The following is a 123,240-nucleotide window of genomic DNA, read 5'->3' on the forward strand; positions in this document are numbered from 1 at the left end:
TCCTTGTCATTTAAATTATTATCTTCAATTTATCTTTTCATTAGAATCACATTTCATTATATAAGATTATTTATATAATATATAGTTATGTTATGCTAGAATAAATAATCAGTGTAATGACTTGCCTCCAAAAGTTGTGAATTCTCCCACACTTGAAGTTTTTAAGAAGGGATTGGACAACCATTTGTCTGAAATGGTATAGGAGTTCCTGCCTGAGCAGGGGGTTGGACTAGAAGACCTCCAAGGTCCCTTCCAACTCTGTTGTTCTGCTATATTTCCCTACCATTGAATCAGAAAATTTTATATAATCCAAAAGCCACATTAAACAATTTTCAATTTTCAATTTCATACCTTGAGATAAATATACGAACTTCTCTCATAGCATCTAAAGATTATTCTTCCCTAATAAAAATTATTAATTTTACTTAATCTCTAAAATATGCATGCTTTCATATCACTTCGCTTCTAGAAGTCACACCTTCCACATTTGAAGACAAGGAACATTTGGTTAAATGTTGCAGTGTCAGAATTTTGGTTCTTGGTAAATGTAATTCACTTGACTCTCTCTGGAGATCTCTGTAAATATAAGGACTGCAGCATCCAAATATGGTGGGGTAAAGAGAACATCAAAACCTTAAGTCTGAAGAAAGCAACATTACCATGGAGCAGAATGGTGAAAAATGCTGTCATTATTTTGATAAAAGCAGTCAGAGTTACAGACTTATTTTATTCCAACTTTATTATTTTTATAAATAACTCAAGGTGTGAACATACATGATCCTTTCTCCTATTTTTCCCACAACATCTACCTTGTAAGGTGGGTTTGGTTGAGAGAGTGACTAGTCCAAGGTCACTTAGCCGGTTTTCATGCTTAAGGTGGGACGAGAATCAGAGTTTCCTAGTTTCTAGCCTAGTATCCTAACCACGGATGTCAAGCTCGCCATGTCACATTGCTGTCATGTGATATTTCACAATGTTTTCCCCATTCATGGAGCTAGGGTGGGTGTGGCCTGCACATGACACATCCAGCCCGCAGGCCACCAGTTTGACATCCCTACACTAGACATACCCATGGGACTTTCTCTTCTCTTCATTATTCCTCTCTAGGTCTTGGCAATATAGGATTGTGGTGCCTGTTCTTGCTTAATTGCTGGTCCAGACTATTCTTCCTGGTCACCTAATTTGCACTTGTGATCCAAGGTGCAGTTGTGGCAAAGCATTCACTCCACCCTAAATATCAAAGAGAAATGTATAGTTCATTTTGCTTTTAAAACTTGAAATCAAGTCAGAACACAAGTGTGTTTACAAAACTGTAGCTGTGGCTTATGTTATGATCTTCTTAGCAGCATGCTTAGGAGTTACACTATAAATTAATAACTCTAATAAAGGATCTTTTTGTGCTAGAATATGTTTTGAAGTCTGAACTATACTTTCTAATTCTCCATGGGTTTGTGGATAGGGAGGTCATTGTATTATGAATAAAGTTGACCTTCTCTGCAAATTATTTTACTTGTCTGGTAATAACTGTTATGACATCATGAGAGCACCTTTAGCTAGGTATTTTATTTTAAAACAATTGGTGGCAGCAGATCTTGCAAAATTACTCATGGCTGCAAACTTTGTAGAAAAAAATTGATATAACAGGCTAGAATTGTGGGTACAGTACTCATTAAATCTGAATGTCTATTAAATCTAGGTTCCAATTTATCTTGTTTGCATTATTATGTATTTTAATCTGAACTGCTTCAAGAAAAGTCCTCTAAATGGATGTCCATATAATTAAAATTTTACTGTTTTGGGAAGAAAAATCTTTATATTAGCTAACTAGCTATTTCTTCCAAGATCATAAACATGATTTCTTTACTTATTTAAAACATGTATATACCCATCCATTTTATAACCACTTTTGGCAATTCCAGTTATTTTGTTGTGCCATTTGATGAATATAACTCTCAATGCTGCTTTCCTATTCACTGAGTCAAAGCACCCTTCACCTTTTTGCCATTTTCTTTTTATTGCTGTGCTGGAGTCATCACTTTTAAATACCTGACCTATTATCAAAAGTATATAAATGAGAAGAATTAATCAGCAGAAATCATAATGAACTAGTATTCCCAATATTATTGAATCAAAATCCTCTGCCTGATAATAAAATAATAATAATCAGATTATGATTTCATCTGAGGATGAAAATTACTGGATTGTTTCAGTAATAAGTCCATCAGATTTAGACTGCAAACATCCTGATGTCCACTAAATGGCAACAATAAATTAGATTTTGCTATATGTCTTTGCAGCCATCTAATAATTGTGCTGATAATTTTCCTCTTCAAAACCTTCAAATTATATTTGAAAGGTATATAACATTTCTATTTTTTATTTATTTATATTTAACATTTGACATTTTTGAATTGCCCATCTCCCTCAAAGAACAAAAATACAACACTCCCAGTAAGAGATACATTACCTTTGGGTAAAAAGAAAATATGACATGCAACAACTAAGACATGAAAGTGCATTTCTCCTAGACAAACCCATTATCTCAAACTATACAGAAAGTCTACAGACAAATTACCAAAGCAGTAAACTACAGTACTTTTTCAAACATTCTGGTTTTTCTTTTTGCTTAAAAAATTATTCAGAACTTAACCATGTGGAGAGCTGAATGGATTTGTTAAGCACTTGAGGATTTGCTGGAGTACGTGCTATTATAGGTATTTTTGTGAAATGACTCATATGTTTTGGCTGATGGTGCCTCTTTGTGTTCACAGAATGTGTAACTCTGCTGGCCGTTTCTTTTATACACAGTAGGTGTAGAGAGGTGAACAAAACACCCTTGCTTTACTATTTTCCCATGCAGTCTTTTCAGTCACAATTTCTTATTTTATGGTTTCCAGTTCTGGGTTTGTTTCGCACTACTTCCTGGTGCCTCCTTCCACTTCTTATCTTGCCATCTTTTGGCTGGTCAAAATATTCTTAGTACTTCCTCTTCCCCATGCTCTGTACCAGAACAGACCAGGCAGGCTGTTATATCTGAAAAGTTCACAGTGTACTCAGTCTACTTGTTAAGTTCTGAGCGAAGAATGGAGAGGCCAGAGTGATCTTTAACAGCTCTTTATTCAATACTGCCTGTGAGGCAATTGAACTCCCTGGCTGACACAGCTCCTTTTATAGGAAACCGATCATCCAAGTGACCAATCAGGAGAGAGTATTTTCCCGCTCCAACAGACAACCAGAATGAGAACTTCAACTGACAACTATACACTATATACAATACATAACACCCCCTCCCCACCAAAACAGAGTATTATATTGATCAAAATAAAAATTTAACATATGTAGTATTTTAGGTGGGCAGGGTAGCGATGTGTTCATCCTGACCTATGAGGTTCCATCTCAAGGCCAGTAGCTCCGGAGCCTTGACTAGGCAGAGTGGCTGATGCTGCCTTAGGTACAGCTTACGGCAGCAACAAAGGGTCAGTCACTGATGCTTCTAACACAAGAGGAACTGAGTCAGCAGGCATCTGCGACTAACTACAGTCTCTTGTCGGTACCATTGTTTGTGGTGGCATAGCTAGCATGTCCTTAGCTGGGGTCATCTTTGGTGGAGTCCATTCTAGTGGTGGTAGATGGAGGTTCTGAGGTGGTCAGGCAGTTGGTTGATGTAGCGGCGCTGAACCTGGCATCTTCAAGCAGCACCCTGTAGGAACATGGCTCAGTAACGTCCACTACCAGGGCAGGAATCCAGGAAGGACCCCTGGCATAGTTGCTTGGTGAGAATGACTGGAGCTGGCTGGTTGAGTCTACAGGGACCTCCGAGGAGTAGTCCGGGTGCAGCCGGTCCAAGTCAGTCCACAAGTGGCGATCCATTAGGAGTTCGGCCAGACTCCTGTTGGTAGTGGAGCTTGGTGTGATGTACTCAACTAGGAGGTATTCAGCTATCCATGTTTGCCAGTCTTCCAGGCCTATCCTTGTCAGTGCTTACTTTTCTGATTGGGCCATCCACTCACCCTGCCCATTGTTAGCAGGATGAAATGGTGCAATCAGGACATGACAAATGCCTTGACCCACCAAGAACAGTTTGAACTGGCTTAATGTGAGCTGTGGCCCGTTGTCTGAAATGAGGACATCTGGCAGTCGCAAACAGCCTTTTAAGGGCCTTGATCACAGCGTCTGAGGTGATTGATGTCACGAATACCACCTCAAGCCATTTTGAGTAGGCATCCAAAACCACCATAAAAGTCTGTCCATGGAAAGGCCCTGCAAAGTCAATATGCACCCTCGACCAAGTTGTCTTGGGTGCTTTCCACTCACGTGCTGGAAAGGATGGGGGGACTCGCCTTGATTCTTAGCAAGAGTCTGACAAGATGCAATCCAATCACTGATGGCCTTGTCTAAGTTGGGTCACCAGAAATAACTGTGGATGAGTGCCATCATCCACATGATGCCTGGGTAGCTTACACGAAGAGCTTCCAAAATTGGTCACTACAGCCTCTGGGGTACCACCACATAACACCCCCAGAGTAGGCAGCCCTATTGAGTGGGTAGCTCATGTTGCCAGGTGTGGAAGGAAAGGAACTCTGTGTTAACTGGCCTCTTTGGACACTCCCTCCACACCCAGCTGAGCACTTGGGCGATGACATGGTCCTTGGCGGAGTGTGCAACAATCTTCAACACTGTAATGGGACCGGATGGCAGGTCTTCAGTTGATGCTGGAACTGGATCCTCCATAACAGTTCAAGAGCAGGCATCATCTGAGGGTATTGATGTGGCTATGTGTCTTACTCAGCCAATGCAGAAAGCGGTAGCTATATGCATCTAGGAACACAGTCCAGCACAGCATGCAAGGGGACAAAACCTGTGGCATTTGGCAGTCTCAGGCGAGCAGGCCCAATAGCGGCTTGTGATCAGTCACAAGGTCAAATGGTTTGCCATAGAGGTATTCATGGAAGCGTTTGACTCCTGTGACTTCAGCCAAACTTCCCTATTCAGCTGGCTGTAGTTTCATTCAGCCGATGACAAGATCCATGAGAAGAAAGCGATTGGGGCTTCTCTTCCATCCAGGAATCAGTGGCTTAAAATGGCGCCGACACCGAATGGAGAGGCATCGCAAGTGAGAACCAAAGGAAGATTTTCATTGTAGTGCACCAGGACACTGTTTGAAGATAGTAGCTCCTTGACAGCAGAGAAGGCAGCAGCTTCTTTTTGGCCCAGGACCAAGACATTGTCCTGTTGAGCAAGCAATGGAGAGGCTCAGCTATAGAAGCTTTGTGTGGCAAGGAGATGCTGTAGAAATTTAGCAGTCCCAAAAATGCCTGGAGTTCTGTCTTGATCTTGGGTGTAGGAGCTTCCTGGATGGCTTGGACCTTTGCCTGTATAGGGTGTAAACCAGAGGCATCAATAAGATATCCAAGGAACCCTACCGTATCTTGCACTTTTCTTTTTTTAAGTTTGAGGCCAACTTTCTGGAAACGGGTGAGTACCACTCGCAGACAGTCGAGGAGTTCAGCATTGGTCAATTACACTAAGACATCATTGAAGTAGGGATGACATCTGAGATGCCTTGCAAGAGACACTCCATCAGGCTCTGGAAAAGTCCTGGTGCCACGCTCACCCCAAATTGCTGCCAGCAACATCTAAAAACTCCTCAATGTGTTACAATCGTCTGAACCTCAGCTGTGGCATCGTCAACTGGTAGCTGTTGGTAGGCTTGGGCATGGTCCAGTTTAGCAAAGGCCTTACCCTCACCCAGAGTGCAGCAGATTTTGGACCATGGGCACCAGGTATGCATTTTGCTGTAGCACTCTATTTAATGTACATTTATAGTCTGTACAGATGTGGACAGAACCGTCCGGCTTTACAGGGGTCACAATTGGAGTCTCCTGTTTTGCGTGGTCAACAGGTTCCAGGATTTCTTAGTTGATGAGCTTGTTGAGTTGCTCATCATCCTTTGAGCACAAGGTGAATGGTACTCTTTGTGGCTTCATTTGGATCAGAGCAAGGTAGGAGTCCCATGTCTCAGAAGCTGGGTTGCATAGAGCAAAAGGCAGTAATGCAGCCATTTTCCAACAGACCAGTGTGAGCCCCAAGCAATCTGGGTTGAGGGGTCTATGGTCAATGAAGTGGCAGTAACTGTGGATCACCTCTGGTGATTCAGTTCTGAGTGGGTCAGTTCGCAGTGATCAGTTCTTTGCAGCCTGTTTCCATTCGATCCCATTCTCGTCACCAGTGTCAAGTTCTGAGTGAAAAATGGAGTGAACTGTAACAGCTCTTTATTCAATACTGCCTGTGAGGCAACTGAATTCCCTCGCTGATACAGCTCTGTATATAGAAAACTGATCAACCAAATGTCCAATCAGGAGACAGTACTTTCCTATTCCAATAGAGGACCAGAATGAGAACTTCAACTGACAACTATACACTATATACAATACATAACACTACTCTTCTAAATTCACACATAACACATGGAACTAACCATATAATTGGACTTACACAATATGCTGGGCTTAAATGTAGTTGTACTGTAGAGTATTCAGTGTGCTCTAAGCTTGGTTGTTTTCTTACACACAAATATATGGATAGACTAACCATAGTTTGAAGGCCTAACATCTTCTTGCCAGTAAGCAACTTCAGTTAAGCAGAGATTAACATCAGTATTAATATTAAACCTTATATACTAAGGAGTTCTATTTTTAATGTTCCACTTGTTACTTGTCCAGTTCCTTAGTGAATAAGTAGCAGAATGGTAGTGTAAGAGGCATTTTTATCTGCAACAGCCTGAAACATCCATAAGGATGTTTCTCTCTGACCATTCTCACTATTGTTCCCTAACTTTTTCTTTAAGATCAGTGATACAATTGTTCACAGAATTTACATATGGTACAGTTACTATTGGAATCAAATATAAAATAACAGTTTAACTTCAGTTCAGCTAGAAATTATCTAAATTTGTTTCACTTATAGACTGGGAAAAAGATTACTATTGTTGAGAAATTACTATGACCAATGGGGACTGGTTTGAACCCCACAATCTGCCTGTTCTTCAGTGCCAGGGAAAGCCCCATTGGATGGAATGACACTGAAGCATGGAACCCAAAACCATTGCGACCCACAGGAAAAAAAGATTGTATAAAGAAAGAAAAGATACTTTCACAAACCTTGGACCATTTCAAAATTTAAATAAATGCAAGACACCTACAATCAGCTTATGAGAATTCTGTTGAAATATTCTTTTCCTTTTGGGAAAAAAAATAAAAGCAATATCGTTTTCAATGAATTGAGGAAGAATGGTAAAATAGTGAATAGTTTTCCACTCCTAGGGCTTAAAGTTACAGTATAACTGACAGCCAGTTTAGTGCAGTGGTTAAAGCATCAGGACAGAAACTGCGAAACTATAAATTCTGCCTTAGGCATGAAGACAGCTAAGTGATCTTGGGCCAGTCCCTCTCTCTCAGTCTTAGGAGAAAGACAATAGCAAGCTACTTTTGGAAATCTTGCCAAGAAAACAGCAGGTAGACACCAAGAGACAACACTAACTTGAAGGTAAAAAATAAATAAATAAAATTATGTCCAGGGTATTAAATCTCCCAGTAAATCAATCTTTTCCTATTAAATAAATGGCACACATAATCATCAGGAAGAGCCTGCACTTGGAAATTGGAAATGAACCTTCAAAATAATAAAAGTAACTTTAGCTATTTCAATATTTTTTATATATAACAAATGTAGATATAATATACCGTGTTTCTCACAAAATAAGGCCGGGCCTTATTTTTTTTTGACCCCTGAAAAATGGCTAGGCCGTCTTTTCGGGGGTGACGTAATTCCCCCCCTTGCATCCTCGGGTGGGTAGGCAGCGACGGCTTGGATGTTGACCTCGGCATTGGTGGGGCACTTCATATTGGGAGACCTTCCACCACCGTTGCTTTCCCTTCTCCCATGCTACCGTGGCATTTAGACCAACGCTGCAGCATTTGGCGCAGCCATGCACAGCCAGCCAGGGCTCCTCCCTGCAACCGGAGCCCAGCAGAGACACTCAGCTTCAGGCGCTCCTGTCGCCGCCTTCCCTTCACCTTCGAAGGCAAAGCCAATTCTTTTAAAAATGACACCCTACTACCGGTACGACAGAGCCTCCCCTGCCCAAGAGGGCAGCCCAGCCCCACGTGGGGAGGCGATTCTCCCGGGGCTGCAGCGCAGGATCAGCCCACCCCGGGAGAAGTGCCCAGCCGCCATCCCTGCCTGGCGCTGGGCAGAGCGCAAAGAGCTTCACCTGGGGCGCCCAGCGCAGCTGACAGGCGGGCCCTCCTGCCCAGCGGTGGAGCTCTCACCAAGGCAGCGAGCGCCTCCCCGCCGGGCCCTCGGCTCATCCCTTGTCGTACTGGTAGTAGTGCGCAACCGTGGCTCGCTTTCCCAGCTCTGCCCAGCCTGCACGGCTCTGGCGCAGCCCTGGCAGGATAAGCGGAGGGCCTGGAGGGGAGGCGCTCGCTGCCTTGGCGAGAGCTCCACTGCCGGGCAGGAGGGCCCACCTGTCAGCTGCAATGGGTGCCCCAGACGAAGTTCTTCACGCTCTGCCCGGCGCCAGGCAAGGATGGCAGCTGGGCGCTTCTCCTGGGGTGGGCCGATCCTGCTCTGCAGCCCCAGGAGATTTGCCTCCCCACATGGGGTTGGGCTGCCCTCTCGGGCAGGGGAGGCTTTGTCATACTGGTAGTAGGGCGTCATTTTTAAAAGAATTGGCTTTGCCTTCGAAGGCAAAGGGAAGGCGGCAACAAGAGTGTCTGAAGCCGAGTGTCTCCGCCGGGCTCTGGTTGCAGGGAGGAGCCCTAGTTGGCCACGCGTGGCTGCGCCAAACGCCGCAGCATTGCTTTAAACGCCGCAGCAGCATGGGGAGAAGGGAAAGCAACGGTGGTGGAAGGTTTCCCGATATGAAGTTCCCCACCAATGCCGAGGTCAATGCAGGCAGCACCATATCCAGGTATGCAACAAAAGTACTTCCTAATGGCAAGCCCCCCCGCCATTTCCCCCCGTTTTGCATGTTTAATATAGGCTTAATTTGGGGGGAGGGGCTCAATTTGATTTTATGCCGATAAAACATGCTGGGACTTCTTATTGGGGGAGGCCATATTGTTGGAGAAACACGGTAGAAATTTTAATTATCCCAGCCAGGGATGCTCTGGTCTTGAAGGAACAGGCCACATAACAAATTTTCAGCATTTTAAGGGATCAAAAAAAAATAATGGAGATTAAAAGTAAGTTCACACAATGCTGGTAGTCTTTAACTTATGACTGCAACTGAGACCAAAATTTATGTTACTATGACAGTTGTTAACTGTGTTTTGCCTCACTTGTTACCATTCTTTTCATAGATGTTAAGTGAATCACTGCAGTTGTTAAGTTAATACCGGAACATGGTTGTTACATGCCACTTGCCAAGCATCCAAATTTTGATCACATGACCATTGGAATGCTGCAATTGTCATAAATGTGAAAAATGGTCATAAGTCACTTTATTCAGTGCTGTTGTAACTTCAAATGGTCATTAAAACAAATGGTGGTAAATTGAGGACTACCCCTATTCTAAGCCATAATTTGTAGTATAAGCACATTTAGGTTTACATATTACACAGAAATGTTGTTCTGAGATTGGATCCAAATGTTGTATTAGGTGATAATATAGTTTATTTTTATTTGGCTTACTTTACCTTGTAAGCATAGTAATTCTGATTTATATACCATATCATTGAGTAGCATTTTTATTTTTTACTCATATTATCCACTTCAGCAGGATGATTCAAAAGCCAAAACCAAATTTATCTGTTCTTGGCTTTGTTGTATGAACTCAACTATTTACAGTTTGTAAATAATTAATTATGGTGTTACATTTTAGGTGAGCCTAACCAATTGCAGCTTATTCATAAACCCTAAATAGGAAGCTATTATGGGATAGTAATATCTGAAACCCATTGAAACAAAACATCCAAACTTTTTTGGATAGAAGGCTATTATATGCACAAAGATGGAAAGAGGAACATATACCCACAATGAAAGAACAGATTTTGAAACTAATGGAGCTAGCTGAGATGGCAAAATTGACTGCTTTGGTTAGATATAAGTTTCGGTACATCCCTTGTAGCTTGGAGTTCCTATAGGAAAAGGAGGAAAATGAAGTTTTGACTTTAGCCTTTGAGGATTACATTTGATTTGATTAGAGAAATATTGTGAATTGTTGAATGTTATGATTTGTTTATAGTTAATAGGTTATTATGTGTTAGATTAAAGTTAAGCGAATATATTAATATTATTTTTAATGTTGATTACTAATATTTTAAAGGTGTTGATATTATTCATTTATCCAAAAAAGTTGACAAGGAACAAGAGGTTAGCCATACTGGACTTAATTCTCACTAACAGAGATGAGAGATGGTGTTAAAATTACAGGAACCTTGGGGAGGTGGTCATGCAATATTGGAATTCAACATTATGCAAGCCACACGCAATAGAATACAATCAAACTAGAATCTTGGACTTTATGATAACTGATTTCAATAAAATTAAAGCTTGGGAAGCATGCCATGGACAAGAATGCTCAAGGAGGAAACAGCCCAAGAAGCTTGGAATATTTTGAAAAGTGAGATTATAAAAGTCTAGTCTAGCACAATTCCAATGAATAATAATAATAAGATATCTCAAAATAAACCAGCATGGCTGCATAAACAACTCTCTGATAATCTGAAAGATAAAAGGGACAAGTATAAAAAATGGAAAGAAGAGCACATAGCTAAGGCAGAATATCAACAAATAGTCTGGACCTACAAAGATGAAGTCAGGAAAGCTAAGGCTCAAAATGAACTAAGGCTTACAACAAAAGTCAAAAATTACAAAAGAAGCTTCCTTCAACATGTAAAAAAACAAGAAAAAAGTCCAGAAAAAGATAGGTCCATTAATGGGAGAAAATGGCAAGAAGATGATGAGCAACAGTGGGAAAGCAGAACTGCTTAACTTTGCTTTTGCATCTGTCTTTACACAAAAAGAAAAAAACAGGCCAACCTATCAAAAACAGTACTGTAAAAAACAGATTAAGAATACAAGTTAAAATAGGCAAGAAAAAGATAAGAGAGCACCTGTCCACCCTAGAGATGAGTTTCAATCACCAGGACTAGATGGATTACACCCCAAAATTTTGAAGGAACTGACATGATCACATCATATCTTTCAAATATCCTGGAACACTGGGGAATAACAGATGCCTGGAAAAGGGCTGATGTAGTTCCCACCTTCAAAAAAGGGGAAAAAGGAAACCCAGAAACTACAGACCTATCAGTCTGACAGCAATACCAGGGAAAATTCAAGCAATGAATCTGGAAACACCCAGAGGCAAACGAAATCATAATATGTGTTTGTCAAAAACAGACAAATCAGACAAATGCCAGACAAATCTCATTACATTATCTGATAAAGTGACAAAACTATTGGACCAGAGAAATGCTGTGGATATAATTTACTTGGACTTCAGTAAGGCATTTGATAACGTAGACCATAACATATTGCTTGATAAGTTAGAAAAATGTGTGTTAGACAGCATCACCACCAGCTGGATTTCTAACTGGCTAACCAACCAACAGTCAATGTAGTCCTTAATGGAATTGCACTTACATGCAGGAAAATGTGCAGTAAGATACAGCAAGGCTTTGTCTTAGGCCCAGTACTCTTCAGTATCTTCATCAACAATTTAGATGAGGGAATAGAGGGGGAACTCATCAAATCTGCAGATGATACCAAGCTAGCAAGAATAACAAGTACTCCAGTCCAGAAGATAGGCTTAAGATACAGAAGGATCTTGATAAAAAATGTTTAAAAAAAAAACAAGCAAACTTTTTTGGATGGAATTTATATGTTTATTGAAACTTGTTTCCATAACAAGATACTAGATCTTGGTTAGATCTTAGCTAGCCTGGTTAGTTGAGTTGAGTTGAAAATATACATTATTCTTAGTAAATATACATATTTTCTTCAGTGTACATCTCACTGAATTCAGTTGGACTTAACAGTGGAAAGGCACACGTGGACTTCGTTATTTATTACCCTTCTGTCAAAGGCAGCAGGTAACTGTACAGAACAAATAACATCAAAGAGCTGCTAATTACATTGACTCACAGTTTCTTCCACAGCAAAACTGTATAGTACTTCCTCTGCAGTTTGCAAATGTTGATAGCTGACCTGTTACTGGCTTGCAGAGGAAGTTGGCAGCAACTTCATCTGCAAATTTAGGAAGGCATGGAATGGAGGAAACCACACAAAAAATATGCAGAAGCAAATAGCAAAAGCAGCAGCAGCAGCAGCATTTAGCATACACACACACGCGCACGCACACACACACATACACACACACAGAGAGATAGATAGATATATAGATATATAGATATAGATATAGATACATTTGGTCCTTAATTTCAGAAAGCATTACAAGGTTATAAGAGCTAATAATATATTGAATTTAACTTTCGGGATTATTTCAATTCAATGTTAATTGTACAGAGTAGGCTGTCCTTCTAAGGTAGTCTGCAAAGGGCAAACTTTATAACTGACAGAAGATTAAAGAAATGCATACCGTATCTTATTTTTTTCTTAGATTTACTAGTTTGTTTACTTATTTGTATCCCGCCCTTAAACTTAAAGTGGCAAATAATATGTTGTCTAAACCAGCATGGTGGACCATGGTTTGCATTAGCTTATTACCCCATTAGCTCTATATTCTACATAACCTAAAATAACTATGATTTAGTTCCATATGTGAATACAAATAATCCCAAGCCATTTCCATAATGGTACAATATATTCTGCACTTTACAGGCATCAGAGTGGCTCTAGGGATATAGTGGACATTTATACAGAAATGGTGCCTTATTTGTCAAAGAAGATTCATAATAGTGTCCAACCAACTTTTTGGGAGTGAGGAAATAAAATGAAACTGTAAGTTTAGCTTCTGAGGAACTCATTAAGAAGGAACATTAGTAACAAAAGCCTGGATTTTGCAAGTGTAGAAAGTACTGTATTAAAAGAACTTCTTAAGATCACAATTCTTTCCTGTTAGCTAAAATCAATGGTACAATAATAATATTAATAATGGCTATTTATTTTGTAATTTTGACAAGATATAAGTCCAAGCTAGATAAACACACCCTTGTTATAAAATCAGTTCACAATGTAATAAATTCACTGGATCACAAGATCAGTATTTGTGACCTTCCAAGCTGTCTCCAATAGGTAAAGTCAGTGGGGGAACCCAAATTCGCTTAACAACCACATGATTCACTTAATAGCTGTGGTGATTTGCTTAACCGTGGCAAAAAAGATTATAAAATCAGACATGACTTGTTTAACAACTGCTTTGCTTATTAATGGAAATTCCAGTCCAATTGTGATTGTAAGTTGAGAACTATCTATACATCCATAATTAAAACAGGTATCAATTCAGAAATTGTCAAGATTGATGAGATCACAGCATAATAACACTAAAACACTCTGGTGAGAAATGGAAGAAGATCCTCCACAGAATTACCTAAATAGAATAGAATAGAATAGAATAGAATAGAATAGAATAGAATAGAATAGAATAGAATAGAATAGAAAATATGGAATGGAATGGAATAGAATAGAATAGAAAATATGGAATGGAATGGAATAGAATAGAATAGAATAGAATAGAATAGAATAGAATAGAATAGAATAGAATAGAATAGAAAATATGGAATGGAATGGAATAGAATAGAATAGAATACTTTATTGGCCAAGTGTGATTGGACATAAGGAATTTGTCTTGGTGTAAATACCCTCAGTATACATAAAAAAAAGATACATTCATTAAGAATCAAGAATCATAACGTACAACACTTAATGATAGTCATAGGGTACAATCAACAATCAAATCATACTAGGAAACAGTCAATATAAATCATACGGATACAAGCAACAAAGTTACAGTCCTACAATCACAAGTGAGAGTGGATGGGTAATAAGGAGTGATGAGAAGATTAACAGTAATAGTAGTGTACACTTTGTAAATAGTTGAACAGTGTTGAGGGAATTATTTGTTTAGCAGAGTGATGGCTTTCGGGGAAAAACTGTTCTTGTTTGAGGGAAGGAGTTGAAACAGTTTATGTCTGGGATGTGAGGGGTCTGTAAAAATTTTCACAGCCCTCTTTTTGACTCGTGCAGTATACAGGTCCTCAATTGAAGGCAGGTGGGTAGTAATTGTTTTTTTCTGCAGTCCTAATTATCCTCTGAAGTCTGTGTCTGTCCTGTTGGGTTGCAGAACCAAACCAGACAGTTATAGAGGTGCAGATGACAGACTCAATAATTCCTCTGTAGAACTGTATCAGCAGCTCCTTGGGCAGTTTGAGCTTTCTGAGTTGGCGCAGAAAGAACATTCTTTGTTGTGCTGTTTTGTGTTTTTGATGTTAGGTGTCCATTTTAGGTCATGTGATATAGTAGAACCTCGAAATTTGAAGATCTCTACTGTTGATACTGTGTTGTCTAGTATTGTAAGAGGTGGTAGTATGGGAGGGCTCCTTCTAAAGTCTATCACCATTTCTACAGTTTTGAGTGTGTTCAGTTCCAGTTTGTTCCGGTTACACCCCAAGGCAAGTTGTATAACGTCCTGTCTGTATGTGGATTCATTGTTGTCTCGAATGAGACCAATCACTGTTATGTCATCAACAAACTTCAGTATTTTAACAGATGGATCATTTGAGATGTAGCCATTGGTATATAGGGAGAAGAGAACTGAAGATAGCACACAGCTTTGGGGGGGCCCTATGCTAATTGTACAGGTATTGGTTGTGATTCCACCTAGCTTCACCTGCTGCTTCCTGTCTGTTAGACAATGTCATATAGTATATTCGTGTATGTGTGATTGACAGGTTCTTAAAACTAGGACCACTAGTTTAACTTGGATCAGATCTGAATAGGGTGCTAGTAAAAAGCACCTATGCTGTAATACATGGGTGTCAAACTCGCCGTGTCACATTGCTGTCAGGTGAAGTTTCACAACAATTTCCCCATTCATGGAGCTCAGGTGGGCGTGGCCTGCACATGACGCATCAGGCCCATGGGCCATTAGTTTGGCATGCCTGCTGTAACAAATCATAATAATATCAGGGAACATTCAGAACAGCAAAATAGCACTGCTATGGATTAAGCAGAGGAATTCAATAAAAATGCTTTAGTAATGCAGTACTGTGCTAAAATGGGAGACACCAATAGCCTGCAGTGACAATTGTTAATGCAGTTAAGTAAAAGCCACATTTATTATTTGAGCAGGACAGTGCTTTGTAGAAGCAATACATAGTTCCTGTATTTATGTACATGCTTTCAACTGTTAAGTGGGCAGGAACTGGGCAAGTAAAGGGGGCTCACCCATTGTGCATTGGGGGATAGCCTACTGGATGGAAACTTCTGGGAGTTGGAAGCCTCCACAAGTTGTCAAAGTTGAGAAACCCTATTATAAAGTATAGATTACTGTATGAACCATAATTGTTGGCTTCACAGTGCACCTTAATTTCAAATTATTATGCTTTAGCAGTATTATCTGCAGCCTATAGTATTTCTTATAATATTTCTCCCTAAGAATTGGATTTAGGATTGCAGCCTTAATCCATTGTTTACTTAACTATCTGTCTAGAAAAAAAAAGATAAATGTCTTCTTCACTGTTGGCTGGGATGATGGAAGCCGTCACTCATCCACTGCCCTGCCTCCCCAAAGAGGAAAGGGAAAGCAAGAGTCAACGTCGGGCATAGAACGCCGCGAAGACTTCACTTTTCCTGCCGCGCACGCCCTGAACCGCTGCGCATGCTCCCATGGAGGAGACGCGCGTGTCGGCAGGCTCCAGCCTTACAACTCCGCGCTGAGAGCGATGCGTCTTCTTGGGGGAGGGAGGCGGGGCGCTCAGATACAGAGAAGGCCGGGAGAGGCAGAGGGAAGGTACGACGGCGCGCCCCCTCCCCCCTCCCCGCCAAAGGCTGGAAGGCGGGGCCTGCGAGGGGAGGAGAGAACGCAGGCCCTTCCAGCGAACGGCGCGAGCGTCCGGGCTAGGATGCTCTTGGTATCGCCCTGCGGGGGCAGCAGCTGCAGCAGTAGCAGAAGCCGTGCCAGGGACTAACCCGCCGCTTCGCTCCTGCCGCAGCCGCGCTAGCGCCCGACGTGCTACCGAGAACCAGCCAGCCAGCCAGCAGGGCTGCCTGGTTTTACTGGCCCCTCCTTTCCCGCCGTCTCTTCCTTTCCCTCCCCTGCCCGTTGGCGGCTCCGGGGCACTGACCCTCGCCGTCCTTTTTCTCCTCTTCCTCCTGGGTTGCTCCTCGGCGGCTCCCATGGCGGCCCCGGGTAATATCGTGTCCGTTATGGCGAGTAAGACCAAGACCAAGAAGAAGCATTTCGTGGCCCAGAAAGTCAAGCTCTTCCGGGCCAGCGATCCGCTGCTTAGCGTCCTCATGTGGGGAGTGAACCATTCGGTAAGACGCCGCTGCCGCGCAGACGACTCCGGGGGGCGGGAAAGACTTGCCTGGTTGTAGTTTCCCCTCCAGCCCAACGCTCTCCTGGCGCAACGGGCTGCAGACAGTCCATCAGCCCCGGCTAGCTGGCGGCTGAGCAGGATGGGAACTATAGTACCGCGCCTGTGGAGAGCGTCATATAGGGAGAAGGATTCCCTTCGATTTTACAGGTGTGTTGTCGCCTGCCTCAGTTTCTCTTCTGGCATAAGAAAGGTGTGATGGGGATTGATGTAGCTCTCAGCTTCTAATCAATTGCTGCTGCCCTGTGACTGCAACTCCCTCCCCCCAATCTTGCAGGGCCATCTTGCTCTTTCACACCTCGGATTTAGACTAAGCTGCAGGAATTCAGAAGTAGCGGTGCTCCATAACTGGATTGGTATAGTTGGTTGAAAGAGGATACAGAATTTCATTCCGGGAAAGAGATGCTCATCTGCAGGCAGGATAGATAACCTTTGGATCCACTAATGCAGTGCTATGTTTCCTTTGGGATGTCAACAGCTGTGGGTGTGCAGTTTCCCATTGTTTTTCTGTTCCTATGTGTGGCTGCATCTTTGCAAAGCCTTCAATGCGTAAGATAAGTAATTCTGCTTCAAGCAAGGGCTAAATATCAGCTGCTAGAATATTTCCTTTAATGTTTGCATGTAAGCACCCAAAGATGACTGTTCATAATGCTAGACAGACATTAGCTTGGTTGGACAAATAACTATTTTTATTTCCTGTGTCATCTTCACCCAGAAAACACGGGGGTGCAAACCCAGAGCACATGTCACTGTATGTATATTTGTTGTGATTTGTGATAGACAACATCATAATTGAATGTCTACTTGGCTAATGGTTTTATTACCTCCACATTTTGATGTATTTTCCATAGTATTGTTAAAAATCAGTCAATAAAACAGTGCAAATGAATTGGAAAACTTTTTTCATTTAATCCCCAGTACATTCAGTGGACCATGTAGTAGAAAGCAGAGCAGTAAGCAATATCTGTGGTAAAGGTAGGGTAGCTATAGTAGAGAAGGTGATGGCAATGTGCTGGTTTGGAATACTGCAGTGTCCTGTTTCTCAGTTGGGAATAACAGTTCATTTAAGTATGCAGTATTATGCTAGTCAGATCAGGGAGAAAAGAAATGTATAATATAGCTTGAGAGAAGAAAAATACTATTGAAGATAACATGATTTTGATAAAGATAAAACTTGTGATCTAAGCTGTTAGAAATGAGAGAATGCCAATGGTATAGGAAGTGAAGAAAGTGTCTCATTGTAATTGTATGAGAATTATATTCACCTGGTATGGGGAAGTAATACTGCAACTGTTTGTGTGTGTGTGTGTGTGTGCGCGCACGTGCGCACGCGTATGCACATAGACCAAATATGCAGGGTTTTGTTCAGAGTGGTAGCAAAGATTGGTTCTAAAGATTATGGCGGCCTGTTTCTTATGAACTTTTGAAATTTGCTTCTTTTTTTATTCAGCACAAGGATTAACATCTCATTAAAGGAGAAAAAACCTGCTTAAAGCAATAGTTAATAAAGCACAAGTCATATGCTTCCCCCCCAAATAGATAGTATTGTGTGACTTTAATATAATGAGAATTTGCTTCATTGCATAATGTTGTATGTCCATATATATCAGCTGCCATATCTTTCAGCAGAAGCTATATTTGGATTTGCATAATGATTCTAAATTCATAGTTAATTTGTAGTCTTCTTTTTCCTGGAAAGCTGGTCCCATGCCCTGCTGTAAATATGAGTACAGCTAAATTCACTGAATGCTTATATCGAGAATGCTCAGGCATGATTAACTTTCATACAAAAGTGCTGTTCGAAACATAAAACTTCCTTAACTTGAATAAAATGATAACTTTCACATCACATATAGTTTGACTTCACAAACTCTATCTAGGCCACAGTTTCTCAACCTTGGCCCTTTCAAAAGATGTGGACCCCAACTCCCAGAATTGCCCATCCAATATGTCTGACTTGTCCAAACCTCATAAAAAGGCCAATGTTAAGAAACACTGTTGTAGGCTAAACTGGTAGCCAGCTAGTGGTTTTGCGACTAATCTGACAATGCTATACATAAAATACAATGGATATTCTGCCTTGAGCAAAGATGAGTATATGTGCACATATTTGCTCATACCACACATTAATATGAAGGTTTGAGGAAGTTAGCTAATTCAGCTTCTGATTCTAAAGTAGACATTTTCTTACTTTCTTCTTGAAATACAGATGGAGGATTTAGAGAAATAACAAATAGGATAACAATTAACCTTTCATTGCATAAATGTTATTTTTATGAGTTTTATTTTCCCTCAAAGTTACATGAATATTAGTTTGTACTGTGCTTTGCTGAAAGTTCTAACAACTTTTTTTTAATGAAAAAGGAAGAATTCTGCATGAAAACTTTCCATTAAGTCTATATTTGTTATATTTTCAAGAGAAGAGAGCAGATCTGGAGGGTGGCTTCTGATAATTGATTATATAAAAAGAAGTCTATAACAGTAAAGTCATAAGTTGCTTATAATGTGGTAACAAATAATACTCTACAAGAACATTACAAGAAGTTGTTACAGTAGATTATTATGCTATAGGATATGAATTAATTAAAATTTTATTGAGAGGTTTCCAGAAAGTTAATACAGTACTGAGAATCATGGTACATCTGGGAAAATATATATTTATACATCATCTTCAGTTTTGAAATTAAATAAGTGAAAGGAAACTCAACTCATAACTCAGAAAACAATTTTAGAACATATTTAGTATATGTTGAATTGTAACAATAAAACTAAAAGGTAAACCTTTGAAAGATATATTTTTCTGGTTTCACTATCAATAATTACCTTTAATGAGAAAAAGAGTTGTGAAGAGTTAAATTTTCATTTTACCTTCAGTTAAACTTATCTGTTCAAAGTAGTATATTCATTTGGCAAATAATTTTCTCAACAATTCTACATTTTCAGACAACAGCTGCTGTAAACCTTGCCACCAACTAGAATTGATAGGAGCCAAAGCCTAAACTTCTTGCATATTTGATTAGAGTTATGCAAAGGTTATAACAGTGTTATTCTCTTTTTTGTTCAGTCTATTACCCTTTTTTAATATTGCTTTGTACAATCCTGAATTCTATTCTTTGCTCTGCCACCAATAGCTCAGGCAGTACAAATATATTGTAAAATTTTCAATCCTATTCATCACTTCATATTTTCTTATGCTGGAATGCCCATCCTAATCATCAGTTATTTTGTGTTGTCCTAAGTGTTTCATCTCTGTCAAATTATTTGCATCTCATTTCAAATAAACTAGTGAAAAAGCGAGTGTGAAATATTTGGGATTTCCCCCTCCATAACAGTATGAAAACTGACCACCTATTCTTACTTTCTGGTTATCTTTTAGAGGACTACATTAATTAGTACAGGATTACATTAATTGGAACTACATTAATTTAGAGGAATTACTAAATATATTCATATGATTTTGATAAGAGATTTTTGACAGAGCTCTTAGATGGTTGTTGGCAAGAAGTGAATTTGCTGACAACACTCAACATGACTTCTATAAAATAAAGTATTGGTATTGCATACATTAGCTTCTGGATAATTAGGTAGATACACCTCCCTTCCCATGTTTTTTGTGTCAGGGTTCACATCAAGCTAGGACAGATATTTAAATGCCAGTTATAGGCATATCATTCTATGCAATTTGGATTTGGTGTCTGAATTTCCCTAAAGTATTGAAAATGGAAAATACTTTATTATATCAGCGATTGAAAACTGAATATTGATCGTGGGTGTTGGCTAAAAAAAGCAAGTTAATTATTTACTTAAAAAATAACTTTACATTTTCTGCTGATTTCCTGCATCTTCAATATCTACTCACCACGACTTGAGATAAAGTAACATAGCACAGTCCAGTATACAGTTACAATTACAAAATCTACAATAGCCGCTGGGCTAACATAAGTAAACACACAGTATCCTAAAGTAATTAATACTGACTCATTCAATGACTATTTAAATGTCTTTGAGTTTTTAAAATGCAGATTACCTTTTTTATGTACATACTTTATTAGATTACTCTACTTGTCTAGAAAATTATCACATCATATGACAGTTCCTAACTGCCATTCCTCCCCACAAGTGGTCTGCAGAGTATATCAAATAGTTTATACAGGTAAATTCTTTAGTCGGGGAAGATTTCTACCTGTAGGTGGATATGAATAAAGAAACTACTCTAAAGTAACTACTCATATTCTTCTTGGTTTCTTTGGGCTGATATTAATAAACAAAATAAAAATTAGTTTATAAATAATAATAAATTAGTTTATAAAAAGAAAAGTTCAGAAGGTACAGAAAAATGAAAAAAGTAGAATAACAAAGACAATAAATAAATTGTTTCCAGCTTCATTATAATTATAATAAGTTAATATACTGTTGGGAAATAAAAAGTGAGCTGGAAGGAGTGAGACCTAGCTTAGAGTCCTTGTACTGCCGCAAAAGGCATAAAGCTTGACTTCCCCGAAGCTCCATGAAGCCGTTATTTCATCATTCCCAGGGGAAGGCAAGCAGTCTAGGAAAATTCTTGTAACATAGAAGTCAATAAATTTTTTACTTCAACTATTTACAAGCAGCTCTGGTTGCTTGTTCCTGACATACACTTTCACTCTTATTTAATATAACAATAAAACATCTTTTCTATATTTGTTTATTGTATTCCTATTTTAGTAATTTTAATTTTTGTCCTTCATACCTAAAAACTTTGTAATATCTATATCAAATAAATATTTTCTTAAATTTGTTTTTATCTTCTAAACATTTATTCATTGAAATTTGTATCCCTTTTGAGATATTAATTATCAATATTTAAGGCTATCTTTCAAAAAGTTCAAGATAACAAACAGTTATAGCTATTAGTCATTTACAGCCAAAAGTTTTAGCTTAGCCATTTCTACTTAGTCCTTTAGTTCCCTCTAGTGTCCTTTTCCATTTTCATCAAGCCGCAGTTTCTAATGTGAGTTTACTTCCATTTCAGATTTCCCATAAATATATTATTTAATTATTATTTTTTATCAAAGCTTACAGCTCCATTTAAAACTTTCTTATACCAAAATTCTTGTGTGTGTGTGAATGTGAGCACGTGTGTGCATTCTGTCAGTTATATATTATTTATTTTAAATTCTTAAGTCTGTTTAAAATTTGTGAAATCCAAAGATTTAAGGTAAAACTCACCAGATGTAAAATTAAACTCACTGTTTTGAAGGTCTCTAATAGCAATAAAATTGTTAAATTGAATATTTCTGAATGTTGTTAGAAAATGAATTCTGCTGGCTTAGTGGCTTATAAAGACTCAACTGCTACTGAGAACAAAGTTGTCCCTTGGTGCTCAAACCCACGGGAGACTGCTGCTATTCACAGCACTTGTGGGCAATCTTCTGTTCTTTTTTTTTTCTTTGCTTTTCCAGAAACCTTTGAAGGACCAGTCAACTCACCAGGTTTTCATTATTCATACTGGTGGTTGTATATGCTTGTTCATTGCGATGTCTTCCATCAGCCATGACTTATATTTGAATGAAATATTTCTAAATCCTGATTCTTTTGTACAAACCAGACTCATTCTTCTTTGTAAGATACTTCAAAAACTGTCAACCATTCTGTAATGTTATAACAATAAATCTTATTCCTGAAGCATAAATGCATTGATTTTTGAATTGACCTACAAAAGAAAAGGATGTCTAGAATGGATGGCAGCAAAATCATCCAACACCTTCGTCTGTGTTGTATAGGATAAATTAAAAGCCTCTTCAAGTACTTAAGTGGGGTAATTTTTCTCCCTTTGTTTTTAATGCCAAGCTTATTTGTGAAGAGCATCCATTTCATCCTAATAATTTATAGGAACAATCATAATTCAGAAAGCAAATATAACTTAAATACACCCGTAAGCATATCAAAATAGAGTATTAGATTGGTCATTCTTACAGATTAAATTTGGAATGTACTGAATTCTAATTACTTAGTCATTGTTGCAAATGTTGCTTAACACATTGATGCATTTCCTTTGGAAACCCAAAGGTACTTTTTCAAGAGGCAACTGGACTTTCTGGTTTTTCTTTGAAGATATTTCACTTTGTATTCAAGAAGCTTCTTCAGCTCTGACTGAAACTTCTTGGATGAGAAACGTAACATCTTCAAAGAAAATCAGAAAGTCCAGTGCCACTTGAAAAAAGCACCTTTGGACAGGTATGACCTAGATGACTGAGAATCTCCATAGACACTTTCCTTTGGAAACCAATATAAATAAATCACGTACAGATATCCCTTGACTTAGCAGTTGTTTAATGACTGTTTGAAGTTACAACAGCATTGAAAAAAGTGACCTATGACCATTTTTCACACTTACGACCATTGTGGCATCCCCATAGTCACATGATCAAAATTCAACTGCTTGGCAACTGACTTTATTTATGACATTTGCAGTATTTCAGGGCCATGTGACAACTTTTTGCAGCCTTCTGACAATCAAAGTATCAATGGGGAAGCCAGTTTCATTTAACAACCATGTTACTAACTTAACAACTGCAGTGGTTCACTTAATAACTGTGACAAGAAAGATCATAAAATGGAGCAAAACTCACTTAACAAATATCTCTCAGCAAGGAAATTTGACATTCAATTGTGGTTGTAAGTTGAGAACTATCTGTTCTGCATCTTAAAATAGGGCAGAACTGAGCTACAAAAATGCCATTTTCAAATTTTAAATCATAAAATATTAAAGAGAATTGTGAAGGAAATATAAAAGCTTTCTTTGTAGAATTTTGTATCCCCTGTATGTATAAAAACTTGCAGGAAAAATTAAGGTCTGGAAACTTAATAGACATGTATCACAATGATGTATCTTAAATTGTTTAAGACAATCATAATCAGATTTATTTGTTTTTTTATTTATTAAATTTTTAATTGATAAACAATAGTAGACTGGCCAAATAGAATTGAAAAATGCAGATAGGAAGACCAGAAAAATAATGACAATTATGCCCTTAATTTGTACAGCAATGTTGACCCACTCTACTTACCAAAGAAAATATCTGGGTATTATGTTGCAAGTTAGACTATTGAAGAAGAAGAAAGGACATTTGAAGAATATCTGGATAGTGAAGAAGATGTGATAAAGCTAGTATACCAGGAAAGTTTATTGAGTATTGGAGAGGCCAAACTGCAAGAAAGACCAAATGAACAACAAATTATAGGCATGGAAGACAAAACACTATGTGGCCAATACATTTTAAAAATAGTGGGGAAAATAGATAATAACAAGACCTGGCAATGCCTAAGAGCAGGAAAGTTGAAAAAGAGACGAGCTAATTCTGGCTGCATAAGACCAATTCTTAAGAACACATACAAAGCCAGAGTTGAGAAAACAGCAACAGACAGCATCTGTTGCCTCTGCAAAGAAGCTGAAGAAATAGTGAACCACATGGTTAGCTGCTGCAAGAAAATTTCATAGACTGACTGTAAACAACAGCATGACAAAGTAGCAATAATGGTGCATTGGAAGATTTGGAAGAAATATCATCTGCCTGCAATCAAGAACTGGTCGGACCATAAAATAGAAAAAGTAATAGAAAATTAAGAAGCTAAAATGCTCTGGGACAGATAGGCACCTGCCACATAACACCACATAACATACAACATAAGAAGGAGCCGTGGGGGGCGCTGTGGTTAGAATGCAGTATTGCAGCTAACTCACTGCTCGCTGCCAGAAGTTTGATTCTGACCAGCTCAAGGTTGATTCGGCCTTCCATCCTTCTGAACTTGGTAAAATGAGGAACCAGATTGTTGGGGGTGATGTGCTGACTGCTTAGAGAGGGCTGCAAAGCACTATAAAGCAATATATAAGTCTAAGTGCTATTGCTATGTCTAAGTTCTATTGCTAACACCCCAGAGTTAACAATTGTTGCTAAGAAAAGCAAAAAAACAAAAACCAGTCTGGGTAGTGTCATAGCAGTACCTGGAGACAACCGAAGAGAAAGAACTAGAAAAGATAACAAAATACAAAAACTGGCAAATAGAAATAGGACGACTGTGGCAAAAAAAAAGCAAAGGTAGTACCAATAGTCATAGATACCTTGGATGCATCCCACAAACATTTGAACATCAGCATTGACAAATTGACTATCAGTCAATTGCAAAAAGCAGCTTTACTTGGAACAGCTTATACTTGGTGACGATACCTCTAACACTATCAAATCCTCATCTTCCTATCCCAGTTGACTGGACCCTAAATGATTGTACAACTGAAATCATACACACAACCTTCTACAATGCTATTACAAATCTGGGACTGGAACAACTAGTAATCAACAACACTAGACTAAACAACTGCCTCGATCTCATCTTCTGCAACAGTTTGAATTTAATTTACGGAATACAAACTAAAGAACCCTTTTCCAGTAGTGACCACAATATGATTGACTTTTGTCTCAACATACGTCCACACAAAAATCACCACAATGATGTAATCCCCTATTGTAACTTCAAAAAGGCAACTATGATCTTATAGACAATGATCTCTCATCCCTTGATTGGCAATCTCTATTCACTGGATGCAATACCGTTGAAGACCATTACAACATATTTTTACTTGAAGTCAAAAGAGTCATCAAACTATATGTTCCAACAACAACTCCCAAAACAAAACAAAAAGCAGATTACCCATATCAATAAGGAAACTTCAATCCAAAAGAGATCACTCTGGCGGAAAAACAAATCTGGTCACGTTGCCAATTTCAAAAACCGATACAAAAATTTATGCCACCAGATAAAGACCGAATGCACCAATTATCACATTAAACAAGAGGAAAACCTTCTAAGCACCAATTCCACCCGTGCTTTTTACAATTTTGTAAACAACAAACTAAAAGACTCAAGGTCCATCCCTCCCTTGATAGGACCTGATGGTAAAGACTGCAACGACGACACCATTAAAGCCAACATCTTTAACACATTCTTCGGCTCAGTATTTGTAAACAGCAATGGATCATGCCCAGTATTTCCTAGCCGTACCACAGATAACAACAATGATCTAATACATATCGATTTCACAGAAGACAATGTTGAAAAATCACTACGCAATCTAAAACCATCTCTATCTATTGGACCGGATGGAATATGTGCCTACTTCTTAAGAAAGCTATCCACTGCCATAGCCAAACCTCTAAGCATAATCTTTGAAAAATCTTTCAGGACCAGCTCCTTGCCTAACCTATGGTCACAAGCCACAGTCATCCCCATCTTCAAAAAGGGAGACCCAAGCCTAGTTGAAAATTACAGGCCAATCTCCTTATGCTGCGTCACCTGTAAAGTCATGGAATCAATTATTAACCAATCCACCATCCTCCACTTAGAGACAAACAACCTACTCTCCAATAAACAATTTGGTTTCAGAAAAACTATCCTGTAATCTGCAACTCTTACACTGCAAAAACATATGGACGACACAACTCGACCAGGGCAAAGCAATAGACGCAATCTACATAAACTTCTGTAAAGCCTTTGATTCAGTGGTACACGACAAACTACTCCTAAAAATAAAATCCTATGGTATCTCTGGACAACTGAATAACTGGATTGAAGCATTCCTGTCAAACAGACAACAAATGGTCAAAATCGGGAGCGTCCTATCAAATCCAGTACCTGTCAATAGTGGTGTCCCCCAGGGCAGTGTTCTAGGACCAACTCTCTTCATACTCTACATAAACGACCTCTGTGATCATATTAAGAGCAATTGCGTTCTCTTCGCTGATGATGTAAAGCTGTTCAATACCACAGACAATACTGCTACCCTACAAAAGATCTTGACTATGTATCTGAATGGTCAAACAAATGGCAACTTCAAATCTCAACAAATAAATGCTCTGTCTTACATATTGGCAAAAAAATCAGAAAATAAAATACAAGCTGAATAGTCAAGATCTTGTTGATGACCCAAGCTCTGTAAAGGACCTTGGAATACTCACCTCTAATGATCTAAGTGCTAGAGCCCACTGCAACTACATAGCCAAAAAGGCATTAAGAGTTGTTAACCTAATCCTACGTAGCTTTTTCTCTGGTAATATCACACTACTAACCAGAGCATACAAAACATTTGCTAGACCAATACTCGAATACAGTTCATCAGTCTGGAACCCTCATTACGTATCTGATATTAGCACAATTGAGAAAGTCCAGAAATATTTCACAAGAAGAGCTCTCCACTCTTCTACTCGTTGTAGAATACCTTATGCCACCAGACTTGAAATTCTAGAACTAGAAAACCTTGAATTACGCCGTCTTCGGTCTGACTTAAGCATGGTATATAAAATCATACATTGCAATGTCCTACCTGTCAATGAATACTTCAGCTTCAACCATAACAACACAAGAGCACACAATAGATACAAACTCAAAGTAAACCGCACCAAACTTGATTGCAGGAAATACGACTTCAGCAATAGAGTGGTCAATGTCTGGAATACTCTACCCGACTCTGTAGTCTCTGCCCCAAACCCCAAAAACTTTAACCTTAGACTGTCTACTATTGACCTCACCCCTTTCCTAAGAGGTCTGTAGGGGCGTGCATAAAGCGCACCAACGTGCCTACCGTCCCTGTCCTATTGTTTCTCTTATTCTTTTATTTTTCTTATATGTACCCATTTCATGTATTCACAACTATGTATACACTTATACTTATTATCTTGTAAACAATTGGCAAATCAAATAAATAAATAAAAATAAATAAATAAAAGTGGATAAAAATGCTAAATCCAGTCTGAACATCTGACTGGCTGTGCAATAAACCATTTATCATTAAAAGATGGAAGGGAAGAAGGGAACACAAAGAACACAGGCCTCCTCCATTAGTCTGATAATAATCTCCAGAGTTATCTCCCCCCTCCCTGTTGGGGCTCCAGGTCAACTGGCAAAACCGGATCTTTAGACCTTTACAGAAGGTCAGGAGAGTTGAGGGGGATCTCACCTTAGAGAGTATGATGTCCAAAGGACAGGAGCGGTGGCTGAAAAGGCTCCTCTTCTGGATCCTGCCAGCTGGAATTCCTTGACGGATGGGATTAGCACGATGCCAGCACAGTATAGGATTTGCTTTCTGCTTATATACAGCATTGGTGGTGGTTTGATACTCCTTTTGATAGTTCCTTGATTAGGATATTATTTCTGTTCGCTTAATTGTTTCCTGGTGTTAATTCCTGTGTATCTGAGTGCAGGGTGTTCTGGACTTTTTGTTTCCTTTTTAGGTTGTTCGTGTTTTGTTTTTTTGTCTCTTTTGAATGGTGTATAAATTTATTTTATCTCTATGTGTCTTGTTGATGACTGATTAGTCTGAATGCCAAGCCTCCAATAATTCTTTGGCTTTTTTTTTTAATCTAGCTTTGGTATAGGATATTCAGTTTCCCAGTTGAAGCAATGGCTGAATCTTTTCTTGTGGGATTAATTGTTACTTTGATGTTCATGGATGCATTGTACAATCTTTTCCTTGTTTGTCCTTTGTTGTTGTTAGTTGCAAAGTCGTGTCCGACTCATCACGACCCCATGGACAACGTTCCTCCAGGCCTTCCTGTCCTCTACTATCCTCCGGAATCCATTTAAGCTCACGCCTACTGCTTCAGTGACTCCATCAAGCAACCTCATTGTCTGCCATCCCTTTCTTCTTTTGCCCTCAATTTTTCCCAGCATTGGGCTGTTAATGTTTATTATAGTTCTTAGACTGCATGTTGTAGGTGCCTCCTGTTTTTTCTTCTTAGGCTATCTGAGTCTTGATTTACTTAAGATATTTTGAGGGCTTTGGTTGGTTTGTGTGTTGTGGTGCTGTGTAATAGTCTATTGGCTATTTCTGAAATGTTTTTGATGTATGCTGGTGTTATCTTTTTCATACATTGATTGTACTAAAGTGGATTAAGTGGTCAGGCCCTTTTTGATAAAGTTCGATGGATATCCATTTTGTTCAAATATGTTATGCAAGTGGTACTACTCAGGAAGATTAATTCATTACTGCATCTATTTTTTACTAGATGTGGGGACTTGACCTAGTGCAAGAATAAATAATTCTTACCAGCAAATATTTCCACATAAACCACTGTGGACATTTTTATGTTCTGCTCTATTATAATTGCCATCAGAAGTCAATGGGTTTAAACTTGTTCCAGCTGGATTAGCAGGCCACATTTTGAGTGACTAAAATGGTCATTTTCTAATATCAGCCTCCTTGTTTATCACTTTTTTATTAGTTACTGTCTGGATTTATCATACAGTACACCTTATTTGATTCCATATGTTTTAAATTTATTCTGCATTAACTCAAAGTAGTTAGCTATAACAGCTGTATGGTAAAAGTTTGTCTTGTCAGGGAGCAGAGTGACTTGATAAACACATCATGTTAAAGTTGAGCAAACATTGTTTCTTTTGCATAAATACATTGTACTTTCTCCATTATGATTGTCCGTTATGATTTGGCATGGAAATCAAGTAACTGTTAATTCAGGAAATTCCTCTAGCTTCCTTATCTTTTAAAGTTCTGTGTGTATCCTCAACTTCATATACTTTGTATTTCTGTGTTTCTGGAAGTATACTGAAGCTGGTTTTTAATTGAAATCAATTTTGATGTAGTTTTTTTTAATGAGTGGATTGAGAGCTGCTCTCTCAATTCCATTTCCAATAAGATTGATACTGAACATTAAATTTGCATTTTGGGATAGCTTGAGGAAATATAAAAATAGTAAATGGAGCCTTTATTTATCCATTGCCTATTCTTGAGCTTTTAGTAGTAGTGAAACTGTTTAGGCACAAGCTGTTATTCAGGGGCAAGAGAATTCAAGTCCACCTCAAAACTTGATGGAAAGAATAGGCACTGAAGTGAAATACAGGAATTTGCCATTTTTAGTTAGGCACCCTAAAGAGTTTCCAACAATTAAATAAACAGCATTTGTGTCTTCATGCTTTCATGCTACTATGACAGCACTCAATGGAACACTTAATCTGTTCTCTAGGGTAATAATAAACATCAAAGCAAGAAATGTTTACTAGTTGTTCCTGAAATGTTAAATATTTCAGTTTAAACACTTTTAGTGACAAGGCCTTCATATTTTAATTTGGGTTATGTTTAATGAAATGGGGAGTATGAAATATTAGGTATAGAGAAGATTCTGAATAATAACTTCTCATGGGAAATTTTCATGGGTAGGGTAATTAGCATAGTCTTGTTATGACTGAATTTATTTTTAAGGATAAGAAACGTCATTTGGTGATCTTTTATAATAACCATCTGTTCTGAAACTGATTTATCACCAAGAGATATGGAAAAATTCTCCCATTGTACAACTTCCAACATAGTTCTATACACGCAGTGGCATTTCAGGTCAAGGCAAACTGATTTGTGTCTGAAAGCAGCTTCTAATTAAGGCTGTTCATTTTTTAAAAGCATGGACTTATGGGCTTTCCTTATTATCATCACTTCCATTTTGCCTTTTTCTCCCTCAACAATGTTCCAGCACATAGAGACTACCTTAATGCAATATAACAAGGAGAGATTTAACCTGGAAATAAGGAGAAACTTTCTGACAGTGAGAACAATCAACTAATGGAACAGCTTGCCCTTGGAAGTTGTGGGAGTGCCATCACTTGAGACTTTCAAGAAGAGATTGGACTGCTATTTGTCAGAAATGGTGTAGGGTCTCCCTCTTGGGTGGGGGGTTGGACTAGATGACCTACAAGGTCCCTTCCATCTCTGATTATCTGTTTGATCTGTTTGATAACCACATAGCTTTGTTTCCTACTCTGTGACTATCTGGCAACGATGCAAGTGATGTTCACCTCACTTGAAGATGAAATTTGGAGCTTGTTTGTTTACCTGCTACCAATTTCTACAGGTGGTCCTCAACTTACAACCACAATTGAGGTCAAAATTTTTGTTGCTAAGTTTTATTGTGAGTTTTGCACCATTTAATAACCTTTCTTGCCACAATTGTTAAATCACTGTAATTTTTAAGTTAGTTGTTAAGTGAATATGGCTTCCCCATATTGCAAAATTTGCAAAAGATGATTACATGACTCTGGGACACTGCAACTGTCATAAATATAAGTCAGTTGCCAAGCATCTGAATGTTGATTACATGGCCATAGGGATGCTGCGGTGATTGTACATGTGAAAAATGGTCATAAGTAACTTTTTTCAGTGGCGTAACTAAATGATCAGTAAAAGAACTGTTGTAACTCGGGGATTATCTGTATTGATAGTATCATTGGGGGGAAATGCAATAGGCTATAAAATGGTTGCTTTTCAAGATTAGACATTGCAGTCTCGGCAGATGGGAAACTATCTTAGAACATTTAAATTCTCTTTTTCTACAGAAATTGATTCATTTGGAAAATAAGAATATTTAGTTGGAATAAAAAAGGAATTTTCAGGCATCTGGATTTTTTAATGGAATGAGTTGAAAATGTTATGATTGATTATGGCAAAAGTACTGTACAAACCTTATAGTTCATAAAAGAAAGAAATGAGATATAAATTGTCTGTTTATTTAATTTTACATTCTAGTTTCATGATAATTAAACTTGCTTTCTAAAAGGGGATGCAACTACTTCATAAAAGCTGAGGTGAAGTAGAAAAACAACTTCTTTTCCCACTTAGAAAAATAGGTTTTTTTAATATATACTAGAATATCTTAGAAGCTGAGCATTAAGAAGCATGTAAAATACACTACTTGATCAGACTAATAGTAGTTTTAATATTTATTCTAGGACCCAACGTTTAAAATATAGCAGATTATGTGTTATAAAATCCAAAAAAATGGCTGTTTCAACTGCACAGATTAAGTGCTGTAGATGAAGAAACTCAGTGGTGTAGTTTATCAATTATGCAGACATAACATTTTGTAGTTATCATCTTTCTTAAGGATCATTCTTTTTTCCCTTTTTCCCATTCGTAATGTTTAGACTAAGATTTGGATTAGAAGACTTCCAAGGTCCTTCCGCCCTGTTATTCTATTAAGATTGGAATAATCTTACTTTTTTTTAAAATGATGTGTCGGGTCCTATATTAGTTGTTTCATTTGCTAATTGAAACCACATAAACATTAATTTTTGTATAATAGTATGGAAAGATCTATTAGAAGTCTGAGTTTTTTCCATTTTTTTTTTGTCATATATAAAAATAAGAAGAAGCCACAGTGCAACCAATAAAACTTTATGTCAACATATTCAGTGGAAATTCCTTCAGCATAAGGATTAATTACACTTTTATAACATATAGCTTATAACAATGACAGGTAGTTTAAATATTGTCATCAAATAATTATAATCATTCAAATGTTACTACATTTATTTTTTATTTTTTTAATTAATTTTGGATTAAAAAAATATAGAACTATTTTAATACCAAAGTTTTCTACTAATACATCTGTCATTTGTGCTTTCATTCTTGAGATACTAAAATTTAAAGTCATTTTGTATCTGCTTTCTATGAGGGAAAAAGGCACTGTATCACAGAAGGTATTTAATTCTAAGAGGTACTCATTTATTTAGCATTAGTTGCCAAATGTTTAAGATGCCTCAGTTGAACTTGTGTAACTTTTAATTTTATAGATTGCATAATAAAAATAATCCAAAAAAGAAAAACTTTAAATGTCCAAAATATTGGTACCTAAGCAAAATAGATATTCTTTTAAGATTGTTTAATGACTGATATTGAAAGAGTTCCTTTATTTTTCTGAATATTGTGTAAAGGGCTTACTTTGCCCTGTAAACTGATGATCAGTTCTCAGTTGCTTTTTCAGACTGAAGTAACTTTCTCAATTGCTAACTAAGAAATGGGATTTCCAAGCACAAAGTCTCGAAGCTTTGGGATCACAAGCAGAAGGAAATATAGGATGAGTACTCATATGCAACAAATTTGGGGCTATTATAAAGTAGTGTTTTTCAAACTTGGCAATTCTTAAGATGTGCGGACAGAAGAAATCTGAGTTAAAGTACTGGCATCTTAAAGTTGTTTGAAAAATACTTCTCTAGAGCTGTGGCAATTATTACGAAATACTTCCTAAAACAGATTTTGAAATGCACAGGAAGTACAGTACTATTCGGTTTTATATCATTTGGCAGCATTATGGATTTTTCCTCATATCAGATTAAATTGTAGTCTTCTCCTTTCTCCTTTTTTAACTATTCTAATGTTAGCCTCTTTTTTTTAAAGTCTAGCTGCAAAAGCGAGAACCAGTTTGGTGTAGTGGTTAATGTACCAGACTAGAAATTGGCAGTGTGTGTGAGTCCTAGTCCTGCCATAGCCACAAAGCCAATAAGCCACAAAGCCAATAAACTCTCAGTCCTAGGAAGAAAAAAATAGAAAACTGCATCTCAAAAACCTTGCCAGAGTGAATCTTTTTGATAAGAAGCAATGAAATCGAATTGAAAATAGAACCTGATCTTGCATGATTTTCAAATGCTGCAGAGGCTGTATGAGAATGGGATGTGCTCTTGCACGGCCTCTAGAAGTTGCATGAGAGACCTCAGAAAAAGTATTCTCCAAAGCCGTTTCAAGAACAAAGGCCTCCTGTGACCCAGAGAAGCCTCTAGGTAGGCTTTAGGTGCCTGTCAACACAAAACAGAACACTGTCTGAAAGTAAGCAGCATGTGATAGATCTTGGGAACTGCTGGGCTGTAGGGGTGATCTTGTGTTATTTCCCAAGCCCATGTAGTGGCAATGGTGATAATAGGGTTGAAATTGAGATCCAGGCCAGGCCTATACTTCTGGCCCAGCCTTGGAGCTGCCACCAAGTATCGCTGTTCTGAGTGGCCTAGATAAGGGGAGATAGAAAATTGTTTCTCTTGATGGGAGGTTACAGGCCAGTAGAGTCATGTATTTTCTGAAATTTTGACTTGCTGAGCCCAAAAGGTTTGCCATCACTGCTATAGCAGTTCTGGCACTCAAAGCTACCCCAGTTAAAGAAGGGATATGGAAGAGAATCTTTTACGTGACTAGGAGAAAGATAAGAGAACCTGGAAAATATATAATTGTAGATTCAATATAGGGATGTCCTATATTTTTGGAAACGTTTTTGGAGTCCAAGCTTATACTTTGGCCAGACTTGCAAATGACATGTCACAAAACTGGAATAAAATGGATTCAAACACGGATTTATTTCCTAGGTTATACTCTGGATTTCTCAGGCATGGTAAACAAATGCTTCTCTATTGTTTTTCTATTAAAACTACATTGCTTGATATATTGGATAGGATACTGCTTCATACTTTATCCCATATATGTGAATTTAATGCAACTTAAAATTAGTTTGTAGGTAGAAACAACCTGAAGGAGCAGCCCAAAGAATGCATCATCAAAACATGACTATGATTTTCTTGATTTATCAAACTAAAATACTGAATTGTTTTAAAAGAACATAATTTCGATGCAGACTTTGTAATGATCTGTTTGTATTAGAGATTATTCCCTTTGTTGTCTTTCTGTTGAAAATGTACATACAGCTAGTCTTCAATTTATGATTGCAGTTCAGCCCAAAATTTCCATTGCTAAGCAAGATAGTTAAGTGGGTTTTGCCCCATTTTACGACCTATCTTGTCATAGTTGCTAAGTAAACCACTGCAGTTGTTAAGTTAAATAGTTTTATGAATCTGGCTTTCCATTTATTTTGCTTATCAGAAGGTTGTAAGTGACCCCAAAACACTGCAACCTTCATAAATACACGCCAGTTGCCATGTGTCCGAATTTTGAACATGTGGCCACATGAATGTTGCAACAATCATAAGTGAAAAACAGTCACATCACTTTTTTTCAATGCCTTTGTAACTTCAGTCACTAAACAAATGATTGTAAACTGAGGACTACATATGAAAATAATAATTAAAATATAGTATGACTCATTGCACAACATCATAGTTAAATATTATTTATATTTATACCTTTATTGGTGTATGGTGTTAGTATTTGAAATAAAGGGCATTACTTGCTGTAATTAGAAAAAAAAATAAGAATTTAAAATTCAAATACTGAACAAGTGTAAGCATACTCTTGTATCTCCTGAAAAACACACAATGAACATTGCAAGATATGTGCAAGATAAAAAAGCTGTAGTACCCCAGCTTTTAAATTTGCATTGCTTACAAATTTAAAATGCTAATAATAGTTTCCTTTGTGGCAAGATTTCCTTTTGAATTTGTTTTGGGCAGATGTCTGCAAATAGCTCAGGATTTCTTTTTAAAGAAGCACTCTGCAACTTCCGTTCTTGGATTGAAATGATTTTTGCCTAGATAGCTATGATGGCGCACACAACCCATATGCTGAAGTTAGCTATGTGGCACTTGTTTGATGTAGTAGGTGAGGTGCTAGACTAGAAACCAGAAAACTGAGTTCTAGTTTTAGTCCCACCATAGCACAAAAAGCCAGCTGGATGACTTTGGACCTATAATTCTCTCTCAGCCCAATTCACTTCATAGGGTTGTTGTTATGAGGAAAATAGGAAGTTGGTGTATTAGGTATTTTCACTAACTTATTTGTAAAAAATAATAAAGGTAGGGTGAAAGAAATCTAATAAATATATCTCATTCAATTTATCACCTTCTTGCCACTGCTCCTCTTCATATTTAAAATAACTGTCCCATTACAGACAAACTTTAAAACGATTTTCAAATAGAACACATAATATTCTTCAAAACCAAATAGTCCCCACAGTACTATTATAATTCATGATGGGAATGAGGAGAACAGTTAATCAGTGATGATGTAGACAGGAAAAAAATCTGTATGTATGTAAGCAGGAGCGGTAGCATCTCTTCTCTCAGGCAGGAAAAAAATCTCAATTATATGTTGCAAGATTGATGTCCTACATCTTGGCTTTTGCCTGATGAACAAACTTTCCACTCAAAGAAGTAAGTAGTACAATTAAGTGTGCCAGTATGAATAATGCTGGGTTATTTTGCCATAGTAGCAATATGTCCATTTTATAATAGTTGGGGAAGTCACACAGTGAGATTGGAGTATTTCCACAAATACATTTTACTGAGGAAGGCATAGCAAAATGATAATGACTGCTTGAAACTCCCCCAGTGTGGTAGGTTGCTAAGGCAGAAAACAATAGGAAATAGGTGTGTCTAGATGCATTTTAATACAGTTAATTGGCTTGGTGTGGGATTCTAGTTAATGGTTAATGTTAATTACCTTTAAACAGAGTTGGTCCTGTTTAGTACTTAGATAGTGAAAACCAGGAAAAATCAGAACTGGCAAGTTGAAAAGGTAAAAATTCTGTACTACTGGCATGAAAATTATCATAGCCATAATCATGGAGTCAAGTTGAAGAAGACTTTAATTTGCAGGTTCATTTTGATATGAATGCAACTATCCAGAAATATCAACTCTCATTTTATGCTTTGTTGATTTTCAAAATTTTATCAACTGAAGTTATTATTACCTCTAATAAGATGCAAGAAAAAAGAAAAGGATACAGCCTTGTGAGTACCCTGGAAGTTACCTGAATGACAGGTAAAGCCCTCATTGACAAGATTTTAATGGACAATTTTCAGGCTGGATGTTTTCATGTTAACTAGAACAATATCACCACTTTTAAACAATCTAAAATCTTTCAAAATAAGGAATTCATGTAAGGATTGATTGTATCTGATGCTTCAAATTGTTGAGATTCAAATAAGAATATAATCTGGAATTTTAAACGAAAACCTTAAATAGCATGGAGTGGAATCCCAATAGCATTCAACTTTGTGCAGAAAGATTATCTCCTGGTTAAAGATTATTTATATGCTTATAGAGGGTGGTCATAGGAGTCAACAAAATTACATGATATTTGTGGTAGAATTGCCTTGCATCATTCATTTTCTCTCAGATATGTGGAGATTCCAAATCTCATAATTCACAGTAAGCAAGACTGCTGTGATGAGTTCATGTCAATTTTTTTTAAATCAAAATATGTTAATTAACTTTTAATTTAGTGTTCTAAAATGATATAAGCCTAGATGAAGATGCATCATAAAACAAGCTTACTCCTGCTTGTATATGCATTACAATGGCACATACATGTAAAAAAAGGAATGGAGTTTGAATCATGATGTCACAATGTGTATTTCATCATTTTATGGCCCTTGACCATGAATGAATTTATTTTTAAATATGAAGCAATTTATGTTTAGAATGTAAAAAAGAGACATTATATCTTTCTAATGCAGAAGTTAATATGACTAATATGGAAATAGGTTATGACATCTGAATATACTGTATATTAGAGAAGATAAGCCCACATGTCATAGCAGATTGTCTCCTTCCCCAAAAACTGTTACAATTCTAAAAAAAAAAATCATTTAAAGAGTTTTTAAAGTATCACAAGGCTTATAATTATACTATCATTCAGATACATCAAAGATACTAAAGACCAGACTTTAGACAGCTTTAAATTGCTTTATATAGTGTGAGTCATTGGCAACTATCTAAGGTTATACCAAAAGCCTTTCAGATGCTACCTGATGGTTTAATTTCAAGATCACGGGGACTAACTGCATGTTGTGAACTCTAGATGTTGTGTTTTTTAACTTGAACAATGGTTCTTCTATATGCTTTTATAAAATCACTAGGAAATAAAATCACTATAAAACCACTAGGAAAAGCATGGATTTTGTTTTATTATATAAACCTTTTCCTTGCAAAAATGTGAGTGTCTTCTCTCTGATGAAACCATTCATTTTAATTTGTGTCACTGTTATTACACAAGTTAACTATTGTTTTCATGCTATTTGATTCTGTGAGTAGCAGATGATGCTAAACCATTTTTTCCTTTTGGCACAGAAAGGCTCAATAGTGATGGATTCCTTGAAGCCAGTCACCAAAATCTGGAAACAATTGATTCTTTTTCTATTTCTATTTGATATTCTTAAATTAAAGAGGCATTGCTTTTGAACATTGCCTGAGAACAAAAACAAGTCAAGGGATTGCCTTGCTGTGCCTATCTCCATTGTTTTAAATTCCATGTTGTCTCCCTGTAGTAAGTAATGCTATCTGTAATTTAATAATTGCTGAAAAAAGCATTGTGTATGGGGAGGGAATTTTATTAGCAAAAAATATTAAACAAAAATGAACACAACAGATTCAAATTTAATACAGACATGAAAAATTATACTAATAAATATAATACTTTACTTGTGTTTAAACTTCTTTTGCAGTAATTTTTGGAAAATCTGACTTGTAAACTGAGATAAATCTGTTTTACAGTTTATAGTTCTAGTACATCAACTACTGAATAATTTTTACATATTCTCTGTAATTGGCTTGTTTTAAGAAGAAAGATTTCATGAATTGTGTGTTCTGTAAAGTATAGCTAGTATTCATGATGGTTAACCAGAAAGTCAACATCTGGAGGCCTTCACGTTTTCCAACTGAGGCAGGAAGAAATTAATTCCTTCTCATATTTCATTTTTTTTATTTCTTTTTTGTCTTCTTTGTAGATCAATGAACTGAGCCATGTTCAAATCCCTATTATGCTGATGCCAGATGACTTCAAAGCATATTCAAAGATAAAAGTGGACAACCACCTTTTCAATAAGTAAGTTGGGCCAACTTCTGTTTTGTTTTATATTTTTGAATTGAAATAAATACATTTTTACTTAATTTTGATTCTCTGAAGTTTTTTAAAATATGCTAAGAATATCAGCAGTTCTATTGTGGAGTTGGTTTTTCAATATATTTTTTGTACTTGGATCCCAAAAGAAATTGAAAGGTGGAATTCCACAGGAGTGAAGGAAGTAATGTGCCTGCCCTTCTTGTAGTCCTGGTGTCCTAGAAAGTAATCCCTTCTCCAAAAGGTTGCTTCCAAGCTAACTTTCCACAGAATTTCAGCTCTGGTCTAAGAGAATCTCCATTAGTATGCATCGACTAGTAGTACTTCTCAGTATAATTCTACAGTTTGGACTTAATGTTTACATGACTTTAAAAGAGTCCTATTAATTCATTTTAAATTATTCTAAGAGATAGAGGTAAACTACTTTTAATGTTTGGGAATTCTGTAGTTTGGAAAGTTAGGGCTAATGTAAAAATTGATCGTTATACCTATTGAAGATTTGCTAAGTCAAATTACTTACCTAATACTTAAAACAAAAAAGCTATTGAGGATTTGCTAAGTCAAATACAGGTTACTTCTAGAAGTATTTAGGAAATACAAACTCAGGGATTATGTATTCCATGTGCACACAACCATTAGAATTGGAACTGCATAAGTGGAATATTCTATTGAGAGCAATTCAGTGCCATGTACATTAACGTTGGACTAGTGTTGCAGTAATAAAGGCATAAAGATTGATTAGAGCTGAATCCTGCAAGTTATATCAGAGACTTATATCCACGGAATGGAAGAAAATATTTTTCTGAAGTTAGATGCAGATTCTTCCATTTATGGAGAATTGCTTGCCTAGCAGAGCAGAGATGCATAACAGGACTATGCACACTGTTAATGCACGAAGATAATTCCAAAGAAATGTTTTGGAACATACTACAGTATGAACACTGGACCTTTTTGAAGCAGATACTCATGTAAGCTTAAAAAAAGAGATGGTTGCTTTCATAATTTGATTGTGAATCATTCTGAGTATTCTGTAATCTTGTTCTTGGTGCCCTTAAAGTTTTGAAATTTTGTGCTAATTTATGCCACTGAATATCTAGAATTCATTTTGTCTAAGTATATTGACTCTTCTAAAGAAGAACTCTCCACCTGCATGGCAATTTATTCCAATTAGTCCAGTAATGTCTCCAAATCACCTGAGACTCCCTTGTACTGATCTCTGAGAATAGTTTTAAGTCTATCTTTGCCTACCTGAAAATAGGCATCATATTGGGCAAAATGTGACATTTGGAATTATAGTGCAAAGGTCTTTAGGATACAGCAATTTTGCAAGCTTCTAAATGATAATAATTACAACTGTGTTCCTTGATCTGAAAGATATGAAAGAATTGGCTATATGTTAATCACTATAGTCTTCAACTTACAACCATAATTGGGACTGGGGGGAGGAAGAGTTATCCACCCAGTAACATTTTCTTATAGCCCTTCCCGTTTAACCATATTATTACAGTAGTTTTAAGCAATTTTTAGCGGGGCGTTCTCTTTAATTCAAATTGCACTTTTTGGATGAGATGAATTTGAAGGCCAAGGCACAGATAAAGGACTTATTGTGGACTTGAATGTTATGAGAAAAAGAAATGATATGAGAGCCGAGCTCTCTCCCTTTACAGAAATCAGCCAAACAACCACAGATAGAAGAACATTTTGCAAGAAAAGGATCTTTTAAGTAAACAAATGTTCCTTTTATTTCAAACAAATCTGATGCCTTAGAATGGGATCTTCAAACAGAAATAGAAAAACAACAGCTGTCAGAGCATTCCTTATCTGTTAGGGAAGAACTAAATGGGAATCAGGACTCCTTCATGGACTCTCAGTGTGACAAGTCTTGGGAGAAATAAAACAAGCTTAAAAATAAAAACCAAAATAAGGCTTCCTGAGAAAACTCAGTAGACTTCATGACGAACCAATACCTGTTCACAACTCAAACTGTGATCTTAATATTCAAGCATCTCTCAGCTATTAAATATGGACAGAAGATGCTGAAATATAATGTCGATGCTTATATTCAAAAGCATGAAACTGGACTTTTCATGCCTATCAAGGTTGATACAATTGCTTCATCTAACCTTGTTATCCAAGGCATGTGTGCTGTTAAAGAACAAGCAATTAAATGTAAAATAATCTGACAAAATGTCACAGTACCTAAATGTTTACTCTAATATCATTGTAAAACTTGACAAAATAAAGAGAATGGGCTTCACACACATTGAAGATCCCCAGCTGTAACAGAAGAATATTTCTAGTTCAGACTGTTTATAGCAGACATGACAAATTATTAATTTTGAATAGCTAAAATAGCAGACCTGGAATTCTAGGAGAGCAATAGTAATTTCTCTAGGCCAACTTCTTCATAGCCAAAACAGCAAGATAGATATGTGTGCTGTTGAATAACTCCCAAGTGTCTTAAATTGTAAGTGGATTCTTCTATCTTTCAAACAATCTACCATCTCACTGATGTTATTAAAGATGAAAGCACATTCATATCTTATCCGCAGAGTCTTTTGTGACAAAAAGATTAATCTCTATTCAATTCTATGTCACCTATATCAAACTATCATCTCAAGTCAGTTCCCAGATGCCTCCGAGGCAGGCACACTATCCTCAGATTTGAGAAAGCAAGACCATGGAAGTCAGATTTACTAAATGAACACTCTCCAGATATAAGTGAAGCTGGCCTTTATTAATATTTCAGCTCCTTAGAAAGGGACAAACCAGATAATATACTAAAGAAGTTAGAAAATCTGAGGAAAGCTGTCTATTGGATACCATGGTCACAGCTGAGTCTTTGATAGGCCTTGTTTCTCTAATTGTCTCCCCTCAGTGGAGAATGAAATGTCTGGATATTGTCCACCAATCCATAGCTCCCCAAATCCTTATGAACCAGTAGGGTCTCTTTGGCTGACTCAAGGCTCCATTTTAACTGAGTAAGAGTTCTCAAAGACATGCAATTGGATCTATAAGTAACAAGCAGGGGCTTAGAGGCAGAACTCTTGCCAATTCAATTGTACAGAGCAGAATTCAGCAAGAATTACCAATCCTCCACCCAGTATTGCTGAAGAAGACTCTACAACATAAAATCTATTGCACTTAATAATTTCATTTTTTCAGAGCAAGGTTTCCTGGAATAGTTACAGAATTTACATGAGAAAAGCCAATGTTTAGAGGAAGCTGGTTATTTCCCACTGGTTCTTCAGTTCAACACAACAATCTCAGGTCATTGGCCTGCCAAAATGAAAATCAAGCCATTGGACTGTTCTTGAATGATGATGCAACTTCCTTATTAACTTGGAATATTGCTGGCTGGTTTGCACCATCAAAAGACCAACCCTTTTTTGATTATCTATCACACTTTTGTATCCTTTTTCTTCAAGAAACTTGGGCTATATTAGAAGTGGAACTGGATGGCTACTGTCAACTCTATTTTGGCTACCCCAAGTAATGCAGGAGAGAAACCCAGCTGTATATTCTTAATGCTCTGTGGAAGGGGGTTTCTTAGCAGAATACAATTTTGGGGAGGTAGGGAGGATTGATTGATTATTGAATTGTGTCATGTGATCTTCTAAAAGAATGGTATGAAATATTGTTAACCTTAAATTAGTTTTCAACAAACGAACCAAGCCATGCTTTGGAGATTGGTGTATGAAAAATAAACATTGATTTGATTAGGGGTGCACACAGATGAATAGAGCTTTCATCATTAAATAATGCAATCATCAACTGAGTCCTGCCTAATTTTGCCAACTTTTTTTTACTAATATCATTAAGCAAATGAGTTTCTCCCATTGAGTTTGTTGGAAGCCAGCCGGAAAAGTTGGAATTGGTAACCATGTGTCCCTGAGACACTGCAACCACCCTAAATACATGCCACTTTCCAGGATCTGAATTTTGATTATGTGAGCCCAGGAATGTTGCGACAGTCACAAGTGCAAGGGCTGATTGCAAATTATAACTTTAAATGGCCGATAAATAGTTGCAAGTCAAGGACTACCTCTATATACAATTCCTTACAATGAGTATCAAATCTCTTTTTCAGAGAAAACATGCCAAGCCATTTCAAATTCAAAGAATATTGTCCAATGGTTTTTCGTAATTTGCGAGAGAGGTTTGGAATTGATGATCAGGACTTTCAGGTAAGCTGGTTAGCATGTTAAATAAGTCTTGATATTTGGGAGATGTCTGATTAGGAATTCTTTGCTGGGAAAAAAGGTAGGTGGAATAAAAGGTAAATATCTGCAAATTTCCAGATGTAAACTCATCTGGTAATTGTGAGTTATATAAGTTTATTTAATGGGTGTGTTTTCTAAATTTCCTTTCTGTATTTCATACTCCCTTATGGTTCTAAACAAGTATAATAAGTATGTATAATAAGTCATAGGCAAGTAGTGAATATAACAAGTCATAGATAAGAAGTCAGCTCTACTGTTCAGTGTGTTGTGGTTAAGCATCTGTAATTGCAGGCATTGTGTGCCTCTCAATTGTGGAAGTGGTATGATTAAAATGTAGAATTTCAAGGTAAATTTCAGAGTATTCTCAAATACATTACAAATGAACTTTTGGTATGAAACTAAAATGTGACTATTTAAACTTTTCCTTCCTTCCTTCCTTCCTTCCTTCCTTCCTTCCTTCCTTCCTTCCTTCCTTCCTTCCTTCCTTCCTTCCTTCCTTCCTTCCTTTCTTTCTTTCTTTCTTTCTTTCTTTCTTTCTTTCTGCATTTTATCTGCAGAGAAGACACTTTCTCTTTTTGCTTTGCAATTCTTAAATTACAAGTGGGATTGTCACTTCCTCTAGTTTCATTATTAGCTAATACCATCTGATAATTACTATGATTTTGTCATTGTGTTTATAATGATCTTTTACAAATAAATTGGGAGTTGTGACTGTATAAAAAAATAAGTATGGAACATGGTATCTTTTCAGAGATATTCTCTAAAGATAAATGCAAATAAGCCACCTAGTTTTGCATTTCCTTTGGCAGTCCAAGTTTGGCTTAAACTTGTTTCTTAAGTATCTTTGAAGTCTGATGGAGTGTCTGTTTGCACATACTTCAGACTGGATCATTAAAAAAAAGGTTGCACTCCTGTGTACGTTTAATCTATGCAACAAACATTGGTTCCTTATCTCTGGACTTGTTTTTCTTTTTCTTTTTTAAATTTAAAATAAAGTTTATTTAAGTTTCATATATTTAAAACATTTAAAAAGAAACAAACAAACATATAAACAAATATTTAAAAGCACAACTACAATGACGTGGGAAAATACCCAAACAAAGCTGAATACCATACATGTAAGTACCTGCGAAAACTTAAGAAAACAAATATATATATACATATATACATTTTGCAGCAGGTATTGAACATCAGTTACATTTTATTTTTATTTTTTTCTTTTACCCCATAACATTGACGTGATCTACCTTGTTGCAATACCTTCCTCGTTCTTTTAATATTTTAATTTCACAGAATACTTTATGATTAAATGCACATCCTTCATAGTTTCATAACTTATTCAGTTGTCAAATGTTGCTTTTTCTTTAACCATTCATACCAACAGTTCCAAACTTTGTAGCATTCATTATCTTTGTTGTTTTTTAGTAATTTGGTTAGGCTGTCCATCTCTGCACGCTCGTGAATTTTTTTAATGACCATCTCCTCTGAAGGGACAATAGACAGTTTCCAATTTTCAATATAACTTATTCTGGCTGCCATTATAATGTGCAAGATTAAATATTGATATTTTTTTTCTATATTTGAGTCTTTCATACCCAACAAAAAGGTTTTGGGTTCAAGTTTTACTTCTTGTTTAGTTATATTTAGAATCCAATATTTTTCCAAAATCTCTGAGCATATGGACATGTTCACCACATATGGAAGTATGTTCCCTGGATGCAGTTACACTTCCAACAGTTTGGGGGGAGGTTCGGGAACATCTTAGCCAGTCTTGCGGGTGGCAAGTGCCAACGATACACTATTTCATAGAGATTCTCTTTGTACAAGGCTGACATAGTTTGTAATTTATTTCCCAAATATGTTCCCACTTGTCTAATTCAATACTGCCCACATTTTTTGCCCAAATTATCATACACTCCTTGACTGTTTCTTCTTTTAATTTATAATCCAATAGATATTTATATATTTTACTAATCAACTTCCTTTCCTCTCCATGACAAATTTTATCTAATTCTTGGTAGGTTATGTTAAAACCAAATTGTTCTTTGTCTTTTTTGTAATGTGTTTGTATCTGCTCATAGGGCCACCATGCTATCTCTTTTCCTTGAATTTGTATTTGATTTCTATCCTTTAACTCTTCGATTTGATGTTATAGAAGTTTATATCTTACAATATTATCAAAATCTAAAATGTTTGGATGTGTAACTGCCTCCATTGTAAATAACCACAGTGGGACCTTACAGTAATGTACTTTTTTTATCTTTTCCCAAATAGTTAATAACACACTCCTTATATAATGCCTTTGAAAGTACAAGTGGTGTTTACTCTTTCCATCCCATGTAACTGCATGTTGGACTTGTTTTTCATTCTCAAATCTCATAATTGGAAAAACTTTCTGGAGGATGTAGAATAGTGAGATTTCATTTGATATATACAGTGTCTTTTGTTGCAGACAAAGGAGATTTCATTTGTAATCTGAGAGAGAAGGTAACTCATGTAAACTGAATTTACAATATTGCTTTTAAATTAGATCTTTTTTTAAAAAAAATATTTGTATTGCTTTTAAAATAATAACAGGAAAAAACATGAACTATTTATGAAGGCATACATCATCAAAGAAAAATGTACAACAAATACTTTTACAACAGAAAAAAGGAAACAAAATATGAAATATTAAAACAGTAAACAATTTCAATTCTATATATCAAATGCAAATATTATGCAAAAATGTATATATTTCTAATACATACATAACTATCATGCTTTTTCAACCTTATTTTGTATAAATGAGTGACATAATTCATTATGCTTATCCATACAAAGTCTGTGTCTATAGGCAATCTGTACATAGGTGGCCAATGAGATCTTTGATCCACTGAATGAATGGGGGCATGCATTTATCTTTCCAGTGTTCCAGTGTTGTTGTATCAGTCTTTCAGCCATAGTAAGGGCATTAGGAATCTATTTACATTGTCCAATCGTTAAATTCCATGTACCTCTGAAAATTGTATCTTTTGTCACATAGTCACATTTACATACAGGTGATCCTCCACTTATCACCATTAATATAACAATGGTTCAATTACGATGGCACTGAAAAAAGTGACTTAAAAACTGTCCTTGAAATTTTGACCATCGCGCCCACCTGTCTGATCACATGATTGTGATTTGGGGGGCTTGACAATTGACTTACGTTTACAACCAGTTGCAGTGCTGTCCAATAACATAATTGCAGTTTGCAACCTCCCATCCAGCTTCCAATAAGCAAAGTTAATGGGGGCAGCCAGATTCATTTAACAGTCATATGATAACGACTATGATAAAAATGGTTGTTGATGAGTTGTTTAACGATCACATTGCTCAGCCACTAGAATTCCTCTCTCAACTGTGATCATAAATTGTGGACTATCTATAGTCTATTTTCTCCCAAAACTTAGTACAGTAAGCATAGGAGTAAGTAAAAGCATGTGTTTTAAAGAAGCATTGTTTGTTTGTTTATATGTTGCCCATCTCATTGTTCTGAGTGACTCTAGGCAGCTTATAATAGTATAAAAGCATAAATACAAAAACATTAAAAATTAACAACAATTAAAGATTAAAAACAAGAGCATGGACAGAACAGGGGTGAACAGTGAGTGGTAATCAATAATTATATCTATGAAATCTCCAACAAAATACTATCTTAGATATCTCTTTTCTATACAAATGTAGTGGAGTCATATGAATTGAATTTATGATGTTTTCTTTATATCTTTATTGTTGTTCAATTTGAACCCAGTATTAGTCTTTCTGATTAGCAGCTGCTCCTGCTCTTTTCAACCAGAGACACCAGAACTTTTTGTCACTCAGGTTTACTCTGTACCCATTTTTATGATAACTCTAATTTTAAATACTTAAGAAACTGTGGCTTGGGAATACCAAACCTAATTTAATTGTCAGCTATGCTTTCAGCATAGAACAGTATAGGGAAAACATGAGCAAAATGGCAGATTTCCCAAATTGCTTAATAATCCATGTCAATGTAATTAAAACAACTGCTTTCCCCAGATGTCTTTGGAATATCAACATATAATTCTTGATAAGTTGTTCCAGACATTATGGTTTCCTAAATTGCAGTTCAAGAATATATGTGGGTGATAATCTGTGGCCATTTCCCTCAACCGGAAATTCATTTTGTTGAAGTAACTGAGAAACTTTATAGTGACAAAATGCAGAATAATGCTGGTACTGATATTTTTAACTTACACTTCCTTTTTAATAGTTTAAATTCTGCAAATCGTTACATTTAATTTCTATATAAGGACATCTATTCTAAGTAGGTCATGCCTAGTTTTATTCTGTTCATTTGTAAATCACAAATGCTTGAAGTAGCATTCTTGAGTTTTCTACCCATATATTTTTGAAGGTGTTGCAAACTGTTAATTATTCAAATGTTTACATGAACTGAAAAGGCTACGTGATTTTGATTTGAGCTGATTAATGTATTTTCAATCTACTGAGGGACCTAATCAATAGCTGTCAGAGCGCTGTCATAAAACTAGGACAGTCATTAATAGAAGACTTCGACCTTTCTCAAGCAAAAGACTTCCTGGATATAATCAGTATGCTTACAAATAATGTATCATTTGGAAACAAGTTGCTTTGCCCAGCAATCTGCATTTGTAGTCTCAGTATTTAGAGACATTCTTCAACCTTTTTTCATAGTATTTACAATTCTACCTTCCGGATTTTGTACTGGATTTTTGTAATCTCTCAAAGTCAAGAGTGCAATTCCCTTTTAAGTCCTGAGCAACATTCTCGGCATATTTTGCAAGTCAAGTGTGCTTCTTTGCATCTTATTATATCTTTGTGAAAGCAGATGATTGACTGATGTCTTTTAGCATTTTTAAATCTCAAAAAAACCAGGACCAATTCCAGTTTTATTATATTATCCCTTTCCTGGCCATGCATCCTGCAATTTTGCAGCATTGCAGTATGACTTCGTTTTTTCAACTGCCATTCCAGTGATGGGAAGTATCAACAAAGAAGCAAATTGAAAAGATTTGTATTATATAGGTAGTCCTCAAAGTAGAACCATTTATTTAGTGACCATTCAAAGTTACACTGGCACTGAAAAAATGATTTACGACTGGTTTTCATGGTTATGACAATTGCAGCATTCCCATGATCATATAATCAAAATTTGGGCACTTGGTAACTGGTAGGTGTTTATGACTGTTGCACTTCCCCAGGGTCATATGATTATCATTTGTAACCTTTCCAGCTGCCTTCCAACAAGTCAATAGGGGCAGCCAGATTTACTGAACAACCACATGGTTCACTCAACAACTGCAGTTATTCACTTAACAACTGTGGCAAAAAGGTTGTAAAATGGAGAAAAACTCACTTAGCAGTGGTCTTGCGTAGCAACGGAAATTTTGGTCTCAATTGTGGTCATAAATCAAAGACTACCTATAGAGGGTTACTTAGTGTCTGTCTCCCCATTGCATGGCTTTTTTTTCATATCCTAATTTATAAAGAATACTGAGGGTTTTTAAATCGAGGTTGGCTTTTATTATTGCACTTAGTGCTTTTATCCATCTCCAAAAATATTTTACTCTGCCCTACCCTGCCCTACTCTACTCTATTATTGCACAGTTGTAGTGATACATCTCAGAATTCCTAACTTGGTTGGTCAATAGCAGTGCTACCTGGAATCTCTAGAGTTGTAGTGATACCTCAGGTTGGAATCAGAGAAAACTAGATTTTTATGAAAAGGATTTCACATTCTTCCAGGCTTAGGATCTTCATTTTATCTTTCTAGGGGATTAATAGATTTACGACTCCAGGAGATCCTATTTGCTTTTTGTGTTACACCTATCAAAGACCATAGACAATCATTTACATGACAAATATTATGCACATGTGTCTTAAAATATCAGATTCATATTTTGGGTTTGGGGATGTGTAGTGAAGCTGCAGTAAGGCAGTAGTACAGAGCATTGCACAACTAGACAGCTAGCAGAAGCATTCATATTTTTTTTCTCCACTACCTTATACCATGGCAGTTCCATTTCAAATTACCCTCTCCCCATTCAGATATTATTTGACTTAATAATTTCAGCTTAAAATTTTATTCATTCTGACTTTTATACATTTGACCTCTGTTTTTTTTAAACTTTAGTTTTGTTGAAAGCCCTTTTAATATCAACTGTCAGCATACAAGCCAACATATAGATTAAATAAGTTACATGCTTGCATAAAAATATCTTCATTTTCTGAAAATTAAGAATTATAATTTAATGATATTAATATACCAGTGAGAAGTAGAAAAGATTGGAGATTAGAAGAAGCTAATTAAATTGACCTTTAAATCCTTCCTGCTCTCTTGGAGTTTAATGCTAATCCCCAAACACCTATGGTGCAGATAGATTTCAAAGGAGAAAAGTTGCCATTCCTTTCATTTATCCAATTTTTTTTTATTGAGAATGTATTAACATAGCACATCTTCTCTATTACGTAGGAGGACATTTATCCTATCTGTCTGAAAAACCAGAATAAACAGGAATTATGTAAATTAATGAGGAATATCTGGTGTTATTTTAAAAAATGATCTTGAATTTTAATTAACTTGCTGTATTGCTATTTGGAGTTATTGTCTCACATTCAAATTTGGTAGAGTGGAACCATGAGGATTATTTTTCTCATAATTTTATCTGCTCTTCAGTGTCTTTATTCTGACACTTGGCCTATCTGTTTCTCAGTATTCTTTTTCTCCTAGACTGCAGTGGTTTCTATTTATTCAGTATTTGCTTAGTCCATGTGTAAATCACATGTCTGCCATGGACGGTTTATTTGCAGTCTCTAGAATTCCCTTTTGTCAAAAAGGAGTAGTGGGGTTTTTCAGTTTTTGAGCTGAGATTGTCCCCCTCCCTAAAAAAAAAATACAGATTCTTCCTCAACAAATGAAAAGTGTCAGCCTTGCCCACTTTGTATAATTTTGCCACTTATTACTGGCACTCCAAACTGTCAAATGCAGTCTTGTTTAAAAGTTACTTAACCTTTCATTCTAGAACTCTTTCACTTTCTTCCTCTCTAATTACCAAAATCCTTTCCTTTTCTTCTTGTTTGAGCCAATTGCTCCTGCTATTGTTTCTGTTTTCATTTGTCCTTGTTTTCCTATGTAGTAGGACTTGGAATACATTGGTCTTTGGTCTTCCTTCCATGCATCTATCAGCAAATATTGTTATTGAATGATTATTTGTAAAGGTATTATCATTTTGTTTGATCTTAATAAAGCGTGCACTATTTTAGATTATAAATTGAAAGTAAGTAGTAACAGCTAAATTGGCTGTTTGATCTTGATAATTGTAGCAATGTAACTATATAAAGTGATTGATGAAATTAAACTTAAATATGTCTTATCTAAGAATTGACAGGTAATCTCAAGCTGTGCTATATACTTTTCCTGTTTTTTTAAAAAGAACTTTAGTAAACTGCAGAAATTCTGATCTGAAGTTGTTCTGGATAAGGCATGAGCATGCTCATTGTGTTTGTTGCTTCTTCAAGAAGCTGCATCTTTTGTCAATTTCAAGCATTGGTTACACAAGTCCAAGAAAATAAATAGTTGAATTCAGGAGTGTTGATGCCTTGGAAGTTTAGATAATAATTCACATAACAAGCCACTGTATTGGTTATGTCCTATAAATAGCTGAAAACAAACTCATATTTGTGCTTATAACATGATGATTAGAATGGCAAATATTACTTCTTTGCCCTTGTTGCATCATCCCAGGAACCTTCTTAAAGTTGACCCACTCTTCTTCCATGTTAGTGTAAGTGGCAGCAAAGTGCTATGAGAGTTCTGGACAGTATTTCACCAGTAATAATGTTTAAATTCAGTCAAATTTTGATTCATTTAGGGAGAATCTGGAGGAAACGGTGACAGAACCTTGCCATGTTAAGTGGCATATTTTTCAGGAAATGAGGAAATGGATAAGATGCTTTGTAGTATGTATATCACTGCTTTGAATTGTACCCCCAGCCTAAACTGAATTCTTCAGCAGGAGAAGTTTGATTTGTAGCTGGATTAGAGGAAGATTATCAGCCTTTTGTTAGAAGAAGGTATGCTGTAGTACCAGCTGCCTTGAAAGAGGAAGTATACATCCCCTATCATATGCCTCTCTTAGAATCCAGATCGGCTAGAGTCGCTAGACAACTACCATTCAGTGTCCAGCCTTCTCTTAGAGAGAATGTGATAGAAAGTAGTTGTAAGCTGCAAAAGGACTATAGAAGAAGCAAGTTATTTGGACACTTTTAAGTCAGGGTTCAACAGATTTAACAGATAATCAGAGTTGCAAGGGACCTTGTAGGTCATCTAGTCCAACCCCCCACCCAAGTAGGAGACCCTACACCATTTCTGACAAATGGCAGTCCAATCTCTTCTTGAAAGTCTCAAGTGATGGCGCTCCCACAACTTCCAAGGGCAAGCTGTTCCATTGGTTGATTGTTCTCACTGTCAGAAAGTTTCTCCTTATTTCCAGGTTAAATCTCTCCTTGTTCAGTTTCCATCCATTATTCCTTGTCTGGCCTACAGGCGCTTTAGAAAATAGCTTGACCCCTTCCTCCCTGTGGCAGCCCCTCAAATATTGGAAGATGTGGGCATGGGATAGAATTTGTATTGGTCACATTAGTGGATGAACTGAGGAGGTACATACAGTAGATGTGGGGAGTGTACTACTCTTAGTCTTCTTAGGATATCTCAGCAGCTTTCAGTGTCTAGGGATTATAAGAATTTGAATAGATAGGACACAGATTGAAGATAGATATCACAAAACCCAGTTATTATTTTCCCAGAAACTAGTTGGTAATTGGAGCTTACTCCTCCTAAAGAAGCAAATCCACAATTTAGGAACTCCTAAATTCAGTGCTGCTGATCAGGTAGGTGAAAGAAGTAACAAGAACAGCTATTTCTCCACTTTATTGGTATGTATGTTGTTCTCCTTTTTGAAAAAGGAAGTTCTAGCAATAGTGCTTCACACTTTTTATTACTTTCTAGTTGGATTAAGTCCTATCTATTAAGTCAACACAGATCCTGAAACACTGAGGTCATATACTATAAGTATAACAATAGCTTTACTTTACTAATATGTAGATTGCAGCATTTTAGATCAACTGCAGTTCAATCATATTTTATATTTTTAAGTCTGGAAAAATAGACTTTCAGCTTTACTACACTATGTACTATAGTAAATCTATCAAGAAGTGCCTGTATCCATTTGTTATGGGATTTCTGCTTGGTTTTATTGAAAATTTAAGGTCAGTTAATATTTTATGATTTTCTCCTTAGAGCCGCTCGGATCATCCAGAGAGTGGGAGGTGCTTCAGTCTTTGTCGTTGTAGGCTGAGCTTAATTACTGAGGAACGCTCCGCCCTTCATCACGTGACTCCCTCGTGGCGTTCCCCAGTTTATGCTCAGCCTTCGTGAGAATAGGCTGTGTTATTTCCTACTCCTTCGCCGATTCAAGACTTTCCTTATTTTTCAGGTTTGACTTATTATTGTATTTCCTTCCTTAGCCTCTGTGCATTTGGGGTATCTCTGTAGCAAGGGGAGCGCGTTCCATCGCCCCCAGGGGGGGATAAAGAGCGGGCGGTTTTTAACAGCGCTCCTGCGCTAACCCCCCCCTCAATTCGGCTTTTATTCCTGCCGCTTCTCTACGCCGCCCTCATTGCGGCTTGAACTGATCGCGCTGTTAAAGCGCAGCTGGTTTTCCCCCCACCGCGAACGGCAATCGCCCCAGGAAGGGGCGAATTTCTCCTGGCTGCCTCTCTCGGCCTCTAAACTTGCCAGAGAGGCCTAGTTCCGCTCTGAGCGGCCCGATAAGAAGATCGTTGGTGGCCGCCATTTTGGGCGCCGCCGCATGCTCGGGCGCCATTTTCCCGGCCTCATTGCGGCTGCGAAGGGGCTAGTTCTATTCACAGGCCTCCCAGCCTGTAGAGCTGTTACTGTGCTGTACTGTGATTTTAATTAAAATTATCAAACTTGTTGGCTTTCCGCAGCAGCGCTCAGGGCAAGGATTATCAGCCTATCCCTCTCGGTTGTTGTCTGGGAGCTCTAGCTGTTAGAGGCCTTATTCCAGCCTCAGGTGTTCATTTGGCCAATTGGATTCTAATAATAACAATCTCTGGGGTCACTCCCTCCTGGGAACTCTGAACCCAGTTCACTAATTAGATATTTGTTATATAAAATAAATAAATAAATAAATAAATATTTTATATATATATATATATAACAATAATAACATTACCAATATTAATAGGATTATACATTTATTTATACGCAGATACATATATATATATATTAATAATAATAACAACAATAATAATATTATAGATTATATACATCTAAATTCCAAAAGGGGGCGCGGGCCAGCTGAAAGAACACCCAGCCTTTGTTGTAGATCGAACCCTTGGCGAGCCAACCGCCTTTAGAATCTTATATACAGTCCTTACTTCTAAAATGGCAGATGACAATTCCACTAAAGGCCCTTCCTTGAAGGCCAGATCTAAGTCCTACCACTTGCGCAGACAGGCTAAGGAAACTTCCAAGGCCTCTCAAAGAGACGCCCTAAGACGCCATAAAGCATTGGAGAAAGAATTCGACAGGCGATCCAGGTGCCTCCAGCCCTCCCACCCTCCATTCCCTCTACCTCTAGACACCCCCCATCTCCAGATTGCTCTTCCTTCTCCAGGCACAGCTCATCCCAGGGGCATCAGGTCCCCGGACCAACTACCAGACGGACGCCCGAAGTTACATTCACGCCCACGGCCGCTGGTCTGCGCCAGGAGGAGCCCGCCACAGTCGAGATCCCTGAACAAATGAGGGCATGGATGGAACGGGCTATCCGCCAGGGGATTACAGAAGGTCTCCAAAAGATGTCCAGGCCTGGTCCCCTCCCGATGGCACCCGAACACGAGTCGCTATCACTCAGGTCCTCGCCTAGATCGGACCTCCCCCCCATGGTCAGGTACCTTTACAGCCCTCTCCCAGAAGGGGAACTGGAGGAGGCGATAGAGGGCCTGGATCAGTTCAGGGAGGAGGAGGAATTTGAATGGGGGTCTACACACCACGGAGAGCCCCTATCGGAGATAGACCCTATGGAAGGGGAGATGTCCGAGGATGAGGGTCTCTTCCCCGATCAACCCACCTTTGTGGGTTTGTTCAAGCCACACATGTTTAAATCGCTCCTCTTTAAGGCCAAGAACATCTCTGGCCTGTCCATACAGTCTCCCTCTGCTCTCCCTTCACCCGCGGAGGGACAAGAAGACGCCATTTTCAGGCAGCCCGTTGTGGAAGCGGAGGTTATTCCGGCTCCACCCATCTTTCACGACCTAGTCTCAAACCAGTTGGACACTACAGGGGCCCCTCCTGCCCCATCCAGCCAGGACAAGAGGTTCTTTAACCTCGATTCAAGCTTCTGCAACCTGCTTAACACCCTCGAGGTAGATGAGCCCATTGTTGGCTTAGCATCCTCCTCCTCCCCTAGTGATCCTCTGGAGGCTCTGAAACCCGAGGACAAGAGGTCCGAACTAGCCTTACGTCGGGCTCATCAAGCCGGCGCTTGGGCCATTAGATCGGCCACGGCCGCCTCCTTCTTCACCAGATCTTCGATCCGGTAGCTCCGCCAACAGCATGTCCCCCCCCCAACACAAGGGCACATCAAGACATCGCCAAACTGACGGCCGCGGCAGAATTCTCGGCCGACGCCACCTACCACGCGGTTAAGTTCTCCACCCAAGCAATAACCTCTCATGTTACAGCCCGCCGCCTGCTCTGGCTCAAACACTGGCAGGCGGATGTAATAAACAAAGTTAAGTTGGCCACTGCCCCCATCAAGGGGGACAAACTATTCGGCACGGCCCTGGAGCCCTTGCTAGCCGAAACCTGAAGCAAGAAAAAATTTCTTCCTTTTCTTTTCGGAGGTCAGAGCCAAGAGCCCCTCAGCCATTTCGGAGAGGTTCCTCCCGACCTTTCTACCAGTCACCCTTCCCGCCCAGGTACCCGAGACCTCCCTCCTTCCGGCCATTCCAACCCCAGGATCGAGCCGATCTGGGCGACAGGAACAGGAGGGGCGGCAGCTACAAGCGTCCCTTCAGGGGGGAAGCCCTTCCGGCGCCCCAGATAGATCCCATCCCTCCCTTCCCATTGGCGGATGTCTAAAGCATTTCGCCGACCGATGGGACTCCTACTTCCGATGCCTGGGTCCGGGACACCATCAGATTTGGTCTCGCTCTTGAATTTCAGCGCGCCCCCCCTGACTTTTTTATGGCATCCCCTCCTCGAGGGATCCCACCAAACGTGGCTTGATGGATTCCGCTATTCATCATCTGCTCAACATACAGGCTATTCAACCCGTCCCACCCTCCCAACGAGGGCAAGGTTTTTACTCCCACCTTTTCGTGGTTCCCAAATCCTCAGATGGATGGAGGGCTATTCTAGACCTGAAACGCCTTAACCGTTACCTGATCCACCGCAGGTTTAAGATGCACACCTTACAGTCCATTCTACTGGGCATCAGGCAGGGGGAATGGCTCTCTTCTATAGACCTTTCAGAGTTGTATCTTCACATACCAATCCGGCCCTCCCATTCCAAATTCCTCAGGTTCTGTTACAACCACTGCCACTTCCAATATGTGGCCCTTCCCTTTGGGTTGGCTTCTGCCCCGAGAACCTTCACTAAGGTCCTCGCAGCTCTAGCGGCTCACCTCAGGAACCTCCCGGTTCGTCTCCACTGCTACCTGGATGACATCCTCATCCTGTCTCACTCCAGACACCAAGCAGAGAAGGACACCAGAGCTACTCTCTCTGCCCTCCAAGACCATGGGTTCCTAGTAAACTGGCAAAAGAGCCAATTGTTACCATCTACCCGGATAACCCACCTGGGGTCCGTCATTGACTCAGTTCAAGGAAAGGTCTTCCTTTCCTCGGAAAGATTCCTTAGAATCCAGGAAACCGTCAAACATATCAGATGATCAAAAAGGTAACACTCTTAGAATTTTCTAAATTACTAGGTAAAATGGTCTCATGCATTTCCATTGTTCCCTGGGCCCGTTTACACACCAGATCCCTACAGTGGTTCCTGCTTCCGTTCCAAAGGACCGGCAGAAGCAATTCAAAGGCCATGGTCAAGGTGCCTCCAAGGGTCCTCACGTCTCTCCTCTGGTGGACCAGTCCCGCCATCAACAAGGGCCATTGCTTCAAGGAGCCCCAACGCCTCACCCTCACCACAGATGCCAGCCTGTCCGGATGGAGTGCTCACATCCACTCGTTCACGACACAGGGCAGATGGTCGCAGGCAGAACAGGCATGCAATATAAACTGGTTGGAACTCCACGCCATCCACCTGGCCCTGCGCAACTTCCTCCCTCAGGTACGCGGGCGGCATGTCCTTATACTCATGGACAACGTCATCGCCAAGGCTCACGTCAACCGGCAAGGGGGTACCCAGTCCATACGGTTGATGCCGAGCGCCTCTACCGTTGGGCGGAGCGCAACCTCCTCTCCCTCAAAGCCGAGCACATCTCAGGGGCTTCAAACACCCAAGCAGACTGGCTGAGCAGGGCCACGGTGGACCAGTCCGAGTGGCGCATCCACCCGTCTCTGTTCAAGGAGGCGACCATGATGTTCGGTCTCATGACAGTGGACCTCTTCGCATCCCCCCTCAACACACAACTCCCAAGGTTTTTCTTGAGGTACCCCTCCCACGGGGCCTAGAATTACAACGCCCTCCGTTGCCCCTGGCCCACAGGGCTTCTATATGCATTCCCTCCATTAGCCCTAGTCCCCAGAGTCATCCAGAAGCTCATTTACAAGAAGGCAGAACTGCTTCTGGTGGCCCCCTACTGGCCCAGACGCCCATGGTTTGCGGACCTCCGCAACCTATCGGTGGCCCCTCCCTGGAAAATCCCCCCGAACAGGATCTCCCTTTCTCAGGGCCCCCTCCAGCATCCGGATCCTCAATGGCTCCAGTTAGCCGTTTGGAGGTTGAGCGGGAACGTCTAAGAAAGGAGAAGCTCTCTGACCAGGTTATCGATACCATTTTAGCCGCCAAGCGGCCCTCAACTACCCGAATATACAATGCCACTTGGAATAGTTTCTGCAAGTGGTGCCATAATTTCCAGGTCAACCCGCTTTCGCCCTCCATCGCTCAAGTTTTGGAATACCTCCAAGAAGGGCTGAGGAAAGGACTTTCCCCTAACACCTTGAGGCGTCAGGTCGCAGCCGTCTCAACTGTCATCGCTTGTGACAACCTGGGCTCCCTTTCCCTCCACCCTCGCATTAGGGCATTCCTCAGAGGAGTCACTAACTTGTGCCCCCCAACCGTTCACCGATATCCTACCTGGGACCTCAATAAGGTCCTTGTGTCCCTTACTAAACACCCCTTTGAGCCTCTCAGGGAATCCACCCTCCAGTTTTTAACATTCAAAGTCGTATTCCTGGTAGCCATTACTTCGGCTCGCCGAATATCGGAGATCGCAGCCTTGTCGGTGAGGAAGGACCTTTGCATCTTCCATGCCGACCGGGTGGTCCTCCGGCCGGACCCTACCTTCTTGCCCAAGGTCAACTCAGCCTTCCACAGGGCACAGGAACTCACGCTCCCGAACTTCTGCCCCAATCCCTCGTGGGAGAGGGAGAAGCTTTGGCACACCCTGGACGTGAGACGTGCCCTCCATATTTACATTAAGCGTACCCAGCCCTTTAGGAGGTCCTAATCCCTATTCCTTTCCTTTCAGCCCAAAACATTGGGCCACAAAGTGTCCCCTTCAACCATCGGCCGCTGGATCAGAGCTACTATTTCCAAAGCTTATTTGTCTCAGGCTCTGCCGGTACCCAGCGGAATAACAGCACACTCCACCAGAAGTGCAGCTGCCTCGGCGGCTTGGGCCACCCAAGCTCCAATCACTGATATTTGTCAGGCGACCACCTGGGCCTCCCCATCTCCCTTCATTAGGCATTATAAGATTGACATATTTGCCTCGGTGGAGGCTTCGTTTGGCAGACGAGTCCTTCAGCGAGTCCTCAGGGACCCGCAGAGGCTTCCGAACCAGACGGAGTCCCTCCCATAGGACAGCCAAGCTTTGGTATGTCCCACTCTCTGGATGATCCGAGCGGCTCTAAGGAGAATGGGCGTTGGTCCTTACCTGACACGCCATTTCTCTTCGAGCCGCGAGGATCATCCAGCCCCACCCTTATTATTTCACCATCTGGTGGGGTCTTGTTTCGGCCAATGAACCCTTAAGTATAGTAAGATGAGAGTACGACTTTCTCTTCACTCTCGACTTCGCATAAACTGGGGAACGCCACGAGGGAGTCACGTGATGAAGGGCAGAGCGTTCCTCAGTAATTAAGCTCAGCCTACAACGACGCAGACTGAAGCACCTCCCACTCTCTGGATGATCCTCGCGGCTCGAAGAGAAATGGCGTGTCAGGTAAGGACCAACGCCCATTCTACAAATGATGATTGTCTATGCTCACTAAGAGTAATATTTTTATATTGTGACATTTGCCACCAAAGTTTGCTTAAAAATCATATATTGGATAGTTAAATGATCAGAGGCAGATACAGTACTTGTGTGTTTAAAATTCTGGAAACCTTCAGAATTTTATTCCATGCCTATAAATAGGTTGTCTCCTAGGTTATAGCAGAACTAAAATAGTACCTCTTGTCTCTTATGTCTTGTCTCTTAAGTTTATGTGATGTTTTACAGTGGTCCAATTACCTCATCAGAGAAAAGCCTTATGGATTTCATCAATTCCCCTACCCCACACCATTACATACTGGTAACTTCCATTATCATGCAGGATAACTTATCTTCTTTAAACTAAATTTATACATATCAATAATAATTTTCCCTTTTGTATGGTCAAGGTAACTTTCCTTTCTGTGCATAAAAATGTACAGGAAAGACATAATGTATAATTTTTAAAAACTTACGCTAATTTAGATTAAGATGGTCCCTTATGATGTAGGCTTGGCCTCAGAACTGATGCCTGGGATTGCTGGTTCTTTAGCTCTATTTTATCATAAAAAGTTGGTACTTAATGTGAAGAAAAAGATACCATTTCATTGAAGCATGAAACAATGACTGACATGTTCTCTACCCCTTCTGTTACTGTGAAACATGAAAGAACCAATACTAGAATCATTATGTGAACTGACATTATCCCATCCTTGCTTCTTTATCTGTTAGATTTCTCTTATAATTATTCACAATTACTTCAAGAGGATAGGCCAGCACTACTTCTTTCAGGTTTTTCCACAACAATCCTATGAATTTAGGTTCCCTGGATCTCTTTGGGCTTAACCCACCAGTTTAACCATAATACCAAATTAATATGGTCTATATTTCAACTTCTGAGTTGCTTTGCTTTTTGCCATTATATTGATATTGAAGGAACTCAGTTATGTTTGTATATAATATTCCCCAAAAGTCTAATTCCAGTGCAGAAATAAAGAACTATATCATCTCACAGAGAGGAAAGAAATGTAATGGAACTCTATCAATGTGATAAAGTAGCCTGGAGCCAATTTCATTAAAACACAAGCAGGATCTGCTTGGAGCATAGGATCCAGGTTTATTTCCAAGTCCACTGTTCATCATCATTAAAAAAATATGTCAGTAATTTAAACTTCCTTCCTAATGATTTTTTAAACCAGAATAAGCTTCTTATCATTAAGATTAGTAAACAGTTCCTTTGGGACATCTCTGTTTAATTTCATGACACAGCCAAACCAATGTGTAATTGTGTGATGGCTTCCTAACTTGAAATTTTTTGCAAACAATAATTCTTGAGCTCTTTCTATTCAAGAGTTAGGATCCCAGATTTTACTATAGTAACAGATTTTTACTTTGGCCTCTGATAAGCTTCCTGAAATGGGTCAAAATATTTTCCTTCTTGTTAATCCTATTTCCTAGCAAATATATGTAAGTAATCATGGAAGGCATTTGCAGCTTTTCCTACAGAACTTACAGAAATGTTAATTGTAATAAGGCTTATCCCATTTTACATACTCCAAGACTTAACTAAACCTGCTGCCAAATTCTGATTTGTCCTCTTCTAGTTGTTTTGGCTACATGAGACATCTCCTTAGCCAGCTGGTTTGGGATGTCTCAGAAGAGCGCAAATTGTTAGTTAATTTTTTAATTGTATTTTTATATCGAGGGAATATTGCCTGTGGGGATTTCTGAAGTGCCAAAATAATTTATCAGTGTTGGGTACCATGATAGAATGTCTCAAGTCTATTCATCCATTTCCTTTTAATTGCATCTTTTATATTTACACACCTAAAATCTCAGCCCTCTTGAACTATATTCCAGTCATGTAACCAGCGTAACTCATATACCAAATATTGGAGGATTTTACCAGAAGAATAAAGGTAGTTTTATTTATAGGGAAAAACTGAGGTTTTAACTAGCAATGAACATCTATCTATGTGTCTATTCTGGATTTTCAGACTTATAAGAAAGCACTTGAGGAATCAGACAAAGTGGGTGGCCTTTAGATTTTTGCCACAATAGGACATTTAAATCAAGAATATCATTCAGATATCTAAGCCTCAAGGTACATAATATATTTAATAAGTCAGAAGTTACCAAAGATGATATTTGTTAACTCTAAATGTCAAACTCTGCAGCAGAAACAATTATATTAAAAAATAAAAAAGAACTTTGCGTACATTTATCTTTCAGTTTGAAATTGCTTAATGCAGAAAGTTTTTTCCCGTTTAATGGAATGTTCCCTCAAAAGGTGAAGGAAACCTCTGAATGACTCATTTTGACAGCTGGTGTAGCAAATGTTTATTGATAGATGGACTTCAAATCATGTATCTATTTATGTGCTAACTAAAATAGTATTTCTCCAATGTGGAGATTGTCACATGGGTCTCACAGCAACTTCCAGCAATCCTAGCCAATAATATGTAGGTGGAAGAAAACAGATCTGAAAGACCATGATTGAACAGTGATTCTGTACTGAATAAAATGGGGTAAATTAATATAAAAATATATCAGCTATATAAAGATATATATCAGATATAAAAATCTATTCTTTTGAATAGATTAATTAGAGACAAAAGAACTTACTGCTTTAAAGGTAGATTACAAAAGTTAAGATACTAGTGAAAATAACAAACTTCTGATTAAAAACTGGTTGGAATTCTCAAATTAAAATACTGCTTATTTCAATTATTTGGCAGGATAATAAACTCAAATATTAAGTATTACTGTTTTACCCAAAGTGATTTCTCTGTGTCATTTAATTAGAGCAAGGATCTCCAACCCCAGGCTGTGGCCTGTTTGAAACTGGGCCATGGGAGAAATGAGCAAGCCACTGCATATACAAAGCTCCACTTGCACAAGTGGTGGGCAAGCACATGCATGTGTGTGAAGCTTCACTTGTGCAAGCAGAGGGAGATTGTGCTCATGCACATAGCTCCATTTGTGCGAGCGGAGGGAGCTTGCACTCGTGTGTGAAGCTCCATTTGCATGAATGGAGCTATATACACGAGCTCTCTCCATGCAAGTAGAGCTTTGTGCATGAGTACAAGCCCCCTCTGGTCAAGTGCCCTCTGCTTGCACAAGTTGCTCGTGTGCAAGCACAAGTATCTGCTGCTCATGCGAGTGGAGCTTCACAAATATAAGCACCCTCCACTTGCGTGTAAAGCTCCGTTCGCACGAATGGAGGGGTGTGTGTGCACCACACATAAAAAAGGAGCTGTATGTGCACGCTAGGCCAGGCCCGGTCACCAAGCTGGAAAGATTTGGGACCACTGGATTAGAGTTAATGGTTAATGTTAATATGATCACACTTTGATGAGCATGGTTTAAAGATATATGCTTTTACTAATGTTGTTTAGTACTTCTGCTGTATTGGGGGGCATAAATATGGACTTTTAGACAAAGAAGTGGTTTCCTGTTTTTTTGGTTTTTTTTGAAAGACATAGAAAATGGAAATGTTATCAAGAATGCAATTTTGGATACAGCTAAATTTTCCTAATCTAATTCACACAAGTCTTTCTTCCTGAAAGCCAATCCTCATCTCAGTTCTGTTTTCTATACTAAAGGAGGAAAGGAGTAAAAGAAAAACTGCTTCCCTGTACAATAGCCAGAGGAAATAAGAAAGCAGCTGTTTCCTTCTGTACATGGAAGAACTGCTGCCTCAAAGAGAGAAAATCTTCCCAAAACTTCTTTCTGAGATATTTTGGTCTTCTAATCTAAGTCAGACCGTGGAACTGGATCAGCGCCCCATCTCTGTTTTAACAGAGGGGTGCCACAAATCTGTCCATCTTCTTCAGTTCCAGTATAGATCAGCAAAAGCTGAAGTGAGCTTTGGGAAGTTATTGTATGTAAAAATGTTGTAGATACATGAAATGATTCCACATTTTAAAAGTCCAGATCAGTTTATATAAAAGCTGTAATACAATTTTTTTTTTTAAAAAAAAAAGCTGCATTAAATCCAAAAATTAAAACACAAAAACAACAGATCTTAGATCTTGGAGCCCAGAGGTTGTACAGGATATTGCTTAATGCCTTTAGAACTCCAAGAAGGAATTAAATGGGATTAACAAAAAAATCCAAAGTCAAGTTATTTTGCCTCTGCTGTTGAAAATGAATTTGAATCTGGCATATTATCTTAATGTTCAAAAAGGTTAATATGGCAGTTGTTGAGATAGAAGCCAAAATACTTGAGATTTTAGATCAGCAGTAATATTTACCAAACAACATAGATCCCATCAGATCTTATACAAATACTGCCTTGGCAGCCACATAACTCACCTTCCTACCAGATATCATGTGTTGTTAGTTTTTTTAGTTTTAAAAAAGAAATGGAAAGAGTTGAACAAGCTGCAAAACAAGTTGTATCATGTTTATTTACAAGATTATCTTTGGGCCTTACATAAATCCATGAGCATTTTTAGAAAACAAATGAATGTTCAGGGTTCAGAATTGTTTGAAAGCTTGCCCATATCCCTAGAATAAACGATAAGAGTTACTTTGGAATAGAGAAGAAGACTAATTAAAGCTAATGTAGAGAATATATATTCATGTATTTCTAAACATTTTTTTTACAATTCATTTTCTATTATATATTTCTGTAGATTTACTCAGCTATGCCATTCTGAATATTTACCCAAATATAAGCTAACGTACCTTTAAGGAAGATAGCAGCTTTAATGAAATGAGCTGCATTTTATATTCTGCTCAGAAATCTGAACTGACATTCTTGGCTTCGTGTTGTGGTGCAAGAAAGATTTTTATGCATCCTTATTCCTTCAAAATGGCATTGTGTCTTGGAGATGGATGGATGGATACCTTAATGCAGTTCACTCTAATACATGATGAGAACTGAGATAAGCATTTCAGGCGCACTTTAATCAAGCAATTTAAGTGCTTAGAACTATGTATGGAAATCTTTTTCTTATAGAAAGCCTATGCATTTGCTCAGCAATTGCTTTTTCTCTTTACAGAAAAATAAATATTAAATTTCAGTTTGTATTATATGTATGAGGAGGGATAGGCTTTTAATTATTGTTAGCAGTTTATAGGCTGGATGGCAGGCTAGCATGTTTCATGTGTATTCCTCTTTTTTCTCACATAGCTATGCTTTGTATTAAATTGTATATGTGGTGTGAAATTGAAAAAGAATTCAGAAAATAAAGTTTGATTTTGATTCCAGTTACAAGTACAAATTGCTTCTCCTAACTTTTAAGCATGAAGATCAGGAAAAAGTATGGTCAATTTAAATTAAATTTGTACTAAAAGGAATGGTATATTTTGAGCACTCACCGATATTTTCACGCTTGAACCATTTGTTTCAGTGTGCAATCCTTTATTACATGGTCAAAGTAGATTGGCTCCAAGATATTCTTCTTCAAAGTATCAGAAAACCCCCAGAAGTATTAAAATATGAGACTGGTCTAAATAAGCTTTTGGAAACTTTTCTTCTCTCTCTAAGCTCTTTTCTACTGAAAACATTCTTTCTCAGCAGCAGGATACCCTCAAGTTACAGTTAATGAAATGTTTCCTTTCTGTTTTTTGTCCCGTTTATTATCCTGTTTTCTTTAGAAGCATCATAAATGTATTTACAAATGTCACTACACTATTAATTGATTTTGACGCTGATCTTTTTGCAAGATGTTTCTGATATAATCCAAGTAATATTTGAGTATAGGAAGTCCAGTTAGACATTTTTATCAATTAATTACATTAATGTCTAATTCTGATACCATCTTTAATTAATATGACAGAATTCTCTGACAAGAAGTTGTCCACTTGCTAATGATTCTCCTGCTCGGAGTGGTGCCCGATTCCACAGCTCTTATGACAAAAGATATGTCATCAAAACTATAACAAGTGAAGATGTAGCAGAAATGCACAATATACTGAAGAAATACCACCAGGTAATTCATTATTTGCTTTGGAAATAAGATGGTTGCAATTACACTTCATTGATTAAATTTTTGTATAATGCCTTAAGAAATGGGCATTACAGCTTAGATTTATCGCCAATTTATTTTTCTTGAATTTGTCCTTTGTTGTACATTGTAACACCCATGGTTTTTTTTAAAAAATCCTTTAAGAAATCTCTAGAAGTTTTGTTAAAATTTTAATCTTATTCTGTATTAAAATGAATCTATGCTGCATGATTGTCATGCGTTTATTTACTTATGTCGATTTCTTGTACAGTAGTTGAAAAAATATCCTGAGTGGTTTTTAGCAAGCATTTGTCAAAGTTACCACGTTAAAATTGAAATCTATATATTCTTCTGTTATTAGAACAATGATGAAAGGTTTGGGAGGAAAATTATCTTTTGACAATTATCTGATCAGACCCAAGAATAAAATCCTCATATATTGACTTTGGGCAGGCTGGGTGAGGATGTAAGGTGCATTTCAAACCTTGCAAATGGGATTAGTTGATACAGTTTCACATGCAGATAGTCAGCTGTTATTGTATTGGGTTCAAACCCTGTACTGGAAATTAAGTTTACAGATCTCTGCATTTTAGCTGACTGTATTTAGTGCATTAGAAACCAGCAAAAAAATTGCAAATTGTGGTTAATGCTGCAACCTGTCATAAATGCAAGCTATTTGCTAAGTGTCAAAATGTGCTTATGTAATTTGGGGGAGGGGCTTTGAGTGTGGTTTCAGGAAGCTTTTTTTAAGTCCATGGCGAATTCAAATGGTTTTAAGACACCAGTTGTAAGTCAGGGACTACCTATATGCATATCCAAAAAGAGATGTTGCAGAAGAGTCATATTAACCATGATAGTGAAGGATATATGTTTCTAATTAAGGATGAAAAAAAGAAATCAAAAAATATTTACTCTTTGCATAATGTTAAGCTTGGATGTTCCTAAAACAGCCAATTTTGCACACCATAAATCTGATGCCATATGGACCTCAGGTATCTTGATCAGTGGTCCCAAACTTTCCAGCTTGGTGGCACAGCCTGGTGCAGGGTGTGTGTGCATGGCAGGTGCAGGCATGTACGCACCGCTTTATTTGTGCAAGTGGTGTGCATGCACCTTCCAATCAGACAAATGGGGCTTCACAAGTGAGCAGAGGGTGCTTGGGCAAGGGTACTCGCACGTGAAGCTCCACTTGCAGAAACACCCTCACACATGAAGCTCCACTCGTGCAAGTGGAGCTTCACACATACCCTTGCCCATTTCTCCTGCAGCCCAATTTCGAACAGACCTCAGCCCTATAGTGGGTCTTGCCCTGGGGATTTGGGACCCCTGGTCTAGATAATAAAATTGTATATTTATTTTAATTTATTCTATGATAGAACTGAAATGATTCAGATTTCTACAATCTCTGAATAATAGCACATTTAAACATTTTCATAGTTGATAGTCTACCTTCTTGCAAAACAAGTTTTCACAAAGCTAATTAAAAATCTAATTAAATTGTACCAGTGATTAATATGAATGTGAAAGAATTCCTTGCTGTGGAATTCTCTTCTAAAACTGACAGAATCTGAACCAGTTCTATTTTTTAAGTGTTATTTTCACATGAAGCATTAATAGGTCAAGATTTTGTACTCTGGGAATAAAAATTCAGATATGCATTTCAATTTTATATAATTTAATTTTTATGCATTCTGTATGAACTTGCAAATTCTAGAATTTACTTGAAATCTTGAATCCAAATGAAATTTTCATTTCTTTTGACAAAACTATATTCTGGACACTTTATTTACAATTAAATTGGAATGTATTGAAGTGATCAAAATCCCAGAGACCAAAGTATACAAAGTTAGTGGAGACAATTATTGTTATAAAATAAAGATTTGATCAGTAGTGACAGTAGCTGGCCAGATGATAAGTTATTGTATTGCATCCAATAATGATACAATAATATAAAAGCAATGACGTTATAAATTATAAGCTAATGCAAATAAAGCCTGGCTTTTTCAATTACAAAGAAATTTCAATTCGCTTTTTGTACGATGTCAAATGATAATGATGGATTTCACTGCTATGAAACAATCTTGGGATATTGACAACTTATTGTCAACAGCACTGTAGTGGTGTTACCATCTATAATATTTACTCAGCTAATCATACTAGAATGCTTTATGTTTTTTATTCTGTCCATAGTGAACATAGCAGGGATACTTGGGCTAAAGTAATTAATTTAGCAAAATTTACTCATTTTCAGCAGCAACATCAAGTTTATTTTTCTTCCACTAGTGTAAAACAGATTTTGACATCGCTCCTGATAGTAACACATGCTGTTTTTTAAATAATGGAATAGATTACATGTTTTCTAAGTAAAATAATTGCAATCTTATCTAAAGAAATCAAAATTAACCAGAAGATGACACAACTGAGAGATCTGTATCAGTACAGAAGAAATAAAGAATGTAAGCTTCCCTAATAAGCTAATAAGGTTTCCCCCCCCAAAAAACACATTACAAATAAGAAATGGCTGCCAGATTGATATAGTTGATAACTAAAATAAGCAGTATTCTAACCTATACTTTTAATTTAACTTTAGTTTAATTAGCCCCAATTTCAGTTGATTCTCAGTTTATTTTAAATCTCTTTTATATTCCTGTTCAAAGTATTGGTGAAAGAGTACACAATCATTTCAGTTAAGAATTTAATATTTCAATAATTTCAAACTGTAGCCATGGTTGGGAAAAGAGGACGGATATTGAAAATGTGAAATATATTCCAATCTCAAAAATGTCTGATTTAAAAGTTGTTATATTTGTTGGACTATGAAGTTCAGTTGTCTTAGAGTCTTAACTGCTGCATAAGAATATAAAATAGATTATTCTCTCCTTAATCACTGCTACTAAATTCATTACAAGAAGGAATATTGGCATTTAAGTGGCCTTGCCTACTAGTCTTAGTCACATGAAATAATCAGCAGAGCAAATCCATCTATTGAATTAAAATGTGCATATGTATGTATATTGCTGATAGATCTGTTTTTTATAACGCACTTACAAACCACAGAAAATGTCATCACGCAAAATTTATTTAGTGTCATTGTCATGCTTATGAAATTAATCAAAAGCCACAATTTATAATCAGTAATGTAGTTTTATGGGATGCCTAAGATATATGGTGGGATCATAGGCTAAAGGAGAGAGGGCGGTAAAAAGTCATTCCAGCATGGAATTACTCTGTGGGAAGAAATGAAAGAAGCCAGACTTGATGCCTTTATCTGCCATTTCCAAAGGAAATGCAGTCAGTCTGGGGAGATTCTTGTAAATAGGTGATCAACAATAAAGAAACTGCTTTGGTCAATGCAAGTAATGGTTCTGGTTCCTTGCACCTGACAAACCTTATTTAATATATTACATCAAACATTTTATTATGTTTGAATACTTTGATTTTTTCTATACCTCCTGAAGCTTGTTCCTCCTATGCTCGCGTGCATATTTTGTGATTATCCTGAATTAAGAAATCCATGATTCAAAATTGTGATTGCCTTCAGATAAATGTATTTATTATGACCATTATTTTTTTAAAAAATCAGTTCATATAATGTCAAAGCATCCACATTTTATTGTCAATACAGAACAAGGTGAAACTAATCTTGAATAGCAGAAAGCCAAATAAAATCAGCTATTCATATATTTACTACATTTCCATAGCAGTATATAAGTATAAATTTTTATTTTATATGAATGTGTATGAAAAGTTGAGATCCCTACTGACTATCCATATTAACAGAATAATCCTTATAGCATTAGGATGTTCCCATTCTCCAGCAATGCCGTGAGGTGTTGAGGAATCAAAAAGCTGCTGTGCTGTTTATAACACAACATAGGATGCTTCGTGTTGTAGAGCAGCGGCAATGACTGAGACAGACGCAGGCTCAAAGTTAACAGGCTTTATTCTTATTGAATAAAGGGTCGCCGCGGCTGCCGAGGCTAACTGGCAGTCAGCTGGCGGCGACAGCTGATACCATTTGACAGCCCCTTTTATAGCCGGCTGTCAAACGGCATCAGCCAATGGGAGCGATCGGCGCTCCCGCGCTCAGGCGGCGGACCAGAGAGAGGACTTGTCAGTCAGCGGACACAGCACTCCTTCCCCCTGGCCAGGCGCATGCGTAGTCCTGCAGCCTGGCAGGCCGCCTTCGCTCGCGGAGACATCGCTGAAGGTCTAGAGGCCTGCTTGCAGGTAAAGTGTCCCTTGCTTGCTGGGAGTCACCCGGAGATCCTTGCTGGCCTTCAGGAGACCTTGTCCGACCAGGTAGGTCCTTCTGACTGGTTCGCCGCGGGGACGGTTCGAGAGTCGGCCGGTAGACCGGGTCGTCAGGTGGGAAGCGGTTCGCGGCTGCTGGGTAGACCGGGTCACTCGGCTGGTCGGCTTCAGCGGGCGGTTGGAAAATCGGGGTGTCAGGCGAGTAGGCTTCAGGCGGCTGGTAGACTGGCACGTCTGGTGGTCCCTGGGAGTCGGCTGCAGCTCTTGCCCAACGCCTCCTTAGCTGGTCTATGTGCCGGCGCCACACTCGGCCATCTTCCAACAGGATCCTGTAGGACTTGGGTCCTGTAACAGAAACTATCTGCCCTGGCATCCATAGAGGGTGCCCTGCATAGTTCCTGGCATAAACCAGGTCCTGCAGGGCAAATTCCCTGGCAAGGCTGTCAGAGCCTAAAGGTGTGCCAGGGGTATGGGGGTGTAACCTGTCCAAGGTAGTCCTGAGACGCCTGCCCATTAATAGTTCTGCAGGTGACTTGTTGGTGGTGGTGCATGGAGTAGAATGCTGGCTGAGTAAGTAAGCAGACAGCTTGAAGTGCCAGTCTGCCTGGCCAAACCTTGCTAAGGCTTCTTTTACAGATCTAACGGCCCTCTCAGCCATCCCATTGCTTGCAGGGTGAAAAGGGGCTGTGAGGGCATGCCTGATGCCCAGGTTGGCTGCAAAGACCCCAAACTCACAATAGGTGAACTGGGGGCCATTATCTGACACCAAGGTGTCAGGGAGGCCATGCGTGACAAACAGTCTGGTCAGGGCTCGCGTGACAGCCAGCGTAGTTGTGGAGGGAAAACGAGTCTACTCGTTAGAAAACGAGTCTACTATGACCAGGAAGGTCCGCCCATGCACAAAGCCAGCCAGGTCAATATGCAGTCGGGACCAAGGGGCCCCAGCATCCTCCCATCGAGTTGGCACAGCTGTTGGAGGTGCTTATCTAGTTGCCTGGCAGGGCTGGCACGTGCTTACCCAACTGGAGATCCGGGCATCCAGGCCTGGCCACCATACGTAGCTGCGGGCCAGAGCCTTCATCCTCACGATGCCTGGGTGGCCTTCGTGAAGGGCTTTTAAAATGGGCTCTCTTAGTGAGGTGGGTATGACCACCCTTATCCCCCATAGTAAGCAACCCTGTAGTGAGGATAACTCATGCCTGCGGGTCTTAAATGGGATGAATTCAGAGGTGTACTGAATTTCAGGCCACCCCCTCCCCACCCAGTCCAGGACTTGGGAGATTACCTTGTCCCTTCTGGTGTGGGCAGCAATGTGCTCGGCTGAGATTGGTAGGTTGAGTTCGTTGCAATCAAAAATGGCGTGGATTGGAGCGGGGTCTTCTACTGGTGTTGGCAGGAAGCACCTGCTGAGGGCATCTGCATGGCACAGGTTCTTCCCCGGGCGATGTACCAGCTTATATGAGTAGGCGGCTAGGAACAGCGTCCATCTGGTCATCCGCGGGGACAGTACCTGTGGGGTTTGCTTGTCTCCTGCTAAAAGGCCTAAGAGTGGCTTGTGGTCTGTTATGAGTTCAAAGTAATGACCATAAAGGAATTCATGGAAAATTTTTTTACAGCAGCCACTGCTGCTAAGGCTTCCTTGTCAATTTGACTATAATTCCTTTCTGCTGTAGAGAATGTTCTTGAGAAGAAGGCAATTGGGGCCTCGGAGCCATTGGGTAGCCTGTGGCTGAGTACTGCCCCTATGCCAAAAGGTGAAGCGTCTGCAGCTAGAACTAGGGGAAGTTCCTGGTTAAATTGGACTAAAACTGCATTTGAGTTTAGCAGGGATTTGACTGCTTGGAAAGCATTGGCTTCTTTTTGCCCCCAGTGCCAGTGGGTTTTTTTATCTAGAAGTCTATGTAAAGGTTCAGCTATAGAAGCCTTGTGTGGGAGGAAAACTGCATAGAAATTCAGTAGTCCTAAAAAGGCTTGTAGTTCTGTTTTGTTAGAGGGAGTAGGTGCCTCATGGATGGCCCTAACTTTTGTTTCTATGGGATGGATTCCAGAGGCGTCAATTCGATAACCAAGGAAGTCCACTTGCTTAGTGGCAATGGTGCACTTGTCCCTTTTTAGTTTCAACCCATGCTGCCTAAAACAGTCAAGAACTGACCTAACCCTAAGTAATAATTGTGTTTTATTAGTGGCAGAGACTAAAATGTCATCAAAGTATGGGACTACCCCTGGGAGTCCCTGGAGGATCCTTTCCATCAGGGACTGAAAGATACCTGGGGCCACACTAACTCCAAATTGTAAACGTTTACATCTGAAAGCGCCCCTGTGGGTAACTATTGTTTGCAAGTCAGCAGTGTGGTTGTCGACTGGGAACTGCTGATATGCTTGGGACATATCAAGTTTTGCGAAAATTGTGCCTGGCTCAAAAGAGTGCAGCAGGTGTTGAATTACAGGGACTGGGTATGCACTAATTTGGAGAAAACGATTGAGGGACGTTTTATAGTCTGCGCAGATTCGCACGCTGCCATCTTTTTTGAGGGGGGTGACTATGGGGGTCTCCCATTTTGCGAAATCTACTTGTTCTAGTACCCCTTGTTTAATTAGCTTATCTAGTTCCAGATCCAATTTAGGGCGAATGGCAAATGGAACTCTACGAGGTTTTAAACGAATGGGGGTGGCTTGTCGGCTCACATCAAATGAGATAGGAGTACCAGAATAACATCCCAGCTCATTACTAAAAACATCAGCGTAGTCCCTGAAAAGGGTGTCTACCTCAGTATTCACCACAGAGTGAATACCAGTTACACTAAGGCCCAGGGCAGGGAACCAATCTAGCCCCAGCAAGCTGGGAAGGGCACCATCTACAACCACCAGAGGCAAGTGGCCTCTAAAGTTCTGGAATTGAATAAGGAACTTGCCTTTCCCCAGGACTGGAATGGTCTTCCCCTGATAGTCTCGAAGAGTCAGGTGGCAGTTGAGCAGCTTCTTCTTGGAGAGTGTAGGGAGCAGCTTCTTCAGGGTGGCCCACGAGATGATTGAGAGGGCAGACCCGGTGTCCACCTCCATCCGACAGGGTTTACCTTCTAGGAAGACAAAAATGCTTATTTTGTTAGACCCAGGGGTGGTATTGTCTGAGTGGTAACAGGTGTAGCAATCTTCAACTTGCCTTTGGAAGGAGGCAGCAGCTTGAGGTCTTTGTGAGAAGGTTTTTTCAGCCTGGCAAACCCTAGCTATGTGGCCTTTTTTCTGGCAGTTTAGGCAGATGGCGTTTCTGAATCTGCAGTTTGACCTGGGATGTGCCCCCCCACAGCTCAGACAATTAGGTTGCTGTCTGGCTGTTGGGTTGGCATTTCTTCTAGGCACCTCTGGGGGGGGGGGCCTTGGCAGTCTGAGGTGGTTTACCTCAAGTGGTTCCTCTTCTAGGGATACCTCATCAAAGTGAATGGCAGAGTTCCCTTGCTTAATGGGGTTTCCCTGAATCTCAGCTGCTGGCAGCTCTGATAGCTCAGCAGCCTGAGCTTCTTCAATTGCCAGACTTAGGGTTAAATCCTTTTTTGCTAGTAAACGCCTCTGTAATTTAAGGTCTCTAACTCCTCCTACAATTTGGTCCAGCAACATGTCTTCTAAGTAATCCCTAAATCCACAGTGTATGGCAGCTGATCTTAAAGCTGCCATATACTGGCTAACTGTCTCTCCTTCAGCCTGAACTCTCCTTCTAAAAGCTAGTCTCCTAGCTATTTGAGAGGGTTTGGGGGAGTAGTGGTTAGATAGAATTCCCTGCAACTCCTCCCAGGGAGTAGCCTTCACAGAGCGTGGGGACACTAATGCTGAGGCTGTATCAAAGACTGCAGCCCCACAGAAGCTTAGAAAATAAGATCTTTTCCTCAGGTCAGTGGCTTCTGTCAGGTCGATAGCATTCAGGAAACAGTCAAACCGGTTCATATACGATTCCCACGTCTCGCCCGTTGGTTGGTTGGAAGGGAGGGAATGCCGGGTTTGTGCCCATCTTGGAAACGGTGGTGCTGATTTCCTCAGCTGTGGAGGATTTAAATTCGCGCCTTTAAAAAGGCGCTCGTGTCTGTGCCTGTCAGGCAGCGTCAGACTCCCAGCTGGGAGTTTGAACTTCGCGCTCGTGGAGAGCGTCAGCGGCAGTGACGTATTCAGCTCTTGCGGCTTCGGCTCTTTTTGACAGTGACTGTGCTCAGCTGTCTTTGCCTGGTTGTCTCTTATCGCATCCCACCTTCGTCGCCAGTGTTGTAGAGCAGCGGCAATGACTGAGACAGACGCAGGCTCAAAGTTAACAGGCTTTATTCTTATTGAATAAAGGGTCGCCGCGGCTGCCGAGGCTAACTGGCAGTCAGCTGGCGTCGACAGCTGATACCGTTTGACAGCCCCTTTTATAGCCGGCTGTCAAACGGCATCAGCCAATGGGAGCGATCGGCGCTCCCGCGCTCAGGCGGCGGATCAGAGGGAGGACTTGTCAGTCAGCGGACACAGCACTTTGCAGCTAGTATCTTGTCGGTTTTGATACTCTTTCCTTCCATTATATGAAACAGAAGAAGTCTTAAACATAGTTAGATTAAATCTTTAGGATATCACACATCTTTTATTAAGGTGAAAACACAACCAAAAAGTTTTTACTCATTGTGTATATTGAGAGCCAATGTTATAAGTAGTTAAGGTGTTGGACTAGAGCCTGAGGAGATTTGGGTCAAGGATGTGATTGTGTGAAAAATTGGAGAAGGAAGTATAGCCTGTCTTGAGCTTTTGGAAGAGGAGAGGAGGGGAAGGAATACACACATACATACGTATAATATAATAAATGCTGTCTTTCCTAGTTGAACAGGGAATTATATCTATTTTGAGAGCTCCCATATCATCTGCAGGTAGCAGGTTTTAAGGCAGCACTGTAAAACTCCCAGCCCACTCCCAGTTTAGCGAAGGGGGAAAAAGTCCCAATACGTCACATGATGCAGCCATTATGACATGAGTTTGACACCCCTGCTTTGAGGAGTAACTCTTTTTTGGGAGGGAATGCTGAAATCTTAGAAATGAAAGTACATAGTTTCTACCTGCTTCCAGTGCACTTTTTTAACCATGAGGTGCGAACTAGTAGAGAACGGAATTGATAGGTTATGTGGTTTCCAAATGTTTATGGAAATCAAACACATTCAAATAAATGTGAATATTTTGCATATTCACCTGTCACAGCCTTATTGAATGTTTAATTCTGTGCAATCTTCATCATGCAAATGCCATCAGTAATTAAAGGATGTAGATACTTCAAAAACGTCTATTTCTTGATGATGCATTTTTTCATAGTGATTTACTTGTCTGATTTGATATCATTTAAGTAAGAAAAATTATAAAATATGTAATAATATCTAAAATTCCTTTTTTTAAAAAAAATGTCATTGTAGTATATAGTGGAATGTCATGGAAACACACTACTTCCACAGTTTTTGGGCATGTACCGGCTTACTGTTGATGGAATTGAAGTGTACATGATTGTTACAAGAAATGTATTCAGCCACCGTTTATCTGTTTATAGAAAATACGATTTAAAGGTAAGCACTTTTTTTCCTATAGGCATTATAGTAATTCTGTTAGTAGTTCTGCTGATAAAGGAGGAGGGAGGGAGGGAGGGAGGGAGGGAGGGAGGGAGGGAGGGAAGGAAGGAAGGAAGGAAGGAAGGAAGGAAGGAAGGAAGGAAGGAAGGAAGGAAGGAAGGAAGGAAGGAAGGTTCTATTAGATACTTTAAAGCTAGTAATTACAGTGCATTAAAACATTTCAACAAATAATCTTTCTGAGATGTGTTTATTAAAATAATATTTGCAGTTTATCCAGCAAAACCTTTTATGAAAATAACATAATGTGTGTTGTAAAGAGAAATACTAGCTGAAGTGGATAAAGAGGTGATTATGCAGTTGTTGTTTGAAGTCTGATTGTTCAAATTAGTTTATCATATCCTGCTTCATTTCCTTAGGCTTAGGCTTAGGAAGTGAGGTGGCTAGGGGCGAAAAAACCTTACACATGAGATTAATTGACTTCTGTCAACTAGCCTTCACAGTACTTTACTTTAAGCAGTTGATGCATGCTGTATTAGCAGAAGAAAATATTGTTTTACCATAAAACATTTTAAAAGATTTTCAGATTTGCTAAGAGAGACTGATATAACTGCAGATTACAGAATTCAGTTTATAGAATGTAAATTATCAATGTTTTATTGATCTACATTCTTTAAAAAAATATAATAATTAACCCTTTGCCTGGTTGTTCAAAAGTCAATATCAAGTTTATTTCACACCCTTGGATGTGAAAATGTGCCATTTTCTCACTTCAGTAGAATTTCTATCTCCCCGTCAACTATCAATGGGTAACAGTCTTAAGAATCATAAATATTTTAGCTTCTGGACCTATAAATATTATCCAAGTGGAAATCAAGGCCATTTCATTAGGTGTGGCCTAGAATTTACTAGTGAAAGTTTGCTATAAAGTTCCCAGAGGAAAACTAGGATATACAGGTAGTCCTTATCCTGCAACAATTTATTCAGCGACCATTCAAAGTTACAATGGCACTGAACAAATATTGATTATGATCAGCCCTCAAGAGTTCCAGATGTCCCAGCACCCCATGGTCATGATTGCTACCTGGGTGCTTGGCAACTGGTTTGCCCTCACATTTACAGCCAATTGTAGTGCCTGAGATCATATAGTCACCATTTGTAATTCTCCCTATTACTTACCTAGAATGTCAGTGGGGAAGCCAGCAGGGAAAGGGGTAAGTGTCCCCCATCCACACACCCTTCTCCAGCCCTTTTGCACTTGTGCCACGCCAGCCACTTTCACACCATTGCTCACTTTCCCCAACCACTTCCACACCATTGCTCATCAACCTAACTGCCGACACACTCTTCCTCCCTTACCTGCATCTTTTCTGCATACTGTCATGCTCTTGATTATTTGACCACAGTTGTTCCTTGATTAATGATCGTTCATTCAGAAACTTTTTGAAGTTGCTTGATAGTCAGTCTGCACTTATGACTAGTGGAACACTTCAGTTCATCCCACCTGCCAATCTCCCTCCCATCTCTGCCCTTTTGGCATTTCTGGCAGTAGTGGGACTGAAGGAGAGGCCCGGGCCATTAGTGATATGAACTGAAAGCCTGGGCTTCCACTTCAACCCTGGCACTGCTGGCACTGCCACCATCACTGAGGAGTGTTTTCTCTCGATCGCCATGAGATTAAGCCATGGCCAGCCATAGTACAAAGCTCCTGTCGCACCCAATGCCTCCATCATCTTCCTCCCGCTGCTGACAAGGCACAACCAGCCTGTCCCAAGGCAAGACAATAACTGGGTGCAGTAGGCCCTCTTCCCAAGGCAGCGTATGCCTTCTCCAAATCACATGGGCCTTGAGGTGCTTTGGAAAGGCGTGACATCATGCTCTATAACTGCATCGGTTAGCAGCGGAGGTTCTCGTCCCAGTTGCTATCGTTAACTAAGGACTACCTGTAGGAAAATGACAGTTTACCTTTTGAACTTTATTATGATGCTACTTGTGACAATATTAAATGAGAGCTAGGTGCTTCCCCCTTACTCTACATCTGATTTTGGTAACTGGTATAAGAGTAAAATATAATAGTATAACTTTTGGTAAATGTGTTACCATTTTAATTTTCACAGCTATAATTCTTTATTTTGAATTAGCATAAAACATTAAATTTCACTATCCTCTAATTGTGTCAATATTTTAAAATATTTGACACATATTTGGTTAATTGGTCGGTAACATTTTAGAATCATTTTTAAAAAAAATTAATACACACTATATATCACTTTGAAAGTAAGTTACAAGTGAATTATCCAGGGAGTGGGATAGTTGGGGGGTAGATACATGCTTACATAATGGATACATCTGTGCACATTATAAAACAAGGTGACAACTGTTTTATTAAAACCAATACTTTAAATTCCTTCCAGAGCTATAAGGAAAACCATGAAAACTCTCATATTTGAACAGGCTGAAATTTAAGAGATATCTATAGAAACAGGTTAATTAATGCATGTAATAGTTTATAAGAATTGTGTGTGACTTTTACCACAGCATTGCTAACCAGGGGACACTTCCTCTGTTGAAGAATGCTGACATGCTAGTAGCTGATGGACTTAGAATTAGTAAAAGAAAATAGTAATAGGACCAAGAAAATCCAAATCTCCATGAAGAGAATTTTCTTTTGTTATAATATTTTAATGTATGTTTGAATTTTATATTTGTTTATAATGCAATACCGTAAGTTTGAGGGACTGGAATGAGTCCTAGTAGGCTGATGGTGAAAACATTTCTATAAGTGTGTTATTCAGTGTTGTTCTAGTAACAAAATGTGCTATGTTTTTCTTCCAGGGCTCAACAGTAGCAAGAGAAGCTAGTGACAAAGAAAAGGTGGGGCAAAGTTATATTTATATACTTAGTCATCTGCCTTCAACTTGTAAGAAAGGGCAAATGTATGTTAATTGTGGATTATTCTTGGCAACCTTCTTAGGTGCAATTCTACAACTGCTTAACCAGCATGACACACTGATCTCAAATTAAAACCAAAACCATGTAAGGCTTCACTTATTGGTGGCAGAGAGCATCCAGTATGATTTTATTTTAATCAAATCTTATGTAATTTCATTAGACTATAACTTCAATTTTTTTCTAAGCTGCCTTAGAAACCTGCTGAAGAATGGAATATAAATAAATTATGCCAACTATTGTCAATGAAAGCATCATGATAATGTTGAGAATGGGAAAAATTTATTTAAAACTATATAGATCTGAAACGCCTCAGTTGTTTTGACAAAAGTATTAGAATTCGGAAGCTGTAAATTTAAAAAACACATGGAAATTTAATATGGAGAGGTCCCATTTTTACAGCAATGCTTGTCAATATTCTAAAGTTGACGTCTGAATTCTTCATTTAGAATAGTCTTCTTCAATCTCATTGCCTCCAGATGTTTGGATCACAAATTTTTGAATTCTTATCGAATATAACCTGAATTGTAATTCCAACACTACATGTTGGACAAGGCTGAGCTGACTATTGTTGAAGAACCAGTTAAATTAAATCCAAAAGTGATCACTTGTTTGTTAAAATAGAAACCCAAAATCAATTTCCTGTCGTGAGGCTGTCCAAGCTATCATGCGAATGGTTGTGGGAAATCATTACCAACTGAGTTACTTCTAGGAGTTTTCTTTATCTTGTGACACTTTGACAGTGATAATATTGACTTTATCAAAACATATATTTGAACATACTCACTTCTTGGCTTAGAGAAAAGTGATACGTTTCCACAATCATCAGATTCTGACAGCCAATGGTTTGATTTTTGCTTAATTTCTACAGCAACGTATACAGATTAAGCAAGAGTAATCTGGAGCATTTTGTGGTTGTCTGTCTCCTAGGAGTTCCAAAGTGTGAAGCAGATGGCTATAGTTATAGTGTACAGTTATTTATGGTTGATTATTGAATGTCTTGCTAGTGAGGGACTTGTGCTCTAACATATACCGCTATATCTTGGGTCCTTTACCTTTTCTGTTGTACCAAATATTAAACTCTTACTTAGATAGTATATTTTCATAGTTTCTTCCCCTACACTTTGCTTCTTTTATTGTACGAAATGTACACTAGTGTATATTAAAATATTTGTAATGCAATCATAGAATTAGAACAAGGAGTTAGGCCATCAAGTGCAAATCTTTTCTGAGAGTAAAAATTCAGATGAAAGTTTTGATAACAATAGCTTTTTACTAGTCACAGATTCTTCATAATCATTGCTTTGTTTTGATTGGATTTAGCATTTTAGCCATCTTATGATAAGTTGTTATAAGAATTACTTAAAAAACAAATATTTTTATGGTCACTTATCAAAAGATATTCACAATATTCCCTTAATGTTTTGATTCATAATTACATCACTCTTATTTTTTTATCTTCTTTGCCTACAGTGCAGCTTTTTTCCACAAAACTGTGTACTAGAAAATAATGCAATTATGTTATGAATAATTATAAAATAAATAATATTGTCCTGCTTAGGAGTCATAATATTTATTATCCCTAAGCAAGACATAAAAGCAGTTTAACAACTCCTGACTTTGAATCTTTCATTAACCTTTGTTGCATCTTCTTATCATAATAAATTGGGGAGAACTTAAGCCTCAGATCTTCTTCTAAGCTTCTGATAGCACACATTTTAGCAGCACATCTGAACAGGATTGCCTGGTTTGTTACTTGTAGGATATTTTATCAGTGATGTATTTGGAACCTTTTTTTGCTTGTTCCTGCCATGCAAAACAGGTTTTAATGTTTACACTATCAGCTATCAACTATTATTTAATTAATAAATAGATAAGTGTATAAAACATTGACTTTATAGATCCAAATGTTTTGTAGCTTAATAATGTAAGTAAATGAAAACACACATGGGCTGTGTTAATGAAAGAAGAAAATAAGATGCTAATGTATTTGTTTTTACTTTATGTTAGAAAATGTACCCTATATTCTGGTGCTGTAGCTCTGTAATGCCCCCTGGTGGCTGTTATTTCGCATTTTGATGTCTGTGCATGATTAGTTATGCTCTGCTCGGACCATTGACATTTCATTATTTTGTTGCCTTTATTGTTTTGAAATGACTTTTGTTTATTTGTCTGTCTTAGGCCAAAGAACTGCCAACATTTAAAGACAATGACTTCATTAATGATGGTCAAAAAATTTACATTAATGAAGCCAACAAAAAGATGTTCCTTGAAAAGCTGAAAAAAGATGTTGAGGTAAGAATTCTAGACAAAGGCACTATCCTTGCCAGACACACTTACTTATACGGTTGTACCACCTAACTGATATGGCTGTTAACTAAAATATTTCAATATGTTCCTGTAAAGATACATTCAATATATGTGTATTCCCGGAAAAATGGCTTTGGACCGCATCTCTCTCTGGTTGTTCATTAAAAGCAGCCACAATATTGTGGCTCAATGAAAACTAGAAAAAGGCAGCCTGCTTTCATGAATATTAAAACTATGTAATGAATCAGGCAAGACAGAATTGATACCAAAAAGTAGGCACATCTCTCATATCCATGAGTGACAGAAATGAAGCCGAAGGACCTTTGCTGTCTGCACTGTCTAGGATTTACCACGTTGGTTTAAAACAAGCTAGTAATAAACAATAAAGCCCTGCCTTTGGTCAAAAGCTTCACATCTCAAGATGAGATTGATAATTTTGATTTAAATGCTGCTTTGTTCCCTGAAATATAAAATGATTACTCCCTTATGAAAAGGTGTAACATTCTAAGATGTTATCACTATGAAATAGTAATTCTGCCTCTTCTGTTCTTAAATAACTGAATATTCCTGGTATTTTACTTTGAATTGTTAATTTGCACTATGAATATTTGGTGATGTGACTGTGAAACATGGATCAAATTGTTTTTCCACTGTTCAAATCTAGTGGGTTCTTAAATGATCAGCTTTTGGTGATTAGTGCAGCATTCAAGCATATAAGAGCCATGGTGACACAGTGGTTAGAATGCAGTACTGCAGACTAACTCATATCCCCTTCAGGAGTTTGATTCTGAGCAGCTTAAGGTTGACTCAATCTTCCATCCTTCCAAGATTGGTAAAATGTGGACCCAAATTGTTGGAGGCAATGTGCTAACTCTGTAAACCACTTAGGGTTGTAAAGGGCTGTAAAGCACTTATGTCTTAAGTGCTGTTGCTATACCTTAAAATCCCTATAGAAATATTATATTTGTATGTAAGCAATTACTGTAAGATAGTTTAGATTCTCAAGTTGATAAAGAAAGATTAGAAATGCATCATAATTTATTTTATATTCATAATATTTTTAAAAAAATGTTTTGCTAAGAATTAGATCAGTAACTTTGCTCCTGCAAAAGATTGTGCTTTCCCATCAATTACATTTCAGTTTTAATGCATTTTATATTTCACACTGACTATATATTTTATTTTTTAGTGATTTTCCTCAGTCTGGTATGGTCCTGATATGTTAAGACTTCAGTTCCTATAATGCCTTGCCAATTTGTGATGAAAGCTGGGGATGATGAGAAGTCTGAGTTGAGCAATAAATCTCAAAAATCATAGTGTTGTTTCTTTTTATGGGAAGAGATGCATTTTCTGGAGCTGTCTGATTATTCACTTAGTTTTCTGTTTTCCTTCTGCTGTGCTCTAACTAATCAATATGCTTTCATTTTTTTAATGTATAGATAGGTTGTATATCAACATTCCTCTTAGAAAGCTGGGGAGGAAGTAAATATGATACTGTTCCAGTCTTTCTTTCAGGATTGACTTTCAGGGCCCAAGTAAGCCTGATATTTTTCATGTGACTTTCTGTGGCTGGTACTTTTAACAGATAGCTGATATGGAAGGGAAGGAATCAAAATTGGATCAGGGCTATAGCAAAGAATTGTGTCCATCACATATACAATTTATTTCATTTGTATCTGCTACCAAAATGAATTGAAACATGGGGCCTTAGTATACCGGCAGTTCTTGAGATATGACTGGTCACTTAATGAATGTTCAGTTACAACAGACACTCCAAAATTACATAATCTCTATTTCAAAGTTACAAAGGTTGCAGTGGTCCTGTGGTCATTGACCATTAAAACTGACCACAGCAATGCTACAGTACCCTCTACCTCTGTCCCCATCCCACCCTGCCATCACAGTGCTTGGGCCTGTTCCTCACACGTCCATCACCCATCGCACTTACCATTTGGAGCTCTCTGAACCTCATTTTGGGGATAGACAACTGGCCACATGTCCTACTCTCCTCCCTTGTAGCAGGCTCCATTGGTCTTGCCTTCTCTCTTCTCTCCATTTTCTGGGATTAGGAGGGGGGGTGCTCCTTGCTCTTCGCCTGAGCTCTGTCTCTCCTGCTCCTGTCTGTCTGCAAGCCTTTCTAATTCAGAAAAGCCTTGCCCGGATTGACTCTGCCCTTTCCCAGTTCCTCCAAGGCCAATGGAGCTACCCTCTCGATCTCTGTCAGCTCTTGTTCCAGCTCATCTTCCCCCACAGATTCAGACTCCAACAAGGGCATGACGATAAGTGAGGAGGGTGCTTATTCTGGTCAGGTGGGAGTCAGGCCTGAGGCCCACCTGACCTGGTGGGAGTGGGAAAAGGCCTGTGGAGATCCAAGGGTTGGGTAGTAGAGCACAGGGCATCTCAGGGAGTGAAGGAGGCTTTGAGAGGGCCATGGCATGTGGGCCTAGGTCTCTACTAGACTTCCAAGGGCCTCTTATACCCCTGAGGCACCCAATTCTTCACTTAATGGCCCAGGCATTCATTTAATGATTCATTGGGGAAAGCAGAGATGAGGGGGTCATTAGATGAAATATTTCATCTAACAATTATTGTGACATGCAACCATAATGGGCAGATCCATTATGGACATATCTTGAGGACTACTTGTGATGGAGACTTCAACATTGGCAAATATGGATTGTGGAAACAGAAATCCTGCAGGTTTGGGCATACATCAGATTCAGCTGCTTTAACTTTATTGTTATATCTTGAAATACTTTTTGCATTTTTCATTAAACCCCATTTTTTTATTTTCACTTGAACAAATCTATGCTAGTAGAAACTAGCATTTGATGCAGTAAAGATATCACTTTCTGATAGATAATAGATTCCTTTTTTCTTGTTATTGCTGTGTAGTTCCTTGCTCAATTAAAACTCATGGATTACAGCTTGCTGGTTGGAATTCATGATGTTGAACGAGCCGAGCAAGAGGAAGTAGAATGTGAAGAGAATGAGGAAGAGGAAGGAGAAAGTGATGGGACTCACCCAGTTGGAACACCTCCAGATAGCCCAGGAAATACACTGAACAGTTTGCAGCCTTTAGCCCCAGGAGAATTTGATCCAACCATTGATGTTTATGGTATAAAATGCCATGAAAGTAAGTGGCTTTGCTATAAATTCTTAGACGTGAAGGGCATTAGGGTTTCTGTGCAATCTCTAAGTTTTAAAAAAAATGGATCAAAAATATGCTTTATGGAGTTTCTTATTCACCCTAGTAGTTAACACTAGGTTAACTAAACTGAAACTAACAGTATACAAAATTATGGGTAGTCTGTGGCACAGTGTACAGCAATTTAACTTTGTATTTATATATTTCTACATATGCTTATCACACAGTGCATCTCAAAGCGAGTACAGAATTAATAACACATTAGAGTACAATAAAATGTATAGTAAATAATAGTAATAAATTTATAGACAGTAAATACAGCAGCTAAAGTGCTCTGGAACTTTAGAATTCAAACAGGCACCTGTCACATAATATCCCAGACTTAACTGGGATATTATGTGACAGTCAATGAGAAAGACAAGGTCTGGATGGGACAGTACCTGGATGAAGCAGGAGAGAAAAAAACTGAAGGAAATCAGAAAATGCAAAGATCTGCAAATAGAGTAGAATCACTGGAGCAAAAGAAAGCAAAAATAGCATCAATAGTAATTGGAACCTTAAGTGCAATTTCAAAAGATCTAGAGCACAGGTCCCCACTCCCAGACCTACAAACCGGTCCCGGTCTGTGGTCTGTTAGGAACTGGATCATACAGGTAGAGGTGAGCAGAGGGCAAGTGAGCAAAATCAAAACCATCCGTGAAAAAATTGTCTTCTACGAAACCTGTCCCTGATGCCAAAAAAGTTGAGGATGAGTGATCTAGAGCAGGGATCCCCAACCTTTTCGACGCCGCGGCCCGGTTCCGGCATCAGCTGGGCGCCGCGGCCCAGTACCAGCGCCAACTGGGCGCCGCCATCTTTTATGACGAAAAGGCGCTTCCAGTGACGTCACCGAAGCGCTGTTTCATCAAAAAGATGGCGGCGCCAGCGCTCGTGAGCTTTTCGGGTAGAAATGGCTTTCTACCGGAAAAGCTCCGAGCGCTGGCGCCGCCATCTTTATGATGAGCGCTTCCGGTGAGCTTTCTACCCGGAAAAGCTCACCGGGCGCTTTTAAAAAGATGGCGGCGCCCAGCAACCAGCGGCCCGGTAAGGCTTGTTCCGCGGCCCGGTACCGGTCCGCGGACCGGCGGTGGGGACCCCTGATCTAGAGCACCACTTGTATACCATCAGCACTGACAAATTCATCATCAGTCAATTACAAAAGGCAGCTTTATACAGAATAGTTTACATTCCACAGCAATATCTCTAATACCATCAAATATCTACATCTCTCTATCTAAGGGCAGGACTCAATAGAGGGATAAAAATGCCAAATCCAATTTGAACATCTGGCTGACTGTGGACAGTAAAACAATAAATATTATAAAACACAATAAAATAAAATACAAGCGCATAAAATCTACAGTTCATAATAATGTTATTTAGTTATTCCATCATAAACATCCATATTTGAAGGTAAATAGAATATTTTCTGCAGCTGAGGGATATGAAAAAGTTGAAAAATGCCTAATTAGTACTTTTATATTACTTAGAAAATTTATTTACTAAACAATACTGTTTTCAATATTGTCAAATAAACCACAGCTATTGATGTGGGTGGATAGTAACAAAAAGTAAGACTGTTTTGGCATATTTCCCAAAAATTTCAGTCTTTTCAGCAGAAAAGAAGCTCAATTCTATATTCCAGAGCAGCACAAACCTATTTCTATTATCATTGTTTAGAATTGTTTCTATTTTTCTAAAGAGCCGCAGTGGCTCAGGGGTTAAAATGCAATACTGCAGGATAGTTCTGCTGACTGCCAGCTGACTGCAATTTGGCAGTTCAAATCTCACCAGGCTCAACATTGATTGAGCTTTCCATTCTTCTGAGTGGGTAAAATAAGGAACCAGATTGTGGGGGCAATATGCTGACTCTATAAACCGCTTAGAGAGGGCTGTAAAGCGATATATAATTCTAAGTGCTATTGCTATTTTCTTTTCTTTAGAAAATAAAAATAGAAAAAATTGTTCTAAACAATGATAATAGAAATGGGTTTGTGTTGATCACCTGATCTATGTTCATATAGCATTTCAAAATTGGCAGTAGATTTAACCCAAGTGCTGAAAGTACTTAAAAATAGATGCAGACATTATCATTTGGAGTTGTATATTAAAGCAACATAAATAGCCTCTTTCTGTTTTTCATTAAATCTTTGCTCCATAGTCAATATATTTGTGATAGTCATACTCAGAAGCAATCTATTTAACTTTGTTGAAACTTTCTTCCAATTATGATTGCAGATTAATTGTAAAATTCAAAAGAGTTCTGCAAATTGAGACAAGTATGGTACATCATATATACATCCAATCTTCACATTCTTAATCTCTGACACTGCTTAAACATGTAGTTGTGTGCTCCCACTTCTTTCAGTCCCATGCTCCAACAGTCTCATTTTCTTTAACAGATGGGTCAGAACTGAACCCTCATAAATGTGATAATTTTTAACAAAATAAAGGATTTCTAACCATATTTTAAAGGAAGCTGACTTAACAAAAAAAAACCTGTCTTTGGAAAAGAATGGGCAACTTTTTAAAATTTTGGCTCCATAGTGCTTAGCATTTAAAATATTGAAACATTATATATGCATTAACTTATTACTCTTTAGGAGCCAGTATGGAGTAGTAGATAAGGCATCAGATTAAAAATCAGGAGATTTGAGTTTTAGTCCCACTTTAGGCACATAACCAGGATAACGTGGTGCCAACCACTCTTTCTCAGTCCTAGAAAGCAAGCAAGGGCAAATCACTTCCAAAATCTTTCCAAGAAAACACCAGGGGATTGTTTCTTGGAGAAGAACACTGGCTCAAATCCACACATAAGTATATACTTCTCTTTATGTCAGGTCTGTAAGACACAATATATATGTGAAACTGGTAATTCATTCAGGTACGTTATTCAAAATGCATGCTAGATCTACAAAATTGGAGGCAGGGAGGATTATTGAAATCATCTAGAATAACGTTCACCCAGTGTATGAATTCACTATTGCAGCATTTGTAAAGTTGGCCATCCAGCTTCTGTTTAAACATCTCCAGCCAAAGGAAGTTACCTACATCCTGAATAGCCTTCTCCATATTGGACATATTGTCGCATTAGGAAATTTCTCCAGATGTCCAGCTAACATTAAAATCCACTGTTTCTTTTCCTGTCTTCTGGAACAGCTCTGAACAATTCTTCCATCTTGTACATGAGAGAGCCCTTCAGATATATGAAGACAGCTGTCCTATATCCCTACAGTCTTTTCTTCAGACTAAACATACCTAACTTCTCCAAATGTTTCTCAGGTTTTTCCTTCTGGTACCTTATCATCTTAGTATACTTTGCAGTCAGGAGTGTGTTATCTGATTTTAAACTTTTAGGAACTCGTATCTTAGTTGTCTTCTATCGCACCTGTGCAATATAAACATTTATTGATGGAATGTGCACAGATTTTCTTGCAGTTTAAGGTTAAGTTTTAATCTTATAAGCCACCTAGAGTCACATGTGTGAGATGTGTGGCTATATAAATCAAACAAATAAAGTAGAATAAAAACAGCCGGATTCTACCTGCCTTTTATAGCCAATTTTAAATGGCTAAAACACAGCTGATTTTAAGAGGTTTAATAAAATGTATCATATTTGAACTCATCCCCCAACCCAGTAACATATCATCACAATACTCTCTATTGTCAGAATTGAAGTACTTTTGTCCAGACTGATTATGTGGGTTCAAATTCAAAGTGTGAATTTGTTGAAGCGATTATCTCAATTTATAATTATTTATTTAACAATCTCCTGTGGTACGGTTTAATTTTATTTCCCCATCTCTTCCCCACTCCCTTCCCCTCAGATGCAGCTAGAAAAGAGGTATACTTCATGGCTATTATTGACATTCTTACTCATTACGATGCCAAAAAGAAAGCTGCCCATGCTGCAAAAACTGTGAAACATGGGGTGAGTAGGCCTCCGTTGCACTGTCCTGTCAAGGAGTTTCAGGGGTTGGGCTGTTAAAGGGTTTTCAGATTAAGATGATTATATTCCCCTGGCTCTCTTTATTTGAGGGCCTGTCTACAATGAGGAGTGATCAGATGTGAGAAATGTTACTACTTTGTCTCACAAAGCAGTCATAAAAGTGTGGCTCAGTTAACTTTAGAAATTGGTTGTTGAGTGAGATTGAACCATTTTCAAATTACATGGCCTTCTGAAGGGATTTTCTCTTTTACTTATGAGACTCCTAAGGTGATTATAAACCCTAAATAAATTCTAGAAATAGTCTGAAGATCTGTAAAGTAGAATCTTCCTTGCAGAACAGAGAAGGCAGTTTTCATTGGTTCAAGAATCACCCCAACTTTTGAAAAACACATTGAAGACTACTTTCAAACTTTTCTCAAAGGGTGGGCTAGGATCTATGTGGGGAGTCTGGAGGTCTGGGTTTTATTAAAAGGTTAAAAAAAAGTAATTTAAATCCCCACATAGTTTATGATACTATTTTCATCCTGCCCTCTTCAGGGCACCATATACTTTTTATATCCCAGTACCAAATCATACTTTTAAAATTCTGTGTACTCTAAATGGGTATGCTTTATTATATGACAGCACTTTATTCACATAAAAGTGCAATTACATTAGAATAAGATAAAAGATTGGAATAAATAGATCTTGAATGAATGTTTGCTTCCTTCAATTTCTCTGGTATTTTACCTAATAAAAGTATCTGAGAAGATTCTAGCTCAGCCTCCTCCTTTCATTTCCTTTCTTCTCCCCTTCCTTCCCTCCCCTCCTTCCTTTCCTCTCCCCTAGATAAACACCCTTCCTAACAAATCTGCTATTTGCTATTCCTTATTATCTTTATTTTCAATGAATGTCTTAAGGTTAATAGCATTAAAAACGTTCTTTGAAATAAAGAGTATATTTGAGATACATGCTAGTTTTTCAATTTTTTTTAAAAAAATAGACTGAAATAGACTGAAAAATAAAATTGGACAGATCATGGAGCCTCCGGGCATAAAGGAATGTATATTTAGACAATCTTCTCCTATCCTAATTTGGGAATTGGAATAGCTGAGCATAAATGAACAACACCAGATTGGGAAATACAGATGTAAGATGCCCTAAACTTTTAAATTTAATTTGTGTCTCATCATCATCTTCTGGTTTTACAGGCTGGTGCAGAGATTTCAACAGTTAATCCTGAACAGTATTCAAAACGATTCTTGGACTTTATTGCCAACATCTTAACGTAACCTAAATGCTCTTTTGGACAGTATAAAGTCTGGAAGAAGCAGCAAATTGCTACAAGTGTGTAAGGGGTCTTTAAGAAAGCTTCTTTTAAAAGGAACTCGTTCTCTCTTGCAAAAGGCAGCCCGTACCCCGCCCTACCCATTTACATCTGCTGGCAAAGATGACTTATTGGGGTGAAATATTTGCTTTTACAGCTGCCTGATTATGCCCAGCATAGTTTTAGCTATTTCTGACGTGTGTGTGTGTGTGTGTGTGTGTGTGAGATTGTATGTGTGTGTGAGTGTGCAAAAATGGATATAAATTAACTAATAATAACTAAAATAGATAGCTCCTACTCAATGTGCATTGCAACATCTCTCTTTGGATATTAGCTGAAATGGGATGAATGGGGAAAAAGGATATTGTGGAAAGGGAAGGAAAATCTATGTGCATGTTGGGACCTACAATATTGGAATCAGAACTGTAAACTGTGGATCAGTTTAAAATTTGAACTGAAAGATGCAAGATAATATTGGTGGTAATTATGACTCTTATTGTGAATGTTACACTTAACAAACCTGCATGTTTGCACTCCTTAAGAATAACCCCCATTTGCTGGAAGCTTTTCCTCTTGGCAGTTTTTTTTAACCTATATTACTAAGTAAGCCCATTGAGACAGGAAAGAGTCTTCCAGCAACACAGAAGTTTGGCTCTTGTTTTATTAAATTCTGATGCCATAATAATTCTGTGTACTTGCCAAGGGAAGACTCATTTTGAGGATCAGGGTAGGCGAAATATAGACTGTTTAATTGTCTTGTAACATGGAGATTTTGCATTGTATGTTTATCATATAGAAACTGAGTATAGTATAAAGAAAATCAAATAGCTTTTTAGAAAAAATGTTAGGGATAATAATGGCATTTTTCCCACATGAACAAAGGTGTAGAAAGGTTTGCTCATCTGTAAGAGATCAAAAGAAGACATCAAATGCTTACATGTGCTGTTTTTAAAATATTTTATTAAAATATTCTTTTCTAAGCCCTATATTTTATTGTTTACATTGAAAGGAAAACAGGGATGCTCTTGAGTTGGTTAGAGAATCTGAAGTTTACATGTAAAGTTACTTTGCAGTACAGATAAAGTAATTTCTTGAACTGTAACATGCAGTAATGTATCAGAGCAGATATTTTATTCACCCTTGTGATAGAATCTTTTTTTTAAGTGCTATTTTAATTATATTAATTTAGCTTTCTCTCTCTCTCTCTCTCTCTCTCTCTATCTATCTATCTATCTAAATTATATTGTTTAAATGATTGCCTAAAACTCTGCTATTCCCTACAATCTGCTTGTTTTATTTTTGGAGGTTTTGAAAAGGACAGAATTAGAGAAGTTCAAATTATATTCTGTATGTATGCAATGTGCAAAAACAATGTGCCTTTTAAAATTCTTTGTTTAAGTAGACATTCATAGGCAATTTTTAAGAAGAAATCACACCCTGCAATTTATAATTTTATTCCTGGAGTGCCGGATTGCCTTCTCTATTAATATAATGACAGTACAGCTACAAATTCAAGACATATTATGTTAACTAGAAAAATTCTGATAAAATAATAACTGGTCTTGCAAGTCTTATGTGGTCAAGAGCAATATCATCTCTATTAAAAGCTGTGGGTTATTTTTTAGAAAGGTTTTATTACCTTTTTAAAATATCTCTCAATAGGTTTTCTTTTTTTTCCATAATAATGCTTAAAAATTAATAAAATAACTTTTAAAATAACTAATCCTATTCTTCCTCCTGATGCCTCATATTTAGTCCAGAAAAGAGTTGAGGACATTTCAAAGCTAGATATGTGTTTGTGTGTTCATGCAAAAGCAAATTACGCAGGCTTTTAAGACCAATTCCAATGGGAATTTTATTAATTGAGCTAATTAGAACTGAGGGGAACCTAGTATTAATATACATAATATATATATGCTAAAGGCATTGAATTATCTTGTTAGAATCTGTAAAGACACTGGAAGAGATCCCTGGCTGATCCTGTGGAGATCACTGGGACCGGCCAGTGTAGATAACATTCAACTACTCTAGGATACATGGTATATTTAGGCAAAAAAGAATTTTTTTCCTTTAAAATACCAACAAAAATGCTGCTGTCTCATTTCACTGCTCGGGTACTTCGCAACAAGCCATATAAACTATCAGTTACTGCATGAGAAAAGAGGCATTGTTTATATTTGCTCCACACAGCCTGTGTTGTTCTTTTCCTTTTATATAGTTATAAATGTCTACAATTGGTTGGTTTTTGTTGCCTAACGCTGTTGCTAATTTCATATTTTAATATATGTCAGCTGTGGCACATCTGAATAGTATATGCCTTTCCTTAACAATTTTAATTTTATTTGGTGTTTCAGAATATAAGTGCTGTTTTAGGTTTTAATAATCTATTCATGAACATGATACTCAAAATCGTGTCCTTTGGTTTTAGATAACATGGCAAAAGTTTTGAGTTAGGGTAAAATGAATAGTGGTTAATAATTGATTTGAAGGGATAGAGGACGCATATATATTATTCCTAAATATCACACCTATTTTAGAAACTCCTTTGAACATATTGCTTGGGCTCCAGTTTGTTTTTATAACATTCATGCCTTTAAACTTTTTATTCTTTATAAATGAACTCCAAATTTCCACAGGGAAGATATTGTTTAGTGTTTTATAGACCAACTATGTCCCAGTTGATACATGGCCACTAAATGAAGTGGTACCTCTATTCTTATATGAAGTTCTACTGGTTCAATTGGATATGTAATGTAATTGGATGGACAGTCACCATAAATGCTACTACCATGGGTGACTTTTCAGGATTATTAATAAATGTAACTAATTTTATTGCATTACAGATTGTATTTTCTCACTTATGTTATTCTATGTCAGAGGTCTCCAAACTTGGTGACTTAAAGACTTGTGGACTTGAATTCCACAAGTCTTTAAGGTTGCCAAGTTTGGGGATCCCTGTTCTATACAATCCTAGGCTCTTCAAATAAGGCTCCCTGACATTATGGGCATATATGCTGCTTTGAGCTTCAGTACAGATTAAAGTGATAGATGTAGTTCTCTAAATGACAAATGCTCCCAGTACTAGTTCCTTTTTGCATTTCCTCTTAAATTAATATACGAAAATAAGATCTGCACATTTCCTTAAGGCCAATATGCAAAAAGTGGAGCCAAAGGTATTGGATCTTTTTATTTTATTGCATTTTTTGTCTAATTTTGCAATTTCAAGGGTAATCTGCAGGGTTTAAGATATCCATTTCATCCTTTAAAAATTCTGAATGCCCATCTGGATTTCAACTCCACACACATTACTAGTCTATCTCCTAACATGGCACATAAAGTGTGATGCAGTTCTTGGGGAACATGCATGTTCATATTTCCAAATGTTACCTTCATTTTGTTTCTTTTCTGTATGACAAACACGGTATGTCTTTCAGTTTTCATCCCCACCCCCACCTTGATTATTTTTCTGCTATATTTTTTTAAAGGCAGGATAGGTTTTGTGAGAGCATCATTCCCCTAAAAGAAGAGTGTTCATTCTGCTTCATTTGTAATAGTCATCATTTCTCCAGGCTATTTCTACCTGACTGGTTAATTATTATACTTATCCCCAGTTCTGTAGTTGGATGTCTCCTTTTATCAATAAGATAAAACAATGTTCTTCATAAGTAGCAAAACTTTTTAAAAAGGTTTAAATATGTAAATAATCTACAAATATGGATATTGCTCCTCTTTGAATGCATGGCATTCTCAATAGTTCCTATTGTTTCTTGGGAGCTTATATTTTAACTTTGCCACAACCTCTCTCTCTTTTAAACATTTGGGTATATTGATGTATTATATTGCTTTGTCATTTTATAACCAGGGCACTTAACCCTAATTTCTAATTTCTTCCAAGTTTCAGTTGTTTTTCACTCTGACTGCCATCTGTAATGGAATTCTTATCTTCTGTCCTATTGTTATCACAAAGAAAGGTAGCCTTTTTTTCCTTTTGCACTGCTCAGTTTGGTTAACCTATTCCAGGAATTCTATTGTCCTTGATTGAGCTCCATTTTCCTAATAATTTATTGCAGATGTCCAGGTGTGATTGAACCAATTAATGGTTTAATACTATGGATCATCCATCAGGTAAATTCCAAAATGGTTAAACCATTGCTTTGCTAATTGAATACTGTTTCATTTAATTTTCAACCCAGTTTCTTGTTTAATGAAGTCTCCATCCTCAGAATATCATATGGAATGTCAGAAGACTTAGTCTGAAAATGTCATGGTTGCAAATTGCAATAGCACTGCTTTGGCGATACTATTAACTAGACACTCCCAAAATAACTCAGTGTGCAAAGTGCCTATTACTATTGATAGTTTTTCTATTCTCACCTTTATTCTCCTGTCCCAGTTTCTTCATCAAACTTCATCATTCATGACTGCAGATTCCCATTTAATATTTCAATTTTTTCCTAAAATTCCCAGTGTTTATTTAGTTTTGAATAAGTTCAAGTTCAAATAAGTTCAATAAGTTTTGATGTTCTTTAAACAATAATTACCTGTAAATAGAATGGACAATATGTCCTCCATAATTTAGAAATCATTAGCAAAAGTACTTTGGAGAATGAAAGTAGCATCATTTTGTATCTACCATTGGATCCCAGGAAAATGCATGGCTGTTTTAAAGAGCTGCTCACAGGGAGTATGTTTGTGCAACAGCATGGTTAGAATAATTTCTTTGGATCTAAGCAGACTCCAGATAAATAGCTTTAATATTCCCTTTGTTTGATTGCAAAAACTTGGTTTATGTGTTATACCAAACAAAATGTGATTGTTTGACTTTATGAACCCACTTGATGTTTGTAAAGCATATTTTATGACTTAATATTTGGGTGGATTCAACCAATAAATTACCCCATCCAATAGTGGCCACTGTAGTTCTAATCTTGGAACTGACACTGGCAATATCCATCCAAATTTAAGTGCAACCTTCAATTATGTTAGAGATGTATAATGAGTCAATAAATTGCAAGCTTTCCTATTCTGAATACAATATGGAAAAATATGAGTGTGTTTAATTCAAGCTTCTGCATTCTGATTTATTGAGAGCCGTGTCTATCCATGATAGAGCAACCAATTCCATTTGTAATGGTGTCTGCTATTTATTTCTCTTTGTCTTATGGGCCCATTTATTGTGAATTATGTTGGTTTCACATGTTAGTATTTACAAATTGTCACATGTTGATTTTATACAAAAATGAGCTTTTAGTTTGTTCAATTAAAGAGAATAATTTTTGCTGTTGTAACATACCTTATATAGAAACTTAAGCTAGCATATTTTAATATATCATTACTATCAAACAGCTCATTGCAAATCACACTACCCTTTTAATAGTTAGATTCAAGTTACAAAGGTTACTGGATTTGAAGTTCATAATTTCTTGGGACTCTTAACACAGTTCTTTTAAAACATTTTGTTGATTAATACTCAACCATGTTGGGAATCCATATGTTGATACATTTATTATAAATTACATAATTGATAGAAAATTTTATTTTACCAGATAGGTTATTGATAGAACATTTTATTTCACCAGATAGGTTATTTATAAGTGAATATATCACTCTGATTCGATTCTGTGTATTTTTAAGTTTAATAAACAATTCTGAAAAGGAATCTGAAATTTAAAACTTGAGTAATATGCTCTACAGTAGATCTAATGAATGGTAGACCCTAGCATAGTTTCTTTTAGCAACAGTGAAAATATATGAGCCAGGCTTCCTATTACTTTTAACATTTATTCAATGTAGCACAATTATTAGAAGACAGGAGTGAGATATATTTGGATAACAGAATATGCTAGGAATGCTACTCTGTACATTAGGCATACCTAGGTTTTTCTTATGATCCCAGTATACCTGTTTCAAGATGTCTCCTTCTAGAATCGGATTGGTTCTAAATTGTACCATTATGTTATCCTCCTGGTGATGTTAATAGTACTGTAATGTATGTGTAGAACTCTGTATTTTTCTGTATTAAGTTGATAACTGGCTTCAGTTTTTTATTCCTTCTCTCATCCATGGAAAACTCCTGATCAATTTTGTATGAATGTTATATTTCTTACAATATACAGTGGCTTCTAAGTTTAATGAGACTACAAGAATATTTCTGGGAGAACATGTTACATTAAAGAATTACAATTCCATTATGGCCAATTACCATATGTGTTTAATCAAATAAGTTCAGCACCCTTTTCTGTCTGTAATTGTCTTTGCCATTCATTATCTGTTAAACTGTTTGGAGAGGTGAGGAAGTTTTACATTGTATCACCTATCTCTAAAAATACACTCTAGATATGAATAAAGCTTTATAAAATAAAGCACTTTTGATTTGCTAGGAAACTCTGTCTCTCCTTGTGTTTGTATCCTTCGGACATTTATGTAGCAAATCCACAATAGCCAAATTCTCATTGATTTACAGTTGATGGAACATCTTCCCTAAACTTTGATCTTAAATGTATTTTATAATACACCATAATACTTATGTCAACTTGAAAGTGGGGACTATTCAAAGTTCATGATGGCAAATTGAGAGAAGATTGTTTATGGCCTTCCACTTTGTTGGAGAATGGAACTTGAAGGTAACTTACTAAGAAGAAGGGATACCTTTCTATGGAAATGGAATTATGTGTCATTATGAAAATGTGCATATAAAGGTTTAGTTGCACAATGCAATTCTGTTAAAATGGTCTTAATGATCTTATAATGGTTGGTCCTAATGATCTTATAAACATGTACAGCTAGATTGAAAAAGTTTGTTTAAAAAGTTTGTTTAAAAAAATACTAGGAAAGTATTCCTAGGAAAATATTAAAATCCCCCAAGTTGAAAGATACACATCAGAGAGGGTTAGTGATAAGATGTTTAAAGCCATCTCCATTCTAAATACATGACATGAAAACAAAATCTGCCCCAAAGCAAAGGATGGAATTCTGATCAAGGCTATAACAGTAAGTCTATATAAAACTCACCTGTATCTCATTCCATTTTTCCTTTGGAGAACAGTTATTTATGAAATGCCATATATTTGCATAAAATGTTAGTCCCACTTGGATGCTTGGTTTAGTCTTATTTTTATCCATTTTTACTTGTCTCTCACATTTCCTCCTTCATTTAAATCTTATTTCACAGACCAAGAACAACAGATAAAGATGGGAATGGAACAATAATTCCAGTAGTATTTTTTTTCTACAATGACTAATGAATATATTACCCCCATATTTGTAGTCTTTGCATTTTCCTAATAGAGAAAAAAGTTGCTACCGACTCCATAGGAGGAACTGTTGTGCTTTTCTTATATTCCCCATGGATATCATCAGAATCAAAAATGATAGAAGTTAATATGTTCTTAATCAGCAGCCAGGTGCCATGGGTAACTCCAGGAACCAGTTGCCAATAATTCTGCTATCCAGTCATCTATAAAAAAAAATACTGGTGTATTATATTCCAAATATTATCCCTTCATGTGAATGTGGTTCTCTAGTAGCTAAAGACCTACAGCTCAGAGCACTGAAACTGTCAGGATGACTATGATCAATGTATCAGCCACATGTTTCCATCTCTCTGGCTTTTCAGATTAGCCCACCTTATGAAGAGAATGAATTTGCCACTTAAAATTAAAAGTCAGGAATTCATTATAATTTCCAAATGCCTATCATTACCAGATGCCTATAAATAATGTTTAAGCAACATGTTTTTAAAAATGCAGTTCCTCTGCATTCATGATTTTCTTTGAATTGATTTTAAAACACCAATTCCCCCATTTGGTTAAGAAAAATATCTGAGAATTTCTTTTAAGTAGTCAAGAAAGATCAGTAATACCTTAAAAGAAAATACTATTTCCTACAATGCATGCAGTACTGGATAAATCTGGTAATTAGCGGTAGCTTACATCGCTTTCAAAATGGGTAAAATAGTTCTAAATGGGAACCTAAGGATTGGATGGAATGTTGCGGGTCTATAGCAATATAATTCTGAACACCAATGTTAGCTACCTGCAACAGAACAGCTATGAAGAATGAGGTCCAACAAGTATTATTAAACATATAACTGGTGGTGCTGGAAGGTTCAGCAATTCTTGTGCTACAATTCCCTATTTTTTCCTCTAGAAAAGAACTACTAACTGGAAAACTCTGTGGACTGCTCTTGTTTGGGTTCTTTTGTTTAGCACAGGATATTGGCAGCCTGGTCCAGGGCAAAGAGAAGTCTAAAAGATAGCTTGGTTTCCTAATAGATGCCAAGAAAGTTTCAGTATGTATTTAGTTATTGAATCCAAGCATTGTCATTTCTTTCTATGCATTTATCGGAAAACGGTTTCCGAGGTGTTCATGCTTAAATCAACCAACAACAAAATAGACTAAAAGCAAACTTTCATACAAAAAATAAGATGGCCATTAAAAGCAGGTTAAAATGGTATAATGCCAAGTCCTTGAACCCTAGAGGAATAAAATGTTTAAAATGTCTTCTTGGGAAATGCATGTACTGAAGTTGATAAAATGCAGAGTTGGTTTGGTAACACATTTGTTTTTGCCACACAAGTGAGATGCTCCAGCAGGCTGATATGAAATAAAACATCCTGTCAGAGTTGCAACAAATTGCCCACAGATAGCTGTGCTTTTCAACTTATGAATTGCTAAAAAAAACAAGTCTCCTTCATTCTAGGAGGCAGTACTTTCTCATAAATCACAGGATATGGGAGAAAAATACTCTCCTTTAAATAGAATTTCTCATAATGCAGAATCTAATTGCCCCATTGAGTAGATTAAGGCTACTATAAAGGATGCTCCAACTGATGGGTCTTGATAGCTCAAGCTTGAAGGGCTTCGTCTGACCATATTTTTGACAAATATTTTGAAGCAGTTGATTTAGCAGTCACCAACTTCAGCTGATCAAAAACCCAGTTTTAAACAAATGAGTCAGAACTATTATATTTGTCCATTGATTTGATCTTAAAGCTGCTTGTCTTCCTACCTATCATCTATGCAGGAATTGGAAGGCATAAAAGCAGGAAAAAGCCAGAAAAATAGTGAGAATAAACATTGGTAGTAGGTCCCAGATTCAATGCCTGCCCTCTCAAATTAAACAATGATGGGAATTAACATCTGTGCTGGCATCCTGGATAGTGGCTATCCACATCAATAGCTTTGCTATAAAAAAATCTTATATTGCTATTTGAACTTTATAATCAATATATGATACTACTTTCCTAGAAAAACATTTATTCTTCTAATCATAAACATCTCTTTTAGCTATATTATTGTGTGTAATATGAGAAATCCTACTGTATTCTTTTTACCTGAAATATGGCTCTGCTGCTAAGTTCTCAAGTGAAAAATCTTTTGTTTTAGTCATTCTAACTACTTGGACGTCCATTTGCAACAAAGCAATACATTGATCCTTTATTGACTTGAATCATGTATTTAAACAAGGATGATATAGGTAGGGCACACAAGTCATTTCGCTCACCTGTAGAATGGCAGTTTTACAGCAAAGGAATGGCTTTTTAAAAAACGTAATCAGATAAAAGGATTCAGCTGAATTCAGGAGTATGTCTTGAATAGAAAATAGGAAAATATTATTTCTGGTAAATCATCATGCAAACATTGATCCAGTGAAGCAGGGCCAGTCTGTATACATGAAATTATGCTGGGCATGGAATATTTTACAATGCGTACAATGTTGTTTCAAATCTGCTGGGGATAAACAAAAGTTGGGTTCAAAAAAAGCCACAACTGTTAACCTGATCATCTTTTCTCCAGGCAAGAAAGTATTTTAAAATACTGATGTGCAAATGGTTCCAAATTCACTTCAGTGGAATCCACTTCTTGAAAATGCAAAAACAACTCTCTTTAGTTAAAGATAAATCAGATAGCTGTCAGAAATCCTACATTTTTGTTTAGTATCAAGAGCAAAATAAAACATTTAAAGATACCTTCTTGAAATTTCAAAATATGGGCTTTGGACTGACTGGCTCAAAACCTTAATGTCTTTTTAAAAGTGTCAAAAAAGCTTTAAAAAAATTTAAAGCTACCTTTTCCTTCTATGTGTACTGAATGGACATTGCTTAAATCTACTTAATAATTTTCTAATGCCAGAACCCTGTTGTGTTTGAGAAAATAGATCATAGTTGTATAAAGTTAGACTGCATGTATTTTAAAACTCCTTTTAGTACTGTGCAGAGAAGAGACAAACAGCACAGGAAGCATGCTGACAAAGTTGTTTATTAGTTCCTTGCTGGCCTTTCACTCCTATGAGAAACTTCTTACATGTTTCAGGGAGCAAGAAGTTAATAAGATAATTTGGAGAAAATGGAGATAGAGAGAAGGGGAAAATATTAGTGTCTTTCTTTTCCCCCCCTCCAAATTCTGATTGTTCCACCCTAAAATTAGATATTTACATATTAATCAGATTTCTGTTGTTCAAAATGAAATGTTATAACCATTGAGAAGAGCAAAAAAATAAGAAGCAATGATGTTACTCAGATCAAGTTTGTAATTTTTGTTTTGAAATGTTAAGCCTCTTGTTAATGCTTCAACTGAAGTTATAAATTTATAACAATTTACAGATCATTGTAGGTGTGGGTGTGTTTCCATATATGTACGTTCAAACACAAAACAGTCATGAAAAAAACTCCAAATCAATTTTTTAAATGATCAATTAAAATCCAGGCAGTTGAATTTGGTGAAAGTATTCCAACAGTTTGCTGATTCTTTTGAAATAAATATTCCAAATAAATATCCCAATTTTAAAGTAAAAAAATGAAATATGGGAACAGTCTAATTATTGTACAAGGAAAATGTCATTCTCTGAAGGGTGAGATGCACCCAGTTTGAGCATTCAGATCGACTTTGGGTAGAGGTGCCCACTAGCTATTATGGGTCAATCAGCCTAATCTCGTGTTAGATTGTCCACATGCTTGTGAACATGGGGACATCTTTCTGCTCCTTGGATTTTGTTCATGCCTCAAGCTAATAATTAATGTCAATCTTGTGTGTTGCTCGGAGCCCACCATTGGATCTCATTTGCCTGGAGGGCAGCATACCATACTGTGGCTTCTCAACCATGTTGGAAGTGAAATGTGTTGCCACCTAGTGAAATGTGTTGCCACATTTAGAAATCCAATGTGCAATGTGCTATGGTGCAGCATCCATACATTAAGCAGCAGAAATGTTCAACAACACAAAACATTGTTTTTTTGAATGAGCACAGGCATCTGCCTCCATCAGCAATGTGAATCTCTGCTTTTCAGTCCCATGAATCAATGCTGAGACTACAGGTTAATGAATAAATGCTTTTTCCCATCACTTCTGAGAGTTTTAGAATAGGGGTACAGACAGGTCTACCTGCATTTCTCTTTTTTTGATTTCCAAAGGCTAAAAATGATAGTTTTGTAATGTAAATCCAAAGTTTCCTCTATATTCCCCTCTTTTTTGGCCCTGCATGAATCTGGCCATGTCTGATATATGATACATTACCTATTTTGCATCATAGCCATGTCGCAGCCTTCAAAATGTATACACAGGGAGTCAATCCCTATAGCAAGATATATGTAACTGGACCAATTTAAGGCATAAAATAGTACCTTACCCAAGATGGAAACTGTTTTTATTTTAACAGCTGGATTTTATATTTCTATTCCCTTACCATGTTTTATTTCTTTCTGCCAAACTATTCAAGCCAATAAATCTTTTTAGTAGTTAAAAATAACAGGGATGCTTCTAATGAAGGACTCTTAGCAATATTAGTCTTCAATTTCTCTGTGCCTCCTTAATGGTATGTGGTTTCTTGCCATATTTTGTTACAGTATAGAAAAAAATAGCAAGAAAGTACAGGAGGATTATAAATAGAAGATACTACTGTCTAGATCACAAAATCCACTGTTCTAAGATGGCTGTTACATAATAAATGCTTCTATTAATAAATAAGGATGTCTAATTTTGAGAGGGCTTTGTGGCTTCACAGCAGTGATATCATTGAAGAAATAACTGAAAATGGGTTTTTGGGGAAGAATTTGGAAGGAGAGCAACTCGGAATGCGTGTGAATTTGGGTGGTGTACTTTTGTCAAAGCCCAACTACGGCTAGGCATGATCCAGGGGGCAGATGCCTGCCTTCTGTCTGAAAATATTCCAGATAGAGTGGGAAGGGACCACAATTTTAATTAAGACACACTCTGGGGAAAAAAGAATTGCAAGAGATTTACAACCAGAATGACATATTGATTTTTATTTTGGAGAAAAAGCTGTAAAGTCAATATGTGGAACATATTTGTGATCAGAATTACGACCACAGGCTAGGTTCTTATCAAACTTTGTACACCCACCTTTACGCTGGCAATAAATGACTTCTGAAGAGGTCAAATCATTCCTGGGAGAGGAGTAGGAAGTTACTTTTGACAGAACATTGGCAAGGAACCATAACCTGAATCATCACATGTTCTGGAGCAAAGCCAGATTATTATTTCCTTATCAACATAAAGACATTAAAGCACACTTTAGAAACGTATTTGTGTTACTTGTGATCCTACGATCAGTCACAAAGAAACTCCGATTTCAAGAACACAGAAGGCTATATTGATATACTGTCTCACCAAATTTTTTAATCACAACCAAATCGATGCAATTATACCCATTAAAACTAGAAGTAATCATATTTGTCTTAATGTGTAATAAATATCCTTGATTGCCAAGGAAATGCCTTGATCTCTAAAGTAAGTTCAGTAGGGCAGATTATGATATAGAGTTATCCTTCCAAGCATGAAAAGTCATAATGTTGCCTAAGTAAGACTTTGTAATGTAATTTAATCTCTCCGTACATTACAATTTCAGAGGCAAGATATATATCTGACCTGATCAGACTTCACTTGCAACATGGTACTGTGTCCGTTCTGGTTACCTCAGTTGAAAAGGCATGTCAGACAAAACAAGTCCAAAGAAAGGCTACCAAGATTGTGAAAAGTTTGGGGGGGGGGGGAATAATGTGGGTGAGCTTCTTTAGCTTACATAAAAGATGCTAAAAGGTGACAGAGTAACAATCTTATAATACAGGGGTCCCTAACCCCTGGGCCACAGCTCACTACCAGGTTATGGCCTATTCGAAACCAGGCTGAAGGAGAGATGGGCAAGTGTGCATGCAAGAAACTTTACTCACATGAGCAGAGGGCATGAAGTAGCTTGGAGCTTCATGTGTACACACACACAACCACCAAGCTGGAAAGGTTGGGGATTATATAGACCAGTGATCCCCAACCTTTTTTATGCCGCGGCCCAGTACTGGCATCAGCTGGGCGCCGCGGCCCAGTACTGGCATCAGCTGGGCGCCGCCATCTTTTTTTGATGAAAAAGTGCTTCCGGTGACCTCACCGGAAGCACTTTTCATCAAAGATGGCGGCGCTCTTTCTCCAGTGAGCTTTTCCGGTAGAAATGGCTTTCTACCCGGAAAAGCTCACCGAGCGCTGGCGCCATCTTTTTTGCTGAAAAAGTGCTTCCGGTGAGCTTTCTACCGGAAAAGCTCACCGGAAGCACTTTTTCAGCAAAAAAAGATGGCGGCGCCCAGCAACCAGCGGCCCGGTAGGACTTGTTCCGCGGCCCGGTACCGGTCCGCGGACCGGTGGTTGGGGACCCCTGATATAGACTATATATATAGTCCCCATCATATGATCACAATTACAACCAGAATTTCTGTTGCTAAACTCTGGTTATTAAGTGAGTTGTGCCTTATTTTATTATATTTTTACCTTGGGTTAAGCAAATTACTGCAGTTGTTAATTATGCAATTATTAAGTGAATCTGGCTTCCCCCATTGATTTCGATTGTTGGAAGATTGGCTGAGAAGGTTACAGATGCTGACCACATGAAACCCAAATGCTGCATCTATTGTAAATTCATGTCAGTTGCCAAGCACCAGAATTTTAATCACATGACTATGGGTATAACTTTATTAATAAAAACTATACAAAACCCTATGGGTAATTATCTTCCTCAGCATAAATATTCTTTGGAAAGGAATTTGTTAATGCTCTCAGAACTGAACAAGATATTTATTGTGAACAAGAAAGAGGACAAGGCAAGAGAAAAGAAGAAGAAGAAAATGGCCAGACCTAGCTAAAGACTACAGAGGGAAAAAAAGAGAAAAAAAATATTCTTCAATTCATTACTTTCGAAGAGGCAAATCAGGCAGCAAATCAATACTACTGACATTTCTTAAATCCACCCATCTTCCAAAGTAGTGCCTCAAAAAAAGAACCATTAGAACACCAGAAGCATTGTGTTGCAGCCTATTTGGTTAAAGCCATATATTTTTAAACCTGGTAACTTTAAATTGTGTGAACTTCAACTGCTAGAATTCCTCAGCCAGCATGTTGAAGTCCATACATCTTAAAGCTGCCAAGTTTGAAAAGCACTTAAAGTTTACAGCTCATAGTTTACACACTTTCTTTGATTTGCATGGGGAAAAAACTGGAACCTTTCTAGCTTTGTACCTTTTCTCCTACACCAAACTTATAAAATATGCATTAATTTGGCATGTAATCAGCATGATGTAATCAGTTAAACATGCTTTAGAAAATAAATCAAGGATTAGGTATCGGCACAGCTGGCAACATGTGAGGACCAACTCATTTTCCTGATGGTAGAACTGTACTTCCTTGCCAATTGAATTACATCTCATTGTAATTGCATTGGTTTCAATGCATCAGAAAATAAGTTCCCCAAAACAACTAACATTGTCCAATCAAGCATCTGGCACTGATTCTGAACTGGTGCAAAGTTTTCATATTGAAGTTCTCTACTGTAATTTATTCCATTGCTTCCAGATGGATCTAGTCATTACTAAGTAAACTAAAAGCTGAACCTAGCCCTAAAAATAGAACACACTTTTCCTACCCATCTGGTTATTTTCTACTTTATAGTCATCATCCCTGAATATTATCAACTGAGCTTTAAGGGAAACCACTTGTAACCTCTAAATCTAAGTATTACAGCTGCCAAGTAAAGGACATTGCTTGCAGATGAACATATCCCCGAGGGACGTAGGAGTTGTTTTCTAACAAGTTGTATTAATAGCAGGGCATACAGGTGCTTCAGATATCTCAGATTTATTATTTAAGCTAACTGAATATTGTTGTGAAATAAATTGGGAGCTTTATAGCTGAAAAGAAATGTGTGTGTCAGCCTGGCCCAACATCTGAGTGACCAAAAATAATAATAATATAGAATTGGCCTGAAATTCTTCAGATTGAACAGTATTTTGAAGTAACTCTTTCTAAACATGACTTTAATTAAGACGACAATACATGTAGAGTAAAATAATGCTCTTTGGTGCAACTACTACTATAGTTAGTAGCTGTTTTAATAACTGGTGGTAGTTCAGCAAATATGGAAACACCCATATCACAGATTTAAAGGGACTGATCTTAATCTTAACAGCACACCAAAAAGAAGATGGCACGTTGCCTTCTGTAAACTGCAATAAGCGCCTAACAAAAGATAGCTGCACAGTGCGTTATTCCAGTCTGATAAAAATTCTGGGACTGGGAACCCTGAGAATTGTAGAGAGATATAATTATTAAATATAAGCATTGGATCTAAGAGATTACCTAACCAAATTCCCTGGTTAGATTGAATTTGGTTAGATAATCTCTAAGATCCAATGCTTATATTTAAGAGCAGATGTCTACTGTCCCATTACTCAGAAAAGATGCCCTTCCAACATCTGTTTAAACCCCTCCAGTGAAGGAAACTCCACTATCTCCCCTGGAGTCTGATCCACTTTTCCAGAGTTCATACTATTAGGATTTTTTCCCAACTTGCTTCCTTGAAATTTAACCTACTAATTCTTGTTCTATCTTTAAGCCATTTAAGCTCATCTGAGGTCTTTTGCAGTCTTCTGGACTAAACATACCTCGTATGTCTTGATGTCTCTCCATAGTTTTTCTCTTATCATCTTGCTTATTCTGCTCTAGACATGCTCTAATTTGCCAAGATCCTTCCTAATATGTGATTCTGCTGTTTGTGAAGTATGCTGGACATAACCATATACGTTACGTTTTTGGGCAAGACAGAGTAAGGGATTCTTCCTCTCTTCCCATTTTTTTAACTGTTGATTATAAGTTTTTAGTATTGCCCATTACTTATTGGATCATCACAGTTTTAATTAAAATTTAAAATTATGCCATTAGTAGCTAACTTCAGCTAACTTTTGGCTAACTTTGGTGAAAGTTTGACCAAACAAATCTGGATAGCACTCAGAAGACTTCCCACAGCTATATAATTCAGCAACTTTTAAAAATTAGTTGAAAGAAAGCAATTTCTACTTGTGCTAGTGATTTGGGTTACGTTCGCTCAGCCAGCGTGCTGCCAATTGCTGTAATGTTTATAATTATTTTTATTTTTATTCTCTTTACCATCAGTCACTTGTTCAGATGGACAGCCACATAGATTGGATAGGTAGATAATGATGACAGAGAGAGAGAGAATAACACTTCTTCACTACTGTAATATTGCTAAGAAAACTACAAAGATGTCCCTATATCTTTATCAGCCAATTCAGCACAGCTTAAAGTGGCTTTATTTTTACCACAAGTACAGAGAAATATTTCAGTATGCTCAACTTTTTTAGAGCTTTCAGTTCAGTTTGAGTGCTTATGGTTTTACCACAAATGGAAAAGAATAAGAGCCAGAGGTTAATTAAGCTCTTAACCCCGTTGGAAGGGGCTCTTTTATACCAAGATTGCCGCTGACCTACTGCCCTCCACCTTTGAGGTTTCTGGGCTTCCAAACACAACTCCCCAAAGCCTGTCTAGCCGTGCCCTTCCTTCCTGTTCCGCATGAGGGCGACACAGGGATGGCCTTCCAGGCAGCAAATTACCCTCCTCCCCACCCCCAAAGCAACTGCTGTAGCCTTCAGGAGGTCTGATGCCGAAGTGCTTGGGAGCAAAGGAGCAACCTCTCCGGGAATTCCCGCCACGTGTTCCCACGGTACATGGGGGTGGGAGAAAGGCCATGGGAGAATGGCTGAAAAGCCACTGACTCTGAGGGTCTAGGCCGAGGGGCTCCTGGTCTCTTGTGGGAAGGTAAAGAAGGGGATCGCTGAAACTGGTCGGGCTGCCTCTAGGGGACCCCGAATCCATGCTTTTCTTGGTGCACACTCTTGCCCTCTCGTGCTCCTGGTATGGATTTGCTGCGATGCGGGAAAATGTTCAGGGCAATTATGAATGAATTTTTATTTATGTATGATGAAGGTATCAAGAACTAGAGATCAGCTCAGATCCCTTGAAATCAATAGCTTATGTCCTCGTCCTTAGGGTGAACCAACCTTAACTGACCTAATTTCCCAATATCAATATTAACTACAATTTAGCATGATCAGTATTACAAGCATAATAAGATTATTTAGCATTTTCATCCAGAACTGAGAATAATATTAAAGAGAGAAAAAACAACAACTCTGCAGCGAATTAGATAGAAATATTTTGGTATATTAAAGATTTCAGGCTTTTTTTTTTTTTTAAACAAGTTTTATTGATTTTCAAAACACACAAGTCATCATTATCCATTACATGTTTAAACCTTTTTCCATTATAAATTTAACAAGTCAGATAAACTATAATTCTATTTTAAACCATTTCCATATAAACATACAAAAACCTCTTATCCAATTTCCCTTTATTTCTCTTCACTCTTATTCAATTTTATTATTATTATTTCATCTACTTCTTTCTGACTTAGTTACCATTATTCTCATTCTATATTTCTACAAGGTTATATTAATTTCCCCCAAAAAAAAACAACATAATCACACAACACACAAAACATAAAAAAGATCTTTTTGGAAAGTAACTTGGACCCAGGTATCTCTCTTTTCATGGACTTCAATTATATTCAGGCTCATCTTACATATCATTACTTATTTTATTTACCATTCTAAGTCTTCTATATTAACTTCTCCACATATTTCACTCTTCTTGATTCTATCTTAATTAATCATCTTAATTTGAGTCATTATATTTATATCTTTTGTCTCATTCCTTTTAAAAAGAAAGAAATTTCTCCTGAAATCACTAATCAGAGTATGATGCCTTTCTATCTACCCACTAAATTAATCAAATTAATCTTTAAACTACCCAATCCGATTTTGCTTGGTACATTCTAACTGAATAATACATCTAAAACAATTAAATACATAGTTAAGCAATAGATTTAAATATTAAAAACAAAATACTATAATGAAAGTTTTATAATAACATCAATACCATAATCTTAATAAACTCTTTAATTAAAGTTTAATATTCTAAATCTCCCTCATATTATATTTTCAAACCAATCATTATTAACATTCCAACATTTTAATCTCTTATCAACTCTCAAGCCATTTAAATTTTCTATTTCTGATACAATACTACAATATCATCTTATGTACCTTGCAAAATCTTTTTGAATAAATTATACTTATCCTTTATCCCTAAAAAAATTTCTTTTTTCTCATTTAATTTCAAAACTTTGTAGCTTTTCTCCACCTTTTCCCTTTCTTTCTTCCCCCAACAAACCTTTCTAGCCCCCCCTTCTTCTAGCCTCTGCCTTACTGGCTTCCCTTCTCTGTCGTATTCCTCTTCCCTTTTGTTTACCATCCTTATATTGATTTTGCACCTTGTTTTTCCCTTTCTTAAATGTTTTTTTAAATCTTAAGTCCTTTATTTCCCTTCTTTTTCCTCTTCCTTCCCTCTTGGTCGAGTTCTGAGATTTATTAAAGATGGCTTCCTCTCTTTGTTCTTCTTCTGCTGTCTTCATCTGTTGCAATGTTTGTTGATAATTAATAAGCGCCATTTCTAAAAAAGGAAGGCTTCTTTCAAACCAGCTTTACCATTTTGTTTTGCTTGCTCATAATCTTTTCTCAGTTCCTCGATAGAAGAAGCCATTATAAATCTTTTCTTTTCTTTTCTCTTACAACAGCCAGAATATTCCAAAGGAAAAATAAGACAATCCCAAAGTTCTCAGTCAGTCCAAACCAAGACAGAGTTCCCACTCTCCTCCTGGGGTAGTATCAATTAAAGAAAAGAAAGTCCAAATCTGTTTCTTAAAATCTTATTGCAATATATTTTAGTCTTTCAATCCTTAGGCATCTCCTCCAACAAGGTCTTAGCATACAAATATTTTTTTTTAGTCCTCTCTTTTCCCACTCACCGCTTAGAGCCAGTTTTCACCTAAAAAAATAGGTTTCTTAATGTTCACTTTTTATTCCGTAAAAAAGAGGGTAAGCTATCCTTTCAGCACCATTAAACTGCCGCTTTTTCCTCTTCTCGAAGGTATCATTCAGAAAGTCATACTTTTCAGGAATTTTGTTAAATATGTCTTAGAGTCCTAGGAACCAAGAAAGACTTTCTCCTCTCAAGCACTTTCTCCACTTCCTCCTGCGCATTCTTACCCGGCTGCCAGCTTCTTTGTGGCGGCCATTACGGACTGCCGCTGCACCGTCCTGGGAAAAGGGGTTCTGCTGGCTGGGGAGGGGGTCTGCAACACCCCAAACCCTTCTCCGGATCCCCACCTTCAGCTGCCCCTGCAGGGCAGCCTAGCTCCGTACCCGTCTGGGTCGGAGCCCCAAAAACGGCTAGCGCGGCAGGGATCGTGCAGCTTCGCAAATCCCTGCCGCTCGCGAAGCCGACAAACCGGAAACCCCAAATTATGAATGAATTTTATTTATGTATGATGAAGGTATCAAGAACTAGAGATCAGCTCAGATCCGTTGAAATCAATAGCTTATGTCCTCGTCCTTAGGGTGAACCAACCTTAACTGACCTAATTTCCCAATATCAATATTAACTACAATTTAGCATGATCAGTATTACAAGCATAATAAGATTATTTAGCATTTTCATCCAGAACTGAGAATAATATTAAAGAGAGAAAAAACAACAACTCTGCAGCGAATTAGATAGAAATATTTTGGTATATTAAAGATTTCAGGCTTGAGGTGAATAGTAAGGTATCTATTGTATTTTTGTATACGCACACACAATTACACATATGTTAATAAAAGGAAAGCAAATAAACAAAGCAAATTTAACAAGGTTAAAAAAAGAGTTCTTGCTCTCTGTGCACATAATTAATTGATATTATTGTGATGACTGTGAGCCAGTTTGATCTAATGGTATATGGCAAGGGTCTTCAAACTTGGCAAGTTTAAGAGTTGTGGATTTCAACTCCCAGAATTCCTGAGCTAACATAACTGGAGGAGGAATTCTGGGAGTTGAAGTCCACAAGTCTTAAAGCTGACAAGTTTGAAGACCCCTTGGTTAAGGTATCAGGCTGGAAAGAGAGACATAAAATCTCGCCTGAGCCATGAAAGCCAACTGGGTAACTTTGGTCCAATCATTCTCCCAATTCTCACAGGATGTTGTTGTGGGGAAAATAGTTGCGCTAGTGGATACGTTCACTGCCTTGAACTATTTATATATATAGGTGGGATATAAATAAAATAAATAATAATTCCCTGCTCTGGAATATAGAACTGAAAAAATGGAGGAAAAATAATAAAATAGTATGTGAAGGAGACCAATATATTACTATTGTTGGCTTTGTTATTTTTCAAAGTTCTCTATATCAGAATTTTGATAAATATGTACACCTTGTCCATGGACAAATGTTTATTCACTTCAGAAGACTAGCTCCTTACATTTAAATATCTAGGTGCTTATGTACTGTAATTGAGATAAATAATATTTATTATAAGCATTGCTATTTACTGTTTAAAACTCATCTGAGTCTTTAGAAAATTCTTTATTAAATTTCTCCATAATTCCAATCATTAAATTTATTAAGATATTTTATCACAGCCATGGTTAAAACATAAAAAAAAAATTATGTACTTACAGAGGGAAGACATAACATACTCTAATACAAGAAGAATATTAGGGCTATAGAGAAAATATAGTATTAAAAGTATTTTCTTTTAATGCTAATAATATTAACATTCTTATCAGCTTTATTTTGCATTTATTAATGGGTGTGAATCATATGGCTAAAGGTGCATGTGTCTTATAGGAAATGCCTATGTCCATCATCCTTGCTTTGTCTAATTAATATTGCAGCCAGTTTTAACGAACTTTATCTCCTTGCTTTTCAGAATGTTTTTAATGATTTGGGGCCAATCTTAATTTCCATTAGAGGAATCAATGCAGCACTTGTATTGATTTCAGAGGAAGTTAGACTGGCCTTTGATACTCCCTTGTCTTGCAATTCAGTATTTTTTCCTATTCAAGAATGTAACAAATTGACTGGTTTAATATTTTCCTTTTTATCCTTCCCCTTAATACCTTGTATCCAAATAAGTATTTAAAACCATTCCAAATAAATAAACATATATTGATATGACCTTACTCCTTTAAGGCCCCAGGTACAAAATTTCCAATGTGAAAAGAATTGCATACAATAGGATGATCCAAAGATAAATTCTTTCTAAGTTTGCCAATTAGCTAGTATTAACACCAAATAGATCTGCCATATTAAAAGCACTGTATATTTATTGACTGAATACTAGAGAAGAAAATCTGATAATTGTAATTATATTTAATTCTTTATAAATTTTCAGAAGCATTAGGCTGGTGCTGAAAAGGGAAAGGGAATTCATGCTTGCATTATGACAAAAATGCCACATATGATTTTTATGCTCCAAGCAAAGTTGTAATTAGAATTATCTTCCAGAGACTCAGCATGTCTCATATTAGAAGGTAGATGCATGTGAGGTTTTGGCAGCAGAGTGATAAATAAAGTAAATAAAATATATATGTGCATCCACACATCATGGCTTCAAAATCTAAGGGACTGGTTTGGACAAAACTGAACAGCACTATTTTGAGCGGCTGTTGATAAAAATAGGATCGCCAATATGATCACCAACTTCTGATGACAGAAATGGCACAAGAAGAAGAAGATCCCAACTCAGTCATGAATTTATTTATTAAGTGGCCAATGGCCAGGTTCAGTGCCAGATTTTGAAAACAAAACTCAACTATAATTTTCATGTTTATAACTTGTTGGAATGGCTAGATTTACAAATGATAAAACTATGGTCTTTAACCATAGCTTGCTGGATAAACCATGAACCTCTACTCCCACACTGTATTGAATTACAAATTATATTATACAAACCACAAAGGTCAAATTTGCATATGGTATTAAGTTAAAAACCAATCAGATTATGGTTTAGAGTGTGTTGCAAATTTCTTCACTTTCTGGTCTACATTAAACATTTCTATGGTATATTAGCAGCTTAGAGGTGCTTTTAACATTTGAAAATATGCTCCCTTTTAATAATATTTGAAGATCTGCTTTATTTTGTTTATACTTTGAAGAATTGATTCATCATTAGCATATTGCAAATTATAATATTTCTTCTCAGCTGTGGATGGAATTTATAACATGACATAGAAGGCAACTTGTAAGGGTGTCTAAGGAAAGGGTGCAGAGAGTTATGGCTACAGTGACCGTAAAATATGTTTTCAAAAGAGCAGGTTTCAGTCATGCAATCATGGCTGCAATCCCCCTGGACTTTTCTGCTTGAATATCATATAAGAAGACAAATCAGGGTGTTTAATTCACTTAATAAAATCTATCACTTAAAAGATCTTTATCAAATATACCAATTAAAGTAGTGATTTATTGGTCTGGAAATTAAAAAAAAACAGATCGGAGTTAAAGAATGACTGTGAATGTCTACAAGATACTTCAAGAATCAATAAAACAAAAATAACATTTTTTTCCTTTTTTCTTCTAGCACAAACATAATCACTGAGTAGCTAGAATATCAAGTAATATAGATCCATTGCTTTCATGCAAGCAATGTGCAGTATTTCACCAACTCCCTCCCCTCCCCCTGTTCAGCATAAATGCAATTCAGAAATACTCCCAAAATTTTCACATACTCTCATTTCTCTCTGAACAGCAGATTTCTTCATACTGAAACAGAGTGCTTCTTTGAAACCTGTGCCATTCAAAAAACAATTTGTCATGATGTAGTAGAGTGCATGATATTGCCTGGCTTGTGTCAACTTTAGGACTTCAGACTTAATTAGGAAGAAAAATAAGCTATGCAACTCTGTACTTGTCAAGTAAATCCCACAAAGTTCAGTGTTAATTTATTCATAGATACAGTGAGACAGAATTTCTACTTAAATCCTTCAGCATTTAAAAGGAAAGCTTCCTTTGAGCCAAGAAAGACTCAACATGACTTCATAGAAATCCTCCTGTTCCTGGATTGGGATGAACATCAGCTATTCACATGCAGATAACTGTGAAACCCTGTATCTGGAGCTTCCCCTGAAGACCACTTGGAAGTTGTATTCCCCTGAAGTCCACTTGTATGTTATAGCAGGTTCAGAATGTTGCAGAATGTTGCATGATGAACTCGTCATAGTATGCCAATACAATTCAAGGTACTGGTCACCATCTATGACATTTTCATGACATATGGAATATATCAAAGAGAGTTGCTACTCTTTTTTCCTAACTTTTTTTTAACCTCCAGCCTATAAACTCACAATTTACGAGTGAGGTGACATAAACAATTATTTAAATAAAAATAATTTTATACAAGTATTTTTTTAATCTTAAATTTCCTAGTGGTCTTTTAGTAGCTTAACTTGTTGAAATCATGGTTCAAAATCGTTGCCAACAAAAGAGACCCTACTATACTCAATAGTGGATCAATCCCATTGAGCTCAGAGGCCTAAGCATAGAAGTAGACAAGCTAAAACTTTAGGCTGCTATAAACTGGTCACAATCGAGTCATGGAGTTGTGGAAATTATAGAAGTATCTGCAGGCATTTTGGCAGCCACAGGATTCAATATTATTCTTCAGAATATATTAAAACATTCATTTGTCACTGGGGTTCCCAATCATTTTAAGCTGACTGACACATTTGAGAATTCATGTGTACTATTTTCTAGAGAAAGGGGCATGCCCAGGCACAGAACGACTGTTTTGAAAGGTGTCTGTAGATATACTGACACCAGCAGGATTTCTGACGTAAAATAGTCATGAATTAAGACACACATTATTTGTAGAGTAGTTCCATAGTTCATAGCCTTAAGAACAAATCATTTTATGTTTGTTCCATTCTCTAACCTGGTGGTCTCCAAATGCATGTATGTTTACAAACTATTACATTTGTAATAAAACATATGACAGCAAATGATGGTCCTAGCTATTTGTCTTTGTGGTAGCCAGTCTGAAGTTATTTTGCTGTATAATTGAGCATTATGGATTTTGCCTAGTTGGTCCACCAGAGTTTTTAACTTATCATATGTAATAGAATTAGAATTCTTTTATTGGTCAAGTGTGATTGGACACGCTATGAATTTGTCTTGGTGCAAATGTTTTCAGTATACATAAAAGATACATTCATCAAGAGTCAAGAATCATAAGGTACAACACTTAAGTCATAGGGTACAATAAGCAGTCAAATCATTCTAGGAAACAGTCAATATAAATCGTAAGGATACAAGTGACAAAGTTACAGTCATACAGTCACAAGTGGGAGGGGATGGGTGATAAGGAGTGATGAGAAGATTAATAGTAATAGTAGTGCAGACTCTGTAAATAGTTGGACAGTGTTGAGGGAATTATTTATTCTGCTGCACTATAGCAAAATTGAATATTACCTCTACACACACATCACAAGGTTCCTTCCACAAATTTCACAGAATTGCCTTGTGTGTTTCTTCCTTTGTACCTCTTTTAATAGATTTTTTTTCCCCAACATGGGTTTGGGCATCTTTTCTGAATCAAAAAGCTGATTTTGCTGTCCCCTGGAACAAAAACACATTCCCTATTTAATTTAATGAAATACTTTCCCATTCGTATAGAAAATAAATGTTAATTTATCTCCCAGTTCTATTAAGAATGTAATGCATTGTTGTGTTCCCTTTAAATGAAGCCATTTTTTTTCTTGAACTTTATAAATTATATATGATATAATTTACTATATGAAAAAGATTTTGCACATAATATTTTTATGGTAACCCCTTTTTTTGTTTCTTCATTAGCAAGCCTGAAAATGGAAAAATATGCCCTAAGCAAATTAATTAAATAAAAACTATTTTTTTGAAAATTTGTCATATTATGCTATTAAATTTATTTATTGAATCTACAAATATATTGTTGGCAATAGATCTCACTGAATCCTTAGGTATTATTTGAGAAAATCTAGATAGATTTGTGCTGAATTTGGATGATAAATTGCTCTACAAAAATTTCTTTCTGAGCGGCATTCTGCATATAAAGTAACACAATCAAAACGTATAATAACATCAAATGCAATTAAATGACAATAATAACATAACTTCAAAATCAAGATGGTTATTTTGACATTGAGACCAGAACCAGAGAATAAAACACTACAGCTAAATATGAATGCCATACCAAAAATATCTATTTGGAACCTCTTACATATTTGAGTGCAACTCTCCATCACAAATACCCAAGAATAGAGTATGTATTCATATCTCAGCATTTTAGTGTCATTGTTTTGGAACAGGTGCCTATCAAATTAAAACAATATTAATCATGATACAATATATTTCAAAAGCTTTTAGGAGGCTGGTGCTGGCAAAAATTGTTTGTTTTTTTGTGTTTGTTTAGCACCTAACTCCCAATGACCCTGGATGGCTCATAAGTAAAGAACATTTAAAAATAATAATAAACAAAAATAAAGAATAAAGAATAAAAGATAGCAAAGATGACCAAAACTATCTGCCTTGTCCTCCATTCTTTCATACCTCTGAAATTGTTTTCTTTACTTATAAGGTCAGAAGCCTCACATGTTAGCATTAGAAGGTAATTCACTCAAGAATGCAAAAGGAGCAAACAATGCAACACTGTCTTTGGCATTACATACCTCTCTGTTGCCTTTAGATAACAATCAATCTGTATATTGTCTTGATCCAAACCATTTTATGAGTGCTCTTGTGAGAGAAAATATTGGAGTTTGGATCTGAACCGGACATATTTTGCCTGCACCACATTTCCCTTCTTCCCACTGTAAGGCTTTGAAACCCATAAACTACTTATTTTATTTTATTTATTTATTTATTTGATTTGCCAATTGTTTACAAGATAATAAGTATAAGTGTATACATAGTTGTGAATACATGAAATGGGTACATATAAGAAAAATAAAAGAAGAATAAGAGAAACAATAGGACAGGGACGGTAGGCACGTTGGTGCGCTTATGCACGCCCCCTACAGACCTCTTAGGAAAGGGGTGAGGTCAATAGTAGACAGTCTAAGGTTAAAGTTTTTGGGGTTTGGGGAAGAAACTACAGAGTCGGGTAGAATATTCCAGGCATTGACCACTCTATTGCTGAAGTCGTATTTCCTGCAATCAAGTTTGGTGCGGTTTACTTTGAGTTTGTATCTATTGTGTGCTCTTGTGTTGTACTTGCAAGAAAGAGATAAAAATAAAGATTATTTTCAACCTAGTAGTTTCCCCAAAGAGGGAGTTTATTTTATGGATTCAGCCTCTCTTTTTTAAGGAACTGTACCTGCTTTAGTGTCTGACTGTCCCTTTTATATTCTACTTTTTTAGAAAACATAAATGTTCAAATTCCCACACACACTCACCGATCTTTCCAATATTGCAAAATCTAATTCACAAGGAATATTGAAAACAAAGGCTGTTTTGTACAAAGAAACTGTTGAAGCTTACATAAGCAGTTAAATAAAATATTTACTTTGAAGAAATGGAGTAAAAGACCAATATTGTTCCAATTTAGAAAGTTTTCAAAGGCTACAGCAACTCCCTTCTGGAGTTGGCCTACTTTCAAAACTCAGCAATTAAGTATCTAGAATTCATTTTAAAAAAACTAAATTCAAAATAAAAAGAGGGGAGGAAAATACGATATCCCATTCGCTAACATCAGAAGGATGTATATGTAGATTAGATTGATTTTTTTTTCATGGCAATGCCCCACTTTTTTTTCTTTTCTGTTTTTTCAACATGTCTTTTTTCCTCTTTTTTTGACTAATTATTGTGCACAGCTCCCTCTATTGGTTTCAAATAAAGTTACTGTCTGTGAACATGTTCTAATCCAGGGGTCTCCAAACCTTGGCAACTCTTGTGGACTTCAACTCCCAGAATTCCTCAGCCAGCAAAGCTATACACTTTCTGTATGTTTTATAGGAGATTAGTAGAATTACCTCTCTAAACACAAGGTAATGTCAGCAGGAGAATTATGGAAATAATAGGCTAACACACCCTGAAAGTACAAATTTTGGGGAAAGCTGCCCTAGCATACCATTATAGAAATAAAAAGACCACATTCAATACTGCTTTTAAATTGTTCTCAATGATGCTTCATATAAAGTTAATCTCACACTGAGCCCAAACCAAACAGGCCATATGTGTAATACTGGTTAACCATAGATTATGACTTAACTATATTGTATAAATAAGCAAGTCATGGGCTGTTCAGCAAAGCCTGTTTCAGGATATCATATCTTGACTTCATATATAAACTAGGTCACAATGTGGGGGTAATATTTCCAATATTCAAAACATGCACAAATAGCTAGAGAAAATTTCCTGATTCACAGAATCGAAAAGCTTTGTTTCCTGAGTCACTATATCCAAAAGCCTTGTTACAAGCCAACAGATATATGGCACATTATGCTCTGCATACTGCAAGATAACCATCACTATGTAATTAGAAGTTTACCAGATTTACGAAAAACCAACTTTGCTTTGCCAACAATATGGTAATAGCTAGCCAAAACAAAGATTTTGAGGAAGCAGAATACATTCTTACTAAGGATCTGAGATCACTAGGCCAATATTATGAGAGGTGGAGATTATGCCTTAACCCAAATAAAACCAAAGTATAGAACAGGATTGGAAGTACAAATCTAAATCTTGCATATAGTGGCACAATCATTAGAATACTCTGCCATCAACTCTAGTGATTTTCCAATACATAAAATAGACTACCTCTCACCAGCCTTAGGTCTAGGAAACCAATTTGGAACAACATACCACAGTCTTATTATCTAGGTAAAGAATAGTTATTAAGATGGGTGACTTTTAATAATCATGACCAAACAGATCACAGAGATCCAGCAAAACCACTTTCAGTAATGCAATGGCCCTAAATAATATAGAGCCACATGACTAGAATAGGGATAGGCCATGCCAGAACTAGCAAAGTTCTTTTAAATCAAGAATGGCTGAGAGCCCGCAATACAATTGTGGTGCACCAGAACAAATTATAACACATCTACTTCAAAAATGTCCGCTCAGGAAATTTCAAGGCACCTGAGATGATGCCACTGCAGTCACACCAGAAGCAGTTATGTAATTAGCTTCCTATTCGAATTATAATATCTATCCCATTGCAAATGTATGGCTCCATAGCAGGATGACTTTATTATGGTTTTATCCTAATTTAATATGTTATCTCCTACGTTGTATTGTCCACATATCTTTGTATATGTGTGTGTTTGTGTGTAAACACACACACACACATGCATAAGATATGTGGACAATACAATATAGGAGATATTGTAGAAAGAACCTCAGAAAAGTGTTCTGAGAATGTTGTGACTCTGTAAAACAAACATGGGAGAACATGGAACTCCATTGTGTTTTAAGGTCCTTTTGCTCTCAGGTGTTAAGTCAATTGAAATGTTCTAGTTTGCCAAACCAGAAGTGGGATCAGGCTGTCAGAAAGTTTATACAAAACATCGGTGGCACGGGTTGTGTATGTGAAGTTATCAAGACTGATGTTCTTTTACCCTGAACTCAGTTGGCAAAAACATGCTTCTCTACTTCAGCTACTACTGTTAATAACTCCTGCCCATATAAACAGACCTGACCTTTTTCTGACAGTAGCCAATAACACTGGGAAAACATCAACAGTGTTATAATTACTCTAAAAAAATATGGCCATGTATATGTGACCTTGCATTAAGGCTGGGAGAGATTTAAAGCAGTGACCGAAAAAGCCCAGTTGTGCTGCTTTTAACTAAGCCTGTATAGATACATTCTCTCCTGTTAGCATGCTATAATGCAAACAAACTCCTAAAGATTTCAAGGTTTTCTTAGCAAATTTACCAGGGTGCTCTCAGCCTCTAGCACAAGTTGTGAATCTACATTTCATTTCTAAAATATCACAAGGAATCTTCTGGTTTTTTCCTCCCTCCCTCCTATCCATCTATCCATCCATCCATTTATCCATTATTTCCTTTTCCTATTGGGACTTTAAAAAACAAAACAAAACGCCTGTTCTCAATTATGTTTTTTGTTTATTTCTGGGGAATGTCTCTGCCCAAACAATTTGTCAGTGACAGACAGCATATATGTGTAAAAAGCACTTGTCTTTCAGAGGGAGTGACCATTAATTGCTTCTGCCACCTACTAGATACTTCTATTGTCCTTGCAGCTTTAGCTTTGATCTGTCCCTCGGATGAGTGCTGTTTGTTTTAATTGGCTGTGGCTGACATTCCTTCAGGGATCTCACAAACTCATATAGCGTGAAAGGCCTGTGGGGGCAAATTTGCTATCCATTTGGTCAGTGCTAATATGCAAGCTGAACCAAGTAATTTTGCTTATTCCTTATAGTATCTCATAATCTCTCCATCTCAAATGCATTTCCAGTATGATTGTGAATATATAAAAGGGAAGGGGGAGTAGATAAATAGATATGAGGCAAATGGACAGGACAGACTTGCGTGGACACCCACAGATACAGGCAAATATATAAGTCACATATACACATATGCATAAGCACCCATACTGTGCTAATATAGATCAAGAGGACAGAGAAGATCTGTGAAAGAAACATTCCATTCTGCTTCCAGTGTTGGTATTATTGCAAAAACTGACAATTTTAATGACACACTACTGTCATGGCATAATGCATTTTTAAGAACTAATAAACCTCTCCTGAACACTAGAGTGAAGGATACTAGGACTGAATTCCTGAATTCATTATCAAAATCAAATGGCATGCAGTAGGAATATATATTCAGAAATCTCTTCAAGAAAACCTGATTCTCTCCTGTCAGAATAATGGGGCAACAGCGCAGTCTCTCTTCTTTTTCTAGCTTTTCAGCCATTGCACAGCCTTCTCTGCCTTTTGTGTTCCTAAGCTAGGAGATTTGCATGTCATTTTAGATTTGCATATTTTAATTTTCAGTCTTGCTTCCATTTCACAGTTCACAAGGCTGTGCTGCTTTTTCATATTAATCCTGGTCAGATGCAGAAATTAATGAAGATAGAGCAGTGGCAAGACTGAAGAGCAAAACAGCTCACTTCAGCAGTGACTCCGTTTATAATTAATAGGAACTAGTTCTACAAAAACTGATTCCTTGGCTATGATGGTAGCATGAAAGGTGGACTGGTCCCCAAAGCTAGAAGGCAAAGGGTTTTCATCCCCTACAATGAAATCTAATTTGCCCATGGTCAGTATGAAAATGGACATACATGCAACATATATTGGTGAGTTCCACTGAAACATTCTACAGTGCTAAGACTAGTTGCTTCGGCGTCACTGAAAATACGTATTTCCCAGAGTCAGAGGAACTTATAAATACCTACGTATCCATGCATACAGTTCAGAAATCATGATTATAATTTTAGTTAATTTAAATAAAAATACAATGGAGTTATTTGGTATTTAGGATTCTAAAGTATACTATTTAGATATTTATTTTTGGTTAATTATAGTCTCCTTTTCTTGCATGTTTACTCTTTAAACTGAATGTTTTAAGTTAGAATGTTATTTTCTATAAGGTAGGACAGTGGATTAGTCTACCAAAACACATGATGGACAGGCATTCAGGCCAGTGTTATTCTTGCATTATCCTTTGAACAATTTTTTTTAAAATTTTATTTAATTTATATGGCTGGATAATCTAAATATTGCAATTCTGGGCAGTATAAAATAGATCCCCCAAATAAAACAAGATAAATAATTTCAACTGAAATCCAATACATTAATGACCAATATTTTTAAAAATAATAAAATACTGAGGAGATTTTCCCTTCATCTTAGGCCTCTAGTGCTGAGCTCAATCTGAAATTAAAAGTTCAACATACTGATTAAAATGGTTTGATTCATTGAACTGCAGGCAACCACTCTTATAACAGCTAGGGACACCCTCCTTGCCTGCTGTAGCAAACATAACAGAATGTCACCGCATTTTAGGAACAGGGAGGGAAATTTTTCTTTTTCTTTCTTTTCTTTTTTGTTGGTTGATTGCTACATTTTGAGTTTATTTGTGAAAACGTCTTCAAGGCTGTGAGGAAGTAGCAGTGATATTACCAAAAGGAGTAGAGCTGACCTAGGATTTTAGGAGGCCTCAGCAGATACGGTAGTTTTCCAAAACTAAGCAAGGTTAGTCCCAGTTAGTGCTTAGATGGGAGATTCTATGGGATTCTCAGGGCTGACTGGGAAAATCAAATAGTATCCTACAAGAGGCAATGACAATCCTCCTCCAAAATGCTCCAAGAAAATTCCTGGATGGAGCCAGCAAGAGTTGAACTCAACTCAAGATTGTCTATACCTTTTTTAGAAGATCTATATTAATAATCTGTAAACTCTTTACAGAATTGTAATCCCCTGGTGGCAGCTGCTGCTGCTGCTGCTCCTCCTCCTCCTCCTTCTTTTACCACTTTGGGTGTCAAGGGAAATTCAAAGTTCTGGTTCTTGCACTTCTGGAGGCCTCAACCATTGTCTTATGATGCTGTTGTAGTGTGTCTTTGATGTTGCCACTCCATCTACTTCTAGGCATGCCTCATTTCTTTGGACTTGTTCTCTTTTTGTTGCCTTGTACGGTATAGAATCCCAAGACATTCTCTCCAGATTAGCAAACCACTTAACTTGCTGCTTTTGTATGTAGTGTAAGATTTATCCTATTCCAATTCTCTCTTTTATGGTTTCATTTTTTTTTTTTTTAATCCCTTCTGGTCACTTTGGCAACTTACCTCAAACATCTCATTTCCATAGTGACTTTTGCCCATGTTTTATTGCAAGTGTCCATGTTTGAACTGGTAACATAAGGTGGGGTTAATATGCTTTGCGTGAGATGCTTCTTTATGCTGATTGGTACTGTCTTGTGTTATAGAACTGGACTTAGCTGTCCCAATACTTGGTTAGCCTTACTGCATCATATGCTAATCTGTTTGTCCATTTTTCCATCTTCAGTGAGTGTCATTCCCAGATATTTGAATATAATACTTATTTTATGTGTGCCCTCTCTATTACTATATTTAGTGTGTGTGTTTTTTTCTACCAATTGCCCTTCTATTTTTGCTTTTTTGATTCTGCATTATTTATCTTGCATTCTTGGTTCATGAAGATGTCTGTTGCAGTTCCTCAGCTTTATGTGCCTAATCATCAGCATTGTTATTAGTTCTATTCCTGGGCTTCTGGGCTTTGCTTATGATAATGTAGATGATAAATAATGGTGGTAATTGTTCTGTACAGTAATTTACATACTTGTAAACGCCGCGCGGTGATTGGTCAAGACGCGCGGCGAGCTGATTGGCCGAGCGAGCCGCACTGATTGGCCCGCCGAGAATCTCCCGCGTTTGGTGGAAACTAATCACGGGAGATTCAAAGAGGTGGCATTGGCCATGGCCGCCGCAGCCAAGGAATAAAAGCCGCCGCTTTTTCCCTTTCAAGCCGAGCCGATCTCGGAGCAAATAAAGAGCTGAAACTAAGTCACTGGCTCCAAGTCTCTTTTCCACGACGGACATAACAGTAATAATATATCTCCCTCTTTTATTCTGGATGTTACAATGAAGGGTTCCAATGTTCTGTGCTTTGCATTAAATACTTCTGCAATCATTGTATACAGTTTTATATAATCCAATAAGATGTTTACCTGGGCTATTGTTTACCATGGTATTTTCTTGTCTGTCAAATGCTTTCTTTTTGGCCTATAAAAACTACAAGGATATATTTTTATTCAACTCCATATTCTTTTTTATTCACTGGCTATTCTCATTCCTTTCACCATTCTTAGTGGTATGTGGACCAATGACTCTTCTGAGTAGGTAGTAACTCTTCTGTTACTACCCATTCTACTGTTGTAATCTCCCACTGTGTACAGCATACTGTTAACTTCCATTTCTCTATCTGTTCTGATAATTTGTCAAAGAACTCATCTTTTTGCTCTTCTGTGTAGTTATCACTGCATGGGCATATAATTGTACCAGTACATATGCTTCCATTTGCTCCCCTCTCTTTATTCTCAATGTTGTTATTTTGTCAGAATGGTTGTTGATACCTAGTGTACTTTCTGCTATCTCTGGATGTATGAAGGTGTCAACTCCATTCTTTGTTGTGTCCCCTCCTGAGTAAATAAATATCCTTTGTGAACTTTCTTAGTACCATGCCTTTTACCCATTATCTTGATCTCTCATTATTACTAAAATTTCTTCTTATTTCTTCTTATTTCCCAAGCTTCAAGGTTCCTATTTTGTACTTTCTTGCTCTGCCTTTTTGTCCTTTAGCATTGCCATGGGTCATTTCCCTTTGGATTAACCCATTTGTGTTTCTGTGTAATTTCTATAGCAATATATTATTCATTGCAGGCTTGCAACTTCACCCAGGTCCCTTTAGCCAGGCTGTTTCAGGGTGACCCAGGATGGCCCTCATTGCTGTCGTAATAATCTTGTGGCACAAAACCATGCCATAGTTCACCCAATTCCTAGAAATCTCTCATTTTGTCCTGCTACAACCTTTCATGCATGGACATGCAGTTGGACTTTGAGAGCCTCTTTGGGCAGAAAAAATCAAGATAGTATCTGTTGGAAATTTTATTCTTAGAATTGTTAAGTGTTGTTTCCTCAGTTGGTTACATGTGGAAGAAAGGTGAAGAAAAGGTGGAACAGTTCACTAAATTAAGAAGGTTCTAGCTTTCCAGCTTTATTTGAAAAAAAGTCCCAGGAGCCCCAGGAGCCTTTCTTTACTACATTGTTCTTAGTAGAATCTAGTTCTTGGATGAGTAAAGAACTACTAGGATAACCAAAGATCCACATACAAATACCTGCGAAAACCTCAGAAAACTTATTCTTAACTTTTCGCGGGTACTTACATGTATGGCATTCAGCTTTGTTCGGGTATTTTCCCACGTCATAGTAATGGTGCTTTTAAAGTTGTAGCAACTTTTCAGCAGAATCTCATCTGCCATCATCAGGCTTTTGTATAGTGTTCGTCTGTGAGTTAGACTTTTACAGTGGTTTCAGATTTAAATTTGGGGCAGCCTATTGCTGTGCCAGAATGGTTTTTTCTTCATCCTGATTGGTTGAGAGTCTTGGTCTGTGTTTATTGGTCTTGGAGTTTGCTGTGTTCTGCTTCTAATATCTTCTGTCTGTTTTTTTGGCTCTTTTTTTGTAGATTAGTACATCTAGGAATGGTAGTTGTTTGTTTGTTTCCGTTTCCATGGTGAACTTGATTTTGGGGTGTGTGCTGTTTAGGTGTGTTAGGAAATTGTTTAGGTTTAGGTTTTATTTTCCATGGGCCAAATCACAAATGTGTCATCGATGTATCTTAACCATAGTTTGGGTTTGTGGATGGCATTGGCCAGGGCTCTGGATTCGAATTCTTCCATGAACAGGTTTGCAATGACAGGTGACAGTGGTGATCCCATAGGGGCTCCTTCAATTTGTTTGTATCTTTGTCCTTTGTATATGAAATATGTGTTGGTTAAGCAGTGTTCTGTTAGTTCCACGAGGTGTTTAGCTGGTTGGTATTTATTTTTGATGATTTCAAGGGTCTCTTTTATCGGGACGAGTGAATAGTGAAACCACGTCGAAACTTACAAGCAGATCTTCTTGCATTTATATTTATATTTATATTTATATTTATATTTATATTATTTATATTTATTTATATTTATATTTATATTTATATTATTATTATTTCTTAAGTTTTCGTAGGTACTTACATGTATGGTATTCAGCTTTGTTCGGGTATTTTCCTACGTCATTGTAGTTGTGCTTTTAAAGTTGTAGCAACGTTTCGGCAGAATCTCATCTGCCATCATCAGGCTTCTGTATTGTGTTCGTCTGTGAGTCAGGCTTTCAGACATTCAGTTTAAAGTCTGACTCACAGACCAACACAATACAGAAGCCTGATGATGGCAGATGAGATTTCTGCAGCAACTGCTAAAAGCACAACTGTGGTGAAAATACCAGAATAACAAAGCTGAATATACACACTATATATACACACATATATACATTTTACAGTGTATATTGAGTAATGGTTAATTTTTTTTTTCTTTATCGTTATCATTGACGTGATCTGCCTTATTACAATAACTCCTTCATTCTTTTAATGTTTTGATATAGTTTATCTATATAGTTTATAATTAAATACACGTCTTCTGTCATTTCCATAACTTATCTAAATATCAAATATTACCTTTTCTTTAACCAATCATACCAAATGTTCCATATTTCATAATAGTCACTATCTTGTTTATTTTTTAACAGTTTGGTTAACATCTCAGCACATTCATGTATTTTTTTAATTACCATATCCTCTGAAGGAATGAAAGACAGTTTCCAGTTTTGTGCGTAGGTTATTCTGGCTGCAGTTATGATGTGCAAAATTAAATATTGGTATTTTTTTCTCCATGTTTAAATCTATCATACTTAGCAGAAAGGTTTCGGGTTCAAGTTTTAAATTTTGTTTTGTTATATTTAAAATCCAATTTCTAATATTTCTCCAAAACTTCTGAGCACATGGGCAAGTCCACCACATGTGAAAATATGTTCCTTGTGTGTAGTTACATTTCCAACAGTTGGGTGGTAGGTTGGGGAACATCTTAGCCAGTCTCGCAGGAGGTAG

General features: G+C 37.5%; 1 protein-coding gene and 1 long non-coding RNA gene across 2 annotated transcripts; one reads left to right on the top strand and one right to left on the bottom strand.

The window, feature by feature from the left end:
- Positions 1–15,862: 15,862 nt before the first annotated feature.
- Positions 15,863–93,736, top strand: PIP4K2A (phosphatidylinositol-5-phosphate 4-kinase type 2 alpha). Its single transcript, XM_087947064.1, has 10 exons — positions 15,863–16,506; positions 38,046–38,143; positions 42,249–42,345; positions 63,669–63,821; positions 73,505–73,651; positions 76,487–76,525; positions 78,782–78,895; positions 81,806–82,046; positions 85,925–86,028; positions 87,237–93,736. The coding sequence occupies exons 1-10, from the start codon at positions 16,366–16,368 to the stop codon at positions 87,315–87,317; spliced, it is 1,215 nt and encodes a 404-aa protein (XP_087803190.1). The 5' UTR covers positions 15,863–16,365; the 3' UTR covers positions 87,318–93,736.
- A 16,314-nt stretch (positions 93,737–110,050) lies between these two features.
- Positions 110,051–114,022, bottom strand: LOC148128839 (uncharacterized). Its single transcript, XR_015745930.1, has 3 exons — positions 113,926–114,022; positions 113,279–113,443; positions 110,051–112,190 (listed from the first exon to the last, which is right to left on the bottom strand). It is a non-coding gene; the product is annotated as an uncharacterized LOC148128839 (long non-coding RNA).
- Between the last annotated feature and the right edge of the window lie 9,218 nt (positions 114,023–123,240).

The sequence above is a fragment of the Notechis scutatus genome, chromosome Z (assembly GCF_049901735.1).
Source record: "Notechis scutatus isolate UNSWTSFEM ecotype Mainland chromosome Z, rNotScu1.2, whole genome shotgun sequence".
Taxonomy (NCBI): domain Eukaryota; kingdom Metazoa; phylum Chordata; class Lepidosauria; order Squamata; family Elapidae; genus Notechis; species Notechis scutatus.

Bases quoted from the DNA above. Each gene is read 5' to 3' on its own strand.
- PIP4K2A (XM_087947064.1), top strand. From the start codon at position 16,366: ATGGCGGCCCCGGGTAATATCGTGTCCGTTATGGCGAGTAAGACCAAG. The intron at 16,507-38,045 runs GTAAGACGCCGC...TCTTCTTTGTAG, and splicing joins TGTGGGGAGTGAACCATTCG to ATCAATGAACTGAGCCATGT. The intron at 63,822-73,504 runs GTAATTCATTAT...ATGTCATTGTAG, and splicing joins TACTGAAGAAATACCACCAG to TATATAGTGGAATGTCATGG.